The 144,179-nt window shown below is 33.6% G+C and overlaps 1 protein-coding gene across 1 annotated transcript; it reads left to right on the forward strand.

Moving 5' to 3' along the window:
* The first annotated feature begins 56,883 nt into the window (after positions 1–56,883).
* On the forward strand, positions 56,884–105,504 carry LOC309636673 (uncharacterized protein). Its single transcript, XM_082410082.1, has 2 exons — positions 56,884–75,083; positions 103,450–105,504. Exon 1 carries the CDS (start codon positions 64,350–64,352, stop codon positions 64,899–64,901), a length of 552 nt encoding a protein of 183 aa, XP_082266208.1. The 5' UTR covers positions 56,884–64,349; the 3' UTR covers positions 64,902–75,083; positions 103,450–105,504.
* Positions 105,505–144,179: the final 38,675 nt, after the last annotated feature.

The raw sequence follows: 144,179 nt of genomic DNA on the forward strand, positions 1-144,179 counted from the left end.
ATGAAATTGCATTGTATGTATGTTTAAGAGAGAGAGAGAATTATTAATTACTTCTGGATGGATGGTAACAAAAATGCTTAGGGTGGTTTTTACTTGGGGTTTGACAGAGCCAATCTGCAAATCATCTTTTTCTTATTCACATTATAACACAATTCAAAATTAGAATAAAGCAGAAAAATCAGTCTTACTTTTAATTAATAAGAAAATTTATATTTGAGATCATATTTTATAAATGATGGCAAATGTGCTCCTAATATTAAGTATGAGAGTTGTACAAAATTGCTCTATACAGGCAAAATTTGGCCTAAGGAGACCTCACTCTTCTCAATGAGGTTCTTGCTTCCAAAATCTACTCATATGAAGGAGTAGATCAATGATGTTTTCTGTGGGCAACTAGCTTCTAAGACAAAAAGGAAGATTGACTATGCATGCTAAATATATCTCTGAAACTTATAGTAAAATGAAAAAATAAATCCAGGGGTGTTATAGAAGTAATCTTACATTAACAGTTCCCAACTACTAAACCTATGTTCAACCAGGGACATTCATAGACTTCTTGGGGATTTAAATTGCACTGTGGCAGGACTGTTGCACTCTGATCCCCAGCCACTCCTTTATGGATCCTCTTGGAATCAATGGTGGGAAGTTGTGATCTGTGCTCCCAGAGGCTTCTGAAATGAGTTTGAATACTGCATTAATTAATTCTGAGATCACAGGCTTTGCAAGGCTGAAAGAAAAATCAATCCTCATTCTATTTCCCATCCGCAATTATGTGAAAGAATATTCACATATAGACCATTGAGATATTCACAATGAAGTTCACTCAAAAAATGTAAGCGAGTGCAAAACATATTTTAAAAACATAATGTCACAAAGTTTAAAATAATGATTCCCTTTCATCAAAGTCTCAAGAAAAAAATTAAAATCCAACTTTTAAATCTTTTAGAAAGTTAATATTTAAAAGATGCTAAACCCCCACAAAATCAACATGTTTAAACCAAAATATCTTCTGATGAATTAAAAGACGAAGGATACCAAAGACCAATATCATTAAGTTATTCTCCCTAAATGATTACTTTGCTTAGTTTCATCTGGATGGATTTCCAATGTCCACATAGATTTAAATTCCTACAGCAAGTACAATTTGGACTCTCTCAAAGAAATAACTGTAGTTATTTTAGGTGCTTTCATTTGCCATAAGTTTTGAGTACTAAGGGTTAACAGGACAGAGGAATTATCATAGCACTGGTCTTATACTGTTTGGAATACAAACCAATTCATATTCTTAGAGCAGTTATCTCCTCAAGATTACATTACAGAACGTATACTAATGTTTCCAAAGAGCCTAACAAAAATAAAATCATATGTGGAAAAGCAGTTCAGATGAAGAAAATCTTGGTTTTAGCTTCATAAGACTGCTTGTCAATCTCTGCAGTTATCTTTATCTCTTACCTAATAAACTTAAACTTAGTTTGAAGATTCAATTTGGAGGTGTGATCTTCAGAATTATTAAGTCTGGGAGAGAGTTGCAGGAGAGTTTATTGGACACAAAGTTATTTTCTTGAAAATTATAAATATTTTTCAATGATGGCAGACCCAATAACCAGATATAATATAGGGGTTCTTTTTCTCCAGTTATCCAGGATATTTAGAACCTCTTAATTTACATTTTCCTTTGAACCCACATTCCAGACACCCTTATTCCTGCTTCAGGGTCTAGTGACAAAATACCTGCTGTTTATTGTGAGTACATTCTTTCAGTTTTGCCTATAATTGTTACAGTGATATATATACGATATATATACATATATCTGCTTTAGTACCTATATGCTTTTTTTTTTTTTATAGTATCTGGCTTCTCTGCCTTACTGGCTTTTTTTTTTAATTAATTAATTTATTTTTAAATTTATTTTTGGCTGTGTTGGGTCTTCGTTTCTGTGCGAGGGCTTTCTCTAGTTGTGGCAAGCGGGGGCCACTCTTCATCGCGGTGCGCGGGCCTTTCACTGTCGCGGCCTCTCTTGTTGCGGGGCACAGGCTCCAGACGCGCAGGCTCAGTAGTTGTGGCTCACGGGCCTAGCTGCTCCGTGGAATGTGGAATCTTCCCAGACCAGGGCGCGAACCCGTGTCCCCTGCACTGGCAGGCAGATTCTCAACCACTGCGCCACCAGGGAAGCCCCCTATATGCTTAATATATATGTTTTCATACATATTACATATATGATTTAGTATAAATATATACATATATATATATATATACTTTAGTATATACTTTATTACATAATTAAGAAGCTAAAAACAAACAACCATTCACTGTTGAAGCAGCTACCCAAATACCATGCACTTTAGCTTCCTTACTTGAATAATCTGTTCCAGGAGAAAATTTCCCCATTGGCTCCACATTTAAATGATGCATGAACTTGATCTATCATTATTATTAGGTCCATGATCCATTTTGATTTAATTTTTATATATAATGTAAAGTAAGACAATATTCCTCTTTTATCTTCATTCATATATTTAATTGTTTTATTCCCATTTGTTTAAAAGATTATCATTTCCCCACTGAATTGCCTTGAAACCTTTGTCAAATATCAGTTAACCATATCTGTGTCATCTATTTCCCGACATTTGATTCTGTTAATTTGATCTATATATCTATCTTTTCACCAATACCACACTGTAGTCGTGTAGCTAATCTTAAAATCATATAGATTGAGTTATCCAACATTATTCTTATTTAAAAATACATTTGGGTACTCTACATCATTTGGATTTCCATATACATTTTAGAATAAACTTATCAAATTCTACAAAAATTTTTGCTGAAGTTTTTCTTCAGATTTTGTTAAATCTATCAAAATTTTAAAATTAAATGACATTGTAATAATATTAAGCTTTCTTGTCTATGAACAGTGTTTTTCCTTTATTTAGATAATCCCCTATCTCCCTTAGCCATTCTCTGGGAAACTGGAACAAATGTTTCAATTGTTTGATGCTATTATGTAAAAACATAATTGATTTAATTAATCTTGTATTTTCTGACTCTACTAAATTCACTTGTTAATTATGACAGAATTTTTGTATGTTGTTTCAACTTTATATGTAAACAGTTGTTATCATCTGCAAAACTTTTTTTGCACATTTTATTTTTGTTTTTTATTTGTCTTGACTTCTTGCAATGGCCAGGAACTCTAGTACAATGACAAATAGATGTGGCAAAAATGAGCATCCTTGCTTTGTTTCTGATGTTAGAAGGAACACATTTACAATTTCACAATCTAGTATGATGTGAGATATAGGATTTAAATAATTGCCCTTTATCAGGTTGAAGGAGTTTTTTTGCCCTTCCTAATTTGCTCAGTATTTGTCAAGAATAGGTTTTGAAATTTTTCAATAATTTAATTCATCTAAAGTCATGATCATATTTTTCTACTTTATTCTGTTAATATTATGAATTAAATTGACTTTTTTTTTTTAAAGATTTTATTGATTGATTGCTGTGTTGGGTCTTCGTTTCTGTGCTAGGGCTTTCTCTATTTGCGGCAAGTGGGGGCCACTCTTCATCGCGGTGCGTGGGCCTCTCACTATCGTGGCCTCTCTTGTTGCGGAGCACAGGCTCCAGATGCACAGGCTCAGTAGTTGTGGCTCACGGGCCTAGTGGCTCCACGGCATGTGGGATCTTCCCAGACCAGGGCTCGAACCCGTGTTCCCTGCATTAGCAGGCAGACTCTCAATTACTGTGCCACCAGGGAAGCCCCTAAATTGACTTTTTTAACTGTAAAAATTAACCTTGTATTTGTGAGATAAACCCTGGTTGATTTTGATGTAGTAACATCATAATATATTATTGGTTTAGTTTTGCTAGTATGTTGATGAGAAGTTTTTCATTTAAGGTGGTGAGGGATTGTGGTCAGTAATGGCCTCAGTATTGCTCTGTCTTTCTCTCACACTCTCATTCTCTCTTTGTGTTGATATATTTTCCAGATGTTAAAAGTAGAGTTAGTCTGACCTTTTAAACCTAGTTGTAAGTGATCACTTCTAACACTTTATGAAAAAAATTGTGTAATATTATTTGCTCCTTGAATGTTTGACAGAATTCTCATCACTAAAGTATTATGGTCCAGAAGTTTCCTTTATGGGAGGATGTTTTATAACAAACGTATTACAATAAATTCAATATTTCAAATAGATGGATCTATTTAAATTCAGGCATGGATTAGATGTTGGTTCAATGGGAAACTTATCTACTAGAATGAATTTTTCAAAATGGAAAGGTGAAGATACATAGTATATGCTTTAACAGAGAATTTTTTTCTGAGTATCATATACTTTTAAGTCTTACAGCAAATTTGGGACATTTTTGTCAATTAATCCTTTAAATAATTTTTATGTCCTAATATCTATCTTCCCTATCTCCTCTCCCTCTGGGACTCTATTTACACAAGTATTTAAGTCCTTGATATTTTTGCACAGGTCCCTGTGCTCTGTTAACTTTTTAAAGTCTTTTTTCTCTCATTCTTCAAAATAAATTTTTTTCTATCTGTTTGCAAGTTTACTCACTTTTTCTGATATCATGTCCATATTCCTATTAATTCTAGCCTGTGAAATTTTTATTTCAGATATCGTATTTTTCTGTTTCAGAATTTCCACTTGGGTTCCTTTTTGAATTTTCAGTTTCTTAGTTAAGATTTTCTATTACTTTATTCATTAAAAGCATTTTTTTAATACCACATTACACATACTTATAATAGCTGCTTTAAACATCTTTTCTGATAACTGCAACATCTGGGTAATTTATCTTGAACTTGGTCTCTGTTGTTGGTTTGTTATTTTTGTGTTCCTTGAAAATTGAATAGCATTTCCTTGTTCTTTATACGTTTACTAATTTTTGTTGTATCTCAAACTATGTGTGTGTTATGTTTTGGAAGCTTTGGATTCTATTATATACCTCCAATGAGTGTGGGTGTTTTTGTTTTATCAGGCAATTAGTCTGATTAGACTTAAACATTAGACTCAGTCATTGATGGATGGCAGCTCAAATCTCAGTTCTTTAGTTCTTTTAGTTTTATCTCTAAGCTGCTTTTAGTCTACCCTCTTGATTTGTATGTAGTTTAATGGTCAGAGAATTGAGTAGTCTTTGGAATCTCTGAATCTATGTTTTCTGCAATTTCTCTTGGGAAGGCCTCCTCGTGGGGAGGACTTGAGTTACAATTCTTGATATTTAACCCTGAAATTCTAATTAACACTTTCTGCTTAGCTGCAGCTATTATCATGGGATCTTTGCTGCCCACCAATTGGCTTACATGTTTGTTTGTTTGTCTGTGTAACATAATTTTTAGTTTACACATATGCTACAATATAAAATCATCAAGAGCATAAGCTGTACTTATTTCTCCATCTTAAGCTCCTAGCAGAATTGGTGTTACATATAGACAATATATTTTTTTACTTTACTATAAAACCAACTGACAAAAGATTTTGAAAAATAAATATACACATTGAAGATGCCCAGGTTGAGAAGTGCCACAAGTTTATCCTGTGATGTAAAGAAAATGACATATTTTGATGCCTCTCAAAAATTGAAAACTTTCCATAGTATGCTGCTAAAGTTACAAAGTTTGTAGATAATTGTGAATCTTTTTGCCATTGAAGAACTACAAAGAAAAATATTTCTATAAATGATCATTTGACAACCAAAAGAAAGAAAGAAAAAGAAAATTAAGTCTTCAGCTGTGCAATTTATTTGATCATCACTCTTTAAGATGAACACATAAGAATATCTGATTATGATAAGAAGAATGACATTGGAAGTTTTGGGTGAAATATCTTGTAGACTCTAAGACAATATAAAGCATGTTATCTTAATATACTTTATACATGTTGATGTCTTCAGTTGACCTTACATAATTTTGATGAAGTCTACTTTGGAGTTCGTTGTATAATCAACTCTGATAGATGCTTAAGTCTTATCTTTTTATTTACTTGATTATAACCTCACTGTAAAACCTCTATGCTTATTCAACATTGTTTCCATGATGCTTAATATAAGGAAGGAGTAGAAGTATGTTGTTTGGAAAACTGGCCCCCATACACATAGGGCAAAGAGAGACCAAAGAAAGAGGCAAAACACTCCAGATTGCTGGGAGTTTTAATCAGCAAGGGAATTTGACATGGCTTGTCTTGTGTGGCTGCAAGACAAGTAGATCTCCACACCTATGTGCCGGCATCTTAAAGTTAATACAGAAACCTTAACTGGGTTCAGCTATGTATACCATCCAGATGGTCTCAACAACACCTTACCCTCCCAGGGCTATGTTCTTGGACAGCTCCCACTGTGGGAATGGTAGGCAGAATGTATATTCCAAAGACAGGGGATGGGGTGAGGAGCCTCTGATTGCCTGGCTCAAGCTCAAGGGTCAACCGATGGTCATGGCCTCTCCATGATCCCCTCCAACACTCCATCTCTTGTGACCAGCTCTTACAATCTTACATACCTCCCCTTCCACAATGTACCCTGAATGGTCAGCAAGGAGTTTTACTAGTATGGAGGTGGTTTGTTTTTGGCAGCTATCTGGCTACATTGGAGGCAGATACCATAATAACAATATAGACATGTGCAAAAGAAAACACAGATTAAGATAATGACTCCTCAAATAAATAACAGTGTTTTCCACCAAGAGTCCTAAGATCTGAACCATTGATTGATTAAGTCCCCTAGACTCAGGGCCGGATCACTCAGGGCATTAATTTGTGTCCTCATGTGAATTAATAAAGATGATGCATTAGCAGTCTCTTCAGGTAAGAATACACAAAATTCTGTTTGGATAATGGCACAAGTACTTCCTTTTAAAGCAGTAGTAAATCCAAGGCCATCCTATTTTGGAGCAGAGCTTTTCGTTTTAGGAATATTTTAGTGTTCAGTAAAGATGGGCTTTAATGGCTATCATTTAAGGCTTGTTGTGTGAATTTCGTAGGAGTTTCTATGTGTGTCATTATGTCCTCCAGGCCAGTGGAGGGGACAAAGACAGTGGCCAAATGATTGTTCCAGTGGAAAATAGAACCTTTCTATCTGGCCTTAAGTAGAGGGAGGTTGGCAGTTTAAGGAACTTGTCCTGGTTGTGCATACCATGCATGTTGGCCAGGGGTAGGCAGCCCTGTCAGGTGTGAAGAGATGGACTGGGGGCAGGATATGCCAGACCAGGAACCCCTCCTTCTCCTCTATTTCAATGGTGCATGCTCCATTCCAAACATAATGCATTTCAAAATGCTTGCAGCAAGAAAATGGGATCCCAGGGGGGAGACTGAGTAGTTCCCCTTCACCCAGGGGTGAAAAGTGTATCATGCATCCCTGTGGGATGTTTCATTGCAAATTGGAGGAGATAATGCCTCTCCCAGGTATAATGGGGCTTATTGTTCTCAGTGCATGGTACTTTGATCCATGATGACAGTTGGGGCAATGGCTTTTTCCCACAACTTCCAAACTTCAGGGCATTGGGTGTCTCAGCAGGCATCCCCAGTCTGAGATATGGGGCATCAAGCCCTACTGTTTGATCATGCAGATGGAACAGTATTTCAGTACACCCAGTCAAGGAGGTTTTATCAGTTAGTAGTTTAATCTTCTGTTTTAATATTCCTTGTTTTCTTTCCACTAATTCTGCTGCTTGCAGGTTATATGGGAGATGAAACCCCCATTCAAGGTCATGTTTTTTGCCCAGTCTTGCACATCATGGCCTTTGAAATGTGAACCCCAATTACTGTCTATTCATTGAGTATATCTGTACATTGTACTCAGCTTCTCTAATCCCCTAATGGTGGCAGCCTGGTTTGCATGGCAATGGGAAAATTTGGGTTAGGCCAGACACAGTGTCCACACAAAACAAGGCATATTTAGAATCCTCACTCAGAGGGAAGGGGCCAATATGATGAGTTTGCAATCCCTCACTGGTTGGGAACTCCAGTGGATAGCCCCACACTCCTTTGGCAGTTGCCTTGGGCATTGTTTAGAACACAAAGGACATGCTGCTGTTGCTGCATTAACTGAGTCACTGTATTTCAAGGGCAAATCTGGCATCCTTGGCAATACACAATCCCACCCAGTGCTCATATCTAACCTAAGGCATCAGCTTCTTGATTGACAGGGGATGTCACTGCCTTATGAGCAGGGATGTGGAAAACAGAAATGGTTGCCTCAGTCTCTTATAGGTGGACCCAATGTCTTTCCATATATACTGACCCACAGGGCTTATTCATGATCATCTACCCCTTGGCTTTCCATCATCCAAGCCATAGGGTTAATCCCTTTAAAACAGCCCAACTGTCACTTCAAAGGGTTAAACACCAGGGCTTATGTGTGATCACCAGCCAAACTGCTCTGAGTGCAGCCCACTGAAGGCTGCAGTTTGTTCCTGTTTCTAGGCATCTGTATACCAGGCATCAGTGGGAATTTCCCCTACTCTCTCCATAAATGCCACAGGGGCTAGTGCAGGAATAAGGGTGGGGACAGTTAGAGGATCTACATACTCTACAGAGCCTAGTAGCATCCACATTTCTAGAGACTGTGGGCTGGCAGACAGGGTACTCCTCTGCTGTAAATAGGCTGTCACTTAGTTAAAGCAGGGATTTGAGTCATGGGAGAGATGGGTCTATGGAACATATCCTTAACCTACCCCTTGATAGGAAGGAAAGTTCTTACCATGATAAGATATTCATTTTTGAAAAACTCTATCTGGAAGGGTTTAGAAGCTGTTGCTCTATGAGGGTATATTGGGTTTCTGCACTTTTTCAGAGCTGGGACCATAATCTTAGGGGTAATCTCTCTTTCTGTTGTCTCTGCCACAGTGCCCAGTTCATAGTTTCAAGAGTCATAAATACATCTAACTTAAATGGTAGCCTGCTTGAGAGATGCCCAGAGCTTTAATCAGCTTGCCTGGTATTTTTTCCTTCTCAAAAGCAGCATGCTACTATGATCCCCAGTCCCATATGTGCCCTTTCTTCACAGGCAGTATAAGGGACAGAGGCAGCATGCCAGGTGGGAAATAAAATCCCCAACATATATACAAAATCTTGTACCTTTTCCACATTTTTAGGGGTTGGATAGGCTTACACCTTGTCAGTCATAGCTACTGGGGCAACATGTGTCTTATGCAACCTACAACTCCCCAAAACTTTAAGGTGGTGCCTGTACCTTAAATTTTCTGCAGGTTCACTGCCCATCCTCTACCTCGCAGATGTTCCAGTAAAACCTGCAGTGTGTCCTAAAGCAGAAGCAAGTACTCACATGTTAACATTACATTATCAATATAATGTGTATATTTCACTGATGTGGGGAATGAGGAATGAACCAGATCTAGGCCTACCATCCCATGACATATTCTGGAGCTGTGCAGGTAGCCTTGGGGAAGTACTTGAAAGGTCCATTATGGCCTCTCCCACCTGAAGACAAACTGATTTTAGTTACTAAAAACCTGTACTTATTACAGTTTTTCCATGAATCTCCTTGAAGATGAAACACTTTTGCAGGAATGCTTTTGCAAAACCATCAAAGTAAAACAAAAACTGTTCATAATTGACAAAAGACTTAAAAATGGTCATGGTGAAAGATCTCATGAGAGTTCACTATAATGTAAGTGACAAGGAAATTTGGTTATTTCTGTGAAATGCATTTTAAAATTATAACTGACAACATTATACCAGGACATATCACATTTTTAAGAATTTCATATAAATATACCCTAAATATATAAAAATTTAGCATCACTTCTTATTTGACAATGCTTCCCATATAATTTAAAATATCAAATAAGCCTAATTAATTTAATATCTCTTGTTTATAAGCAGAGAGAACACATCTTTTGAGATGTTCCACAGACCCTCTAAAAAATCCCAATATTATTTCTAGGTCAATAAGACTTCATTTAGAATTTGATTTTTGGAAAGTTTTCTAAAAATATCAAAATGTTTAAAATATTTGATTAAATAGGATAATAGATCACTGTGAAAATATACTTAGTTTTCCATTTAACTAACATGACAATTAAAGCCTTCAAAGACAAATACAGAAAATTAAATAATTGTAATAAAAAACTTAGCTCTTTTGAAGACTCAGTTTCCTTAAGTAAAATCTAATAAAGAAAATATAAAGCACAGAATATTATTTTGATAGAACACAGAATCTTTGCTGTCTAGGCAGATAATTTAAAAGGTAAAGAAAAACCTTCACAATCCCATCAAGAACAGGCCAATAGTTCAAGAAAATGTTGTCTTTTTTAGCAGATAAAAGAAGACTGTTTTAGTATTACAGAAGTGCACTGTTGATATCAAAGCTTATTTTTCTTTAAGCCAATTAAATAGAGCTCTTTTACAAATCATATTGTTAATACTCTCCAGAGGCAGAAAAACATCACATACATATAACACCTATCCATAAACATACACAAACATGCAAACAGAGATACCCCATAGCTTTCATTCCAAAACTTTCACCATGAATCAGACAGAGCAATACAAAACTCACTAGTTTTAAAATAATAGTCAAATCCAACTTTTATCTCTTGCAAACAGAACAAATTAAGGTTACCCAGTCACATGGCTAAAAGCTATTTACTAATATTTGTGAAGAAGACTTTTAAAGTTGGTATTTGCCCTAGACAAGTAATCTTAAGGAGGCTGTGAACTGGATTTTGGGTAAGGGATCTTCTATAGCAGTCTGCATTTTAAAAAGTCTCCTCCCACGTTTTTTCTTCTTTTTTTGTTTCTTTTAGTCTCAGGCAATTGTGAGCAGAGCTTTAGTTATCTCCTGGGATGTTTACATACCACAGATGTTAACATTTACAATTTCAGGAGAAAGGATACAAGTGTTTATCCAAAGAACTTTGGAGTATATTTCTCTAGTATCAGAAGTTTAGGGTTAATTACTATTTAAAATTTTCCTTTGTATTAGGGGTCAGACAGTATGGGACACCTCGTCCATTTCAGTGTCAATTACTACATCCCTCCCTTAACACTCCTCACTTTTCCAGGGATTCCCTCCTTAGCATACTAATCAGGCTTTGTCACAAACATTCAGGTCTTAATCCACAGAAGCTTGCACTCTCCTAGATTTGCAAAAACAGCATGCTAAGTTTTCGAATTTATTATTCTGCTCTCCTACCTTGCCTGCTAGCCCCAAAGCTAGCAGAATAGTGAAAGTCTGCACATTCTTTTCTAACCTCAGCTCTTCCTCCAACTTTCTTACTTGAGTTTCAGCCTCTAGCTGGGTATCAGTGGCCAGCAGAACTGCCTACAGTAGAGGCCAGCCCACTGTGGCAGGTATTTGCTTCCCTTCTTTGCAACAGTGATCTATGTACAGTTCCTCAAACAAGCACATTAAAACAGCCATGCTGGGCTTCCCTGGTGGCGCAGTGGTTGAGAATCTGCCTGCCAATGCAGGGGACACGGGTTCGAGCCCTGGTCTGGGAAGATCCCACATGCCGCGGAGCAACTGGGCCCGTGAGCCACAACTACTGAGCCTGCGCGTCTGGAGCCTGTGCTCCGCAACAAGAGAGGCCGCGATAATGAGAGGCCCGCGCACCGCGATGAAGAGTGGCCCCCACTTGCCGCAACTAGAGAAAGCCCTCGCACAGAAACGAAGACCCGACACAGCCATAAATAAATAAAAATAAATAAATAAAAATTTAAAAAAAAAAAAAAACAGCCATGCTTTTCCAGTATCTCTGTATTCACAAGGCAGTACACAGTCCTTGATATAAGGGTCACCCCTCCCCTTGCCAAATAGAAAGAGGTCAATGGCCAATTGGAGATTACCCCCACAGATGCCTTTTTCCTGAGATCCAGTTCTTTGGTCTCCTGGCTCACTCGCCAATTCTTGGTTCACAAGCTTATTCCTGTACACAAAGGGCAAGGGAAGATCAAAAAAAGAGGCAGACCACTGCAGATTGATAGGTGGCAGTTTTAATCAGAAAGGAAACTTACAAGAGTTGTATTGGCTGGCCACAAGATGACTAGATCGCCGCACCCACCTTCCATCTCTATATAATCTTAAAGTTTATATAGAGCTGTTAACTGGGTTTAGTCATGTATACCATCCAGATGGTCTGAACAACACCTTACTCTGAAGGCTATGTCTTTGGAACAGAATGTGGGAATGGTGGGTAGAATATATATTCCAAGGACAGAGAAATGAGTGAGGAGCCTCTGATTGCCCAGATCCAGCTGAAGGGTCAATCAGAAGTTATACCCTCTCAATACCTCTTCAAAAAGTGTATAGAAATTAATACAGAAAAGAAAGAAAAGGAACTAATAAAGAAACTGAGTGCTTTAAGTGCCTAAAAGGAACATATTTTCCCTTAACATGGAAGTACAATTGCATTGTGAGGTAAGTATTTTTAAAAAGTCTTAAATTAGAAAAACAAAAGTACATTAAACATGAACACAATAACTATCATAATTTATGTAAAAATATTTTTTAAAATTAAACAACTTAGACTTGGTTTTACACATTTAAAATCCAATACTGAGACCAAGATATTTTGTGCTTGAAATACTCAAGTGATTTCTTTATGGAAAAAAATGATTAAGCAAAGCTTTATTAACATTTAACACTACTCTATGTAGTTATTCCTCATAGATGTCTTTCCTAAGTCTTCCACAGTTCACTGGGATTCCTAGCACATTTAGCTATCTCCAAAAGCTTTCAAGAAGAATGTGAAATTTTGAATATTTAGGATAAACTGAAAAAATGAAAAAGATTTAGTTTCTGTGTTATATTGCTGAGATATAACCTACTAAGTCTTCACACACATCTATTTAAATCTATTGTGCTATCTAAAAGGTTGATTATGTTTCCTCTAGTTGCGGTGAGATAATCCCTAATTACTTATGATCAGGGATGTCTATAGAGGTAATATATCATGGCCTGAGGTTATTCATCTAGTTTGTGCCTGGTATCTACCCTCTGCTCTCTTAGTTTTTTCTATTCACATCTAATACTAGGTAAGGAAAAGAACATATTTCTTTATCTATTTATAAAAATTGCTGAAATAAGGAATACAATCAGGGTTGCTTATGGATGTTGACTTTCCCTACCCTTACTAACAATGTTCCAACAATAGTTGTGCAAGAAGTTCTCATAAAATATTTTGGTGTAGAATTTTACTCTTCTCGCCTTTTGGTGACCTCAGTTGGATAATTACAGCATATGGTCCCAGTGAGTATGAATAGTGAGTATGAAATTTAACTGTCTTAAAACATGCCAAAAGCAAGTGTAACAAGAACTTTTCCCAATGTTCTCTAATGAACAAAATGATAATTTACCAGATGTTTCAGATTTGCAATAATTAGAACCATAAAATCTTTCCAATATAATTGAGCAAGAATATAGAAAATCATATTTTATATACTTGAGCTATGATTTCAAATTAATTTATCAGACTCTTCGTTAAAAATGTATAAAATTACATAATGTTGATTTTGATTCTTAACTCTAAAGTATTAAAATTTATAATCCATAACATGCACACTGTTATAGCAATAAGAGCCCTCAGAAGTCAAAAAGGGGATGAGTCTATAATTTTAGAAGAGAATAGCTCTTCTTAATAAATTGTGTAATGGTTTAAGAACCACAATCTCAAAAGGTTATGGAAAAGACTATTAGAATGTTAAATGTATCATTAACACATGTTTAGCATTCACTTAATAGATGTACCATTTGTAATAATAATAATAGTAGTAATAATTATAATACTGAGTTAATTTAATTAACCCATATATCTTATGTATCTTTCAAAATTTAACATATTTTAAAATGAATCTTCTAGGGATTACCAGTGGAGACTATAAGCTAGGAGGAAAAAACAATCTCTTAAATATGTCTGGGTTACTACTGCATTGTTTGTGTTCATTATGCATCTCAAAATTATATCTATTTCATCCTGAAGTGAATAATAATTATTATTGAGAATTATTACCAGTTATAGAGATAAATGCCAAAATTAAATTTGTGATAGTATCTAAAATAATATATTTTGCTTTTACTATAAACACTGTGAATATTAAAATAATTGCATTTTATTTAATTATATACAAATTAAAAATGGAAGAAAAGAGTGATGATAAAATATTAAAACACAAAACCTGGACTTAAAACAGCATATCAGAGCACAATGAAAATATTAAACTATATATTTAAAGTGGATAAAACATGAAAAATTTGAATGACACAGTAAAATGGAAGAAAGAAGTATTTAAAGCAAAATGGATGCCTTGAAAACTTACACATTTTTAAGGAGTGTTCCGTAAATTTGGCACTGATATTTTCCCCTTATTCTTTAGTTATATTCCATTATAATTACAAAATATTATTTTTGTTATTTTTTTCTTATGAAATTTTTTTTAGACCCCTCAGAATAACACATTTCCAATTGTTTATTCGGGAAAGCAAGCAAGTGAAAGAAATAAAAAAAGGTTGGACCTAGAGATTTATGCTGGATTAGAAAGGAAATACTTTTCATTTTTCCCAAGACTTTTCTTCCCTTGGTGATGAACCAGAGTCAAATTGGGTAAAAGTGGAAGGATGGGTTAGCAGTGTCTATTTGTGGAACTTTCAGGCTTAGTTCATCTTAGAATCCTTTTCAGATTTGTGCATCTTGGTTCAGTGTGGTTCTAATTAAACATCTAGAAAAAAAAAAACAAGGGAAAGAAAATGCCATTGAATAGTATTTTTAGATCAAAAAAATAAAGAGAAACTTGAGAATAATATTACCTTAGGGCCCAATGGAGTCTAATAGAGAAAAAATTACTTAAAATATTATTTTTGTACTTAATTCCAGGAGACAGTTATACTATTTACAGCTATGTACTAGTTAATTGATTTCCAATTATAACATCTGTCTAATAGAATTTAGTTACTTTATTAGAAGAATAGAAAAAATTTGAACCTATTATTTCAAAAAAGTCTACCTCATTTAATTTAGAGCACACCATTTTTCAAAATTCTGTAGATTGCATTTATAAGAATATCTTCAATCTAGTTGCCTAATGTCTTTTATATGCAGATTATCACATTCTTCTAGTGAGTTTTTGATATTTCAGTAGTTTTTGGTAAGTAATAAATTAGAATTAAACTTTGGGTAAAATTATAATCTACCTTTATCTCTAATGTAATAAAATTATCCACTAACCCAAAATAAATGCTGCATAAAATAACATTTCCACTTAAAAATAATTTTGAAAATCTTCATTATTTTACCATGTCTTTTCTCTGATCTGAATAGTTTAAAGTTTTTTCTAAAATGTGAATTTTTGTTTTTAAAAGGATTATCAAATTACTACACTTTACCTGACATTCCATCTACATATACATAAAAGTTCAAGCAAAACTTTTTAAGGTAATAAGTGAATCATCTTATGAAATTCATATTTACCAATTCATCACTTGCTTTCAGAGTGACTCAGAGAATGCTCACCCAATCTCAGGAACCACTGTCCTAAAACTTGGAATGCTTTTGACTATGGACCATAAGACTTTCTTATATATATTCATGCACTGATTCACTAATTGATTTATTCAACTAGTAGATATTCATTGAAAGGTTAATATATCCCATGGAATGTGATAGATGCTGAATTTACTATAGTGGACAACACACTCAGGATCACTAACCGAAGAGAGCCGATATTCATAACAGGGTTGTTATGTGCTGAATTGTGTTATTCTAAAATTCATATGTTAGATTCCTAACCCCCAGGACCTCAGAATGTGACTGTATACAGAGATTAGGTCTTTAAAGAGGTAATTAAGTTAAAATGAGGTCATTAGGATGAGTCTTAATTCAATATGACTGGTATCCTAGTGAGAAGAGGAAATCTGAACACAGACAGGTACAGAGAGAAGACCACGTAAAGGCGGAGGATGAGGGCAGCCATCTGCAAACCAAAGAGAGAAGCCTCAAAAGAAATCAAACCTGCCAACACATTGCTCTCAGACTTCTAGTATTTAGAACTGTAAGAAAATTAATTACTGCTTTGTAAGCCACCAAATCCGTGGTACTTTGTTATGACAGTCTGAGCAATCTACTACAAAGAGTAACAGATAATATGTAGGAGATAACCTTGGAATGTCATACTTGTTATGATATGTAAAACACAAGATACCATAAATTAACCAAAAAGTGATACTTAACTAGGACTCAGAGCCAGCTTCATGAAAATGCAATCTGTACAGTCAAACAAAGCCCTGCGTTTAGTTTAATGCTTTGCTGTTCTTGACCTGAAATAGACTGCTAGATATTTCTCTAGCAAAGATGGATTTATTTGGGATCAGCAGAGAACTGCAATTCAGGGCCTGCAACCATAATGAGCAATGTTCAAGTCCCCACATGGCAAGGGAAGGAGAACACTTCTATAGAAAGGAAAAGGAAACTGATAAGGCTATAGTAAGCAAAGACTCCATAGCTTTGTATTGACTGAGTCCTTGCTAGGAAAGAAGAGGAGTCTTTATTCTTCCTGTTGGGCTCTGTTATAATCTCAGGGAGTGAGAGCTCCCCATTCTGGTCTCCCAACTTTATTCAAATAAGGTTTGTATTTATTAATTTTTTTACACTGTCATTGTCATCAAGTTTTAATGATTTTTGACCAAAAGTCACCATGTTTTCATTTCACACTACATAATTTGGGCTACACAAATTATGTTGCTAGACTTGTCTAGATTTGTAGGTTTATAAGAGACTTCTTGTAGGAAGTTAGAGGATAAGTAGGATTGAATCAATGTGCTCAGCACATTTGTTACACATGAGTCCTTGACAAAACTGAAATAAGTACGAATTGTGCATGTTTGTGTATGTGTGTGTATGTGTTGGAGGGAGAAGGGAAGAAAGCATTAAATTAATTATTACATGTACAGTAATTTAAATGCAGTTACTAACAGTCCTAAGTGTAGTGCCAACAAAACTGGTTTTGAGAATCATGTTTTCCTCTAAATCTAAGATCAGATGTATAGAACTAAAACTAGGGTGTAATTAACTATTGTCCAGCAATTTTCGGTGATGCAAAGTTTATTAGGCTATTGTTAACAAGAATTAAATGACCTAACACATTAACACATGTAAGGTAGAGTGTATATAATAGTCTCAATAAGCTTTATTTACCCTCCTTTTTATTTAGTGATTTTCATAATTTTGAAATTTTTATTGTACTTTCCAATTCTAGCTTCTTACCAGAAAGAAATATTTTTAGAGCACGAAGAATACTAAAAGAATCCCTAACCTACTTTCTCAGTTTTTAGGGTTGGTCAATCCTGATTTCCTACATCTCAGTAATAGGGCTTTTAGAAAGAGACAATTGAGAAAAGGGATGCAAAACAAGTATAAAAGAAATAATACATTTTCCCAAAATGTGATTCTTTAGATTGCAAGAATATACTAATGTTCACATCAAAATTCTGGAGTATCTTTTTGAAATTTTAGAATAAAATTAATGAAAAATATTGAAATATGACAGAAAAAGAGAGCTGGAGAATAATTTTACCATAAAGGCATGAAAGCAGAGATCTGAATGATGGATATCAAAAGAGGTAGGAGGTGTATGCATTATTATTCCCAAAATATATTTCTGGAAGCAGAACTCTCAGACCTCTGTTGCCATGGGTCTACAATATAAAATTGTGTTATACATTCCTGCATTCTAGATTATTCCCCTTCTTTGTGATTTTATAACACTTATCACACTATATTAAAATTGATGCTAACTTGCCTCAGTTTATTGCTAGATTGAGAACTTCTTAAGGGTAAGAGTCATATCTTTCATTTCTCTTTCCTAAGTACTTAGTTCAGTGTCTGGCAAATAATAACTGAGAAATATATATAAATTGAATGAGTGAAAACGTAAGGGACATCATCATGGTTCTATGGCATTATAATTCAAAGATAGCAATCCTTTTGCTAAGAAAGAACATGATAGATGATTTACAGAACCATATATATTTTTTTAATTAATTTTTTATTGGAGTATAGTTGATTTACAGTGTTGTGTTAGTTTCTGCTGTACAGCAAAGTGAGTTAGTTATACATACATATATATTCACTCTTTTTTGGAATCTGATAAGAACCTACTGAATAGCACAGGGAACTCTGCTCAGTACTCTGTAATGACCTATATGGGAATGGAATCTAAAAAACAGAACCATATATACATATTTTTAAAAATAAATTTATTTATTTATTTTTGGCTGTGTTGGGTCTTCGTTGCTGTGCGAGGGCTTTCTTCAGTTGTGGCGAGTGGGGGCCACTCTTCATCGCCGTGCGCGGGCCTCTCACTGTCGCGGCCTCTCCCGTTGCGGAGCACAGGCCCCAGACGTGCAGGCTCAGTAGTTGTGGCTCACGGGCTTAGTTGCTCTGCGGTATGTGGGATCTTCCCGGACCAGGGCTCGAACCCGTGTCCTCTGCATTGGCAGGCAGATTCTCAACCACTGCGCCATCAGGGAAGCCCCAGAACCATATATTTTTAAAGAAAAATTCATATTCAAAATAAAAATAAACATTTCAAACAAAAAGTGATTTTCAAGTGCATATTTTAGAAGACACTCAGTAACTACTAGATAAGTATCATTTGAAGCATGCCAGAAAGGGGAGAAGTTTAAAAAATCACAATTAACCAGCTATGCTTTGAACAAAATGATTCTTCATACAAACCATATAATTAGTATCTGTGTATATTAAGTAGGTACATGAATGCTTCATGCTGTTTACTAAATTGCTTTGTTTGTCAAATTAATATATTGTTCTTTTCTAAAATAAAGTTATAAAACTTGGTTTAGGAAAATATGTGAAATAACTTCAAAGATGTGTTACTTAGAGAAAAAAGTATGAGACTAATTGACAAAACTAAATTCAAATGAATTTCAAAACCTAACTGAAATGAATAATTACCTTGGAAAACAGAGTTCATAAAATTTGATTACAGTAGAGATGTAAGCGTTTTAGAAATAGAGATTAGAGCACACACACACAGATTATTATAGAGATAATGAGATAATGCAAGACAATTTCCAATTCCTGAAAGATACAGGTCTCTAGACTGAAATGACTCACTCTGTGCCCAGCACAATAGATTTAATAAAGTCCACGCTAAGCTGCCACTGAAGGTGATGCAATTTCTGGTGAAGATATCCAGATAAATATAGCATCAATTTATATATACATATCATGGTATGATCATGCATTGAATAAAAGAGGGAAGAATATTTTGCCATGAAAAACAGATTAAGCAAAATTAAGGATCTATGGATTTTTAAGTCTATATCAGGACCATGTAGCGGGTGGCAGGGAGAAAAATCTGTATTCCTATTGAAATGCTAAATTTGAATTGAGAGGTGTAACAAAGAAAGCATTATATGGATTATTTCAATTAGGAGCAAGAGTAGGTACCAGTGGAGTTTTGAGGGGGCTCAGACTGATTCAGGAGAGCTTACTGTTCACTGACATCAGCTTGGGACTTGGCCATAATGGGAGTACTTTCAAGATAGAAATTGGCCAAAGCGAGACTCTTTTTTACTTAGTTACTTATTTTTTCCAAAGAACATTTTCCAGCACACCACTGGTTAACAAATTGTCATGGGTTCACAAATACACAAGCATTTCTTCAAGAGCAATGGTGAAGTATATTGTACTTGGTTAAGACTGAAAACTATGTTTTCCAGAGTCCTCTTTCCTGAATGGTTCTAGAGTTAGTTGACCCAAAGTGGAACTTGCACGAGTTTTGGAAGGCAGATGCGAAGCACACAGACTTAACTTTTGAAGGTCCCTGTGTTTTCCCTATTCTTCACCACTTCAGATTCAGCTTAGCTGACTATAGGCTATGCTGACAGGAATGGTCTCAGATCCACATGGATGTTAACTACAAAGGGACAAGAGCTTACTATACACAGTTCCATTTGGGCACCGGATGTGCTTGGCCTCTTTGATATTTCTATGCTTTTCACCTTGTCCCCTTGCACTATTGCTTCAGATGAATGGGCTAATGGCTCTTTTTCTGATCCTCCAACTCTCTTATCCAGAATCTTACCTCTCCAGCTCTGCCCACATTTGCGTAAGGTCTCTTACCTATAGTAAATATTGTCAATCATAATAGCCTAGTAGCTATGCTTCCCAGACTGAACTGTGAGTGATACCAAGAGGGAGTCATTTCTCAAAACACTGTCAAGAAACAAGGATGTTAAATCACTTTCAGCTCCTAAAATGTATGGGATTTGAAAAGAACAACTTTGCAGCAGTGATTGCTGTAAATAGGCATAGAAAGACTGATTAATTGTGGTAGTCATGAAAAAGAGTACACTGTTTCTTTCAAGTGATGTAGTTCCAATGTTTTAATTAGCAATAAGGGAGCTTGCTAGAGGCCCCAGCTATTCTGGGTCAGTTGTGATATGGTAGCCATCAGGACATATGCTCCTTCAGGATACATGAGGTAGTATGAAGGTCAATGAACAGCGTTGCTCACTCAGGCTGTACTTGAGTGAATCACATTGGTTTGAAATATCTGTCATTGGTGTGGAATGAAGGAATAGCAGCATATGTGTCATATATTAAATAATACAATGTGTTGTACATTATCTGGACTTGATGTAGGCCTCAACAGTACTTAAACTTGCCTAATCATAAGAATCACTGGAGAAAATCATTAAACTATCTATCTTGATTCTACTTTAATCCTACTGAATCAGAATCTCCAAAGAATGAGACTAGAAATCTATATATCAAGTAAGTTTTAAAAGCAATTAACAATAAAAAGTTTTAAACATTTTGGAGCATGGATGATGAAGGATTTTGTATATGTGAAAGGTAAGTGTGATAATAATGAGAGGCATGTATTAGCCATGTAAGAAACTAGAGACAGAGATAGAGGCTGTTTCTGCATTATTTAAGAAAATATTTAATGATTATTTGAAATAGAGGGATAGTAGTTATGGAGATGGATCAGAACAAATAGAAGATAAATAAATAGAATCATCAAGATATAAGGATAGGGGCTTCCCTGGTGGCGCAGTGGTTGAGAATCTGCCTGCCAATGCAGGGGACACGGGTTCGAGCCCCGGTCTGGGAAGATCCCACATGCCGCGGAGCAACTAGGCCCGTGAGCCACAACTGCTGAGCCTGCGCGTCTGGAGCCTGTGCTCCGCAACAAGAGAGGCCGCGATAGTGAGAGGCCCGCGCACCGCGATGAAGAGTGGCCCCCACTTGCCGCAACTAGAGAAAGCCCTCGCACAGAAACGAAGACCCGACACAGCCAAAAATGAATAAATATATTAATAAAATTAAAAAAAAAAAAAGGAATGGCTTTACTTAAAAAAAAAAAGAGATATAATGATAAAGTTTAAATCACAACATTTGCAAAGGGATCTTTATAGAGAGAAATAATTATTTTCTGAGGAGTTTCCTGAGAAAGGTATAGTTAGGTATAAAATCTGGACTTTTCTGAATGCCTTTTGATGTTCTTAAGTGATAATTGGTGAAGTTTGATTACTTGTGAACTCGGATTAGCCTATTTCTTATCTGCAAATATCTACACACTTGGGTGATGTAAAAAACAACCTTCAGGGAGAGATTCCATTTGTAAATTCATTGTGACCACATCAATTCACTGTATTGTATTGCCTTTTACTTCCATTAAACAACCACAAAATGAGTATGTGTAAGGTACTATGTTAAGGATTAGAGATCCATTCAGTAAACAGCAATCTTTAGTCTCAAGGAAAGTATGAACTACTTGTTATAGAAATACTTAGTTGACCACTTTTTTTTTTTTTTTTTTGCAAAGATAAGATAAAGCCCAATTATAGGGGCCTTGAAACCAAGCTCAGGAGTTTGTAGCTAATTCGGTAGACAATGGGGAACATTAAACGGAAATGAGCAAGGCAGAAATGTGACCGAAATTGGAATATCTTGGTATAATTTGGAGGGTTGATATGGTAACCATGTATGAAACAAAACTGAGTAGGGAAGGAATATGAGCTGCAGCTATGAGTTAGAAAAATACTGTGATAGAATAGATGATAATCAAAAGACCCAAATAAGGAGATAGTGATGTGTGAAAGTTTCAGCCTATCAATATCCAATATTATAGTTGGACTGGCCCTTCAGTTGTTTATTATGATTATAAAATATCCTTCAGCAATATCCATCAGGAAACTTCGAAAAAATAAAGGTTTATTACTTACAGGGCCTGAAAATTACATAGCACACCAGGGGCCACACGGTGAGGTTGAGGGTAGACAGAGAAAGAGAGCAGGTAGGCCTACGGTTCTTTTATTGAAGTTGATGGTGGGGGCCTGGGTTTCAGAAACTCACTCTTTATTGGTGAATTTAAGCATAAGAGAAGGAATTTAAAGTGAGGGAAGAGAAAGAAATACAAGTGGCCCCAAATGGTCAGGTATCAAAATCAGCCAGGATTCCTAAAACAAAGGAACATCAGTGAGGGGAGGAGGCCTGGCCCTTTATCTAGTGTGTGGCTGGCAATGTGTTTATTTGAGATAAATCTCTTTGAAGTGGATGTTTCTTTGAAGTGGATGTCTCAGTAATCAAAGCATAAGCCAGGCACTTATATTAAAAAAACAAAAGCCAACTGTCAGGGCTTACACTACAAATGAGAAGAGAACAGAAGTACAGATTTAAAAGTTATTTCAGTTTTAAATTATGCAAGACTGTCAAATGGTTAGATATGTTATGCAAGTTGGAAGGAAGAGTCAAAAATGTAAATGAACAGAAATGCAAAAGCTAACAGATATGAGGCAAGTGGTTTCATTGTGTCCTTATAATCGCAAACAGATTAACTATGAAGCTGGTGAAGTGAAGCTTCAAAAACCTTGAAAAAACCTCCTTTTGAAGTATTTGAAGGACCTAGAAATATGTCCCCATAGTCATATTTTTTGTAAAATTTACAAAAGTAAGATATTTTAATCACAGTCAGTTAAGGCTTCTACCTCTTTTCACTCCAACTTCCATTTTATTCCAAATCTTACTGCCCTTTTTGTTGGGTGAATTGGAATGGCTGCAGGCATTTCTATGACCTAGCTAAGTAGAATTCACTTGCTGATACATTTAGTTTAAATTTTGTAGAATGTATTCATTTGCTTCACAGTCAGCTTCCTGTATAAGTTATTCCTAGTCATCCTGGTATTAAAATGGTTTCCAGGAAATCAAGTACCTCTCACTCTGCAGATTCAGTCGGCATCAAAATGGGAGATGCAAAGCCAGATGTGTTGCTCTAACATGTGTTGGGAGGAAAATTTTCCTCTACCCTTCTAGGTTCTTCTGGCTAGTCTAATAATTACATTGACATCAGACAGATAGAAGGAAAATAAAACAAATTTTATATGTTTATATTGAGGTCTCAGTCACGTGGGACCTAAAGAAATGACCAAAGCAGGCAGTTTTTATACTTTTTAAACAAATAAATAATAAACTAGTGAAGAATTGACAAGACAAAGGAGTTTGGGCTTCGGGTAGTAAATTAGTGAAGAAGTAACAAGCCTTGTCTCTATACCCCCTAGTGCAGAGAGGGTACCTTTCACATGGGAGGCTTATTTCCTGTTTTCAGGGAGAGAAAGAGGAGGGTCAGAGTGTCTTTCTTGTATCAGCTATTGTTCCAGTAACTGTAATTCAACATAATCAATATGCCATGTTGGTGTATTTTGGGGTGGCCTGCCCTGAGCCTAAATGCATGATCTGAAGTTTGTGGGTGGTAGAGGAGAAAAGGTTTTGCCGTGCATGGAGCTGGAAGTTAGTCTGTGGAAATTCTTCCCATCATTAGACATTTAAAGTTGCAAAACTTGATCATATAGCATATACAATTATAAGAGTTACAATTTTTTTTTTTTCCTTTTCTTAATGCACTTTCAGGATCTATTAAGCTTGATAGGTGATTTTTACTGCAATTGACAAGATGTTTTGGGCCACTTGAATAAAACAAGTCAGAAATTTTTACTCCTGATTTGACATATGAAGAAAACTTAAGACATTTTTATTAGATAATTAGATAATGTATGTTATTAGAGAAAATTCAGATAAAATTATAGATTTTGAAAAACAGAATAATTAAAACATCAGTAGAAATATTTTGACATGTACACATATTTTAAACAATATAACAGCTAATACCAATTTAGTAACTCATTAAGAGGAAGAGATAAAATTTGAATGGATGAACAAACTCTTGTATTATTTGATAATCAAATTAATTAAGAGGATTGACTCATACTGACACTTTGGAAATATTTTATATCTTCCTTAAATGAAACAAAATACTGGCATTAATGTAGGTAAGATAAAACTCAAATGTGTCAATACAATGAGTATATTGACAATAAACTGGTTAATTAATATCAATTCAAAAATACTTAAGGTAAGCAAATACAATGGAACCTTGATATGCTTTAAGTTTTACAGCTTGTATACAAAGCACACTTTACAGTATTTTCCCAATTTAACGTTCCTAAAAATGTAACTGAGGCTACTAATAAGTTGTGAAGATGAAAGGAAAATTTCTAAGTAGTAATAAGTATTAAAATTTCTAAGTAGTATAAGTAGTAAAAAACAATTTAATAAACCATACTAGAGGTGAGAATGATCTTCCTTTTCTTCATAAAGAAGATCATGTCACCATATTTTGTCAAAGAGTATACTGAAAAAAGTATAGAGAAATATGAGTTTTTGGAGTTGTCAGATGATTAGTTAATTCAAATATTTTTTTCAGATTTTTGATTTTGATATTATGCTTTAAAATTTTGTAATTGATATAATACATTCTCAATGTAAACAAATTTTCACTATAAATAACTATTCATAAATGTATTGATTTTTTAAAGTAGCCCCTACTTTTGCATTTGTATGAACTACAGGTACACTAATTTGGAATTGCCTCTGCTTAAATGTTCAATGAAAATTATTAGAATAGCTCTTTAAAAAAAAAAAATAGCTCTTTTCCCACTTGGGTAAGAATATGTTTTTCTCTGCTGTGTATGCAGCTTGGGTAAAAGGGATGCAAGAGAAATAAACTGATGAACATAATATCCTTTGGTATGACTTAATAGTAGAATTATTGTTGGCTGTGATTTTATTTTTGAAATATTAATACCTTATAAGTAGCTCTTTATATGTCAACTTTATAAAATGTCTCTGTTGAAGTGACTTTCCTATAAAAGAGGAGGTAAGGTATAATTTTCAAGGAAGTCAAAAGGCTTATGAGAAATGTGTAGGTTACCTAGATATTGTTGGAGATAAATAATTGACAGTATTTATACTCCATGTATCTATCTTTTTTTTGCTTTAAAACATTTCTTGAAGAATAACTTACATACAGTAAAGTGCAAAAAGTGATAAATTTATGCAACCACCAACAATGTTAAATTATATAGTACCCAATCAGTTTTCTCAACCTTCAACCCCCAGAGGTAATCAGTATTTTAACTTCTATCAAAGATTAATTTTGCTTATTATATTAAACCAGCATTTTTACCATTTCTAAGAGGGATATATCCCATCTCTGCTTTACTACTGGTTACCCAGAATCTCAATAATTATTAGTGGAATTAAATTATTAATGATATATTTTTCACATATAACAGTTAATTGGTTCTTGCTTAAAAAAAAAAAACTTATGTAATCAAGAATACTATTTCTCTCTAGCTTGTGTGTGCTTGTGTGTCTATGTCTGTTCTTTGTGTGTGTATGTGTGAGCATGCTGTAAGTGTGTATGTGTCTGTACTCATGTGAACTGGTACTCAGGCAAATTTTCTCAATTTGAAGGGCCTATTGAAAACAGAAAGGAGAAAGAAATACACTATATCTACAGTTCTAATTTATTTTTTCTAACTATAATCCTTTAGTAGAATAGTTATAAAAGTTGCAGCAATTCCTTCAGATCAATCCAGGAAAACCTTTTTGAAAAGGTCAGTTTACAGGTTTATTGAGAAATATGAGAGAGTTAAAGACTGATGGAAAAGGAAACAGGTGAACATTCAATTGAATGAAGAATAAGATCCCAAATACTGGTAAAGGAGGAAACAAATTATGCAGTCTAAGCATGTATTTAGTGAACAAGTAGGGCTAGGGGAAAAGGAAAGAAGAGGGGAATGAAGAATAAACTAAATCAAGAAAGCAGATAAAGGACAATTGGTATGCTTATCCCAATATGGATCAGAATGGAAGGCTAATGAAACGTAACTTCAGCGAAAACAACAACCAGATAATGGAGATTTTTCACTATAGGGGAAGTTACTTTCTTTTATCCATTTGGTAAGGAAGAGAAACCATAGATTTTTGAGCTATAACTGCTTTGTCAGGGAATTCTAATTTGTGGTGCATTAAACAAATATTTGAGTGCCTTCCTCTGCCAGGCTCATTTTATTGTCACTCTATTTTGTTTTCATTTTTCTTTTGGAGTGTGATATCAAAAAAATGCTCTCAATGCAATTTCTTATTCCAATACACAAAACAGAGCCATCTTTTAATTTTATGTTTCCTTGAAACATTTGAATTAATAAATCTTGCTTTAAGATCCCAATTTCTAACTGCAATCAGTAGTCGATCTGAGATGTCTCTTTCTAGGGAGGGTTATTTTTCTTGTTTTCTCACTGACCCAACAGTTCTTACTGCTACTTTAAGGCATAACATAAATAAGAATAGCAGGATGCTGATTAAACATAGATGCTCCTCATTTAACAAATTACAGTATTTAACCTTATCTTTTTATACCAGAAAGGAAGTAGAAAGCATTATCTTATTCTCTATATTCCAGAATGGGAATCTCCATTTTGCAGGGACATTTTCTGGAGTCAGCTTTCCAATTAACCCTTTAGAGGGTGGCATAATGGTTTAGTCCAATGATCCTTAATTCAGAGAGATGACTGGCTCAGATTCAAATTCTATAATATGGCAATTCTGTCACTTGGGCAAATTACTTTACTTCTTATGCACCTTCATCTATAAAATAGGGATAGTAGTAATACTGACTTCAAAAATTTCAGTGATTGTTAATTGAAGCAATCGATGCAACACTGTTGACATAGCTCTTCTCAGTTCACTTAATGTCAGTTGTCCCAATTCCATTTGGTATTATAGTGCTTTTCCTGTTTTGTCTCTTAAAAGTTTTCTCTTCATTTCATATCCTTTTATGAGCCATAGATTCTCAGATTACTTAAAACTCATTCCATGAAACCAGTCTTCGGAAATTGTAGATACACCCATCCTACACCATGCAAGCACAGCTCATAAATGGCAGCTGTGCTGTTGATTTTTGCATTCGTGCTGGCTTGCTAGACAAATCTTTACCTTCTTTAACTTTCTTGGTGCACAGAAAAATACTAGAGTGTGTTTCAAATGAGAGATCTATGACTTCCTTAGTGTCGATTTGAATAAATTTGCACCCAATGCTGCTGAGACTACCGTTCAGATCATTCACTAAAATGGCTAGTTTATCACAGTTAAATTCAAGCAGCTTTAGAACTATATGAATAATAGCAAAATTTAAACAGAATTCTTCAGATATTTAGACCTTGAACAGACATATTATCCACAAAGTTTATGGAGTGTGCCTTGATAGAGAGGGGAAGCAATTGGTGTCATTATCTAGACCCCTAGGAAGTCTCCAGGAATGCTCTAGAAATGTAATAAATCAACACACTCCTTCAAATTATGCAAATATCCATTTTTTCCCTAGCTCAAGGGCCTTAATACTTTTGAAGGATCAGATTTCTTTTTGAGATCCAGCATGACTTTGACTATTATTAAATTTATTACACAAATAGTACATGTGCATATTTATAGAGTATTATTTGTGATGGCTCACTTACTTCTTCCCATAGCCATGGAATCCTGTTATAAGATATCGACATTTCTTGCCTATTTGGTGGAAAAAAAGCAAATGAAATACCCGTCATGAAATGGTTTATCATCCACTTCAACCTTAAAACCTTTCAATAACTTCCCATTTTTCTTAAGATAAAAGTCAATATCCTTAAAATTACCTCCATGGCCCTACCGGTTGGACTCTGTCTACTGCTCTAGTCTTCCTTTTCATAGCACTTTTCACAGCTTCAGCTGCAGAAGTTTCCCTTCATTTCCTTATTCTTCCTTCTCACCATAGAGTCTTTGTACATGTTGTCTGCTGGGACAGAATTAACCCCACTCCCTCACTCAGCACGCTTTCACCAAGTTAAATTCTAAAAATCCATTAACGTAGAGATATTAGATTACTTAAGCCCTCTCTGAACCCAAGTCTGGTCAGGTTTTTTTCTACCATTCTCCCATTTAAAATGGTTGCTTTTCTTTGGAGCACATAGGCCAATCTGTGATTATTTATTTGCTTTTTTATTTACTTATTTGTTTATGGTTTTTCTCCACTGATCAGTTCATAAACTCATTGAGAACCAGTACCATGCTTTTGCTCCCTATTTTATGCTCTGGGCCTGACCCTGTGACAGGAATGATTATGGTTACAGAATGTGCTAATTTTGAAAGTCAGAAGCCAGGTAATCATTGAAGCTTACTTCAAAGCATAAGTAAGAGGGAGATGACAACTAATTCCAGATTTTTACCCCATCTTTTTGAAATAAGCTGTGGGGAATAGAATACAATGACCTTACTCTTGACTCTTGAGTGTCAAAGTGACAAATCTAGAAAGGATCCATTTTTTAAAACTAAAATTAAGAGCTTAATTTAAAATGGTGTTTTTTTTGATAGGGTTTACAGACAACAGAATTTTCTACTTTCATTTCTTGGAAATGAAAATACATTTCTTGGAATACATTTCTTGGAAAGTTTTAAAATATGAGAGGAGACAAAAATCTAAGACTCCAAAATAATTGATGATGGTGACAAAATCATAGGAACACAATCTATTTAAATAAATTACTACTATTTTCAGGGTCTTATCATGTAATCCGTCTCTTTTATCCTTGAGATCCATTATGATACCAGATGAGCAGCTATAGGCATAACTACATGGTAAAATTTAGTATTGGCTGGTTTGATAAATAGTAGATTGTTATTTGAGCTGATGACAAGTTTAGGATATCAGGATCCCTGATTTGTGTTTAAGGTGGAATGTGAGTTTGTCTCCTAAAGTGACCTCTTCTTAGATAGGTCTAGATTAGGTTATTAAAATATTGACTCTATTTGGCCTACTGCCTATCTGATTTATGAGTTCCTTACAAATTTCTGGTTCAGACAACTTATTTGAATTCCAAATTGTCAAGATATTATTTAATCATTTGGACTCATACTACATATTTTGATTACCTGAGTATATTATGAGATTTCACATATGATACAGCATTCCTGAGCATCTACTTGTGTTGGCATTATTATTATTATTACTTATTAATTTCTAAAATAAAAAATAACAATGGTGGTATCTAATTTTATATGTTGAAAACACTTTTATTTTGCTATAAGGTATACTAGGTAACTTATATTGGATACTTTATTTAATCCTTTGAGAGCATCTCTGTAGTATTTAACATAAGACTAGCAAATGTAGATCCCTTAGGCGTATTTGTTGAAATGATAAACGAATGTGAAGTCTGGCATTTTTATTTCATCTCTACTGCAACTTGTGATCACCCTCTCACAAATAGCATTGGTTTGAATGTTACAGAATCATTAAGAAATTTTTCTCATCTTTAAAGAGAACAAGCTTGACTATAATCTTCCTTTTTAATCTAAATTACTAATAACAGGTAGCCCAGTAACTTTAAAAGATGGAGAAATGTATTGTTGTGTAATCTTAAGCTTTAAAGGTAAACCTTGATATTGATCATGAAACTCCTTTAAGGAAACATATTTTGTTTAGTTTCATTTTTCTATTTCTTGAGAATAGGCTGTTATTTAATTTATTATTTCATTGCTAGCATCTCCCACAATGTTTAAATAACTCCCTGAAGGTACTTAGTAATCATTCTCTAAATAGATTAATAGTCGAATAACAAAATCTTCTTTCATGTTCGGTCCATGTAAATATCTGACAATGACTTTTACATACCTCCCTTCGCCATATGAATCATATTTCCCTCCTCTAGCTTAAACATATCTGTTTCTTTCAATCGTCATTATATGAAAGCAAGATTTAACAGAAAGGACATTGGAAACATACTTTGGTTAAACTCAGCAACTTACAGAATAACATAGAGCAAATTACTAAACACTTAAAGTGTTGGGAGTGTTTGTATACTGTAAAGTTCTATAAAACATATTAACATTTATTAATTCTTTGTTATATAATGCTATGTACACTGCATTACACACTTTACATCTGGTAATGAATTTACTTCTTATAGCAATCTCATGAATTGGTTATTGCTATTGGTTTTTTACATTATATTGCTAAGTTTAGAAATCCATTATTCTAAATGCATATTTAGCTTTATTCTATTTAAAATGTGGTGTTGAGATATGAATCTAATAATCTAGGAATCCCAGCACATAATAGAATATTGTAGATTTCTTAAAGGGTCACTTCTATTAAGATGATTTTTTTTTAATTTTTAAAAAATTTAAAAAAAAATTAAAATATTTATTTATTTTTATTTTTTTGGCAGCGACAGCTCTTAGTTGTGGCACGAGGGATCTTCACTGAGGCATGCGGGATCTTTCATTGTGGCCTGCGGGCTTCTCTCTAGTTGTGGCATGAGGGTTTTCTCTTCTCTAGTTGTGGTGCTCAGGCTTCAGAGTACGTGGGCTCTGTAGTTGTGGTGCGTGGGCTCCAGAGTGCGGGGGCTCTCTAGTTGAGGTGCACGAGCTCAGTAGTTGCAGCGTGCGGGCTTAGTTGCCCCGTGGCATGTGGGATCTTAGTTCCCTGACTAGGGATTGAACCTGCGTCTCCTGCATTGGAAGGTGGATTCTTTACCACTGGACCACCAGGGAAGTCCCAAAGGGTCACTTCTATTAATGAAGGCTAAGTAGATACACTTTGTCTATTACACTTCCTAGATTTATCTGCTTATAAATATTATCAAAAATAAATTGAGAATATTCTGGTATGACATATATTTGTAAACTAGATAAAAGCATTAACTGATAATAACTTTCTTTTGAAATTAATCACAATGTTTGCTCTGGTATTTTTCTCCTCAAATTACACTGGCATTAATATCAAGCTTAATTATCTATAATTATCACTATCATATGCATACAATTCAAAAAAACATGGCCTCTTTGAAGCCAATATTTGTATGACTAATGTACATTACTATAAATTTTATTAGTGCCTAGGTGTGTAACATTTTGGCCAGGAAAACTGCATTAAGTTTAAAAATGTAAGTCACCTTTTACTATTTTGGATTTTAGACCTCTCATTTATGTTTCCCCCATGTTTTAATATACTTAAGAAAAAAACAGTTTAAATTGTCTTACAGTAAAATTGATGTTGTCTGATGATTCACCTCTATGAATTTTAACACCCATATAGATTCATACAATACCACCACGATCAGGATGGAGAAGAGTTCCATCACTCCCAAAACTCTCTCATGCTATTCCACTACAGTCACACATTTTCCTAACTCCTAACCCTAGCAACCACTGATTTATGCTGCATTACTATGGTTTTGTCTTTTCAAGAACACCATATGTATGAAAACATATGGCATGCAACCTTGTGAGACTGGTTTCTTTCACTCAGCATATAGCCTTTAAGAGTTATTCAAGTTGTTGTACATATCAATAGCATGTTCCTTTTTATTACTGAGTAGTATTCCATTGTACTGATGTGTACAGTTTGGATAGCCATTCACCTGTTGAAGACATTTGAGCTCTTTCCAGTGTATATTATGAATAGATGTACTATAAACATTTGCATATAGGTTTGTGTATAAATATAAGATTACAAATCTTTAGGGTAAGTACCTAGGAGCAGGATTACTCAGACAAATGGCAATGTATGGACATCTTTATTAGAAACTATAAAGCTGTTTTCTAAAGTGGATGTAACATTTTGCACTTGCACAAGAAATGTGTAAGAGATCCAACTGCTTGGTATACTTGCCAGCAGTTTGTATTGCCAGTATTTTATTTTATTTGTTTATTAAATTTTTTTCCAGTTTTTTTAATTGAAGGATAGTTGATTTACAATATTATATTAGTTTCAGGTGTACAACATAGTGATTCAATATTTTTATCGTCTATATTCCATTTAATGTTATTATACTATATTTCTGTGCTGTACAATAAATCCTTGTAGCTTATTTAATTTATACATAGTTTGTACTTCTTAATCCCCTATCCCTATATTATGTCTCCCACTTCCCTCTCCCCACTGGTAATCACTAGTTTTGTTCTCTCTGTCTGTTAGTCTATTCCTGCTTTGTTGTATTCATTTGTTGTTTCATTATTTCAATTCCACATATGTGATAACATACCATATTTGTTTTTCTCTGACTTATTTCACTAAGAATAATACCCTCCAGGTGCATCCATGTTGTTGTAAACAGCAAAATTTCATTCTTTTTATAGATGAGTAATATTCCATTGTGTGTATATATATATACACCCACATCACCTTTATCAATTCATCTGTTGATGGACACTTAGGTTGTTTCCATATCTTGGATATTGTAATTAATGCTACTATGAGCATTGAAGTGCATGTACCTTTTCGAAATAGTCTTTTCATTTTCTTCACATATATACAAAGGAGTTGAATCGCTGGATCATATGGTAGTTCTATTTTTAGTTTTTTGGGAAACTCCATACTGTTTTCAATAATGACTGCACCAATTTACATTTCTACCAATGGTGTACCACATCGTTACCAACATTTGTTATTTGACAACCATTCTGACAGGTGTGAGGTGATATCTCATTGTGGTTTTAATTTGTGTTTTCCTGATGATTAGAAATGTTGAGCATCTTTCATGTACCTGTTGGCCATATGCCTTCATATACCTGTACCTATATGCCTTCTTTGGAATAATGTTTATGCAAATCTTCTGTCCATTTTTAAATGGAGTTGTGTGTTTGTTTGACAAGTTATCTGAGTTTTTTATATATTTTGGATATTAATGCCTTATCAGCCACATATTTTGCAAGTATTACCTTATCTTCAGTACGTTGTCATTTTGTTTTGTCAGTGGTTTCCTTTGCCGTGTAAAGTTTTTAAATTTCTGTGATTTTGCTTTTTTTTTTCCTTTGTTGGAGAAGACAGAGCCAAAAAAATATTTCTAGATCTTACGTCAGTGTTCTGCCTATGTTTTCTTCTAGGAGTTTTATGGTTTAAAGTCTTACATTTAGGACTTTAATCCATTTGAGTTTATTTTTGTATATGGCATGAGAAAGTGTTCTAATTTTATTCTTTTACATGTAGCTGTTTAGTTTTCCAGTACCACTTATTGAAGAGACTGTCTTTTCCCCACTGTATATTCTTAGCTCCTTTGTTATAGATTAATTGCCCACAGGTAATTGGGTTTATTTATGTGCTTTCTATTCTATTTCATGATCTATGTGTCTGTTTGTTTTGTGCCAGTATCACACTGTTTTAATTACTTTAGCTTTGTAAATTGGCTGAAGTCAGGGAGCATGATACCTCCAACTTTGTCCTTTTTCCTCAATATTGCTTTGGCTATTCAGGGTCTTTTGTGGTTACTTTTATATTTTAGGATTACTTGTTCACCTTCTATGAAATGTTTCATGGATATTTTGATAGGGATTGAATTAAAATCTGTAGATTGCTTTGGGTAGTGTGGACATTTTAACAATATTAATGCTTCCGATCTATGAACACAGGATATCTTTCCATTTTTTGGTTGTTATAATCAATTTCCTTCATCAATGTTTTATAGTTTTTACAGTATAGGTCTTTCACCTCCTTGGTTTTTATTCCTAGGTATATTTTTTTCTTTTTGATGTGATTTTAAATGGTATTGTTTTCTTATTTTATCTTTCTAATAGTTCATTATGCACTTGGATAGAGGCTGATTGGATGCCACTCAGGCAGCAGATTTTGAAGTAATCAAATAAGCTGCTTTCAGGGAAAGATTAGGAGGTGGGTGTTTTTTTCTCTTCCCTCTGCACTGATCCCTGGGGAATAGCCACAGCTAGTCCTTGTGTTCCATTTAAGAACCGTTTCTTTGTTTGCTATAGTCTGTGGGTCTCATGGAGGAAGTCCCATTGTTTTTTAGAACTAGTGTTTTTGGGGGCCATCCCTCAGGTGGAAGTCTTAAATGTTGGGGTGCTAGATGTTAGTACAAACACTTCACTCCTCAGGGAGAAGCTGGGAGTGAGAATTCCTTCCAAATTATATGTTGCCATTCTGGGAATGGAGGATGGGGTTTATGGCAAGAGTATGTCTCAGGCTTTACTATCCATTTTGATGTGGATATTCTCATTAGCCTGATGTATAGGAGTCACTCAGCTGGTTACTAGACTTCTTTCATGGAATTGCTCTATGTGTAGCTGTAGATTTAATGTGTCTTTGGAAGACAGTGAGTTCAGGAACCTCCTATGTCACTATCTTGGACTGGAATACTCCTATACCATTTTCTGCTTCTTTTCCACTCATCCAAAACGTTCTCACACTATCTAAACTGTTGTGACATCTTTGAACAATTTAAACAGTTTTTAATGTTTATTTATTTATTTGTTTATTCATTTTTTTACTATATGAACATGTGTAATGTTTTCAGTTCTTCTTCTGAGTATTACAATATGGATGCTTAATATTTCTTAGTCTACATAGAAACGTTACCATTGTTTAGTGACTTATCCTCCTCTATGTGACAGTTGTCTATGTATTACATCTTTACACATAAGTATCTCATTAGACAATATTTTAAATTGTTCTTTCAACTTTCAAACTATTTTAAAGAATCCAAGAGGAGAACACTTGTTTATTAAAGTTGCTCATATATTTATTGCCATTATTGCTCTATCTTCATTCCTTATGTTCTCACCTTCCTTTTGTATTATTTCCTTTGTGTCCCTTGAAACTTTTTTTGCAATTTTGATGAAGATGCTTTCTTGGCAACAAATTATTAGTTTTACTTAATCTCAGAATTGTCTTAATTCATTTATTTTCATGAGGCATACTTACACTGTTTCTAGATTTATGGAATGGCAGTTCTTTTTTTTATCACTTAAAACATTTCTGTGCCATTTCAGTGCCATGATTTCTAATGAGAAATCTGCAAACATTCTTATTGTTGTTGTCTTATAGGCAGCACATTTTTTTTTTTTTACTGCTTTCAAGAGTGATTCTCTGACTTGCATTTTTAGCAGTTTGCTTATGATGTGTTTGAGCATTAATATTTGGGTTTACCTACCTTCTTTGGGGCTTTCTGAGTGTTTTGAATTGTATGGCTGTCACCAAAATTCAGAATTTTTAGTCATTATTTCTTTAAATGTTTTTTTTCAGCCAACAATCTTTCCTTTTTTTCTTCTGGGACTCTTTGGAATCAAATGGAAGACTTTCATATCAACCAATAGGCCTCTGTAGCTCAGTTCAATTTTTTTAATTTATTCTTTTTTTTTTTTCTTTTGGTACAGAATGAATATTTTCTATTGCTTTTCCTTTGGGTTTACTGACTCTCCTGTCATCTCCATTGGGCCAATCCACCTAAGGTTTTCTCTTTATTTAAACATTTTAGTTATTATATTTTTCAGTGCTAAAATATTCAGTTGATACATTTATATACATTCTATTTTTCCATTTTTTAAAGAGTATTCATGACTGCATGTTGAGCATTTTAAATAGCTTCTTTAATAACTTTGTTATTTAAAATCTGTGTCACCTCAGGTCTGATGTCTATTGATTTTCTTTTCCCATGTAGCATTATATTTTTCTTGTTCTTCATATGCAGAATAATTTTAAATTATATCTTGGACTTTTTGAAAGTTGCATTATGAGACTCCAGGCTTTATTTAAATCCTATGAATGATGATATTTTTTGTTTTAGTAGGCAAAGGATGTGGTAAATTTTAGATGATCAGTTCCAACTATTTTTTGCCGGCTGTAGTCTTAATATCAGTTCAGTTTTCAAAGGTTTTCTTGAATCTATCCCATTAATTCATCACCTGGTAGTCAGTCTAGTGCTTAGGTGGTGGCTTTCATTTATTTCTCAAAGTATTCTCATTGTGAGATGATTACCACATGTGCCACTCAAGCATGAGCTCATTAATTCTAAAACGAAGTTATAGGTTCACTTTCCTGAGCTCTTCCATCTACATTAATTTCCTGGGCTTTATGAACTAAATTGTGTCCCCTCACAAATTCCTATGTTGAAGCCCTAACTCCCAATGTGGCTATATTTAGAAATAAGGTCTTAGAAGGTAGTTAATATTAAATGAAGTCATAAGGGTGGGGCCCTAATGTGATAGGATTAATATCCTTATAAAAGTGTATTTATTTATTTATTTATATAAAAGTGTATTTATTAGAGTCTTTATGAAATGAGATATCAGAGAGTTATCTCTTCCTTTCTCTCTTTCTCTGTTATGTGAGGACAAATTAAGAAAATGGCCATCTGCCTGAAAAGAGTTCTGACCAGAAACTGACCATGACAGCACCTTGATCTCAAACTTCTATTACCCAAAATTGTGAGAAAATAAATTTTTGTTGTATAAATCACTCAGTTGATGGTATTTTGTTATGAAAACCTGAGAAAATATATAAAATGGTACTTTCCAGTTCCCTGGGGCTCATCTTTTCAGATTTCCAGCCAGAATGCTGGGACTATAGTTGTCCTTCTCAGCCACATAGTTTTTGACTAGAACTGTATCCAGTTATAAATGGCCAGAGGACAGAGGGAAATTTAAAAAATGAAAAATGAAAAATTACCTCTTACTCTTGGAACTTGGAACTACATCTCCACTGATCAGAGAAGATAGCTTCCCTCCATTAAAGATTTGGTTCTTGTGGCCTTATGTTGTTGCCACTTTTACCACAGGATTGCTTTGAGGCTGGTGTAAAAGAGAACACAGAAAAAAAGTTTTTGGGGGGAGGGAAGGATTCTGCATACTCTCGGAATTAGAAATTATATTTCCTGTTCTTCAAGCCAAAATTAGAGAGCTTCTTTTAGAATTCCCTCTGTGTCCTAGTGTCCATTTCCAGATATAATGTATACTAGAGGTGAAACAAAACAAAACAAAACACTCCAAAAACAAAGAAGGAAAACTCACTATCATTTGGGTTACACTGAACTTTTGTCTTCATCTTCAATCCACATGCTATTATTTTCTTTTCAGAGACTCAAAATATACACTATGTTAACTATAGTCAATAATTTGATATTTTTCTCTTAAATAATTCTGAATCAAAGCTAGAACACAGTATTTTTATAGGAATATGGTATATGCACTCTGTTATTAAGAGTACATTTTAATGTGTGTGATAATAAGAGAATTCAGCACCACCAAACCAGCTTTACAACAAATGCTAAAGGAAATTCTCTAGGCAGGAAACACAAAAGAAGAAAAAGACCCACAAAAACAAACCCAAAACAATTAAGAAAATGGTAATAGGAACATACATATCGATAATAACCTTGACTTCAAGTGGATTAAATGCTCCAAACAAAAGACACAGGCTGGCTGAATGGATACAAAAACAAGACCCATATATATGCTGTCTAGAAGAGACCCACTTCAGACCTAGGGACACATATGGACTGAAAGTGAAGGGATGGAAAAATATATTCCATGCAAATGGAAATCGGAAGAAAGCTGGAGTAGCAAAACTCATATCAGATAAGATAGATTTTAAAGTAAAGTCTGTTACAAGAAATAAGGAAGGACAATATATAATGATCAAGGGAGCAATCCAATAAGTAGATATAACAATTATCAATATTTATGCACCCAACATTGGAGCACCTCAATACATAGGGCAAATACAAACAGCCATAAAAGGGGAAATCGACAGTAACACAATCATAGTAGGGGACTTTAACACCCCACTTACACCAATGCACAGAACATCCAAACAGAAAATAAACAACGAAGCACTAGCTTTAAATGACACAATAGACCTGATAGATTTAATTCATATTTATAGGACCTTCTACCCAAAAGTGGCAGAATACACATTCTCCTCAAGTGCACATGGAACATTCTCCAGGATAGATCACATCTTGGGTCACAAATCAAGTCTCGGAAAATTTAAGAAAACTGAAATCATATCAAGCACATTTCTGACCACAACACTATGAGAATGGAAATCAATGTCAGGGAAAAAAAATGTAAAAAACACAAATACATGGAGGCTAAACAGTGTGCTACTAAATAACCAAGAGATCACTGAAGAAATCAAAGAAGAAATAATAAATATACATGGAAAAAAATGACAATGAAAACACGATGACCAAAAACCTATGGGATGCAGCAAAAGCAGTTCTAAGAGGGAAGTTTAGGGCAATTCAATCTTACCTCAAGAAACAAGAAAAATCTCAAATAAAAAATCTAACCTTACACCTAAAGCAACTAGAGAAAGAAAAACAAATAAAACCCGAAGTCAGTAGAAGGAAAGAAATAAAAATCAGAGCAGAAATAAATGAAATAGAAATGAAGAAAAACAAGAGCAAAAAAACTAAAAGTTGGTTCTTTGAGGAGATCAAAAAAATTGATAAACCTTTAGCCAGACTCATCAAGAAAAAAAGGGAGAAGACGCAAATCAATAATATTAGAAATGAAAAAGGAGAAATCACAACTGACACCGCAAAAATACAAAGGATTATAAGAGACTACTACAAACAACTAGAGGCCAATAAAATGAAAAACCATGAAGAAATGGACAAATTCTTGGAAAGGTTTTCCAAGACTGAACCAGGAAGAAATAGAAAATATAAACAGACCTATCACAAGTAATGAAATTGGAACTGTAATTAAAAATCTTCCAATAAACAAAAGTTCAGGACCAGATAGTTTCACAGGTGAATTCTATCAAACATTTAGAGAAGAGCTAACACCAATGTTTTTCAAACTCTTTCAAAAAATTGCAAAAGGAGGGAGGAACACTCCCAAATTCATTCTACAAGGCCACAATCACCCTGATACCAAAACCAGACAAAGATATCACAAAAAAAGAAAATTACAGACCAATATCATTGATGAACTTAGATACAAAAATCATGAACAAAATACTATCAAACAGAATCCAACAAAACATTAAAAGCATTATACACCATGATCAAGTGGGATTTATCCCAGGAATGCAAGGATTCTTCAATATATGCAAATCAATACACCATATTAACAAATTAAGGAATAAAAACCATATGATCACCTAGATAGATACAGAAAAAGCTTTTTACAAAATTCAACACCCATTTATGATAAAAAACTCTCCAGAAAATGGGCATAGAGGGAACTTAACTCAACATAATAAAGGCCATATATGACAAACCCACAGCAAACCTCATACTCTGTGGTGAAAAACTGAAACCATTTCCAGTAAGATCAGGAACAAGACAAGGATGTCCACTCTTATCACTTTTACTCATCATCGTTTTGGAAGTCCTAGCCATGGCAATCAGAGAAGAAAAAGAAATAAAAGGGATACAATTTGGAAAAGAAGTGAAACTGTCATTGTTTGCAGATGACATGATACTATACATAGAAAATACTAAAGATGTCACTAGAAAACTACTAGAACTAATCAATGAATTTGGTAAGATAGCAGGATACACAATAAATGCACAGAAATCTCTTGCATTCCTATACACTAACAATGAAAAATCAGAAAGAGAAATTAAGGAAACAATCCCATTTACCATCACAACTAAAAGAATAAAATACCTAGGAATAAACCTACCTAAGGAGGCAAAAACTTGTACTCAGAAAACTATAAAACACTGATGAAAGAAATCAAAGATGGCATAAACAGATGGAGACATATACCATGTTCTTCGATTAGAAGAATCAATATTGTGAAAATGACTATACTACCCAAAGCATTCTACAGATTCAATGCAATCCCTATCAAATTACCTATGGCATTCTTCACAGAAGTAGAACAAAAAACTTTACAATTTGTATGGAAACACAGAAGACCCTGAATAGCCAAAGCAATCTTGAGAAAGAAAAACGGAGCTGGAAGAATCAGGCTCCCTGACTTCAAACTATACTACAAAGCTACAGTAATCAAGACAGTATGGTACTGGTACAAAAACAAAAATATAGATCAATGGAAGAGGATAGTAAGCCCAGAGATAAACCCACACATATATGGTTACCTAATTTATGAAAAAGGAGGTAAGAACATACAATAGAGAAAAGACAGCCTCTTCAATAAGTGGTGCTGTGAAAACTGGACAGCTATATGTAAAAGAATGAAACTAGAACACTCCCTAACACCATACACAAAAATGAACTTCAAATGGATTAAAGACCTAAATGTAAGACAGGACACTATAAAGCTCTTAGAGGAAAATGTAGGAAGAGCATTCTTTGACATAAATCACAGAAAGATCTTTTTTGACTCACCTCCTAAAGTAATGAAAATAAAAACAAAAATATACAAATGGGACCTAATGAAACTGAAAAGCTTTTGCACTGCAAAGGAAACCATAAACAAGTTGAAAAGACAACCCTCAGAATGGAAGAAAATATTTGCAAATGAAGCAACGGACAAAGGATTAATCTCCAAAATATAAAAACAGCTATGGAGCTCAATATCAAAAAACAAAAAAACAAATTAAAAAATTGGCAGAAGGCCTAAATAGACATTTCACCAAAGAAGACCTACAGATGGCCAAGAGGCACATGAAAAGCTGCTCAACATCACTAATGATTAGAGAAATGCAAATCAAAACTACAATGAGGTATCACCTCACACCAGTCAGAATGGCCATCACCAAAAAAATCTACAAACAATAAATGCTGGAGAGGGTGTAGAGAAAAGGTACCCTTTCACACTGTTGGTGGGAATTTAAATTGATGCAGTGATTATGGAGAACAATATAGAGGTTCCTTAAAAAACTAAAAATAGAACTACCATATGACCCAGCAATCCCACTACTGGGCTTATACCCTGACAAAACCATAATTCAAAAGGACACATGTACCCCAATGTTCATTACAGCACTATTTACAAGAACCAGGATGTGGAAACAACCTAAATGTCCAACGATAGATGAATGGATAAAGAAGATGTGGTACCTATATACAATGGAATATTACTCAGCCATAAAAAGGAATGAAATTGGGTCATTTGTAGAGATGTGGATGGACCTAGAGTCTGTCATACAGAGTGAAGTGAGCCAGAAAGAGAAAAAACAGATATTATGTATTAACACATATATGTGGAATCTAGAAAGATGGTACAGATGAACCTATTTGTAGAAATGTAGATGTAGAGAATGAACATGTGGGCACAGGGAGAATGGGAAGGGTGGGATGAATTGGGGGATTAGTTTTGACATAAATACCCTACCACATGTAAAATAGACAGCTAGTGGGAACCTGCTGTATAGCACAGGGAGCTCAGCTCAGTTCTCTGTGAAGACCAAGATGGGTGGGATGGAGGGTTTAGGAGGGAAGTTCAAAAGGGAGTGGATATAGGTATATTTATGGCTGATTCACTTCATTGTACAGCAGAAACTAACACAACATTGTAAAGCAATTTTACTCCAATTAAAATAAAGTAAAATAAAATAAAATAAAATAAAATAAATGGCTAATACACATAAAGCACCTAAAAATTATATTCATATGTACTTATATAACAAATATTTTTCATAAACCTCTTTTTATAGCATAATTCATTGTATTTGAAATGTTCTCAAAAATAACATTGACCTGAAACTGTTAAAATTTAACTTGGTTCTCTGATTCAATATGGATATTGTTTTCTGTTGAGGGATGTTAAACTAATATCTGATAATCCCTGGGAATTTCCCCAAGCATTTTCCTTGGCATTAAAAAAGAGCTTTCAAAATTTTAAAATCTGCAACAGCTAGGGTGGATAAGTCTTATTCTAGTATAAGGACGATAAATCATGGTAGAACGAAAATTATTAAAATTGGTTGATAGCATTTCAATTTTCACAAAGCTTTCAGCCTTCTGTTATCTTTGCTTTTACCAATTTAAATGCATTAACTCTAAAGCTGGCCTTAAACTGAACGTTTAAATTAATGCATTGTCAATTTGTTGTTATGGTAAAGAAAAAAAATTAAGTTAGAAACATGGATGTAGAGAAATAATGACACACTCTTCATTTGCTATTTTAATCTGAATATACTCTTCCATTTTCCATTCTGCCATTATCCATGTAAACCTAATGACATCCTAAAGCAGTATTGGCAAAGCCCGTTAACAATATGTTCTTTTTAAAGGCTAGAGTAAATTGTTGCTCAAAAACAATGTTATTGTGTATGACTGACTTGTTATGCACTTAGTACCTCTGATCACTTTAGCGAAAAGAAAGAAAAGAAGGAAACATAATGATGTTAATTAGCAGAAAGCCGATCCAGAAGTGATTTTCTTCTAGATATTCAACTTCACCTTAAATGAAATATGGAGTAAATAGTTGGCAGAGTATTTAACATGAAATGAGCTGCAAAGAAATTGGTTCCTCAATGATTTTTTTTTCTGAGTGAAATTTAAATGATATACAAACAACATAGCACAAGACCAATTTCTGCCTCCCTTGTGCTTAGATATCCTTAGGCAAGGAATCAAAAATGATCACGGCTTCTTTTTTTTTTTTTCTGTCCTCTAATCCTACCCTTTAACCTTGATAGCTGGAGTTAAGGGAACACAGTGTGCTCTGTATGACCTTGAAGTGCTGTGCATTTCCTAAACTGAAGTAGATATGTTTATGAAATTACACACATTCATGCATTGACATAATGAGGCTGTTGAGTTTAGCATAGTGAAATATTTCACTTACTGATCAAGAAGAATGGATAGATACATACATACCAATAGCTAGTACTTTAATTCTTCATTATGGATTTCCACTATCATCTAGGTATTACCTTGGCTGCAAAGGAAACTCTGATCATGAAAGAAAATTTGGTTCCACCAGCAATCCTTAGGCCAAAAAGATGTTGAGAGCATCATTTTAAAATGCTCACTTCCATGTTTTTGTGAACTTTGAATTTGATTTCATTTTATGTATTGTTGGATGTAAAGTAGAATATATAGGCTTCTGGTGGACACATGAGATCTGTGTAAAGTTTTTCTGAAGAAAACAGGATTGTGGGGCACTAGCTTTTCTCTCACAATGGATGGCATTTTCGAGAATAGAACTCCATTAAGTCTCAGTATTTCCTAAAAGGAACCCTGTACCTAATCAACAAATTATCTACAATTACTCCTTTTCCCTTTGCAAACCACTCTTTCCTTTTGTTTGTAAACACTAGTATTTCTCTTCACTTATATCTTGTCTCCTTTTTAAGTGATGTTAAAACAGAACACCTAGAATGAATTTCTAATAACTCATCTTGGTAGATATCATGTACCATTCTGAATTTTCTTCTAAACTTTTGTGACACTTGTTCTCAATGTGTCTCATCTTTCTTGCCTATATTTTAAGAAATACAAGGGCAAGCATCACATTCTAGTGTGTACTGATTTTTTTTATATCACAAATCACAAAGTCTTGCTTGCATAGGTGGTCAGTACATCTAGGCTGAATGCATTTAACAGTGAAAATTTTCTATAGGAATTATACATGGTGATTCAAATATATAAAAAATATGATTGTTCTAGAAGGCAGCTCCTACCATTTAGTCTTAAATAACAGATACAATGAAGATACATCCCAGGAGAAAATAGTGGGAAGTCAGAAGGCTGATCTTGAATAACCTCCTATGAGGCTGAAAAGGAAAAACCAGAGTCTACCTTTCTAATATCTATCAAATCCATCCCTTTATCTCCATAATTGTTTTGAACCAGCTTCCCTCCTGTTATTCATACCTTTTCTTTACCTGCAATATAATTTCATTATTACTCCCAGAGGAATTTTGTGAACCCTACATGTAATATAATCATCCTTGCTCAAGATTCTCCAAAATCTCCACATAATATTTAAAATAATATTCAAAATTATTAGTATAACACTGAGTGTCCTTTAATATATATCTCATGCACCTCTCCCTGCTTTTCTCTCTAATAAATTCCACTAAACATATATCTCCCTTCCCTATGAGTCCTGTGTCTGGAATAAACTTTCCTTTAATTCCTTACTTTATCTTCTTTTAAAATTCAAATTATGTCATCTTGCCAAGAAATCTTCCTTTACTCTCTAGTTTTATTTGTGTTTTCACATAAACTTCCAAAGTATCTCCACAATTAGGCTGGCTGTAAGCACTTCGAAGGTAAAGACAATGCCTTAAATATAATGGAAAAGATCATTACTTGACTGTAGATGTCACACATATATCAAAATCTAGAATTTGTTGGAACAGGACATTGTCAGTGAACTGAGGCAGGCCTGCAAATTAACAAGGTAGAAAAAAATATTTTTGGTTTGCTTCTGGCCCTGCTTTTAGTTATTTTTTTCAGTGTTTCCTTAAATTAATTCAGCTTTTGTTATTTGACATTTGTTAGTAGGAGGGAGGTGTGGTATTAATGAATTTCATTACAGAATTAGACAGAAAGCTTAAAGTGTACACGGTAATGGTTAAGGGGTGAAGAAAATAAAGAATAAATAATGGATCTAAACTAAAGATCTGAGTCTGATATGTGGAAAGCATGTGAGAAAATAGAACATCTTTTTCGGGAGATAAAATGAACGTGTGAAGATGCAAATTTCTTCACTTTAACCTGTACCAACATTCTGGCCTCTCTTTATGAGGAGAAGCTAGACAATCTGGAGAACTCTGCACTTCAACTTGCCTTCTGAGACTCCTGAATCAGAAACTCGTTCATTCTTGAAGGTTCATAGGTTTCTTTGGCATTGTTAAACTCTTAGAATAATTTATTGGATACATTCTATAGCATTTAACTGGCATCTATGTTGAGTTTGTTGCCTTGATAATTAGAAGTGGATGTTCATACCATATCTGATAGTCAATATATGTAAAAGAGATTCTGTGCAATGCTTGATGTGCAGGAAGCTACATTCTCAATTCTGCATAGCTTAGAGGTCAGAGTATCACAAAGTTATTATTTCTAGATTAGCCAATCTTGTAAAATATCATTATGGGTCAATTGAGTGACATTGCATAGATAGTTAGCTGTATGTTCTGAGGAAGCTTTTAAGACAAAATACTACTTATATTAGAAGTAGTGCAAAGCAGTTACCAGAAATGCATATTGGGTTTTAGGATTCTAATGCTGAGTAGTACAGAATTTTCACTTTGTCTTTTACCCTCTGTTCCTCTTTTCATACAAACTGGTATATTATCAAACATTTCTAGAATCAAGAGCCTAAGTCATTATATGCCTCACCTTTCTAAATGACTCACTATAAACTGCAAACTATGATGGACAACGCTTAAACATGTGCTGTATAGTACATAAATAATATTCCTTTTAATCCTTATTGGTTACTTTATAAATTATAGTTTCTAGAAATCTTGTAGGAGTCAAACATTATATCAGTATAGAATAATATTGCTTGTAGTTTATGACATATTGATACATTACTATAGTTAATACAATTTAAATAAAATCATATCAGAACCATGACACCACTCTTGTTCAATGAGTATTTCGTGATGATGATAATAATGATGATAATAAATCACTGGCTATAATAAGAGAGTGACTGCAGAATTTAATACAAAATGAATTTAGAGAAACTATAGAGATTTTGCAAGAAGAAAAATTGCAGCCTTACATTAAAGCAACAATTTTATTATTTTTAAACTCAGTTCTCTGTAAAAGTAAAGTGATTATGTGCACACAGTCAGGAAGCAATAGGAAATTTAGCTGATGCTTTTTATAGGTCTATACTCTTAGCATCATTAATGTTTTTAAAAAGTCAGTTTTTCTATACTTCTTGTCAAAATAATCTATCATCCATAAGTATAGCATAAACTGAAAACATTGGTCTTGGGATTTCTTCTATTCAGGTGATAACAATGTCTTTATTAAATTGCAAAACAACATAAAATGTTGCTGGTGATGTGTCTGGTCAAACATTTCTACTTCAAAATTGCTCAGAAATATTAGTTGAAAAAAGCTTTCTTCTAGGGATGGATTTCTATCCTTAAATCATACCCTTATAAGTAGGAACCAATTGTGAGATTGGTTGTGATTAGACTGATGGAAGCACTGTAACAAATTTAGTAAAAGGAATTTAGCCACAACATCTGTAATTTCTAGGCAGTGACCCACCGACTATGTGACTAAAGGCATTTTTTTCCAGATGGCACAGCCATAACTTTCCTTCTCTGCACACAGTTTGAGAAGTTTACTGGAAAGAAGTGTATCATATATCACCTGTGAAGTTCTTCTCACAAAGGAGAAAACATGGCCCATCCAGAACTAAAGATCTTCAACTTAATGAAAGATTTCAAATAAAGGCAGATGCTAAGTTTGGCCAAAACCAATTTCCAAAATAACACTGACATGATTTTTTTTCAAAAAATAAGTTACTGAGGACTAAGTATCCTACTTAAAATTAACAGTTTGACCAGATAAATAAGAGTCTTAATAATACTCACTAAGCATGATATATATTTTTATTTTTATATGAATTAATTTTTAATTCATCTTCTTTATATACCATTTGAATTTTGCAGAAAAAGTATAAAGATCAATTATTATTTTAAATTTCAAATATAATAATCAAAGAATAATAATATATTTGTGTTTTGCTTTCCAGAAATAACATTTTTGGTAAATAGTGTACATGATTTTATTGAATTAGTAAGCAAATTATATCAAGTGTGTGTGTGTGTGTGTGTGTGTGTGTGGCAGAAAGAAGAGCTGGAGAGAAGCAAAAGTGAGGGAAAGTAGGTAGGCCAATAGAGATTTGGATTCAGTCTAAGTGTAGTGAGATGCCACTAAAGAATTTACAGAGAGAAATTTGTATTATATGGTTGGTGTTTTAAGAAGGTCACCCTGGAGCTCTTCATGGATGCAGAGGACCATTTATGAGACTATTGCAGGTAAAAATAGTGTTTTAAGCCAATAGAAAAATATGTTTATAGATTCAATATATATTTCCACATCAGAACTGTTAAGATCTAATGGTAATGTGAATGTGCAATTGGGTTGAAGAATAATAAAAGAAAAGATGCCAACTGGTTTTCTAGCTTGGACAAATGGATAGATAAACTATTGTTTACTAATATTTGGAACACCAGGGAAAGAAAAGATATTTGTTGGTGAGAAGAGAATCCACAATTACGTTTGAGCATGTCCAATATCAGATATCTATGAGATTTCCAAGTGAAAGAGATGATAGAGGCAATTAGATAATATGAATCAGAAGCCTGGAGGAGAGGTGTGGGCTGGAGACCAGGGGAGATAGGAGAGAGTAATGAGCATGTAGAGAGTAATTATCTAGGAGAAATCATACAGGAAAGATAAAAAGATGGCAAGGCCTCAGTCCAACATGAGAGGTTCAGTAGATGAGGAAAATCCAGCACAGTAGATTGAGAAAAGATGACAGGCAACAAGTTTGTATTTAGAAATGTAGGAAAAAGGAAATTGTTAACTATATCAAATGGTAATGAAGGTATCTGTGTCAGAAACAAGGATAGAATTTTACTTAAAACATATTTCCCAATTTAGTACCTCTTTTAGCACCTTATTTTTATTTCTAGATACAAGGAAATTTCACTTCTGTTACTAAGTAGAAATTGTTAAGATTTTGACAGGACAGAGCCAATCTACCAAGACCCTTTGAGGACTGGAACTGACAAGTTTCTGAAATTAACTGGCATTTTTAAAAGCTCTCTGCTTTAAGGAATGAATCTCTATTCCTGCAGTAGAGCTGGGTTTAATGTCATTACATATAGTGAAGACGTATACAAAATATATATACCAGAGGTCTGAGTTTCATTTGTGAAGAAACAAACAACAAATACAATATTTGCTATGGCTTAGGAGACATTCAGCCACAAAACAAAACAAAAAACAGTTCCTCTAATGCTATTACTAAAGAATTCTGATTCAATTATCTAAATCTCCATTATTATTATTATTTTTTTTTTTATTAATTAATTAATTAATTTATTTATTTATGGCTGTGTTGGGTCTTCCTTTCTGTGCGAGGGCTCTCTCCAGTTGCGGCAAGCGGGGGCCACTCTTCATCGCAGTGCGCGGGCCTCTCACTATCGCGGCCTCTGTTATTGCGGAGCACAGGCTCCAGACGCGCAGGCTCAGCAGTTGTGGCTCACGGGCCCAGCCGCTCCGCGGCATGTGGGATCTTCCCAGACCAGGGCTCGAACCCGTGTCCCCTGCATTGGCAGGCAGACTCTCAACCACTGCGCCACCAGGGAAGCCCTCCATTATTTTTTAAGTGTACAAAAATTCCTAAGAATGAACAACCTATATTATCAATATAGAGTATCACTTCATGCATTTGTGCTGCTTTTCAATTTCTACATACAAAAGCTATTAACAGATAGCAAAAACTAGTGGAGTTTCTTACTTTACTCCTTCTTCTAGCCTTTTTAGACAGTACTCAAATCTTAAAGGACTTTGAATAACCTGGGGATATTGTAAATATCCAAATTCTGATTTAGTACTTCTGGAATATTGTCTGATATTTTGCATTGCTAACAAGCTCCCAGGTGATGCCAGTGTTCTGTGTTGTGAGACACATTTTGGATAGAAAGGATTTAAAGAACTGACTAACTCTGAGCAGCTGATGGGGAGAAAGATAAACATTTCTTCTTACACCCAAAGGGGAGGATGAAACCTAATCTAATTTTATAGTGGAATATGCAATTGTACTTGGCCCTAAGAACCATAATACTTTATTTATTTGTTTGTTTGTTTGTTTGTTATCTATTTTTGCCTAACATATTATCCCAAGCCTTAGTGGCTAAAAGCAACAAATATTTACTACTTCACAGTTTCTGAGATTAAGAAATATTAAGAGATAGCACAGTTCAACAGTTAACGGCTCAAGGACTCTCACAAGGAATTTGTGGTCTGGATGGCTAGGGATGCAGTCTTCTGAAGGCTTCACTGAAGCTGGAGGATTTGCATCCAAGGTGGATCACTTACATCTTGCAAAAATCCTATGTGCCTCGTCACATAGACCTCTCTATGTGAGTGTCTTCACAACACAGCAACTAGCTTTCCCCAGATAAGGCAATATAAGAGGAGCCATGATATCGTCTATGACTTAGTCTTATTAGTCACACACCGTCATTTCCACAATATCTTATTGGTTACACAGGTCAACCCTACACAATGTCGAAAGGAACCACAGCGATTTTCAACCTCAGCACTGACAGCTTTGGTCTAAATAATTCTTTGTTATGAGAGACCATTTGATCCATTGTACGATGTTTAGCATCATTCCTGGCTCTAGGCACTACAGTAGCAGCCCCTCCCCCAAGTTGAGACAACAAAATTTGTTTCCATATATTTCTAAATGTTCCCCAGTGGATAGGCAGACAAAAATTATGTATGAGTTATAACACTGTACTATACAACAGTGTAGATGGCAGGACGTGGAGATCCTTGGTGGACACTCCAGGATAGAGGCTATCTCATTTTATAAAGCAGATAAACAAAACTTGTTTTATTTGTTGATAAAGCATAGTAAAGATCCTTTAAAGACTGAATTCTACTACTGCATGTACAATGAATTTGATGTATTTATAGATTTACTGATTAAGTATAAAAAATTTAATTTTATTTTGAATAAGTACTGTGCTGTTAGCATTATTATCATTTTGTTATTACTCAGAAGAAACTCTGTAATTTTCATATAGAATGCTTAGCAGAAATCTGTTTGTAATGGTTTATGTCGTGTGTGTTTTATTACTGAATTCAAAAGGCCAGAGCATACACTATGAACTGAAGTAACGTGTCAAACACACACACACACACGTGCATCTTCAATGTGCTGGTGCCCAGATGCAACGAAATAGTTCACTGGATCCAGCAGTCATGCCCTTTCCATTTTAACATAAATTAGACTGATTCATAATCACATATGTGCCAAATTCTGCCTACTCCAAATTTGGACGATTGCTGACATGGTAAAGTGAGATTCATAATACCTTCCTTGTCTCAGGCATTCCCTAACACGTAGGAGACAAAAATATTTTTAACATCTTTAGAAAGATTAAAAGAATAATAGTACAACTCTGGACAAAGGGGCCAACTTGGACACCAGGGTATCAATATCATAATTTATCACCTCACCTTGTTTAAAAAGTCCTTTCATTCACCTGTTGATCCTTCAAAGTTGATCTCTAGCTACAGCTCTTCCAGGAACACTTCTGCAACATGCTGGGCATAATCTCTAAGATCCAATATCAGGAATTATTGGAAAATGAGACTGTGTCCCTTCCAAAATCTTGCATCTACATGTATATGTTTTTTCTTGATGATATTATCAATTATTTGAGAACAGAGCTTATATTTGATGCCACTTGATTTTCTTTAGTTTTGTAGGTTTTCTAAACGTTTATTAACTGAATTTTTCAATCAATTTGTCAATGTAGATATGGTGTAGTATAGTGATAAAGACAAGATCTGAAACCAGACTACCATATTTGTATTATAACCTTCATTTCCCAGCTGTATGAACTTGAGGGAGGCGTTAGGGCTTTGCACAAAAAGTGCTTCCACTAGACATTCACATAGCAAACTCTCTGACTTCTTTCTAGTCTTTGATCAAAGCTAATCTGCTTAATAGGTCCATCTGAATGTATTATTTTAATTGCAACCACTCATCTTCCCTACTCCAGTTTACTGACCAACTCCTGAATCCTCTTCAATTTTACTCTTTTTTTGGCACCATTTATCACCTATCATACTACGCCATTTTCTAATTTGCTATGATTATGGGCTGTTGTCTGTTAACCATTCCAGAATGTAAGAACTTTATCTGTTTCCTGAGGTATCTCATGTATCTAGGAAAGTGACTGAAAATTTGTATACAATTATCAGGATTGCATGCAAATTTTGTGCCAACTGAAGCTTATATAAATTGGGGAACCATCTATAAGAAAAAAAATAAAACATTGCAAATGCTAAATGAGGTAGAATCATATGAACATAATCATAGGGCTGTTTTCAGAGCATTGGAAGAGGTCCTTAACAGTGAACAATGATGAGGCATAGTCTTTCTTAACTTCCCAATAAATCCACCTTTGGTAGGCAGTCAAATATTGTTTGAATAAATGAATTAAACTTAGCTGAACCGTAATTTCTTCATTGATATAATTATAATAAATTGACTTATATAGAAATGTCCAGAAAAATATGAATAAATTCATGTACCTTTCTTAGAAAAGGGCCTGGAATAAGGTCAGTCCTCAATGAATAGTCATTGATAGCTTTGGAAGTTAGACAAACACCAGAGTTGAGAAGTTGTTATATTTTTTTCTCCAATGAAAATTATACAGATCTATAATCCAGAATTAAGCTATATAGTAAAGGAAAAGAATATTCAAACCATATTTCTGCCAAAGATGCCATATTAGAATACATTCATATATCTCATTTGTGGATTTGTCAAAAGACTTGAAAGCAATCTCATACTAATAAAAGTTTCTTAGGGTGATATAGATCCACTTGGATCCCAAAGTGGATTTTTGTGTTCCCAAGTGTGTTCCCAAAGTGCCCTGCAAGTTCCTTTCATACAGGAATTATTTCACTACTGCAATGAGGCTATTTCTAGGGCTGATAGCAGTAGCCAAATAGACAATCTTCACAGAACATATGGTACAACAGTGGGGAGAAATAACTTTGGCTAAGATGAACAGAACAATTCTTACTCTTGTGAAATATGTCTTGTACTTCTTTAAGACTCATTCATAGCCAAAATAACATGAAATATCAAGGCCAGGTCTAGCCAGACCCATAAACAACATAGCTGGGGGTATTACATGGCATTCGTGAAAATCAGAGTCATATTGATATAACTGTCTTCTGGAAGTTTTATCTTTCCAAGATAGATTTGTTCTGACAGGAATCACTTACGTCTACTTTCAAAAGTTCAAACTGGCTTCAAAGCAAGGTGAACTCTTCTGTATAAATGTAGATGAAAAAAATATTTTCCTCGGTCCAAATACAGTGGATCAAGAAATTCCTTGTCAGTATATGCATCTCTTTGGTGCAAAATGACAAAGGATAGAATATAACTTTCCAGTTATGTCAAGACATCAGTGTGTTAATGGTAAAACTTGAAGATGATCTCATTCAACTTGAAGGATATCATGCAGCATACTATAGTACAGCACATCCTAATAGAATAATTCATTTACTTTGAAGTGAATAGAGGTGGGGTTTTTTCCCATAAAGTTTTGTTTGAATGTGAATCACTAATCTTGCTGGCAGCCTCACTATGCATTTGTTATGGGAATTTTCAATGTCATGCATTACATGATCTGTATCCTCAAATGGTTTCAAATAAAAGTTGTCTGCTGTGTTCTGGTGGAGTGCCAAGTGAATGAATACTCATTTGATTTGCTACCTGTACATATAGTTTTACATCTTCTATAATTAACCTGTCAGTCTAGTGTCTCCTCAAAAACTTCTGCCATGTATTGTGGAGTATATTAAAAGCTAAGAATTCTTGCAGCAGTACTGGCATTTTTTTCATACCTGTACCTGAGTTTTCCTTAATAGACGAAGACCAATTTAATTTTTAGTATTATGTGTCTTGCTTGATTTTACACCTGGGCTATCATTTCACATCATAGAAAAATAAAATAAAACCAATTCCACTATAACATTCAGGAAAATGAACAATCAGACTTTAGTAGACGGAATATATTGAAAACAAAATGAGGTCCAACTTTCTGTCAGCTCAAGTTAAACCCAGGATCCATAAATTAAACTATTATAAAAAAAAAAGGATCTGGGACTTTCCTGGTGGTACAGTGGTTGGGAATCTGCCTGCCAATGCAGGGGACACAGGTTCGAGCCCTGGTCTGAGAAGATCCCACATGCCACAGAGCAGCTAAGCCCACGCACCACAACTACTGAGCCTGCACTCTAGAGCCTGTGAGCCACAACTACTGAGCCTGAGTTCCACAACTACTGAAGCCCACACGCCTAGAGCCCATGCTCCTCAACAAGAGAAGCCACCGCAATGAGAAGCTCTCACACCACAATGAAGAGTAGCCCCCGCTCACTGCCACTAGAGAAAGCCCCCGTAAGACCCAACACAGCCAAAAATAAATAAATTAATTAATTTAAAAAATAAAAGAATCATTAAATTATCAAATATGATGTCTGGTATGAGGTTACCATCTTTAGTTAATAAAGCTTTCTGTTATAAATCATGGTATTCATCAAATGCAAGTAATCCAGTGTTTGAGTTTTTAACATGAACAGCAGTTTAATATAACACTAAAGTCACTAAAACTTTTATTACAAACCGTTATTAGAGAATCTCCATTGTATAAGTTGCATATGGAAGACCTGAGTTTGGGAAACTTCTTTGAGAACTTTAGGAAATTCACCTAAATTCCCTGAATCTTAGCCTTTTGCAGAAAATTGAAAATTTCCTACTTATGGAGTTGTGATAATTCTGCATTGCAGGAGGCTTAGAAGCAACAATCTAGCTGAAATGGGAGGCTAGAGATTTGGTCTGGTTTTTGGTTTAGACTCTATATGTGTATTTTGAATTTGTTTGGAAATGGATGAAAATGAGAAGGGACCTAACCTCCCCCACTACCCTTAACCTATAGCAAGGAAAAAATTGGCATCAGTTCTTGCAGAGCTTTTTGATGGTAAAACATGGCCTACTGTAAATATAAAATGTTTTGCATATGTGGACTGCTACTACTGTGATTTTTTCGACCTAAGATAATTCATATGAATTTATGAACGAAACTATGCAGGACAAAGTTTGCCAAAAAAGGAATAGACATAGAACCATGTATCCATTTCGTTGTGCAAAATATTTACTTTAACCAGTTAGTTAATGCAAAGGTTGCACAGATAGGATAACAGAAGGCACTTACAAGATTCCACAGATAATAAACATTTAAGATTCTAAGGTAGAAGATAGAGTCCAGTCAGAGAAATAAAATGCATGGAAGCACATGAATCCCAAGAAACATCCAAGTGCAGCTCCCAGGTCCTTTCTAAGTTTCACGGGATAGGCTTTATCTCTGGATTATGACCTATCAAGGTATGCAGGTAGATCTTCATTTTAAGAGAACCCCAGCAGAAGTTTTTAGGGTTTTTCGTTTGTTTGTTTCAATGAACTCCAGATTATGTAGGGAAACCAAGCTGCCATATGTCAGCCATTCATCTACACAGTTCTAGACAATGGTCTTGGGTTCTGCCAGAGGAGTTTCAAACTTTAAAAAGCACATTAAAAATTACTAACTACCTCATCTCATCTTTATCATAGACAAAAACCTTTAGCTGACTCCCAGGTAACCCCAGAGACAAGCATAGGAATGTAAGGTTCTTATACAGTTCATGAGCCAGATTTTCAGGCTGACTGTGATAGACAAACACTGTATCTGTGCAATCATGAGTTGGATTAGATAAAAAAAATTGATATTTAACCTAAAATTGTGATTACACTAGGCCAAAAATCATTGGTATTTTGATTAATGTTGCCTTTGTAACAATATTGGTAATTTGGAACCCAAATCATGCATTTTGGACATATGATCACAGTTAGGAAATTATATATGAGTAAATGCTTCATCTAAAATTTCAGCTGATTCGGCTGACATCAAATTTCTGTCCCAGAGTGGATTAGCCTCTAGCAATGTGTCCATGGAAGAAAATTGTTATGTTTCCCCCTCAGCCAGTCATCAAAGAATGCTCATTAACATTTAGGCTATTCATAGAATATGGAGAACTGAGCAGCCAGGTGGACCAGCTACACTGCATGTCCTCCAGTATTTCCAGAATCCCCCTGAGTAAAGACTTCCTAGAAGCTTCTGAAGTCAGTTGGTAGTTATCTACAGAACTGTTTCAGTGTCTCTGAGACTTGAAGACACCTACATTTGTTGATCTACTGGGTACTACGAGGTCATATTTTACTGACCTCAAGTCTTTATTTTTTTAGAGAGGTAGCTTCCATTTTTATATCATAGTTAGAAAGTTCCCAACTTTACCCTTGCTAGTGTAATACTAGGAAAGGCTCTGGCCAGGAGTTTTTGACATTTGATACTAAAGCAAATAATCAAATTATAGGAAAACAGAAGTTCCTGAGTGTCCTTTGAGAATTGGTTGCCTCTCCTAGATTTTTAAATTATAAATATATGTCAACTGATGTTACATGGAGGTTTTTTATTCTAACATTTTACAATGCTGTATTATTTTTCAAAACACTTTTTTTTTTAAATAAGAGCTTTTAAAATGCACAAACAGGTATCATTAGTTTTGTCAAGGGGCTTGTTTGTAATATTTTAGCATAACATAATTTCTTAAAGTCTCTCCGAAGCTACTCCTAATAAAAAGACAGTATATAAAAAGAGGCAGCTTTAAAACAAATCTTTTCAACTAGAGTGTTACTTTCAGGAAACTCCAGATAGAAATTCTGAAGTCTCCACCAAGAGCTTGTTTTTCTTATCTTTGTTTTCTTATCAAAGCAATATGCAGAGTCAATGCAATCCCATCAAAATACCAATGGCATTTTTCACAGAAGTAGAACTAATGATCCTAAAATTTATATGGAACCACAAAACATCCCAATAGCCAAAGTAATCTCAAAGCTGGGGGCCTCATGCTCCCTGACTTCAAACTATATTGCAAAGTTATTATAATTTAAAAAGTATGGTATTGGCATAAAAACAGACACATGGATCAATGGATCAAGATAGAGACCCCAGAAGGAAATCCACCCATATATGGTGAATTAATTTATGGCAAAGGAGCCAAGAATATACAATGGAGAAAGGATAGTCTCTTGAATAAATTGTGTGGGAAAACTGGACCACCACATGCAAAAGAGTGAATCTGAACCACTGTCTTACACCATACATAAAAATTAACTGAAAATGGATTAAAGATTTAAATGTAAGACCTGAAACTATAAAACTCTTAGAAGAAAACACAGGTGGTAAATTGCTTGACATAGGTCTTGACAATGTTTTATTTTTGTTGTTGCTTTTTCTTGTTTGTTTTGTTTTTAATATGACACCAGAAACAAGGGAAATAAAAGTAAAAATAAAAATAAAAAAGTGGACCTATATCAAACTAAGAAGCTTCTGCACAACACAGGAAATCATCAACAAAATGGAAATGCAACCTACTGAATGGGAGAAAATATTTTCAAATCGTATATCTGACAAGGGGTTAATATCCAAAATATATAAGGAACTCATACAACTCAAAAGCAAAAATGAAAACAAAAAACAAAACCAAAAACAATCTGGTTAAATCATGTGCAGAGGATTTAAATAGACATGTTTCCAAAGATGTACAGAAGACCAACAATTACATAAAAAAATGCTCAATATCATTAATCATCAGGTAAATGCAAATCAAAACCACAATAAAACATTACCTCACACCTGTTAGAATAGCTATAGTCAAAAATACAGAAATAGCAAGTTTTGGGGAGAATGTGGAGAAAAGGGAACTCTTGTGCACTGTTGGCAGGAATGTAAATTAGTGCAGTCACTATGAAAAACAGTATGGTGGTTCCTAAAAAATTTCAAAATAGATCTATCATATGATCTAGATATTCTACATGTGGGTATGTATCGAAAAAAAAAGGAAAAACTAACTTGATAAAACATATGCTATCCCATGTTCATTACAGCATTATTTACAATAACAAAGATATGAAAACAACCTAAGTGTCCATGGATGGATGAACAGATAAAGAAGTCTTCATATATATATATATCTCAATCCAAAATCCCCTAAGTGAGCACTATCAAAAACCTGTATCAAGATCAAGAAATTAAGTTTCAATATCCCAGAAGACCTTTTGCATACTCTTCCAAGTATTATCACCCATAACCCAAAGATAACCACTATCTTGATCTCTAATTATACAGATTAATTTTGCTGAATCAACTTTATATATGTTGTAATCTTCAATTTTTTTCATTTAGCTTCTTTCATACAGTTATGTTTATAAAATGTAATCATATTGTTCTACTTTGTGTTAATACTTTCTTTCCTCTTTGCTATGCATTATTCCATTGTGTGAACACATAGAATATTTATATTCATTTTACTGTACATGAGAATTTTCCAGTTTGTGACTATTGTAAAGAGTATTGGTATTAACATTCTAATATGTTTCTTTTGTATTTTTATTTCTACATCTATTTGTATTAGGTAAATCTAGGAGTGGAATTATTATGCCATAGAATCTCACATATTCACCTTTAGTATATAAATGGCAAACAGTTTAAAATTGGTCATGATAATTCACACTCTCAATAGCAACATATGAGAAACCAGTATGCTCCACATGTTTATCAACACTGTCTTTTTTATTTCGTCCAGTATGGTGTTTCAATTTATCCAAAAATAAATATGACCTTATATTTCAGTTAGAAACATTCTTGCCTTATCCCATGTGTTGCAAAATATCTTCCTGATTTCTTAGATACCAAGCTAATATCTATTGTATCCATTTATGAGTTGTTTTAAAATTTTTTAAAAATTAAATTAGTTCTGTCATATCTTAGTCATGAATATTTGTCATTTTCCAGGGTTATTAATTTCTTAAATAAATTGGTTTCATTTATAAACTGTTAGCAATCTCTTTTATTTTAATTTTAGAAAAGTGTTTACATAACTATGAAGAAAATGTATGCTCAAAATGATGTTTCTGTAAAATAAAATTGTAGGAAGAAAAATAAGAAAAGTAATTGCTTATTATAATTGTGGTATATATTCTCCTAGTTTTTCTGGTAATTTATGTTGGTAATAAAAAGTTTTTAAAATTTCAGAAAACTATAAGAAGAAATATTAATGGATTGCTAAGAATTTTATTATTGAAAAATATGAAGCAGAAATAACACTGGTGATTAAATGGACTGAAATTTCACAATATACCATGCATTATTATAGTCGTATTTATATTTGCTTGTTTATATTTTAAATACATGTTGGGATACAGATTTTTTTAAAGAGACAGTAACAGCGTGACATACAAAATTTATTATATTTCCCTTTAGATAATAAATATGCTTTAGTACATCAATTGCATATTTCAGTCCAATCTCATCTGTCATGTAGCTATTTTTTCTAAATTGTTTTCAATTTTTCATCTTTTTAAGGTATATTTAGAATGTCCTCAGTCTTTAGTGTATTCCTCACTGATTTCTAACTCTTCCAAGGATGATACTAAAATCCATGGCATCTTATTGGAGGACAATCACATTTGGTTTTTAACATCTTTTGATTTTTTTTTTCATTATTAGTTTTTAGTAATGTAGTTCTCTAATTCTTCATCAAATATATGTTGATTATCCTCCCAGATTGTGAATTACAATTATATATATGTCTAAAATATAACTACGCTAAGTATAAACTCTATATATACTCACATGACTACTGTTTATTATTTGGTATGAAATTCATATTTTTATTGAACTATCTCAACACATAAAACTTATCTCTATTAATTGCACTTTGTATTTTATAACTCTTTTTTGGGGGGTGGAAATCCACCTTTATATTTCAAAATGCTTTTGTGAAGTTGAAGGAAATACTTTTTTTATAGTTAGACGATAGAAAGATATAGATGGCTAAATATCAATAGATGAGGAGGGTAGATAAATAGATTTTCAATGGCTATTAGTCTGCATTGTAAGAAAAAAAAAAAAAACCGAAAAATGCACATGACACAATCTAATATATAAAATGGCAACATTTTACAAAGAGCTACACATAAAATAAATTACTCAGAGTAATGTTTGAAGTAACCCCTCCTAAAAAAATAAAGACTACACTACTGCAGACTAAGAATAGAAAATAAAATAAAATATTACATCTGCTTCACTCTTTCCTCTTTTATTGCTTTGTGATTCCAGACAGGGAAGTTTCAAAAGTCATTACTGACTCACACTCCTGGGAGCCTTCCACCTCCATCTACTGAACCAATTCATCAGCTTTCAGGGCAAGGAGAAGGTAAAAAGATGTTTGAACAAAAGCAAAGCTACTGGGATATGATTGGAAAGATTTTTAATCAGTTTGGAACAGAGGTAGTCTATTGCATCAAATATCTAATTTCAACATCTCTGAGAACAAAAATGACCAAGTATTAATCATTAATTAGCTGTAGTTTTATCATCATTGAAAGCTAATGACCTAATAACTCTGTTCCAAGTTATAGATTGATTGCTTACATTTTTTTTTCAATAAATATCAATCAATACTGAATATATTTTTTAGCAATGTGTAAGTAAATGAAGTATTGAGAGATGGGTAAGAAAATGCATGTTTTTGCCCTGTCCACTACCTTCTTATCCTAGCTAACAACTAATCTTTTTTATGATTCTAAAGAAATATAACTTCTTCAGTGAAACATCCCTACCCTTAAATCAAATCTCAGTGCTAATGCCCTCCTACTGCTTTCCTCTTTTCTTTATATTTCCCACAATTAAAAATGTATAATTATTTAGAGATTGGTTATTGTTTATTTTCCTCATCAAATGATAAATTATATGAGAAAAGAGGAAAGTTTTTACTCTCTAGTACACCCTAAATGCTGAACACAGTGAATTGCACATAGGAAATAATCAATGCATATTTGTTATATGAATATGTCTCCTTGTTTATGTTCCTGCAATAAAAATGGAGAGTAGATACAGTTTATTTTTGTAAAATATCCAGTGCTGGAGAAGATAGAATGATACCTCATATTTGAGACATCCTTTCATTATTGAAAGCACCTTCACATTTCTCTTAGAAAAGAAGACTCTCAGAAAGACTGGAGTGGGGGATTGAGGCAATTAGGATCTCTCAGTGTAATGAGATTCTCAAATTCTTGGCCAAAAGTGTGTCATAGAGAAAATGTTTTAAACCATTGTTAATCAAATTCAGATTTGCATGAGCAAATGTGTCAGAACTTTGGGCATTAGAATGAGTTAGGTAAAGTGATATGGATTTATAGGAAAAAAACTATTTAAAAAAATGAGTTCAGCCTTTAAGTATAGATAGAATTTAGTCAAATTAACTTATATGCTCATGCATCAATCAAGAGGAGAAGAAACCTATTAAGACTTTCATTTATTTTGGTAAAGTAAGCCTTCAAAAGAATTTTTAGAAATAACAATAGTCTGGCACAAAGTAGAGTTCAATCAGGTTTCCATGTCTGTATCCAGAGTTTATCTGAACAGTTCAGCAAGGAGATTCTAGATTGCTCTGTTTAATCTGAAAAAAAAGAAAAAAAAAAAAAAAGAGGTAACAATATGCAGGGCCTATCAATAAAAACTATTTACAAATAATTGAAAGATTTTATGTAATAGTATATTGGCAATTATATTCTAAATGCCTTTAAGAAAATAATAATTAGAGGACAATTTAGCTCACTATGATAGTTTTCTTTGTTCTTGAGTTAAAAATCAAGGCAAATCTGGTAGTAGTTTTCAGTTTGTAATTTTGATCAAAACTGCAAAAATCACTAGTTCTCTCTTTTGTTCCTGGATGTAATTTATACAGAAACATGAAAAAAAGATAAATATTCAAATTAGTCAATTTTTGATGAAAAGTAAGGATAGCTAAATCCAAAACATCATAATTAGAAAAAAGGCAACTATGTTCTGAGGAAGCAATGTGGTAGCCTGGCAAAATAGTACTGTGCCTGAAAAGCTTGGGCAGAGCCTGAAAAACACACACTTCCTCATGATGAAGACCTGAGTCTATTGTGCCCTTCCTAAATCCCTTGTTTGCAACGATGAAGAAAAGATGCATTTACTGGTAACAGGAATGAATCTGACTCTGATACTGAGAATAAGAGAAAATGAGACTAAATGAGGAATCTCACTGGAAAATCATCATGTACAGGAAATGTTCTGACTGCGGTGGTAGGGGGAATTAGATTATTTTACCTGTGAAAATAAGGTTATGTTTTTCTTTTTTTCCCTATTGTCAGGTTTGAAGTTAAGGCTAATCATACACACAGAATAGTTCCATGTCTCCTGAAACAGTCCTTGGCAAATTCCTGAAAGATTTTCTTTCAAACTGGAGCTCATATAAAATATCATGTCAGTTATGATTAATATTTACAAAAAAGAAATAGCTCATTGTCTAAACAGCCATGCTACATGAATAGAAAAAGAGAATAAAATTGATCATTCAGCATTAGGTTTGACCTCTAGTGACAAAGACCTGAACAATAATTATTTAAAATAAAAGTGATTCTGTAAAATGAACACATCTAGAGGTAAGTATGCATGTTCACAAGACATCCAAGATTATCAGAGACTCCAATACTCTACCTTTGTATAATTGGAGTACTTAGAGAAAACTTAAATTGAAAGTAAGAAACAGAACAAGGAAATGGAGATATAATTAAAACAAACAAATAAAAAACCCCCAAAAGACAAGAAAGTCTTTCTCAAGGTAAAGAAGACTTGAATGTATAAAGATCCAGAAGAATTAACCCCATACTGTATGCTGTAAAGTTAATTGGCTTCAAAAAATACATGAAAATATGTCTTGTTCTGCAAGGCAGGAATAATATGTTATTTATCAAAGCCTAAGAGAATTATAACTGGTCCTAGACTTCTCCAGAACAATTGTCAAAGCTAGAAGACAGTGGAAAAACTTCTTTTAAATCTTCAGGGAAAAAAATGATCCAAGGATTTATGCATTCCCAAACTAAATAAAAGCAACAGAAAACCACTTTTGACTGTGCAACTAACAGATGATGATTATTCCCACGAAATTCTTAATGAGTCTCCTAGAAGAACTGAGAGAAACAAGAGATAATTAAATTTAAAAAATTAAAAATTCAACAGAAATACTGGTGGTGAGTAAGTTAATCTATTTAAGTGAAATACCAAGACAAAAACTTTGTGATTTGGGGTTCAGAATCTAAATATTAACACAATCTCAATATTATGTTCCCTGGCAAAATAAAATCCCATAACTGAACACACTAAAAGGGAAAGAAAAAATAATATGAGAATTAGGGAAAGAACTCTCATTTCTACATTCTGCTTTCAGGTTTTCTGTGTATCTTAGATCTGTGGTTTGTTGTCTTTCATTAATTTTGAAAATCCTCAGTTATTATCTCTTCAATTTTTAAAATTTTCTTCATTGTTTTTCCTTCATTTTCTGGATGCCAATTACACATAAGTTGGATAATTCAGTATTTTTATTGGTGCAAGTCTCATGATGGAGGCTAAGGATTTCTTAGCTCTCTTTTACTAGTTTGTCATAGGCAGGTCCTGTAACATTGCATCTCAGAAATAAATCTTCCTAAATACTCATGTTCCAGCCTCTGCCTGTATCCCAGGACTGGGTCTAGGGTACAGGTGGCTTCCCTGCCCTTCATCCTACAGCAGTGTAACTCTGATTTATATCACTTGGTTCTTGTGATTAGCCAGTTTCCAGACCATCCTCTAGAAGCAACATACTTTTGTTTTAAATCACTGCAAGATATTGGCCTTGAAAAGATTTTCTGCACCTGGTCCCTCACTATCATATGACTTTTGCTAGTATCATCATAGTTTATGGAAGAGTGACAGCCAACATTCACCTGGTATTGGGTCAGGGACCGGGATGAGGGTGGGTTTTCTTTTTTCCCTCTAGTGGCAGTTGATCTTCACCTTATATGAGAGCAGGGTCTAGTCTGTGGCACAAAAATGTTGCTTGCTCCTTTAATAGCAAGAATTTTCTTTTACTTCTTATGAGAGAAGAGTTTGTGGAAGCAGTAGGTTTTATGCCCATCTTTCATTCATTCAGGGTCTAGAACATGCATGGACTCCTACAGTTACTCCAGCTCTATCCTCAAATCTTAGCAATCCTTACAGCACCACTGAGGGTGTCTCTATCAAGTCCCCTGACCTCCCTCGAGTCTTTTATGAGCACCCTGTGGGAGCCTGTGGAAAAAAAGATGGTGAGTGGAGCAGATTCCCCTTGTCTTCAGGATTTCCATGGACGCTAATTTGCCACTCTAGCTCAACTTAACCTAAGAATTTGTTAAAAAGCCAGTTCTTTTCTTCTAACCTATATGAAAAATACTACATTAGAACTCAGATGATAAAAATCTTAGTTTGTTTTCTTTTTTAAAGTCTGAAATAGAAAATAAAATCAATGATATAAAAGATATAATAAACGTTTACATTTTTATTTTGAAATAATTTTAGAAATTCAAGAGTTGCAAATGCAGCCCAGAGTGTTCTCATATACTCTTCAGCTACCTTTTGTTAATATTAACATCTTATATAATTATGGTACACTTACCTAAACAAAGAAATTAACATTAGTAGGACATAATTGAATAAACTAAAGACTTTATTTGAATTTCCTCACTTTTCTAACAATTACTTTTTTAAAATTTCTAATGCCTATTAGAATCCAATCCAAGACACAACATTGTATTTATCTTAGTCTCTTCTAGTCTTAAAAAGAAAAGCACAAGTTTCATATTAAAAGGTAGAGTTTATTTTTATTTTTGTTCTAAAAAATGACACTTTTATGGATGGGTAGATATATAAAAGAAATAAAGACAGTATACTGTTTTTAGTTGCCATTTCTATAATTGATCATGTTATTTAGTAAGTTTTTCTCTTTAAATTCTGGTGCAAAATTTTATCTTAGTCTGTATGTTTCTTCAAATGGCATTTTTGTCATTTAGCACCTTTATTGTTTAACATTATCAATACAATTTTGTTAAAATTAATTTATAACTGATGTTTAAATTAAAATGACTGAGCATACCTTTAACATAATTAAATCATATTGGCTTAAGTGAGGCATTTTTACCTTTCCTTTGTAAAGTATTTAAATTTATGGAAACTAGAGACCTTAATTTGAAGAAAGTTTAGGTAATATAAATTACCTTTTGTTTTAAGAACATTTGGCTAAGAAAAATATTTTTAGTTTTAACTAAGGAGGAACAAAAACCCACTAATTTTGCTCATATGGTGCATCACATGCCATATATCATTAGCATCCAATATAGTAGAAATTTATAAGATCTTAACCCTATTTACATAAGGCAAGAAAATACATTAAATGACTTTTTGGCTTCTGTTTCTGAGGTATTATGACATAAACTCAATATTTTCTATTTCTCCATTCTAAGTACTATTATATACTCTAGAAATAGTTCAGTTAACCCAATGGACAAAATAAATGGAATCTGTAAGAATGTGGTCTGTCTAAGGACCTCAGGATATGAAAAAAGACATCATGATGAATTCTTTGTTTTATTTTTATTTCCTATATATTCAATCCAGGACTAGCCAAGAAAGAGAATTACAATTCAGAAATGCCAATGGACATATACCAAAAAGGAGAAGAAAAGTGAAGAAGAAGGAGGATGAGGAGGAGAAGGAGAAGAAGAAGAAGAAGAAGGAGAAGGAGAAGAAGGAGAAGGAGAAGAAGGAGGAGAAGAAGGAGGAGAAGAAGAAGAAGGAGAAGAAGGAGAAGAAGAAGAAGAAGAAGAAGGAGAAGAAGGAGAAGAAGGAGAAGAAGGAGAAGAAGGAGAAGAAGGAGAAGAAGGAGAAGAAGGAGAAGAAGGAGAAGAAGGAGAAGAAGAAGAAGAAGAAGAAGAAGAAGAAGAAGAAGAAGAAGAAGAAGAAGAAGAAGAAGGAGAAGAAGGAGAAGAAGAAGAAGAAGAAGAAGAAGAAGAAGAAAGATAAGGAAGAGAAGGAGAAGAAGGAAGAAGGAAATAAAGAGAGAGAGAGAGAACAAGAAAGGCTCATGTTTTCTGACCAAACGGACTAGCAGGTACTTAATTGGAAGACCCATACACAGTAGTAGTAGTGACCAATAACGCCAGTAGAAGGATGGGTGCCAACCCATCTCTACCCCACATCCATTGGCAGGTAGTCAATATTTTCCTAGCAATAGCATAAAGGTAACCTGGAGAGGCCAGTTCATTTCTTGTCCCACAGCCACTGGTAGCAGCAAGTCCTATGTACCCATGGGAGTGGCAATGCAGGACTCAGGCAGGCTGACCCAATTTTAATCCCACATCCACCGGCAGCAAAAGGAGGCCTTCTGACTGCACTAGTGCATAAGTCAGCCTGGTATGACCCTGTTCTTCACCTAGTAGCAGAAGGATACCTAGATCCTAAGTTTGCCAATCCTTCACCCAATAGCAGAAAGCCCTCCAAACCTAGCAACTTCACATTCTCCACTCAGAAGCAGAAGATCCAGACCATAATTCTTCCAGTCCTTCACTAAATAGCAGCAGGCAACTCCAGGCCTGTATCTCCCAGTTTTCCACCCAGTGGTAAAATTTGGGCTAAGTAGGCACTTCTCTCCCATGGTGGGACTAGCTGAGATAGAGTGAGAACCTCATCCACACTGAGTGACCAGAAATGCGCTTTATCCATGGGTCCAGATTCACATAATGACACAGAGTAGACCAGATAAATGTCTTCTGTCCCTGCAGATGGCATCAGCACATATCTACCAAGAGCTCAAGCTGAACTAGAAGAATGAAGCAGACCAGAATAGCATTGAAAGGCTTGGAAAACTAAATTTTCTAAGTTGAAGCCCACAGAAGTAGGCCACAACCTATAAGCTAAATCTAAACAGAGTGATTATCCACTAAAACAGATTTAAATAGTGTCAGGAGTTTCCTAACACAATATTCAAGTCAGAGGATACAATGAAAAATGACTCATCCAACCAAGAATCAGTAAGATTACAACTTGAATTAGAAAAGAAATTCAACAGATACCAATATTGAGATGAATTAGATGTTGAAATTCTCTGACAAAGATTTTAAAGTAGCTATTATAAAACTGCTTAAACAAAGAACTATAGATTCCCTTGAAAGAAAGTTAAAAAAAGAAAATTTCAGCAAAGAAATAAAAGTTCATAGAACTTCATAGAATGTATACAACCAAGAATGACTAATGTAAACTTAGGACAAGATTTGCAGAGTGATAAAAACAAATGACAAAGCTATATCCTGACTTTAAACAAGGATTGAAAGTGAAAGAATGAAAAATATGTATCATAATAACATTTTAAAAAACAGGGGTTGCTGTATTGATATTAGATAAAGTAAACCTCAGAGGAAAGAAAATACTACAGACAATGAAGAACATTACATAATGATAAAAATATCACTCTACCAGGAAGTCATAATAATCCTAAATATGGATACACCAAAAAACAGAGCCTCAAAAATACATGGAAAAAATACTGATATAGCTAAAAGGAGAAGTAGACAAATTCAAAATGTAGTTTGAATTTTTAACACACCACTTCCAGCAACTGATAGAACAAATAGAAAATTTGTTTATAGATAAATAGAAAATTATTCAATATGTAAAACTGGACAATACTGTCAAACAATAGGATCTAATTGACATTTGTAGAACATTCAACAAGAGCAGCCATTTCAAGTGTCCCTGAAACATTCACCCAGGTAGATTATATTGTGTCCTAAAGCAAACATCAATGAATTTAAAAGATTTGAAATCATGCATAGTACATTCTCCAAGCACAATGGATGAAAACTAGAAATTTATAACAAAAGTGCAGTAAAAAATATCCTCACTAAGAAGTAAAAGAACATACTTTTAAACACTATATTGGTCAAAATGTAAGTTTAAATTTAAAAAAAAATACATAGAACTAAATGAAACAGAAAACAAAATAAATTTATGGGACACGGGTAAAGTAGTTCTGAGAAGGAAATTTATAGCATTAAAAGCTTACACTAGAAAAGAAAAAAAGAAAAGATCTGAAAAGAATAATCTCAGTTTTTACCTAAAGAAACTAGAAGATGTAGAGTGAAATTAAACCAAAGCTAATAAGAAAGAACTAAACAATAAAATAGTAGCACAAGGGAGTTGGGGTGACAGAAGAATTATCATGTAGTGAGATTCTTCCTTTGTCTCTCCCCTTTAATCTATGACAGGTAAAACATCCATAACTCAACAAAGGTGTCTCTGCCCAATACACCAAGATGCCAGAGAATCTGTACATCTAAAGATCAGTGGATACTGAAACACATAGAGGAGGCAGAAATGGGGGAAGAGCAAAGATAGTGCCTGTAATCCTGGTCCTTGTTCTGTGGCAGCTGAGCCAGCAGCCACAAAGAACCAAGTAGCAGCAAGGGAGGTGGCACACATGACTCCAGCTTCCCTGCTGCAGTGACCCCCATGGCCACAGAATACTGGGCAGCAGCAGCAGCAGCAGCAAGACCTGGGACCTTCAGCTTCAGAGACACTCATGATTATGACCTCCCCACAGTGGCAGAGCCTAGGAACTTACCATACACTGAACACACTAGAGGCTCCCCCACTACTCTCCTCATCCTCCCATAACAACAGAGCCTGTGACTCAGAGGATGCCTAACATGGTGAAAAAACCCATCATCTCAGTGTCCCAGGTGGTGATGCCAGCAACCCCAGCAGGAGAAAGGCACTAGTGATGCTGCAGAGAATTAGTGAGCTGAAAGATAGAGATCTAGAAATAATACAAGTAGAGGAGGAAAGAGATATAAAAAGAGGAAATTCTATGAAATCTACTGACATTTTTAGGAATGGCAAGATTAGGGTAATGGATGTCCTAGAAAGAGAAGAGAGGGAGAAGGGAGAAAAGAGTTTATTGATAGAAATAATACCTGAGAACTTCCCAAACTTGTGAAAGGAACTGGATATACAAGTCCATGAAACTAAGACAACACCTAATTACCTCAAAGAAAGATATCTTCTCTAAGACACATTATACTAAAACTGTCCAAAGTCAGTGACAAAGAATGTTAATGGCAGTCAGGGAATAAAGGATGGTAACCTACAAAGGAAACTGCACTGGGCTTCAGCAGATAAATGACATTCTCAAAATACTAAAACATAAAAGCTGTCGCCCAAGAATACTCTATCCACCTAAGTTACCATTCAGATACAAAAAAGAAATAAAGGCTTTCCAAGGCACACAAAATCTGAGGGAGTTGCTCAATGCTAGACCTGCCTTACAAGAAATGTTGGAAGGAGCTCTTCTATCAGAAACAAAAAGACAAAATACACAAAACTTTGAGTAAAGTGATAAAGAGACAGAATCCAAAAATAGAAACTCTACATCAGAACAGGTTTTCAAACACTTTATTTTAGCATAAAGCATAAAGGGAAAAAAGCAGAAAAAATAACAATAGCTACTTCAATTTGGTAACAAACACAAATTACCAAATAAAAGGGATAATTTGAGACAACAAAAACACAAAAGGGGAAGAGGAAAAGGATGAAACCCATATACATAAATGAAGATAAGATGCTATCAGCAGAAAAAGATATATTTGTGAGATATTTTATACAAATCTCAAGGTAACCACAGAAAAAAACTCTAGAGCAGAGACACAAAACACACACAAAAAAGAGGAAACTGAGAAAAACATCATAGAAGCCACCAAACCAAAATGGCAGACAGAAACACAAGGAAAAAGAAAGAATGGAGATATGGAGGAATCAGAAAGCAAAAGGTAAAATGGCAGTACTAAGTCCTTCTCTATTAATAAGCACCTTAAATGTAGATGGATTGATTCACCAATCAAAAACCACAGAGTGGCTGCATGGGTTAAAAACAAGACTCAATTATATGTTGCCTCCAGGAGTAGTCTCGGCTCTAATGACAAACATAGGCTGAAAGTAAAGGAATGGAAAATGTTACCCCAAGTGAATGGCTGCTAAAAGAAAGTGGGTGTAGCTATACTGTATCAGACAAAGTAGACGTCAAGCCAAAAGAGGTAGCAAGAGACAAAGATCGATATATAAAGGGGACAATTCATCAAGAAGATATAACAATTGTTAATATATATACACCTAACATAGAAGTACTAAAGTATGTAAAGCAATTATTAACAGACATAAAGAGAAATTGACAGCAACACTATAATAGTAGGGGATTTTAACACCTCACTTATATCAATGGATAGAGCATCCAGATGTATCTATCCAGATGGATAGATACATCCAGACCTTGCATCCACAAGGATAGAGTGGCCTTAAATGAAACATTAAATCAGATGGATTTAATAGATGTGCATAGAACATTCCATCTAAATGTAGCAGAATAAACATTGCTCTCAAGAGAAAATGGACCTTTCTCAAGGATAGACCATATGTTGGGACACAAAACAATTCTCAACAAATTTAAGAACATGGAAACCATATCAATCATCTTTTCCTATCACAATGGTATAGAACTAGATTTCTGGCCTCCAGAACAGTAATGTTTGTTTTTGCTTTTAGCCACTCAGTTTGTGGTAATTTGTTACAGTAATCTAATAACACTTTGTTATTAAATTGATTTAAATTGACTCAGTGTGAAAGAACATCGTGGTAGACAGACTTCTAAGAGGACCCCCAATGATCCACACCCTTGTAAGGTCCCTTTTTCTTGGATGTGGGTGGGACACATGGATATGATGGAGTATCACTCTCATAATGACATCTATGGCAAAGGTCAAGGGGTTTTGGAGATGTAATTAACATCCTAATCAGTTATCTTGAATTAATCAAGAGACGAAGCAACAGAACACTTTCCTCTGTTGACCTTTAAGAAGCAAACTCTACTGACATGAAGAGAGACATGCTTTTCATGACAGGAAGTCACTAATGGCTGAGATTCTCAATCTTACAACGTCAAGGAACTGAATTTTTCCAGCAATCTGAGTGGGCTTGGAAACTGATTTTTCATTAATCAAGTGTCCATATGAGAATCTGTTTTCAGCCTTTTGAAATTCTGAGCAGAGAACCCAGTTGAACCATCCCTTGAACATTTACCTACATAACTATATTGTTTTAAGTCATTAAGTTTGTGGAAATCTGTTATACAATATTAGAAAATGAATACAAGCATCTTTATATGCATAAAACAAATTTATAATTTAAAAAAACTATCATTCCTTTAGCAATTAATAGCCACAAACTAATCAAAAGCAGAGGAATTTGGAAAGCCTATTTATTTTCTATTGTGTGAGTTTTGCCTGTTCCAATTTGGTTAACTAGTAAGGTAGAACCAGAATTTATTTTAAATTATTGTACTTATAATAAATATCAGATGATGATAACTTTTTCTGCCATTTTAATTTGAGTGATTTGTTGTAAATAACTTTAAAATTATCCAACTGATTTTGTGAATTCTTGTCTAAGAGATAATAACCCAATCTCAGAAGTGACTGAGTAGTTCTTTTTTGTATCTTTTTTATTACTTCTACCATGCCAGTATACCATACATATATATATATAGATATAGTATTAAAGTGATTTTTAATTATATCTTTATATTTTAAAAATAAAAATACCACTTTTCAGTGCTTCTCCATAGAATACTTATTAGAGTCTGTACCCTCATTTCAAAAATAACCAAATTAGTCGTAATGCGATCATATTAAATTTTTACATCAACTTTACTTACAATGAATATGCCATGGTCAGCAGAATTTCTAGATCTGCCTCTATTCCAGTCAAATCACTTTTTAAAGAGACGTGCTTCTCCCAAGAAACACAAAAGAACAAAATTTCTTTCCAATTATAATTGAAATTTCATTTGAGGGGGAAATCATCCTATCTTAGATTTAGGCACTTGTTCTTCATCACAGATACTTGTGTATATGCTAACATATTCAAGCCATTTAAGCAAGTTAATTGTATTTGGATTCCTGTTGACACATTTCTTCATAAATTTCAAGGGATTCCCTCACTAAACTAAATATAGCACAATATTCCATTCTTTACAAAATCAGCTCAAAAGAGCCAAGTACAAACTATCCCACTATGTTTAACTGAAGCTCCCCTCATACTGTACCCTCCTCTTTGTCTCCTGCTGTGCACATTTACTTGACTCTGCTTTGGGGATTTGTTTGTTTTCCTTGCAATAGTCTTGGCTGTCTTTCTTTTGCTTTGTCATCTGTTGTTCTTCTTTATATGTTCTTTGAATTTTCTTTCATCATCCTCATTATTATAATTTTTTGCTCTTCCCCTGTTTTATGCTGGAATAACCACAGCTTGTTTGACAAGGTAATTTACATCTTTCTCTTATGCTGGCCATGAGGCTCTTTTCCTTAATTTCAAAGTCCACCTTTTCTTTGTCATTGGTTAGACTGGATTTACTTATTCCCAGTGTTCTCTGTTTTGTTGTCTCATTATCATTTGTCTGCTAGAAATCATTAACTATTTCATCATGCAAGCTCCCTGTACATCATGTGGGAATGAGACTCACTCTTCATGATGAACATTTCTAAGGACAGTTAATGTATAACTGTAATGAAAGAAAATTGAGTGTCCAAGTCTCCCAATCACTGAGTGGCCAAGACTCAGTGAAATATCTCTCATCTATCAGTGACTCTTTAGTCTCACATGAAGGGAGCAGATAAAGAAGCACATTCTAGAGAGCATCAGGGCCTCTTACCAGAGAACACTTTCAGCAACTGAAGATGATTTTTTAAGAAGTGAATATTAATGGTGTTTTGCAGACCTGTAATTGCACACGACTATCATTCCATATCACTTTCATTTGCATCTTGTGGAACTGATAGCAAAAGATATATCAGCTAGATCACTAAAGAAGAAAAAGAACTATTAGAAGTAAAAAGCAGTGTAACTATGTAAACAAGTTGCATTTTGTTGTTTAATTTGAATAGTTCCAAAATATAAATTATTACCAACCACCTATTAACGATAAAAGAGTCAAACCAGAAGCCCCTTAGGATTTTCATAGCCCTCTGCCTTTCCATCTGGCTTACCTTCCTTGTTTGTTTGGAATAACGGCTGTCCACAGATATTATTCCGATTTTGACTGTCAAAGTAATGTTCGAGTGATTGAAATGTACACAGCATTAGAGATAATGAATCTCAACAAAACACATTTATTTATTCTGTTTGTGGTGGCATAAATGGAAATTTTTATATTACTATTTTTGCTTCTATTATATAAAGGTAACATCACTGGAAATATGTGTGTATTTGAAAGTGTTATTTAAGGAATCATAGTCTAAATTATTCATATGGAAACAATAAAGTTCTTATAGGAGGAATAGTTCTGTTTATTAAGAATATTGTAATTAATTATCTTAGTGTAAAATGAATATATCAAGTAGAAGGACCTGTAAAGACAGGTGAGGGAAAATAAACGAGCTCTGGCTTGATTTCAAAGCTTCAACAGGTCTTTAGTAGATGATCTCTATTAGTTAGAAATGACTGATTCTGAAACCAGGATATAAAGACCATGTCCTCTGAAACTGTTACCAAGTGTAAGGTCACAATTGCTCCAACTCTGACCAGCTTGCTTGAGAATTCTTGTTATTGTGAATGACTGTTTAACAAAATAAACCATCACTATAAAAATGTACTTTTTTATCAGCCATGATGATATTGGGGAACAAATGTGTTCAGACCAGGCCGTTTAATTCACTAAGTAATGCAACTATGTTTTCAAAATGGCATTGAAGCTGACATCTAAATCCTTAAAGTTTCAAAAAATCTGCTCACTATCATTGTGAAGTAGTCAATTCACTTAAAACATTCCATTTCCTTGTATTGTAAAATAAGGATAAAAATACTATTTTGATGATTATAATATTTTATAAATTATGAAACACAATATGCAAATTCATAATTGTTCAGACAAGGGAACAAACTGTAGAAAAGAAAAATCTCTGATTAGAATTTGAACTAAAGGAGGTTGTACAGATAATTCTACTGGGGATAGTGTTCCTTAAATTAATAAACTGGAAAAAATTATAAGAACTTATGAGATTGTGTGAGTGTGCAGATTTACATTGAGGAAATGAAGAAATGCAAAACAGTGTCTTAAAGATAAATATAATTTCACCATTGAAAAGAAGTAATGCTCCTAGTTAACAGCTAATCGTTAAGAAAAGACTGGCTAGTCACTGTCAATTTTTCGCTGAAGATATCTTTAACTTTAATACGTACTTTCTAATGTTTGTTAAATACTAGCCCAAGCTAGAACAAATTAAATCCACAGAAAAGGGAATTTCAAAGCAATTGCATATGTTTCATGCCCTCCAATATTTACATTTTGACTGGGGAGAAACCATACAGGATGAAATAGGAAATAACAGTAAAGGGTAGCATATGACTGCAAGTCATTATATTTTACAAATCTTGTAATATTGAATTCTACTTTTCTTTCCATACAAGAGTTATATAATACAAGGTTTTCTACAAAATATACTTACTTTATTTTTAACTTCAAGAGAAAAATTAATTATTAAATTAATAATTCAAAATTTAATTAATTCCAAGGGCTGTTTGCTTTTCAATTTGTTAGGTAATTTCCAATTTATTGTACTGTGATAAGAGTGCTGTTTGTAATACTTCTAATTTTGGAAATTACCCTTGCTTTCTTTGTGATCAAATATTTGATCACTCATTGAAATGTTCCATGTTTGTTTGAGAAGCAGGCACATTTTTTAATAATAGTATATAAAGTTTGATACCTACTGGAAATAATTATGATAAATTATGTTGGTTAGGTTACTATATCCTGTAAAAGACTTGAATTTTACAGAGAAAAATTCTATTATATATGGCTTTTCACCTGGGGACCTTCTGCATTTGTCATAGGGTGGGATTATGGACTCAAGTAGAAAGTCACAGAATTGCTTGCTTAAGGAAATATAGTAGAGTGTGGTCCTTCAGAAGCAGTTTGGAAATGAGGAATAAAATAATGGAAAAAATGCAGCTATAATGTTTTAAATTAATTTTTATTACAGTACAGTTACTTTACAGTGTTGTGTTAGTTTCTACTGTACAGCAAAGTGAATCAGCTATACACATACATATATCCCCTGTTTTTTGGATTTCTTTCCCATCTATGTCATCACAGGGCACTGAGTAGAATTCCCTGAGCTATACAGTAGGTTCTCATTAGTTATCTATTTTATACATAGTATCAGTAGTGTATATATGTCAATCCCAATATCCCAATTCATCTCAATCCCCCTTTCCCCCTTGGTGTCCATACATTTGTTGTCTAACTCTGTGTCTCTATTTCTGTTTTGCAAATAAGATCATCTATTATTTTTCTAGATTCCACATATATACGTTAATATATGATATTTGTTTTTCTTTTTCGGACTTACTTAACTCTGTATGACTCTAGGTCCATCCACGTCTTTACAAATGACTCAATTTCGTTCCTTCATATGGTTGAGTAATATACCATTGTATATATGTACCACATCCTCTTTATCCATTGCTCTGTTGATGGACATTTAGGTTGTTTCTGTGTCTTGGCTATTGTAAATAGTGCTGCAATGAACACTGGGATGCATGTGTCTTTGTGAATTATGGTTTTCTCTGGATATATGCCAAGTAGTGGTATTGCTGGGTCATATGGAAGTTCTATTTTTAGTTTTTTAAGGAAAATCCATACTGTTCTCCATAATGGCTGTATTAATTTACATTCCCACCAAGAGTGAAAGAGGGTTCCCTTTTCTCCATACCCTCTCCAACATTTATTGTTTGTAGATGTTTTAATGATGGCCATTCTGACCAGTGTGAGATGATACCTCATTGCAGTTTTGATTTGCATTTGTCTAATAATTAGTGATGTTGAGCATCTTTACATCTTGGCCATCGTATGTCTTCTTGGTGAAATGTCTATTAAGGTCTTCCACCCATTTTTTGATTGAGTTATTTGGTTTTTTTTGATATTGAGCTGCGTGAGCTGTTTGTATATTTTGGAGATTAATCGTTTGTCATTTGCTTCATTTGCAAAAATTTTCTCCCATTCTGAGGGTTGTCTTTTCATCTTGTTTATAGTTTCCTTTACTGTGAAAAAGCAATGAAGTTTAATTATGTCCCACTTGATAATTTTTGTTTTTATTTTCATTACTCTAGGAGGTGGGTCAAAAAGGATCTTGCTGTGATTTATGTCAAAGAGTGTTCTGCCTATGTTTTCCTCTAAGAGTTTTGTAGTGTCTGATCTTACATTTAGGTCTTTAATACATTTTGAGTTTATTTCTGTGTATGGTGTTAGGGAGTGTTCTAATTTCATTCTTTTACATGTAGCTGTCCAGTTTTCCCAGCACTACTTATTGAGGAGGCTGTTTTTTCCCCATTGTATATTCTTGCTTCCTTTGTCATAGATTAGGTGACCATAAGGTTTATCTCTGGGTTGTTACATTGTTCTATATTTCTCTTTTTGTGCCAGTACCATACTGTCTTGATTACTACAGCTTCAAAGTATAGTCTGAAATCAGGGAGCTTGATTCCTCCAGCTCTGTTTTTCTTTCTCAAGATTGCTTTGGCTATTTGGGGTCTTTTATGCTTCCATGTAAATTGCAAAATTTCGTTTGTTGTAGTTCTGTAAAAAATGCCATTGGTAATTTGATAGGGATTTCATTGAATCTGTAGATTCCTTTGGGTAGTAGAGTCATTTTTACAATATCGATTCTTCCAATCCAAGAATATGGTATCTGTTTGTGTCCTCTTTGAATTCTTCATCAGCATCTTACAGTTTTCTGCATACAGTTCTTTTGCTTCCTTAGGTAGGTTTATTCCTAGGTATTTTATTCTTTTTGTTGCAATGCTAAATTGGATTGTTTCCTTAATTTCTCTTTCTGACCATTCGTTTTTGGTGTATAGGAATGCAAGACATTTCTGTGTATTAATTTTGTATCATGTGACTTTTCTAAATTCATTGATTAGCTTTACTAGTTTTCTGCTGGCCTCTTTAGGATTTTCTAAATACAGTATCATGTCATCTGCAAAGAGTCACAGTTTTACCTCTTCTTTTCCAATTTATCTTCCTTTTATTTCTTTTCCTTCTCTGATTGCTGTGGCTAGGACTTCCAAGACTATATTCAATAATAGCAGCAAGGGCTTCCCTAGTGGCGCAGTGGTTGAGAATCTGCCTGCCAATGCAGGGGACACGGGTTCGAGCCCTGCTCTGGGAAGATCCCACATGCCGCAGAGCAACTGGGCCCTTGAGCCACAATTACTGAGCCTGCGCATCTGGAGCCTGTGCTCCGCAACAAGAGAAGCCGTGATAGTGAGAGGCCCGTGCACCGCGATGAAGAGTGGTCCCCGCTTGCCACAACTAGAGAAAGCCCTCATACAGAAATGAAGACCCAATACAGCCATAAATAAATAAATTTAAAATAATAATAATAATAATAGCAGCAAGAGTGGACACTCTTGCCTTGAAGTGCTTTCAGTTTTTTACCATTGAGAATAATGTTTGTTGGGGGTTTGCCATATATGGCCTAAATTATGTGGAGGTAAGTTCCCTGTATGCCCACTATCTGGACAGTATTTTTATCATAAATGGGTGTTGAATTTTGTCAAAATATTTTTCTGCATCTATTGAGATGTTCATGTGGTTTTATTCTTCAATTTGTTAATAAGGTGTATGCCATTGATTGACTTGCATATATTGAAGAATCCTTGCATCCTGGGATAAATCCTACTTGATCGTGGTGTATGATCCTTTTAATGTGCTGTTGGATTCTGTTTGCTAGTATTTTGTTGAGGATTTTTGTGTCTATGTTCATCAGTGATATTGGCCTGTAATTTTCTTTCCTTGTGATATCTTTGTCCAGTTTTGGCATCAGGGTGATGGTGGCCTCGTATTATGAGTTTGGGAGTGTTCCTCCCTTTGCAATTTTTTGGAAGATTTTGAGAAGGATAGGTGTTAGTTCTTCTCTAAATGTTTCATAGAATTCACCTGTGAAGCCATCTGTTCCTGGACTTTTGTTTGCTAGAAGATTTTTAATCACAGTTTCAATTTCATTGCTTGTGTTTCATCTGGTCATATTTTCTATTTCTTCCTGCTCCAGTCTTGGAAGTTTGTACTTTTCTAAGGATTTGTCCATTTCTTCCAGGTTGTCCATTTCATTGGCATAGAGTTGCTTGTAGTAGTCTCTTATGATCCTTTGTATTTCTGCAGTGCCAGTTGTAACTTCTCCTTTCTCATTTCTAATTTTATTCAGTTGGGCCATTTCCCTTTTTTTCTTGATGAATCTGGCTAAGGTTTTTTCAACTTTGTTTATCTTCTCAAAGAACTAATTTTTAGTTTCATTGATCTTTGCTATTGTTTTCTTTGTTTCAATTTCATTTATTTCTGTTCTGATCTTTATGATATCTTTCCTTCTAATAACTTCGTGTTTTGTTTGTTCTTCTTTCTCTAGTTGCTTTAGGGGCAAGGTTATGGTGTTTATTTGAGATTTTTCTTGTTTCTTGAGGTAGGGTTGTATTGGTATAAACTTCCCACTTAGAATTGCTTTTGCTGCATCCCATAGGTTTTGGGTTGTTGGGGTTTTGTTGTCATTTTTTTCTGGGTATTTTTTGATTTCCTCTTTGATTTCTTCAGTGATCTCTTGGGTACTTAGCATATATTTAGCCCCCATGTGTTTGTGTATTTTACAATTCTTTTTCCTGTAATTGAATTCCAATCTCATAGCATTGTGGTCAGAAAAGATGCTTGAGAAGATTTCAATTTTTTAAAATTTACTGAGGCTTGATTTGTGACCCAAGATATGATCTATCCTGGAGAAAATTCCATGAGCATTTGAGAAGAAAGTGAATTCTGTTGTTTTTGGATGGAATGTCCTATAAACATCCATTAAGTCCATCTTGTTTAATGTAACATTTAAAGCTTGTGTTTCCTTATTTATTTTCATTTTGGGTGATCTGTCCATTGGTGAAAGTGAGGTGTTAAAATCGCCTACTATGATTGTGTTACTGTCGATTTTCCCTTTTATGTCTGGCAACATTTGCCTTATGTATTGAGGTGCTGCTATGTTGGGTGCATAAATATTTACAATTGTTATATTTTCTTCTTGGATTGATCCCTTGATCATTACGTAGTGCCATTCCTTGTCTATTGTAACAGTCTTCATTTTAAAGTTTATTTTGTCTGATATGAATACTGCTACTCCAGCTTTCTTTTGATTTCCATTTGCATGGACTATCTTTTTCCATCCCCTCACTTTCAGTCTGTATGTGTCCCTAGGTCTGAGGTAGGTCTCTTGTAGATGGCATATGTATGGGTCTTGTTTTTTTATCCACTCAGCCAGTCTGCGTCTTTTGGTTGGAGCATTTAATCCATTTACGTTTAAGGTAATTATCAATAGGTATGTTCCTATTACCATTTTCTTATTTGTTTTGGGTTTGTTCTTGTTGGTCTTTTTTCTTCTCTTTGTTTCCAGCCTAGAAAAGTTCCTTTGGTGTTTGTTTTAAAGCTGGTTTGGTGATGCTGAATTCTCTTAGCTTTTGCTTGTCTGTAAAGCTTTGGATTTTTCTGTCAAATCTGAATTATATCCTTACTGGGTACAGTAATCTTGGTTGTAGGGTTTTCCCTTTCATCACTTTAAATATATCCTTCCACCCTCTTCTGGCCTGCAGAATTTCTTCTGAAAAATCAGGTGATAACCTTATGGGGATTCCCTTATATGTTATTTTTTGCTTTCCCCTTGCTGCTTTTAATAGTTTTTCTTTGTATTTAATTTTTGTTAGCTTGATTAATACGTGTCTTGGCCTCTTTATCCTTGGGTTTATCCTGTATGGGACTCTCTGTGCTTCCTGGACTTGCATTGCTATTTCCTTTCCCATGTTAAGGAGGTTTTAACTATAATCTCTTCAAATATTTTCTCAGATCCTTTGTCCTTCTTTTCTTCTTCTGGAACCCCTATAATTCTAATGTTGGTGCATTCAATGTTGTCTCAGAGGTCTCTGTGACTGCCCTCAATTCTTTTCATTCCTCTTTTTTTATTCTGCTCTGTGGTATTTATTTCCACCATTCTATATTCCAGCTCACTTATCCTTTCTTCTGCCTCAGCTATTCTTGTATTGATTCCTTCTAGTGTATTCTTCATTTCAGTTATTATGTTGTTCATCACTGTTTGTTTGTTCTTTAGTTCTTCTAGGTCCTTGTTAAACATTTCTTGTATTTTCTCAATCCATGTCTCCATCTATTTCTGAGATTTTTGGATCATCTTTACTATCATTACTCTGAATTCCTTTTCAGGTAGATTGCCTATTTCCTCTTCATTTTTTGGTCTTGTGGGTTTTTACCTTGCTCCTTTGTCTGCAACATATTTCTCTGTCTTCTCATTTTGTCTAACTTACTGTGTTTGAGGTCCTTTCCTCAGGCTGCAGGGTCGTTTTTCCTCTTTCTTATGTTGTTTGCCCCTGGTGGGTGAGGTTGGTCTAGTGGCTTGTGTATGTTTCCTGGTGGGAGGGACTGATGCCTGTGCTCTGATGGGTGGAGCTAGATCTTGTCCTTCTGATGGGCAGGGCCACGTCAGAGGGTGTGTTTTTCGGTGTCTGTGAGCTTAGTATGACTTTAGGCAGCCTGTCTGCTGATTGACGGGTTTATGTTCCTATCTTGCTTGTTGTTTGGCATGAGGCATCCATCACTTGACCCTGCCAGCAGTTGGGTGGGTCCGAGATTTGGAGTTGAGAGGGAGACTTCCTGGAGAGCTCTTTCTTATTAATACTCCCTGGGGTTGAGAATTCTCTGGGAGTCTAGCATCCTGGACTCAGTGCTTCCAACCCAGAGGCTCAGGCATGACCCCCAGCTGGGGAACCAAAACCCCACAGTCTGCACAGTGTGACAAAAAAAAAAAAAAAAAAAAAAAAAAAACAACTGGGGGGGAAGAAAACAAACAGACTAGTAAAATCCAAGACAAATAACAAAGACAAAAACAAACAAACAGTAATAACAACAGTTAAAAAAATTTTTTTAAAAAGAAAACAAATGAACAGACAAATAAAACCCAGGAGAAGTGGTAAAACCAAAATGAAACAATGACAAAACTAACAAAGAAACACACACACATACAAAAAGAAAAAAGAAAACAAAAAACAAGAGAACAACTAGACAAATAAAAGTACCCCAAAACAAAATCAATCAAGTAAAAACAAAACTAACAAAAACAGAAAAGAAGAAACAAAAGCAGAATGTACACTAAAAAAAAGCAAAGAAAACATTAGAGAACACAAAAAATGATTTTAAAAAGATTGAAAACAAAACATAAGAAAACAAGGAAAAAACACAAAACACCAAAAAAGTTATGTAAAAATAGAAAAATAAGAAAATAAAAGATATATTAAAAATTTTTTAAATATATAACATTAAAAATATTTTTTAATTTAACATTTTTTTAATTAAGAAAATAATTTAAAAACAACAACAGAACAGAACACAACATTAAAATATGGTTATAATAATATTTTCCTGTGGTCTCAGCTGTCAATGCCCTTGTCCCCACCATGAGTCATGACCAAACTCTGCCTCTCCATGAGGCCCTCTAATACCTCTAGGTAGGTCTCTGGACCTGCTGTGGGCACGTGGGGGCAGCTCAGACTCTTATCTGGTGCAACTCTCATGTGCACTTGCCCCCATAGACTTGTTTCAGTTATGGGAACACTCATTGTACATTCAGATATTCTATATACACAGGGTTTACCAAGCAGATCGTGGGGATTTAATATAATAAGCAATTAATTATATATCAATTATTTAAAATTTAAAAGTTCGTTTCCTTTTTTCTTTGTATATCCAATGGGAAATAATGCATATAAATGAGAAATAATGCATTCAAATTGACAAAAAAAAATAACACTTAGTAATAAATCTTTTTAAAAAGGATAATAAACATATCTGAAAAATATCTTACTAAGGGACATAGACACCGTCTCCATAAATGATAAATCAGGACCTGATAATGGAGAGAAAACAGAACATCATGAAATATCAATATATTCTCACAACATTTTATGCAATTTTAAGAAATTAAGATAATATGCAATATGTTTTATTTGTTAAATATGCAAAGAAACCTATAGCAATACTTCCATGTAATCAGTAATTTCATCTCCTGGGTTAAGTAAAATCTTAATAACACTATTTATGTAGGCATCTATTATGCTTAACTCTTATTCCCTCTTTCATGCATTGAAGTTCTAACATTTGCAAAGTACATTTCCTATGCCATGTTTTTCATGATGACCAGAGCTTGTTAGTCAGTTAGTACTGGTACTGGTACTTCTATTTGACACTCCTAAATTTATTTATTTTTCTGTTATCTTTTCTTTTTTTTCCTTAACGTCTCTCTGTTCTCACACATGGTTTCAGCTCTTTTCATGTTCATCAAACTTTTATATCTTTGATTAATTAAATAACCCTACACTTGTACTAAACACTCACAAATACATATAATTTTTATAAATATGCTTACTTGCTGTATCAATATAAATGCATGAAATATAATTAATGATATCTTGTTTACAATAATAAAGGTTTTCTTAAAACAATATGTAATACTCAGAAATGCAAACAATTTTACAAATGAAAACGAATTTTATGTTACTGTAGTACCATAATAAATATCAGGTACAGCTTTCATTTGATCACTGAATGCATGTGCATTACCTGCTTATGACGATTGTTTGAACAGCACATGAGGCTTGAATCCTGAGAAAACACATGTGACATTTCATAAAGTGATGCACCTTCAAGAATTCCCATTCACATTATACTAAAAAACGTATAAGTAAAGCATTGTTATTGTTCTTATAGATTCTGAAGCTAGAATTCATATTCCTTTCATATATAAACCAGAGTTAATGTTCCTGTGATTTAAAATACATAACATAAGCAATTCTTTATTATTATTTTAACCATAAAGAACAAAATCAAAATGAAAAAAGTGACAAAAAGAAGGGCAACAGTCACTAACTTTGAGAGACTTGATAAATTACTTAATTTCTGAGCTTTAGTATCTTATTCTGTAATATTGGGATTATAGGATTCCTTTTATCACAGGATTACTGTGAGATCAAATAAGATGTGTGAAAAGCTTTAGAAACTACTGTGCAAATATTAATAGCTACTATTGTATCAGAGAAGAACAAACCTGACCCCATATTGGATCTACTCCTTTAGCCTTAACCTTTGTGCTCTGTTGCCTGTGTTTAGTCATGCTGGCTCTTCACCTTTGTCTTGCTAATCAGTAAAATAATGTTGCTTATAGCCTGAAATATACATAAGAACCATTTCTCAAGGTTTTACTTCCCAGGATTAACCTTGAAAGCCATAACACTTTTCATTCATATAGAGATAAAAAGTTGCAAAACACCCGTTTTATTGAAGGTTTACAAGAACATCTTGACAGACCTACCTGGACAGCTGCAAGAACAAAGGATTATCACATCCCCACAGGGTTTGGCCAGCATAAAGAACTCTGCAACAACCAGCCACATCCTCTCCCCTTTTAGTATAAAAGAAACCTGAATTTTAACTTGTGTAAGATGGTTCTTTGGGACAATAGTCTGCCATTTTCTTGGTCTGGTGACTTTCTGAGTAAAGTTGCTATTCTTTGCCCCAAAACCAAGTCTCTCCATTGTTTGTCCTGTCATGGGGCGAGCAGCACAAACTTGGACTTGGTAACACTACTACTACTACTGATGTTAATTTTTCCTTAGATACTGATAATCAATTGATTATTTTTTATTCTAAAGAAATTATGCAAATATTTTAAACAAACTTCAGTAAGTATTTGATAAGGAAACATAGTATTATTTTATCTTAAGGATAATATTTTATAGAAGAGTATGGAGACTCAAGAAAATCTGAGTTTTTAAAAACAAAAAGTAAACTAGATATTTGAAAACTTTTATTACAATTAGTCATGTGATATTTCCAATCAGTATTAAAAAGCCAACATTTTACATTTAACACAGCTAGTATTGGAGAATCTTATTTAGCTTAGAAGAACATGAAATGATTAACACAGTAGTCTTTCTCTGCAAGTATTAGAATTTAATACCAATATATTTTCCAGGGAAGAGGTGCAGTGCATACATATGAATTTAAAGTGGATGTTATTGTGTACCACTGAACCTGTTGAAAGTTTTTTAAAACCTAAGAACAGAGAAGAACTATATTCATACAACTGAAAGTCTTCAAGAGATTCTGTTTTAGTAGTAAACTTCAGATTGGCAAAGTTCAAGTAGAATTAAAATTATTTCAGAATCTCTTACCTTCTGACTTGATAATATATTCTTCAAAGCAATTTATATGCAAATGTTTATTTGAAAAATACAAGATTATTGGGATAAACACCCAACTCTGCTGCATGTCAGTATCATTTTTAAAACTAAAGTGAGACTCATTCAGTCTGCCTAAAAGCCTTGTTTTATGTTTGACAGTTGTTTATTTGGGTATATAAAGTGGTGCCAACCAGATTTCTGAATTCCCCTTAGAGTTGACTTACTCAGAACAGATCAGGCCTCATTGCTTATTATATTAAAGATACCTAACTATGTTGTCTCTCTGGAAGTTTAGCAGAGGGAAATAAAAATATTCAAAGCTTTGCACAAGTGATCAATATATATTTGTTAAATCAAATTGATAAAAGAACCTGACAAAGAGTATTGCAACATAGTGATGGCTAGTATCTTGCTACTAGTTTCCTTCAGTCTCTATAGCTAAGTCTGAAAAAGGGTATCAACTCTAAAGATTGATTATATTCCTCTCAATTCATTATCTAATCCAGGGACTGGAATTGATTGGCAAAGCATAATATACACTCTCATATATTTTGTTAAGTGTATCCTTCTTAATGTTTTTTGTTTTTGTTGTGTTAGTGAGGTAGAACTTTTTTTTAATTTTATTTATTTTTGGCTGCTTTGGGTCTTCACTGCTGCGCGTGGGCTTTCTCTAGTTGCGGCGAGCAGGAGCTACTCTTTGTTGAGGTGTGCGGGCCTTTCATTGCGGTGGCTTCTCTTATTGCAGAGCACAGGCTCTAAGCATGTAGGTTTCAGTGGTTGTGGCATGTGGGCTCAGCAGTTGTGGCTTGCAAGCTCTAGATCACAGGCGCAGTAGTTGTGGCACACGGGCTTAGTTGCTCCACGGAATGTGGGATCTTCCAGGACCAGGGCTCGAACCCATGCCCCCTGCATTGGCAGGCAGATTCTTAATCCCTGCATCACTAGGGAAGCCCCCTTCTTAATTTTCTACAGGTGTTCCTGTTTCATTTGTTGCTTAATCTTGGTGAAAATCTCCAAATACAGGAGCTGAAGAGAGGCTATTTCTTCCTTTACTCACCATGCTTGAATTGAAAAATAGGCCCATGATGTAATGCTGATCAATTGGAAACACTAAATACAAGAGGGGTATTTGAGACTAGTAATCCCAGACTACATTATTTTTAAAACCCCTAAACTCTACCCCATCATTCTATTTCTCTATCAGCCTTCTTTACTCTCTGTCTCATGAATTAGGACAGTCTCATATTGTGGTATACTGCATATTTATTTGTTTATTACAGTCTCTCTCACTAGCATAAAAATTCCATGACTACAGGGGCATTACCTTCTTGATTCCTATACCACAGTACCTAAAATAGTCTTTTATACATAGCATTCCCTGAAAATACATTTGCTAAATAAATGAATAAATCATAGATAGTGTCATTGGTAAATGTAACAGCATACTAATCAGTCAGTGCTGTGAGGCTATGTTTGGGACTCCTGTTTTTTGGTCTCCTAATTGCATTGGTCTCTGTTAGTTTATTAACTTCCCCAGTTATCTTTCTTTCTTTTCTTTATATTTATTTATTTATAAGTTAATTTATTTTATTTGTTTTATTGAGGTACAACTGACATACAACATTATATAAGTTTCAGGTACACAACATAAAGAGTCAATATTTGTCTATATATATGTATATATATATATATATATATATATATATGTACACACATATATATATATGACATCTTTATCTTATTGAAAATAATGCAGTGAACATGGAGGTCCATGTATCTTTTCAAATTGGTATTGCATTATATTTGGCTATACACCTGGAAGTGCAATAGCTGGATCAAATGGTAGTTCTATTTTTAATTTCTTAAGAAACCTCCATGCTGTTTTCCATAGTGACTACATCAATTTACATTCCCACCAACACTTCACAAGAGTTCCCTTTACTCCACAGCCTCACTAACACTTGTTTTTTGTCTTGTTAATAATAACCATTCTAACAGTTGTGAGGTGATATCTCATTGTTGTTTTGAATTGCATTTTTCTAATGATTAGGGAAGTTTTTGACCTCACATACCAGCTGATCATTTGTATGTCTTCTTTTTAAAAAATACCTATTCAGATCCTCTGCCCATTTTTAGCAGGGTCATTTTATCATTATTTTTGAATTGTATGAGTTCTTTATATTTTTTGTATATTAATCCCTTATCTGATATATGATTTCCAAATACTTTCTCCCATTCCATAAGTTGTCTTTTCATTTTTGTTGATAAATTCCTTCCTGTGCAGAAGCTTTTTAGTTTGATGTACACCCACTTGTTTATTTTTGTTTTTATTGTCTTCCCTTCTGGAGTAAGATCCAATAAAATCATTGCCAAAGCCTATTTCAACAAGCTTACTGCCTATATTTTCTTGTTATGGTTTCAGGTCTTGCATTTAAATCTTTAATCCATTTTAGGTTCATTTTTGTGTATGGTGTAAGATAGTGGTCCAGTTTCATTTGTTTGTATATGGCTGTCCAGTTTTCCCATGACCCTTCATTGAAGAGACTATCTTTTTCCCATTGTATATTCTTGGCTCCCTTATGGTTACATATGCATGGATTTATTTGGGGGCTTTCTATTGAGTTCTATTAAACTATGTATCTGTTTATGACAAGGTCATAATGTATTGATTACTACAGCTTTATAAAATATCTTGAAATCAGGGAGTGTGATACCCCAAGCTTTGTTCTTTATTTTTTTGTCTTTTCTTTAATTGAGGTTTAGTCAATGTGCAATATCATATGTGTTAAATGTACAACATAGTGATTCACAATTTTTAAAGTTTATATTCCATTTATAGTTATTATAAAATATTGGCTACATTTCCTGTGCTATACAGTATATCCTTGGAGATTATTTTATATATAACTGTTTGTACATCTTAATCCCCTACCCCATCTTGCCCCTCCTTCCTTTCCTCCTCCCCACAGGTAACCACTAGTTTGTTCTCTAGATCTGTGAGTCTGCTTCTTTTTGTTGTATGCACTAGTTTGTTGTATTTTGTTAGGTTTCACATATAACTGATATCATACAGTGTTTGTCTTTCTCTGTCTGACTTATTTCACTTATCATAATACCCCCCAAGTCATCCATGTTGCCACAATTGGCAAAACTGCATTCTTTTTCATGTATATACACATATATATCACATCTTCCTTACACATTTATCTGTTGATGGACACTTAGATTGCTTCCATATCTTGGCAATTGTAAATAGTGCTGTTATGAACATTGGGGTGCATACATCTTTTTGAATTAGTGTTTTTTAGTTTTTCAGATATATATCCAGGAGTAAAATTATTTTTTGAGAAAAAAATGTCAGACTTTATATGGATTGCACCATATACACATAGAAATAAAATAGTAATATTAACCAAATTATAGCATTTGCTGGATAACAAAGGTTTGCCAGGTGACATTTTAAATGCATCAATGCTTTCATTTACCAATTAGCAACTTTGCCTCCCCCATCAGTTCTTATTAGTTACAGTTGTTGACTTCTAATTTGAAATCAAGACAGATGACTTCAGTGCACTTTGCAGGTATTTATATGTGTGAGAATTGTCTAATTTGGTAGCAGAAATTTAGAAACCAAATTTTGTCCCAAAGAACACATTCTCAGTGTCAGTAAATTGAAAATATAAAAAAAAAAATTTCCTTTTCTTGCTAACATATACAAGATTATACAGCTATTAATCTGTAGCATGTCATACATGCTTATAGAAATCAATTCTGGATGCTGAGGAAATGCTAAAGAAACTATATAAAATAATTATCTATTTCTGAGATTAGAGATCAGGTCACATTGAATGATGGTAAGCTCATAAATCTTATTAAAAGAGATTAGTAGTTTTAAGACCTGATTTGGACACTTAGTGTTTCAGTGACTTCAACTAATATACAAAAATTCTCTAAGTATCACTTTTCTCAACTGCTCATGGTGAAAATAATATCATCTTTACAGAAAAGAAAACATGCATATTGAGTCCGGCAAGTAGTCACAAATGGTAGCTGCCATTCCCTTACTTATGTAAAAGGAACTGAGGCTTACCCCCAAAGAAGTGTATTTGGTTTTGTGTGTGTTTTAAAATCTGACATATCATTTAGTTACCTTTTTGGTATAATAAAAATAATAATTTCTGTGTGGCATCTTTTGGAAACTTGGAGAAACTCACCAAGGAAATGTATTTTCTATTCCATCCTTGAGATCAGGAATCTTGTCTTATTCATTTCTGACTCCCCAGGATCTGGCTAGTGACTGACATGTATTAGTTACTCAAATTTACTGAATGGCTTGCAGCAATTTTCTCAGCTTTAAAATGCTTCAATGTTTTATTTTTCTTTATTTTTTTACTTTTATATTTTACTTAGTCACAGATGGTTTTCTTGGGTTATGAAATAATTTGTGCTTTTATTTTCCTTTTTTTTTCATTTTTACTGTTGAGAGAAGTACCTTAAAAGAAGCACATATGATAAGAAAGTTTTCCAAATAAACAAGTATCATATTCATATCTCTGAAGGTTTTCCTCTGATGTGATGCTGTCATTTATAATGTGACAGCTAATGAAATACAAACACTTATGGTATGTATATTTATCCTCTAACCTTTTGTTTATCTATGAAATAGTGTGTTTTGGAGTCATCTGTTCACTCAATACAATCTGAAAGGCTTTAAAGGAAATATCCAATGTTTATTATTTTAATATAAAACATATTAAACTTTAATGTAAAACTAATGCCCATTACTCCAAAGTATTAAATGGGCTTAGCAATTTAAAAGTCAATTGGAATGTTTTCCTTATTATTGTAATTCAATTTAATAATGTAGGGATTATTGGACTTAATGTACTTTTGTTACTTAAGTAAATGGTTTGGCAAAACAAATTCTATATTCAAGTACCCATTTTAACTTTTACCAGTTAGTCTAAGAAGTTGTTCCAGGGTGAAATGTGTAACAGTCTCTTCTTTTTCTGTTATATAGACACAGTCTATTACTATATGTGTATGATTGAAAATGAATAAGCAAGTAATTTACCAAAACATTCACCTCTAGAATATTCATATTTTCTAAGCGACAAAAATAAATTCAGTTTACATTGATCTCTCATCTGGGGCATTCCTTTTTAAGTGTTACACTGACTCCCTCTCACATGGTGTGCATTTAATGAGAGTTACAATATTAAACGCTTTACTTGGAAACTTACCACCTCAGTGAGAAAGCAGCAGGCGAAGTTGATTCCTATGAATTACATTTGAAAGGTAGATTTCCGAAGCAACACACGCTGCATTAATTTGGGGCCCATTATTCACTCCAACTGCATATTGACAGTGGTAGCATTATTTCTGTGCTATACAATCAAATCCAGATCACAATGAATTTTTTTAACCACTTTATATTTGTCATCAGAATAACAATGTTATAATTAAGTCATGCAGTGAGTTACCTAATGATGAGGTAGATTATCACTGAAATTATTTCTATTTATTTAGATAGAATTTACAAATTCTGATACCTTTTGTTCACATCTTATATGAAAGTATAGACTATATTTTTGAATTTTAAAAATTTCATTTTTGTCTGCATCCATTAAGCAAATACTTATAGTTTGCTTTTTTAAAAAAGTGTTTATCTAGGAGTACAAAGAAATTCCAAAAACATAGGAACTGCTTCAGTAAAACACAGATTTTTATCTTGCATCAGGCTCTATTATTCATCTTATGAATGTAAATATATTGCTTTCTAAACAAGCTATTGAGTTGGAAGGCCTCTGTAGTGAATAAACACAAATAAATGTGCTTGGGGTGATAGTTTCTTCATAATAAATTCTTAAATATTTTATAACCTGAAGATTTTCTTTCCATATATTAGCATACTTTTTACCATACCATGGACTTTCCTTTTCCTATCCATCTTTAATGTACAACTTAATACAAATTAAGAGTACCTATCCTATGATTAATATTCCCTATCCTACTATCTATGGTTTGTGACCTATTAAGGAGTTTTTTATTCAGGTAATGTTTAGTAAATGAAAATACACTAATAAACTAAGTATAACTATAAAAATGTAGATTTAAAAGCCTAAAGCAATTTGAAATTATGTCACCTGCTGAAGATAGAAATAATGCAGACAACAAAAAATTAAATATTTCTGGCAGAAATTCAATGTTGCCACCAGTTTATTTAGCATGAAAGTTATTCTTTATGATAATTTGAGAACTTTGTTTTAGGTTTAGAATATTCAGTGTTTAGCTACTTAATGGTTGTGGGTGAGACAGTTTTACAGTGAATGCCCCTTATTATCTGCTCCTTGAGTGTATTTAATGGTGATTCACAGAGAGAATCATCAAATTGCTCAAAAGAAACTCATTCACCACATGCATCTTCAAGCAGAATTATTGCTTTTTTCGTGAAAAGGGGCTCTCAAACAGCTTCCGTTCACTCAGTGTGGTATAGCAAACATCTAGATCAAAGGAGGGCAGTAGGAGGGGAACTACCACAGATCACTCATTAGAGATGCAGTGCAACAACCAGATGTAACCACTTTCATTAACAAGTCAAGCAGATAGCTTTTCAAGAGAATACTGAAAGATAGCAAACTTTGTAAAACAGTAATCAGTAAGAAATGTATGTCTAATGAATATAGTTTGAGAGAGCCTATGAGTAAAGCCTAACAGCCATTGCAATTTAGAAATAAGGGCTCTGAGTAAAGACACAATCATTCCTTGGAGGTTTTGAATAAAAAGAACAGTTTAATTAGAATAGATAAAGATAACTGCAATCTGAGAAAATATAATCCAGACTGGGCAAAAATACAAACTATCATTGTTTTGGCCACAGAAAATTTTTTGGCCATAGAAATAGAGTTACTGCGTTGCCTTTATGGTTTCTTGGTTTATCTCATTTTATGTAACTATGTATAATAAAATGTACATACATTTCATTTCAGTATACATATTTAGTAATTTCAAACACTGGTTCTCAGCACCATCAGATTCACTTTTAATGACAACTATTTGATAACGTTGGTAATATTTAGGTTACATGCTAAGCTTCTATAATAAAAAGAACCCTAAATAAAGTGCATTTAAAAAGATGGGAGTGTATTTCTCCCTTTATCTAGGGCTGGTAGGCAGCTCTGATATCAAAGATCATTCAGGGACGTATTCTATCTTGCTTTTCAAACATTGCATAGTTTGTTGCCCTCATCCACATGACTGGTACTAACTTGCCATCATTAGTCCCAAATTCCTGAGAAGAAAGAACACACACCTCAGACTTTTAAGATCAAAACTTGACGTTGCCTATGTACATTCCACTCATTTCCCATTGGTAAAAACGTACAAAAACACACAAAAAATGCAAGGGATTCTGTATAACATAACTTCTGCCTAGGTAGACAGTGCTCTACTCTAGTTAAAACTATTCTATTGCTAAAAGAAGGTGAGAGTGGACATTGTAGGTACATAAATGGTCTCTGTCAAACCCACTTTACAGAGGTAAAAGAACTAAGTACAGAACTAAAAAACTAAAAGATTTTGCTAAAATATTAGAGGATTTCAAAATTAACATAAAAAAAGAATATGAATATCTGATTGCCCTATGGGGTTATTTTTGATTGTTACAATAATTAGAGGATATTGCTGGTTGTACCACAAAAAATAATTAATGAACACTCCATACAACTTTCAAATATACTAACAATTATTCATGTAGATGAAAAATGTGTACATAATTTTTGAAGCCTAGAATATCACTCTGCTTTAAATATAAGTACAAATTGTTTTGGCATGATTTTTTTATACAGTGGAATGATTAGGAATGAAACCATGTAAATTGAGGGAAAACTCTACCTTGCCCCATTTGGGACTTTGCTAAATTAGGTCATAATTTCAGAAAATTAAATTAATACTATCAATATAACATAGTTTTTGAGATGCCAATATAACACATCTGTATCATTTTGTATTTAAAGCTATTGATATTTCATCCAACTTGTTTTTTCATAAACTTGGATTTATGAAGGTACATGCCTCTGATGACTCAAGGGGTACTCAGATATAGAGGCCGACCCACACTTTTGTGAGTTTTACCCTCATGGGCTTGACCTGGTTCTCACAGTGAAAATTGAAGAAAAATCCTCTCAAGCTTCTGGCAGTGGGAATGGAAAAGGGGCCATTTTTAAATATGCTAAAGCATTGTTTTGTTACTAAGTTCTGCTTTCAGGAGAAATTATTTATATTTAAACAGAGCCTTACCTGTTGAAGTTTTATTAGGACCTAACTGACTTGGGGGAAGGGAAATACCAAACTCCAGCCTACTCTAGCCATCCTGCCCCATCTAAAGGAGATAGGGGGAGGGGAAGGGAACTGAGAAACATGTAAAGTTCACAGTCTAGAGGCATAATCTCACTAAAAGACTGAGACCTAATCAATCATAGGACTATGGAGCACTTCTCCTCCCCTCATACCTCGCCACCACACTATTAAAAATCTAATAGTTCTTTCTACTTGGTACATCATAAAAAATTACAAGGCATGCCAAAAGAAAAAAAAATAGTTTGAAAACACTGAGCAAGCATCAGAAGCATATTCAGATATGGCAGGGAAGTTAGAATTATCAGACAAGGATTTTAAAACAACTATGATTAATATGCTAAGGGACCTAATATATAAAGTAGACAGGATGCAATGTAAGCAGAAAAGGGGAAATCCTAAGTAAGTACCAAAAATAATTGCTAGCGATCAAAAACACTATAACAGAAATGAAGAATGTCTTTGATGGGCTTATTAGTAAACTGTGTGCAGCTGAGAAAAGAACATCTGAGCTTGAGAATATCTCAGTAGAAACCTGCAAACTGGAAAAGTAAACAGAAAAACAAAAACAGACTTGAAAAAAAAGTGCAGGATATCCAAGAATGTGTGACAACTACAAAAGGTGTAGCATATATGGGAATAACAGAAAGGGGGAAAAAGGAAAGGAGCACAAGTAATATTTGCATCAGTGACTGAGAATTTACCCAAATGAATGTCAGACACCAAATCACAGATCCAGAAAATTTAGAGAATGCCCAGTATGATGAATGTTAGAAAAACTACAACTAGGCATATCATTTTCAAACTGTAGAAAATCAAAGATAAAGAAAAATCTTTGAAAGAAGCCAGAGGGAAAAACCATCTTACTTATGGAAGAACAAAGGTAAGAATTACTTCTGACTTCTCCTCAGAAGTCAAGCAAGCAAGAAAAAAGTGGAATGAAATATTTACAGTGTTGAGAGAAAAAAACACCAACCTAGAATTCTGTACCCTGCAAAATGGTTCTTGAAAAGTGAGTGAAGAAATAAAGACTTTCTCAGACAAACAAAAATTTAGAGTATTTTTTGTCAGCAGACCTGTCTTGCAAGAAATGTTTAAAGAAGTTCTTTAGAGGGAAGAAAAATAATATAAGTTTTCTATGATCTAAGTAAAGAATATAAGGGTATCAGAGAAAGAATAATTGAATGTAAAATAAAAACTAATTTTTCTTAATCTTAGTTGATCTAAGAGATAACAGTTCATTCAAAATAATAATATATTTGATTATGCATCTTTATGTATAAGCAAAATCAATACATATATATATATATGCATGTGTATATTTAAATATATATTCTTACAATTGCTATGTATAAGCAAAGTGAATGACAGCTTAATGAATAGTACAAGGAGGGAGAGAAGAGTTAAAATTATTTTGTTATTATAAGGAACTCACACTACCTGTGGTGTAGTGTTATTAAAAGTGGACTAGGGTTAGTTGTAAATATATACTGCAACCACTCTAGGGCAACCACTAAAGAAATTTTTTTTTAAGTATAACTAATATGCTAAGAGAGAAGATAAAATGAAAGCATATAAAATGCCTAATAAGACCATAAAAGGCAGTGGAAAAGTGGGAGAAAAAATAGGAACAAAAAACAAGAAAAGGACAAGAAATAGAAAACATTAGCAAAAATGGTAGACATTAATCCAACTATGCCATAATTGCTTTGAATGTCAGTGGTCTAAATGCAACAATTAAAGACAGAGATCGTCAGAGTGGATCAATAAACAAGACCCAACTCTATGCTGTCTACAAGAAACACAATTTGGATATACAGATACAGATAGATTAAAAGTAACTGGACAAAAGAACATATTTCAGGCTAACTGTAATCAGAAGAAAGCTGGAGTAGCTATATTAATTTCAGATGGAACAGACTTTAGAACAAGGAAAGATTTTAGGCATAGAGGCATTACACAATATCAAAGGAGTTGATTCCCAAAGAAGACATAACAATCCTTAGCATGTATATGATTAAAAATAGAGTGCCAAATAACAGAAGATAAAAATTAATGGAACTGGGCTTCCCTGGTGGCACAGTGGTTGAGAATCTGCCTGCCAATGCAGGGGACACGGGTTTGAGCCCTGGTCTCGGAGGATCCCACATGCCGCGGAGCAACTAGGCCCGTGAGCCACAATTACTGAGCCTGCGCGTCTGGAGCCTGTGCTCCGCAACAAAAGAGGCCGCGATAATGGGAGGCCCGCGCACCGCGATGAAGAGTGGCCCCCACTTGCCGCAACTGGAGAAAGCCCTCGCACAGAAACGAAGACCCAACACAGCCATAAATAAGTTAAAAAAAAAAATTAATAAAACTGCAAGGAAATTCAGGTGAATTCCCTATTATAGGGGGAAACTTAACACCCCTCTATCAAAAATGGATAGATACAGCAGGCAAAAGTTAAGGACATAGTTGAACTCAACAATGCCATTAATCAACTGGATAAAAAAGACAGCAATAAACAATTTCATTCAATAACAGCAGAATGCACCTTCTTCTCACACTCACATGGAGCATTCAACAAGATAGACCACACTCTGGGCCATAAAACACACCTTAACAAGTTTAAAAGAATAACAACACACAATGTCTGCTCTCAGATAATGAAATTAAACTAGAAATTAATAACATGAAGATATCTGGCAAATCCCCCAAATGCGTGAAAATTAAACAACAATATTCTAAGTAACACATGAGTCAAAGAAGAAATTTCAAGAGAAATTTTAAAATATTTTAAACTAAATGAAAATGAAAATATAACATTAAATAAAATGTGTGGGATGTAGGAAAAGCAGTGCTTAAAGGGAAATTGATTCCATATATTAGAAGAAAAGAAAAATCTAAATCAATCATCTAATATTTTACCTTAGGAGAGCAGAAATAATGTGAATTAAACCCTAAAAAGCAGAAAAAAACAATAATAAAAATTAGAGTAGAAATCAATGAAATTGAAAACAGGAAATCAATTGAGAAAATCAATAACACCAAAATCTAGCTCTTTGAAAAATTCAATAAAATCAATAAGGCTCTAGCCAGACTGATCACTTCACACTTATTAGAATTGCCAAAATCCAGAACACTGATAAAACCAAATGCTGGTGAGAATATGGAACAACAGGAACATTCATTGTTGATGGGAATGCAAAATGGCATAGCCACTTTGGAAGACAATATGGTGGTTTCCTGCAAACTAAACATACTTGTACTATATGATCTTGCAATTACACGCCTTGGTATTTACCCAAAAGAACTGAAAAAGTTGTGCCCACACAAAAATCTGCACATAGTTATTTACTCATAATTGCCCAAACTGGAAGCAACCAAGATGTCTTTCAGTAGGTGAATAGATGAATAAACTGTGATACATCCAGACAGTATAGTATTATGTATGCTAAAAAAAAAGATGAGCTATCAAGCCATTAATTGACATAGAGAAAACTTAAATGCATGTTACTAAGTGAATTAGTTGGTCTGAAAAAGCTATACTCTGTATGATTCCAACTATATGACATTCTGGAATAGGCAAAACTATGGAGAAATTTCAGTGGTTGCCAGGGATTAGAGGAGAGGGAGAATGAATAGGCAGAGCACAGAGGATTCCTAAGGCAGTGAAAATACTATATATAATACCATAATGATAGATATATGTCATTATAAATTTGTCCAGACCCATAGAATGTACAATATCAAGGGTGAATCCTAATGTAAACTATGGATTTTGGATGATAATGAAGTATTAATGTAGGTTAATTAATTATAACATATGTACACTCTGATGGAGGTGTTGATCAGGGAGGAGGCTATACATTGGTGAGGTAGAGGGTATCTGAGACATCTCTGTTCCTTCCTCTCAATTTTTGCAGTGAAACAAAAAAAAATGCAGCCTATTATATGTGTGTGTCATCCATCAGACACTCTGTTATATGTTAGAGTTTTGAAGACAAGTAAGATAAAACCTTACATTTGATAGGATCCTAGTCCTAGACAAATAAACAGAGAAGGAAAAAGAATTGAAGAAACCAATAAATGTAACAAAATATTATTACAGGAGTAGTGCTTGAAATCTACATCTACATCTCTACAGAGATACAAAGCAAGAAGAAGTCAATTTTACAATCGAGCATAGAGCTTAAATATTAACCTAAATGAAGTTTTACAAAATTAATTGTCATGGGGAGAGGCTCTTTCCAGGAGAAAGCACAAAGGGAACTTAAGCATAAGGGCATGAAATGACCTGGTAACTATGAGAATGTGAAAAGTGTAATGAGGCTGGAGAATGGGGTGTAACTGAATAAGACAAGAGATGAGAGATAAATCAATGATTAGTGGCCATTATTATTCAAGTTTTTGTGTGACAGATTAGTTAGGACTGTGTCCTAAAACTATAGCGTGCATATTATTTTTGGACCTGAGATATTTCTCCCAGTGAAATCTTTCACAGACACTCAATAGATAAATTGGTAAGGATGAAACTGTCTTGTTTCAAGCAAGGTAATTAACCTGCAGCCCCATCCACTCTCCCTTCATTTTCTTCTCTGTCCCAAAGGCATTTCTTTTTTAGCCATCCTACCACCACCATTGGAGTACAAAAGGCATATTTCAAAAACTTCTTCTATTTATGATGAGGACCTAATGAAAGCTTTGAAAGGTGGTGGGGAGCAGTGTAAAACTAATCATATTTAGGCATCTGAACTTAGTGAGGATGGAGAAGTGGGTATGAATATACACCAATGTTACTTTCCTAAGACTTAAAAAGTTGCTTTGTTCCTCTCATTAGAGCACTTCTATCCAAATGAAAAAAAGGATTTGTTGTGGCAGAAGTGAGCTTATGTGACATTTCTTGTCACTCTGAATAAGTTTAACTAAATCTACACTTCCCCTCTGACTTTGCACCAAATGCACCATGAGTGTCTTCTCAGAATGACTCAGTAAACTGTAGACTCATGTTCCCTGGGGCAAAGATAGCTTCTAAGGAGCATGTGAATATAATTAAACCACTATAAACTGACATTAAACATTTAGGAAGTAAATATATTATACTGACTAGAGCAAGCTGCCTTGGCCTTGTTTGGACATGTTCCTAGAGTTAAAGTTTTAGGCAAAAATTTAAAAAGGACTTGAGAAGAAAATGAAGTGAGGTCTAAAATCAGGAGTGAAAATCTGGGAGAAAATTGTGGCATATGTAGTCTATGGAAATAATTTGGACACACATTTTTAAACAAGGGATATTAAATATATTCTGCAAGTAGGATTTTTTAAAGTCTTAGAAGACTTTTAACTACTTTTCTCTTCAATACCTATTTGTCATGCATCTATTAAGTGCCAGATATTGAGTCATGCTGACTTGACAACAGACGAGTATGCTCCTACCATAGACCCTCTGCTTGAAATGCACTTTCTACAGAGAGCCATACTTATAGGTATCTTCTCTTATGATCTCTGCTCTTACATCACCTTCTCAGAGAAACTTCCACTGTCTCCTTGTATACAATAACAATGACCATCCTACCTACTCAGTCCCATTACTCCTCAATTCCCTTACCTTGCTTTATTTTCCACCATGGTAATCATCCCTATCTGGCATTATATATATTTACTTCTTTGTTTGTATTATGTTTCTCTCCCTAGAATTGAAAGCATGGCATTTGCTTTGTCATTGTCCTTCCTCTCCATTCTTAAAGCTTACGGGAAGCCTAAAGCTTCCTCCTTCCTAGGATTAGTCTTTCCTCCTGGATTTTGGATCCTGCCCTCTTTCAAGCTGAAACTTTGCCCAAGGATGGATAGTTACGTGGTACAAGAGAGGCGCAGAATGAAAGTTACCGAAGAGTAGTAACTTAACACACTGAGTATGAAAAAAGATTAGGAGCCACACAGTTAATATGGAGGGATAGTCAGATATAAATATTGAAGTACAAATATTTTAGTGAATTATCAGACTCCCTTGGGTTTCTAGGTAAGCAGAAATGAAACTCTTTGGTATAATGTCGTAGTAATTTTCTTATTTTGTACAAAAGATATTTTTTTTGTTTTTGAATATTTTTTTCTTTACATCATGGTTACCACAAAAGCATGAGAACTAAATCAAAAGTCAATTTCCTTATTGTTTCTAGAGATTTCAAGAAAAACCCTATGTGGGGCACAAAAAGTACAAGATATTTGGATAGTCACTCTTGGATAATTGTATTAGTAAAGGTAAAACAATTGATCTGGCAAGGTGGACAAGCTAGTGTAAACTAAATTTCTTCATATGTGTCCCCAGTCAACCCCGCCCCATCTCAAGTTATATTTGATTATGGAGTGTTTTGGAAAATCATCCTAAATTTTTCATATATAATGTATTGATGCCTTAAACTGTGAAGAGAGTTAGAAAACTTGTCAATGGTTTTGGAGAAACAGGTTCTCCGACATAGTCTTTGCCTTAAGAGTTTTGTCCTCAGCAAGCTTATTTTCTCTCCCCTGCATTTCCATATTATCATCATCAATATATTAAATAGTTTGCCTGAATTTTGTTGGAGCAACTTCGGTAATTAGCTCACTATTTTTGGAAGTAGACTTTTAAATGACCAGGCTGTCTAGCTGCCTAGCTGTGGGAGGTCCTGGAAAATACTGGCTGTGGAAGAAGGGTTAGGAAATAGTTTCCAGATCTGAAGATGAACCAAGTTCTACCTTTCTTGTCAATATTGTAGAACATTCTCCAGCAACAGTAGGAGCAACTGTCTTTCTCCCTCCTAACATCTGTTAAGGTAGTTTGTTTTCCTCTGCAACTAAGTGGAGCAAAATATTTATGGGAAACTAAGAGCTCTTTTCAGGTCACTTCTACCTTTTCTGTTCCTTATTGGAAGAATTATCACCTTCTCTTCAATGGCGAGCTTTCTCCTCTACTTTCTCTCAAAAAGCAAGCACTGATCCTAGGATGTTTCCACCATTCCTGTTTCCATCCCTTTGTTATTCAATGGGAAATCCTATTTGATTAACATCACATCCTGCTTTATCCCTCTGATAGGACGTCCAGCATTTAGTTCATAATTTTGACATCACTGAGTTCCTTAGGGTTATATCTGGTGATTCTATTATCTATTGCTGCATAACAACTATCCCAAACCTATTGCCTATAAACAATAACAATCCATTTATTTTGCTCAGAACTCTGCAAATCTGGCCAAGGCTCAGCAGAGATATCTCACCGCCTGCTCCACATAGTATCATCTGAGGTGGCTTGAAAGTTGGAGGGTGAAATTATCTGATGCCTTGCTCAGGTTCTAGAGGGTGATGTTGGCTGTCAGCTGGGACCTCATCTGGACCTATAAGCCAGAACATATATACATGGCCTCTCCTAACAGCATAATGATTCAAATAACAAGCATCCCAAGATACAGAAAGTGAAGCTGGCAGCTTCTTATGGACTAGACCCAGAGAGTGGCAGTAGGGTCACTTCTGTTTTCTGTTGGTCCAACATTTGCACAGTCCAGATTCCAGGGAAGGAATAAAAGGAATATCAGAAAATGTTGAGTTTATGTGTTACAACTCACATACTATTTCTTCTAGTCACATATTATTTCTATTCCTGTTCCATACAAAGTACACCCATCCTTTGGAAATACTCTCCCAGATTTTCACTCCATTGCACTACCATTCTCAGGCTTGAGTTTCAGGACTCTGTCATCTATATCAGGTGCAGGTGTGAATGAGACTCCTTCAATTTGGTCTCTGATGTAGCTCCTCAAAAACATTTCCTTTTTATATGATGGTCTGAGGATAAAAAGGCAAGTTATTTGCTTCTTACACACCCATCACACAGTAACATTCAAAAAGAGGGAAACAGGAAGCATTCAGCATTCTCTGATCCATAGCAATTGTGAAATGAGTCAGGTAACATAGTTCTATTTTCTGTGAATGGATTCCTCTTGCCCTTGTCCTTTGAGCTCTTGGTTTTACCCTTGACTTATCCTTTTAGTTAGTTTGTTTTTAATAAAACTGTGTTCACTAGTAAGTGGCCTTTTCCTGTCTACAAGAAGTTGAGGATCCAAAGTTCTCTTTCTCATTTGTACTCTTTTTGTCACATTTAGCTTAAGTTGGTCATGCTTCTGCCAGTACAGTTTTCTTTAAAAAACAAGCAAGAGTAAAAACACCAACTTCGTAGTTTCTTTATGAATTTGCTGTACATTAGACAAAAGATACAGCCACAGATAACTTCAACATAGATCCTCTTCTACATCACACTTGCTGTGAACTAGTAGCTGAAAACCCTAGGATCTTAGAAACTCTACTGTTTAAGGAGAATATCTGTGAGGCACGTTCCTAGGGTTTGTAGAGGGCCTTTTATGTGTAAGGTGTATGAGTCAATGCCTTAGATATTTCTGAAGCCTTAAAAAAGGTCTTCACAGTCATTCCCTAAGCTTCATCTTTAGATCATATTTTCCTAAAAGTGCATGGGCTTGATCCCTCTCTGAGATCTTTATTTATTTTCAGAAATTCCTGCTAGCTGGAGAGGCTGGGAATAACAATTAGTTTTATTCTCAAACCCAGCAAGTCTTGGACCCATTATATTTAACCATTCTGTTTTTGGCTTATCTCTCCTATAGAATTTTATCATAAATAGCTAGAAGAAGGTAAGTGCTCCTTTTAACATTCTAACTGGAAATCTCCACTATATCATAGAGTTAACCAATTGCTTTTCTTATTTCCACATTATTGTAGGAGATGCATTTGCTAAACTTTCTGTCACTACATAAAAATTGTCCCTTCACTCCAGCTTGCAATAACGTTCCCTGGAACGCTTTAGCCATTTGCTGAAAGGCTCCTCAATGCCCTTCTAATTTCTACTCACCATCTGGTCCTAACACCAGCAACACCTGTTTTAAATTGTTGTTATGGTAACACCCCAGTTCAAGATTCCAAAATATGTTTGAGTTACCTAATACTACATAATAAACCAATCCAAAATTAATGCATGAAACAACAACCATTTCTATAGGATAGGAGTTGAAAAAGGCACATCGGGGTTGACTTACCTCATCCCATGATTTCTGAGGTCTTAGCTGGGAATATTGAAGACTTGAAGTAACTCCATAGCTGGGATGGGAATAATCTGAAGCAGTGCAGTCTATGAAAATTTTCTGTAATGATGAAATTGTTCTATATCTCTATGGTTCAATACAGTAACTACTAGCTACATGTGACTACTGATTAATCACTTAATTTAATTTTAGTCAAAATTTAATTAATTTTTAATTAAATTAAATAGCCAATTGTGCCTAGTGGTTACAATATTGGACACCACAAATCTGAAGACTTGCTCACTAATACATGTGGGGATTGATTCTGGCTGTCCTCTGTGACCTAATCTGCATGTGGCCTCACCATGTGCTCACTCTGCTTCTTCACAGCAGTGAGTAGGTTCCAAGAACAAGCATCCCAGAAACACTGGCTCACCTTTTATCACTTTGCCTCAGAAATCACCTAGCATCAATTCTGCCTTACTCAGAGACACACTCAGATTCAAGGGTTAGGAACCTAGATGCCACTTCAACATCAGGTTTTCAATAGTGCATTTGGGATGGAAGATTCTGTTGTGGTCATCTTGGAAAATACAATCTGCCACGCCAGTCATCCTAGTTAAAGGGGAGGAAGGTATATGGCATATCGTTGTCACTCTACTTTCCTAGATTCTAGATTTCTAACTGCAGTTAATTCATCTGTCCTGGATTATTTTGTCAAATTTGAGATCCCTAGGACTCAAGATTTTTCTTCAGCCAAAGTGAAATAAAACTCTTTACATGATGTTAAGAAGACTTTTATTTATCTTGGGCTAATAATACATTGCAACACTTTAGAGTAGAGCATACAACACATGATGAAGCATGCATGGTTCCCCAGAGCTTTCCATTCTCTCATAAAGGTGCTTCTGGATCAAGGGGCTTAATGGTAGGTTCAGGATAGGGTCAGGTGAGCATTCTTTCTGTTCAGACGCTACCTTTCCTCTCTAACCAAACAAATGATTCTATTATTAATGGGTTAACTTAAAAAATATATATATCTGCCATATCATTGAAGAAATACCCAGGTCCTGAGCATTGAACTGTTAATAATACCAAAGAGTCTAATAAGTCACCAACATAAGATTTTACAAACAATAGGAAGTCTTCCAAGAGGCTGATCTAGCCAGCCTACCATCATACTACAGAATAAGTGTATTTGTTTGTGACCTGATGATACTTACCTAGTGCCTTGGAATCGAAACATCTCCCTTCCTGTAAATCCTTTTCTAACAACTTCATTTGCATCACTTCTGGTACACTCGGCAATACTCCCACAGCACAAGGTTCTTACCCACGTTAGAGCAAATGTATCAATATTATACAGTATGTATACTTATATCTTTATATCTGACTCCCTAGTTGATAGTGAAATCATAATGGAAAGAGATGGCATCATGTTTAATTTAAATCCTCAGAAGCTAAATACCAAGGGTAGAGTAAAGGAACAATAACTCTGGAATGATCTAGTTGTATTAATGAATTTTTTTTCATTCATGATTATTTAATAGATCAGCATACTTAATTTTGTAAAAATGCTTAGAAACTTATGTGTGGTTAGCACACATAGTAAGACTTTAAATGGATTTGCTGTAATTATATGTGTGTGTGCTTGTGTGTGTGGTGAGCACTCCAAATTATTTTTTTAAATTTCTATATTTCTTTTTTTAGTTATTTTTGACTGGATTATTGTTGCTTTACAATGTTGTGTTAGCCTCCACTGCACAGCAAAATGAATCAGCCATACATATAGAGATATCTCCTCCCTTTTGGATTTCCCTTCCATTTAGGTTACTGCAGTGCATGAGGTAGAGTTCCCTGTGGTATACAGTATGTCCCCATCAGTTGTCTATTTTATACATGGTATCAATAATGTATATGTGTTAATCCTGGTCTCCCATTTCCTCCCACCCCACCCCTCTCCCCCTTGGTATCCATACATTTGTTCTCTACATCTGTGTCTCTTTTCTGCTTTGCAAATAAGATCATCCATATCATTTTTTCTAGATTCCACATATATGCATTATTATACAATATTTGCTTTTATCTTTCTGACTTACTTCACTCTGTATGGCACTCTCTAGGTCCATCCGCATCTCTACAAATGACCCAGTTTCATTCCTTTCAATGGTTGAGTAATATTCCATTGTATATATGTACCACATCTTCTTTATCCATTCCTATGTCGATGGACATTTAGGTTACTTCCATGTCCTGGCTATCGTAAATAGTGCTGCAGTGAACGTTGGGGTTCATGTCTCTTTTTTAATTATGGTTTTCTCTGGGTATATGAACAGTAGTGGGATTGTAGGGTCATATGGTAGTTTTATTTTTAGTTTTTTAAGGAACCTGCATACTGTTTTCCATAGTGGCTGAATCAATGTACATTCCCACCAAAAGTGTCTGAGGGTTCCCTTTTCTCCATACCCCCTCCAGCATTTATTGTTTGTACATTTTTTGATGATGGCCATTCTGACCGGTGTGAGGTGATACCTCATTCCAGTTTTGATTTGCATTTTGTTAATAGTTAGTGATGTTGAGCAGCTTTTCTTGTGCCTCTTGGCCTTCTGTATATCTTCTTTGGAAAAATGTTTATTTTAGGTATTTTTGGATTGGGTTCTTTGTTTTTTTGATATTGAGCTGTATGAGGTGCTTGTATATTTTAGAGAGTTTTCTTTTCATCTCGTTTGTGGTTTCCTTTGCTGTGCAAAACCTTTTAAGCTTCATTAGGTCCCATTTATTTATTTTTGTTTTAATTTTCTTTACTCTAGGAGGTGGGTCAAAAAAGATCTTGCTGGGATTTATGTCAAAGAGTGTTCTGCCTATATTTTCCTCTAAGAGTTTTATAGTGTCTAGCCTTACATTTAGGTCTTTAATCCATTTTGAGTTTACTTTTGTGTATGGTGTTAGAGAGTGTTCCAATTTTGTTCTTTTACATGTAACTGTCCAGTTTTCCCAGCACCACTTATTGAAGAGGCTGTCTTTTCTCCATTGTATATTCTTGCCTCCTTTATCAAAAATAAGGTGACCATATGTGTGTGGGTTTATCTCTGGGCTTTCTATCCTGTTCCATTGATCTATATTTCTGTATATGTGCCAGTACCATACTGTCTTGATTACTGTAGCTTTGTAGTATATTGTGAAGTCAGGCAGCCTGATTCCTCCAGCTCCGTTTTTCTTTCTCAAGAATGCTTTGGCTATCTGGGGTCTTTTGTGTTTCTATACAAATTGTAAAATTTTTTGTTCTAGTTCTGTGAAAAATGCCATTGGTAGTTTGATAGGGATTGCATTGAATCTGTAGATTGCTTTGGGTAATATAGTCATTTTCAAAATATTGATTCTTCTAATCCATGAACATGGTATATCTCTCCATCTGTTTGTGTCGTCTTTGATTTCTTTCAAGAGTGTCATATTGTTTTCTGCGTACAGGTCTTTTGCCTCCTTTGGTAGGTTTATTCCTAGGTATTTTATTCTTTTTGTTGCAATGGTAAATGGAATTGTTTCCTTAATTTCTCTTTCTGCCCTTTTGGTGTTAGTGTATAGGAATGCAAGAGACTTCTGTGTATTAAATTTGTACCCTGCAACTTTATCAAATTCATTGATTAGCTCTAGCAGTTTTCTGCTGGCATCTTTAGGATTTTCTATGTATAGTATCATGTCATCTGCAAACAGTGACAGTTTTATTTCTTCTTTTCCAATTTGGTTTCCTTTTATTTATTTTCCTTCTCTGATTACCATGGCTAGACTTCCAAAGCTATCATATCAATTTTTTTATAATAATTGGGTGTTGAATTTTGTCAAAAGCTTTTTCTGCATCTCTAGAGATGATCATACGGTTTTATTCTTTAACTTATTAATATGGTGTATCATATTGAATGATTTGCATATATTGAAGAATCCTTGCATCCCTGGAATAAATCCCACTTGATCATGGTGTATGATCCTTTTTATGTGTTGCTGGATTCTGTTTGCTAGTATTTTGTTGAGGAATTTTTCATCTATATTCATCAGTGATATTGTCCTATAATTTTCTTTTCTTGTGATATCTTTGTCTGGTTTTGGTATCAGGGTGATGGTGGCCTCATAGAATGAGTTTGGGAGTGTTCCACCCTCTGAAGTTTTTTGGAAGAGTTTGAGAAGGATAGGTGTTAGCTCTTGTCTAAATGTTTGATAGAATTCACCAGTGAAGCCATCTGGTCTTGGACTTTCGTTTGTTGGAAGATTTTAAATCAGTTTCAATTTTATTACTTGTGAGTGGTCTGCTTATATTTTCTGTTTCTTCTTGGTTCAGTCTTGTAAGGTTGCACTTTTCTAAGAATTTGTCCATTTCATCCAGGTTGTCCATTTTATTGGCATAGAGTTGCTTGTAGTACTCTCTTATGATCCTTTGTATTTCTACAGTGTCAGTTGTAACTTCTCTTTTCTCATTTCTAATTTTACTGATTTGAGTCCTCTCCCTTTCTTTCTTGATGAGTCTGGCTAAAGGTTTATCAATTTTGTTTATCTTCTCAAAGAATCAGCATTTAGTTTATTGATCTTTGCTATTATTTTCTTCATTTCTATTTCATTTATTTCTGCTCTGATCTTTATAATTTCTTTCCATCTACTAATTTTCAGTTTTGTTTGTTCTTCTTTCTCTAATTCCTTTAGGTGTAAGGTTAGGTTGTTTATTTGAAATTTTTCTTGTTTCTTGAGGTAGGTACAAATTGCTATAAAGTTTCCTCTTAGAACTGGTTTTGCTGCATCCCATACATTTTGGGTCGTCATGTTTTCATTGTCATTTGTTTCTAGGTATTTTTTGTTTCCTCTTTAATTTTTTCATTGATCTCTTGGTTATTTAGTGGTATATTGTTTAACCTCCATGTGTTTGTATTTTTTACAGTTTTTTTTTTTCCTGTAATTGATTTCTAATCTCATAGCATTGTGGTCAGAAAAGATGCTTGATACAATTTCAATTTTTTTAAATTTATTAAGGCTTGATCTGTGACCCAAGACATGATCTATTGAATTTTAAAATGTATGTTCATATTAGAAATGAGAGCTACTGTTAATAATTGTTTAGAAATTATTTTTTCCTGATATATAGTAATACATATTCATTATTTGAGTTAAATTATCAGGCCATGTCTTTAGAAATATCCTCTAAAATTATGAAAAGTTCTTTAAAAGTGATCAGAAACTTATACCAAAATATTCATGTGAGGTGCTTTCACATTTTAAATTTTACATAATTTGCAAATTTTTATGTATAAAATAATCAAGCAGACTATGATTAAATTAATTAGGACAGATATCAGGGTGACATAAAGGTTTTTCTTTGGTAAGCATGAGGCAATAGGTATGTATTTATTGTATGTAGTAGTATGTAAATATATATAAAAGTAGTGGTATTTTTAATAGTAAAATACTTAGGAGAGATAAATACAGTAAAATAAATTCTTAATGACCCAAATATTCAAATAGCATTCTTTTGTGAACCCTGAGCTGAATTTGCGTATAATAGGGGAAAGGCTGTGACATAATATTGCAAAATTTTTCAGGTTTCACAATTCTAATTATTTTCTATTTTTCTTAAAAGCTAGAAGTAACAGTAACAATCTAGAGTCTTTATTTCAAAATGCTTGTTTATTTATTTATTTAAATGTTAATTAAGTTAATCCCAGTTTCCTCAGTACTGAGGGTACTGTATAGTTCAAAATTAAATAATTTACCTTGATAGATATTGATTTAGACCATTAATATGTATTTTGATATACCATACAAAAAATAACCTAGTAAATGAGACTATAGATCTCAATTATTTTTAATATATGCCTTTATAGGTCATAATATCATAAATTCAAATGTCTTTAGGACATAAAACTAAGAGGGAAGTATAATTAAGTGAATGAGTGTAATGAACTACTCAATTCAAATTCATTTTTAAATATTTTGAGCAAAGAAAACATATTTGATAGTAGATTTGGCCAATAGGTCACCAGTTTATGACTCCTTTCCTGGCCTTAAAATTTCATTTTTTTAAAGAAAAAAAAGAAATGATGTACATTTACATGTTTCCATTTATACATCTCTTCAATTATCCTTAATTAATCATTGAATTATCATATGATAATTCCTGGTATTTACTTCTAAAATTAAATCCACTTCAATAACTTTTTAAATTTTTAAAATTATTTTTGTAATTAATACATGTGTACATTTTTAAAAAATGAAATAGCGCTACAATATTAAAATGAAAAAAATTAACCACAGCCATAATCCTCCATATCCTTTATTCTTGTTTCCTGTTTTAATTCTCTTTTCTTCTGAAAATTACTAACATATTTCTAAATAATATGTGTATATTGTGATTGATTTTCCATGTTTAGTTATTATATATTGTTTACTCATAAGGAAAGTGATAATAAACCTCAACTTACCCTCCCATATAACTTTTTCCTACTCTATGCCTGTAATATTAATTCATCACATATTTTCTAAATAAATATTTAACATTTACATCATTACAATTAGAAAATATTTTTATAACTTGTATAATATTTTCCACTTTTATAGTTAATAATTGCATTTTTGTTTAGTTTTATGTGTGCCATGTCTTTACTGCTAGCACATTCAAGCAGTGAAATTAACATTTCACTCTCATTCTGTCTCTCTCTGTCTTTCTCTCTTTCTTTAAGACATGCTACCTGGGGATCTCAATTCTTCTGCTCCAATTCAACTAATTGTGTTTTATGCTTCCTGCACTGCTCTTGTCCTGGAATTCCTTTTATCAGCATCTTTCTACTCTTTAGGAGCCCATGTTTTCTGGAGTTCCTGTAGTCTCCTGTATCTTATTTTACTCTTGTTTAACTCCCTGGATTTGAAAGTTATATTTTTCATTACTTTTCTGAAAAAATCAGCATGGGAGGTAGATTTTTTTTCTGGGGACATGCTGGTCTACTTTTTTTCTATTCTCACTTTTGATTAATATCAATCCTTAAATTGATTGACAAAATTGGTATATAATTCAAATTTAAAGTCATTTTCCTTCAGCATTGTTCTTCTTGGGAAGTTCATTGATTTTTTTGAGTTTGTTTTTGATTGTTGCTTGTTGTTTGTGATTTGTTGATTTCCTTGTCATTTGGTTTTTGTTTGTTATTTTGATAGGTCATTGTTGTTTTTAAAATTTCTTTTTTAAAAGCATCTTATGTCTCAATTTAATACTTTTTCCTATTGACATATTATTGATATTTTTTTCTTCTACTGTCTCTATCATCATGTTACTTCTATTTAGTTTTATTAAGTTTTTGTTTTGGTTTTGCTTTTTAATTTTTTCACTGAAAGCTCTGTGAGCATGTCTGGGGCTTATCAATTCATATACCTCTCTACATAGTGAACTGGTAGAGACACAATTTCAACTTAGACTCTTTTATGTTTCTTTTTAAACCTAAAATAAATTCTCTCCATTCTCTTACCTGGAGCCATAACAATCCTGGCTGCCAGTGTTCTTGCAGCTTATTGTGGAAGAGACAGATGGAGAAAAGTGTCTAGTCAATATAAACATTCATTTAGCCTCCTGTTTTCAGAACAGTCACTCACTCCTGCTTCCTGCTGTATCTTGTATTGGAGAGTACAGAGAATCTCTGTTTAAATCTCACAAGGATCCAATGTTCTCCTTTTCTTGGGATAGAGAAGGAGCAATCACTCACTACAACTTTGGAAAAGGGAATCTCACTGTCTAATTGCTTTTTAAAATAAGTTCTAAAAGGATCTTCTTGTATAATGCACTACTTCAAGTCCTGTTTTCTCACTTCCTTAAACTTTCTAAAGTTCTATGGTGCAAAATCAATTTTCAGTTCTATGTCAGTTATCAGTACAACATTTGCTTTACATCATCCATTTTTGGTTGAGATATTTCATTTTATGTTGTTGGTGTTGCTTAATTCTTTGTTTTAAAGGGTTGAAGAATTATAACATTAATTCTTAACTTACTACACGGTAAACTTGGCAAAAATCAGTGATAATTAATGACCACTTGTTAAGTTTTTTTCCTAGAAGACTAGATAAGAAGTAGTTAGTGTTTTTTAAACTAAGAAAATGCATTCCCCTGACTAAATTAACCAAAAAAACAGTTACCAACTGCATCTTCTCATTCCCCAACCATAAGAAAAATTATGAGAAGAAAGGAGAGAAAGTCACAGTAAATAATGCAGTGATTAATGAGAAGAAAAAAAGTATTTTTGAGAAAAAAGTAGGAATAAATATTGCAATGTACAAACATCAGTTTGTACACAATGAATTATCTCTAATTGAGAAGAAAGGTGAGAAGAACTGGTGTTTAAAATCATATTTTTGTCTTTGTTCACTTAGATGACTTCACTTTGTCCTAAAGTATTTTAATTAAGAATGTAACCATTATAATCCTCTATGAGGTCTTCCTGGCCAAAATGGCAGCAAAAAGTAAAAGCAGGACCCGGTATGCCTCCTTCCAACTTTCCACTGTTATTTATAAATACACACAAAATCGGAAAAGTGCTACTAACCTCTAAATACCAAAGAAACAAGCAATAAACCACAATCTCACAGTATAAGTTCATACAATTTAATGAATAATAAACAATTTTTTTCAGGCCCTTGGATAGGCCCTAGGGAGACAGTGATAAATAAGGTAAAACACATCCCTGCCCTCATTGCTAGTCTCCCAGGGAAGAGAGCCCTTTGTATGTAAATGCATGTGTGATGAGAGTAACAAGAAGGCAAGTATATGATGTTATGGGAGAGCAAAGATAACTAACCTTTGGGAAAGCCAACTTGAGGAAACGGTGTTCAGACTAAAATTTTATGCATGAAACATGTTAAACTCTCAACCATTTGAGTTGAAAAATTTTATTGTAAATTGAGTCTAGAATAATAAATAAAAATGAATAATTTTTATCTAGGTGAAATTTAACAAGGAGTGAGAAGAGAACTCTGAATACTGATGCAAGATTGAAGACAGTAGTTTTTGCTGCTTCAAGTATGGGTATATAGAAATATACTGAACATAAAATTAAACTTTCAGGTCCCTGGGATGATTTAACCAGCCATAGTCAGATTTACACCTCTGACGCTCCGTCATCAATCAGATAATAACTTTCCCATTTTTTTCCAGATTACAACACCTAGGACACTACTACTAGAACGTAGTGTAGGAAAGAAAGCTTATATCCTGTGATAGTTGGATCCAAGAAAAGACCAAGAGGCTTATATACTAAAAACTATGGTCTTCAATATGTAGTACAGTTGAAATGGTTTTCTAACAACAACAACAGCAAGAATAGTAATAATAGTAATACTAGTGAAAAAACATTTGAAGAAATCTTGATAACCTTCCCAGAAAGAGTAGCTATGGCTTTCATGAAATAGAAACAGGAGCACATAAAAAGCTAAAAGGATGAAATGACAACAGAGATGTAGAAAGAACTGGAAGACAATATAAAAATATTGTCAAAAAATCCCGGAAATAAAAAGTTATCATAGGGCATAAAATTAGCTAAAGAGTGGGAAAGTTTGAGAAAATTTGAAGTGAAAAAACATAAAACCTGAGAAAAAAATTTAATATGGATAAAAAAACAGAAGAACTTAAAACAACGGTAATATTATACATCATTAATTCATAATTGAAGCTTTTTTTCTTAATGAAAAATATTTTTCAGTCTGCAAATCCAAAGAGGTCACCCAGTTTCAAGCAACTTTTTGAATCTTAAGGTTAAGTCAGAGTTAATCTTAAGGTTAACTTTAAGGTTAAGCAAAAGTTCTGACAAGCATTGAGGCAGCAAAACAGGTCATGGAAAAAATCAGGCTAAGCTCAGAATTCTTGAAACAATCACTACAAATATTATGAGTAATTTATTACATGCTTGCTATTCTGTTAAGTACTATAAGAATATCGATTCAAATATTAAGAAATAGTTGCACAGCTGTAAAGTCGATACTCCTATTAACCTCATGTAGAAATTTAACATAAAGAGACATTAAGTGACTTAGTCATGTAAAACAAATATTTGGCCAATTTAAGATTCAAACCCAACATTCTATTTCAAGAGCACATACAACTAACAATAATGCTTTACTCTAAGATGCAAATGCCAACAGTAAAATGAGCTAAAAATTTCTGGTGCATGGTAAAGAGAAGGGAGAGATTATTGTGATTCATATAATCTCTATCTAACTAAGCTAGCATATAGGCAATAAAAAGACATGTAAATTATGAAAGGCTTAGAAAAAAAAATATCTTCCTGGGAGGAGGAGGGGGATTGAAGATGCACTCTTGAATAAAAATAAAATTAAGAAATCAATATTGTGAAAGTTATGGCATAATAATATTGGAAAGAACATTGTAAAGATAGAAATTATTGCTGTAAATATGGTTAAATGAATGCTAGAGCAAAACCAAATTACTGAGAAATATAATTTGCATGATGAGTCATAATAATTATTTATAAGCTGCATCTCTAACTTAACAAATAAATTGGCAAGCATTGTAAAGTGGAAGGGCATATTAAGGGTTGTAAAATGCAGTACATTTTTCACTGTGGAAAAGGGATTCAATTATTTCTTTTTTATTTTTGTAATTATTTTTACAGAAATATGCATTTACAAATGCATCTGATGTAATTATAAGCAACTGATCTTATAATGAAAGATTAGATTTCAATCTTCCAAACTTTGCAAAAGGAAAACATATTGTATTTCTAAATAGCAAATAATCAGAAAGTAAGATAACATAAAGCAATATAACCAGAATAAATAGAGGTAACAAATATGAAAATAAATATAATTATGCTAATTCTTTGATCAATAGGTAAAGACTTTAAGGCTAGGTTAATAACATCACAAAGTTGTGTTAGTTTGCAAGAAACAGACATTAATAAAATTGTTCAAAATGCCTTAAAAAATTCTCAAAGAAATAGTAGGAAAATATAGAATAAAAAAGGAGTACTGATATTAGCAAGAGGAAAATTCAAAGTAAAAAACATAATATTATTGGCCATCTTATACATAAAAATATCAATTCAAAGCTTTCAAGCACTCAGAGAATAGACATTAAGCTTAGTAAGAAGCAAACTAGGTCTGAAATTCTATTCTGGTAATACGAAGGGAATGATGGTTGTTGGCAATGTTTAGACAAAAAAATAAATAAAAGGAAGGTGTTTAGCAACATAGAAGAATGAAATCAAATAAATAATTGCTGTAGTTCAACATAGTTTAGCACAGTTAATCTTATATGCTTATGATACAGTGTATGTAAATCAAAAAATCTATATAAACTGAAGAAAACTTATCCTGTTGGTTTTATTCTTAGGTATAAGTAATTACTTTGTTCAGGAAAGTAAAGTAATGAGGAAAGCAAATGTTTAATTTTTTTTTCAAATTTTGCTGATATGAAAGGGGAAGATGGCAAAGAAAATTAATTGGATAGAGAGGATGTAGAACATTTTTATGACTATGCTATCCTGTAAGTGTAGATATAAGAAGACTTGTTTTGATAAACATTATTTATTTTGTGATATGCCTGAGAATGTTCTGATAATTTTAATACATGTGCCATCTTTCAATGCCAAGTGTAGCACAGGGCATTAAATACACTTAGATTTAGTAATTCTGGATTTCACAATGATATGTCTTGCTTACCCAGGCTTCTCCTTGAATCCCTGGATATTGATTCTTTGTTTTAAAGAGTATCTACCTGAGTATCAACTCATGAAAATACTGTCATGGTTTCTTTAACATAGACTTGATAACAGTGAAAACCTTATTTGTCTTTAACAATGATTGTCAATGAGATTTTCACTTCTCCCTAATGCATTCTAGAAATATATGGGGTTATATATCTAGAAATATATGGGGTTATAATTATATGGGGTTGAGCTTTTAAATTTTATAATTGTCCACACCGAACCTCCAGCAATTCCAAAATAACAGTTTAGGTTTTCCTAACCCAGTACTTGTTACCATAGAGGTTTCAGCTCAAGGTTTTCTGCTCCAGTAAGTTGTGATTCCCTGAATCTGCCTGGCAGTCTCCTTAATTTTGAGTGCAGAATTTTACCTCGTGACCTCATTTCTCTTTAGGATCTAAATTTGTTGATTTTGCAGTTTACTTAGTTTTTTACTTGTTAGGATGTAATGGTGACTTCCAAGCTTCTTGCATGTAGGATTTTAAAAGCTGTACTTTTATGGATATTTTTGATGAAGTCACACAATTTACAATAGTTAGAAATATTGAGTAACTAGAGACTAATTCTAATTTTCACAAAACCCAGTGAGATATATAATGCTAGCTCCATTTTCAGATGAGAAAAATAAGTCTTAGTGATTGATTGACTTGATCCATATTAAAGGGGTAGTGAATGGAGGTCTTTAGATTCAAAACACTTTTTCAAAGTTGGTCTCCTAGTAACACACCTTCAAACAACCCCAACCCAGCAACTCTTCTCTTAGTTCACTCTCTTTATATTCTTCTCTCTTCTCTCTAACAATCTTTTGCTGTTGACTCTTCCACTTGATTATTTTGAAATCTCAGATTTCGGTAACATGTTCCTAATGCTTTAGACTTGCCATCACTTTCTAGCACAATATTTCAACAGATATATACGTGGATAACCACCTTCTCATGTTAATGATCAGCTGCTCTCTTGGGCTGAGCTGAGACTTGCAAGAAATCTGGGCTTGGTATGATGATAGAATAATCATAATGTTCTTTTTATTTTACAATGTTCAAACTGCAGTGCTTATTTTTCTATGGCAATCTATCTTTTCTGACTTTTATCAGCTGATTTTTTTTATTTCCTGCACTTCAGTTAAATCCTATTCCTCTGCAAAGGAACAAGTAATATGTTTTTTATATCTGTTATTACCTAGTACATTTTTAATATTACATCAAAGGAGAGATGATATATTTGATGATGTCTTCCAGATGTTATCTGTTATTCAATTTTTTGTGTTTATATGTTTGATCATTTGTTTGAGATACTAAACTCTATCTCAAGTTCAATTTTTCTTAATTCCAGGGTTATTTAGACTATTATATACAATTGCTTTTTGTCAGTCTAAATCAAACTAGAGAATCTTCAATTTATGGATCTTACTTTTGAAGAATCTAAATGCTCCACTGTAACAGCAAATTTTCCCAAGTGTACTTTCAGTGATATAAAAAGGTATTTCTAAGAAAATAGCATCTAAGTACCTGTGGTTGATATCAAAAATGTTATAGGCTACTGATAACAACCCACGTGCAATAAATCTAATGAAAACTACTTTGTTTTCAAACAAACATTCTACCTTATAACTGTAGATATGTTCCAGTAGCATATTAATCATTCATAGTGTAGTTGGTTGTGGGTGACCCAGACTGAAACTAAATTGTATGAATTAAAACTATTAAATTTAATTGAAAATTCAAGGAATAAGTGCCAGTTTCTCTGAATCCAAAGAGCAGGACAAGGGTTTTAAGGAATTATTCTTAGTCAAGCAATCCAATTAATCCTCAGGGCCGGGGAGACACAGGAGCAAAATCTTAAGGTGTAAGTGAGTCTGTGTTCTTGGCATCCAGAAGGAGTCTCAGGAAGGATGAAGATTGGCATGGTCACTGCCCTCATAAAATTCAGGATAATCAGATAAAATGTAATGAGTATTGTGAGTGTTATATAAGAGTATTATGATAGGACTTTTCAAAATACTCCATGATGCCCAAGAAACAGAACACTTAACATAATCTATAGGGTTAGAGTAAACTTCCCAGGAAGAGTTGTTTTACTTTGTCTGTTTGGTTAGATTTGATTTTTATTTTGTGCCCTTCTCCCTTATCTCCTACTAGAATTATAGAAATGATTGAGGCAAAAAAAATTATATAGGAGGTATGGAACAGTAGAAAGAAAGCATGCATATTCTAGCAGAGACCAGGGTGAAAAATATGAGAACAAAAGTAGGTATTTAAAATCTATATGTTTTTATATCTGACATCGGATTATCATGAGAGGCAAAGTGTGAGGCAGCAATTACCTCATAGTAGGCACTCACTAAAGATTTTCTATCCATCAAGATCTGATGTTGTGGGATGAGAAGAAGTAAATGTATGTCTGGAGATAAACATGATAACTCATGTGTATTACACAGAATAGATAGGATGCACTAAGATAAACGTTTAAACTCCCAAATCTCAGTAAGTTAACATAATAAAGGTTCATTTCTCACAGACATTTTAGCTCCATATAAGTGAGGCATTCCTTTTCCTTCTTGTACCCATGTCATCTGGAACACAGGATTTCAAGGTAGCCACAGAAAGAAAAAGAACAAGAGAACTGTAAGGTGTTTGAATAGTCAGGTTTAGAACTGGCTTGTCCTACATTGCTTCTGTCCACATTCCAATACAATATTGCTTCATATGATCCAGGTCTAATTGCAAGGGAGGTTTGGGAATGTAGTCTCTATGCCCAAGAGGAAGATGTGGCATGAAGAGCACCTAGTGTTGTCTCTGCCAAAAATATTAAACAGTTTAAATGTTGCTGGTAATATCATTGATAAATTATGTGCATTTTTATGAGGCTAACAAAGTGAAGAATGAAAAATGCAGTCTAAACACAAGAGTTTTGTTTTTTGTGGGTTTTTTCCAAATAAAGAGCCTAATTGCTCTACATAGGAGTATCATGCTATCAGGGTAATTTACTCAAAGCATTTATAAGTAACTTTGAGAATAATTAAAGTGGTATTAAGGTATTTACATGAGGATTAATGGAAAACATAGAATGATCAAATTAGCAGAAGTACTAAACTGAAAATATTTCTGAGACTAATTGTTTCTTAAAGCAATTTTCTAGAAAGCAATGGACATGTACAATGGGTATAAAATGATATTTAAGAGACAAATCAGTGTCAATCAAAGTCAAACTAATATGCCTTCTCATCCTTCATCCTTACCTTTATACATTTTTTTTCTCAAAAGACATTCTAAGGTTTTCTACAGAGAGCAAATTGATTTTAAATCAAATTTAATATAGTTTAATGTAATCTATATCAAACATTAAACATGTTTATACAAATTAGTGTTTTCTCTTAATCTGAAAAATTTTGACACCAAATAATGTATTTTAAGATATATTTTTATCTTTAAAAGTGAAAATTATGCATGATAACACTAAGTTCTGTCAAGAATGTGTATGATTTGGCACTCATATTCTTCTGGAATAGTATAATTATATACACAGTTTTTGGAATAGAATATGACAACATTATCATTCAAATATACCATAAATTCTGCCTATGAATCTATCCTATAGATTTAAAAACACTAGTATGTAAAACAGTACATATTTGGTTTCAATGGCAATAAAAAACAATAATAATTGACTTTCAATATCTACCTCAATAAATTTTACTGCACGTATACTGTAGTATTGTTAGATTAAAAAGGAAGTTATGGGGAAACATATATATAGTACAATAGAAGATGACTTTTTATAAATAAGTCAATGCAAATATATTTGTATATATGCATGATTAAAATTGTATGCTCATGATAAAAATTGTGGGGCTGTCATTGGATTAGACTTTTAATAGCCATTGCCATGAAAGGGCTGGGGTTTGTGTGGGAGAAAGATGAAATGTAGGAAAAAAATTCAACATCACTGTCACAAATGGTATTTTATCCAGTGAAAATGCAATACAAAATCCTATCAAACATATTGCTTGAAACATAAAATATAGTTAAGAACTATATCTGAAATTTTATGTGAACAAATGAGCATTTACTTTAGCTGACTGGGAGGTAAGAAGTATATGTCTTGAAATTCTATAACTTTAATAGGTTTTCAGCAATCAGTATTAGTTTCTTAAAAAAATAAATCAAATATTCATAAGAACTTTTACATTATGATTGTAGTTAAAACTTTCCATGTTGGTGACTTTTGTACATACTCAGATTGAAAACGTTGTCCTTTACATAGAGTCTACAATTTGCCTGAAATACAACAGTCTCATGGATTATACCCGGCACTGCTATTAAACTCTAGATCAGAAACCACAGTAGAGATGAGGAGGTAAGAATTTGGCTTTTTATGAGCCTTTCAAAATTCTGACCCCTTCTACCCCCACATCAAACCTGTCAGAATTGTTGCCTCCTTTGTGACCCTTTTTATATTCTGTCGGTAAATCTGTCAAAATCCAGTTTTTCTTATTCTTATGAATTTGCTCAAGACATTTTCCCAAGCATCTAGCTCTGAGTTATGTTAGACCAAAAACCACAGATATTTGAACTCTGAGCAAAATACAGCATTTTAAAGTAATTCAGTAACTTTGTTTCAAGGAGAGCCTATCACACTGAAACATACATAGTGCAAAATCTAAAGTAGTTAGACTCTCACAATCTATCCCTCCCTTTAGAAGCACTTTCCCCTTCTAAATTCTTTTATGTCAGCGGCATAGTCCCTGAAATATGAGACTTGAAGTGGGTAATGACCTTGTGTGTTCCCCCTCAAAGGGAGCTTGCTTCTTTGTAAATCTTGGTAGTAAAAAATCTAGAATGACTGTCCCCTATAATTCACATTGCAAAAGGATTGTCTGTGCCTACAGGTGCCTGTGAGTTTTCAGCCTGCATCAGATAGTGTATTTTCAAAGGCCAGCTGCCTTCTGCCAAGGCTTTGACAAAGGCTTTGAAGGAAGGCTCTCAGAAACAGCCTGAGCATTCTTTCATGTGTTTGTTGGCAATCTGTATATCTTCTTTGGAGAAATGTCTATCTAGGTCTTCTGCTCATTTTTGGATCGGGTTGTTTGTTTTTTTGTTATTGAGCTGCATGAGCTGCTTGTAAATTTTTGAGATTAATCCTTTGTCAGTTGCTTCAATCAAAACTACAATGAGATATCATCTCACACCGGTCAGAATGGCCATCCTCAAAAAATCTAGAAACAATTAATGCTGGAGAGGGTGTGGAGAAAAGGGAACCCTCTTGTACTGTTGGTGGGAATGTAAATTGATACAGCCACTATGGAGAACATTATCGAGGTTCCTTAAAAAACTACAAATAGAACTACCATATGACCCAGCAATCCCACTACTGGGCATATACCTTGAGAAAACCATAATTCAAAAAGAGTCATGTAGAAAAATGTTCATAGCAGCTCTATTTACAATAGCCAGGACATGGAAGCAGCCTAAGTGTCCATCAACAGATGAATGGATAAAGAAGATGTGGCACATATATACAATGGAATATTACTCAGCCATAAAAGGAAACGAAATTGAGTTAATTGTAGTGAGGTGGAAGGACCTAGAGTCTGTCATACGGAGTGAAGTAAGTCAGAAAGAGAAAACCAAATACCGTATGCTAACACATAGATATGGAATCTAAGAAAAAAAAAAAAAAAAGGTCATGAAGAACCTAGGGGTAAGACGGGAATAAAGACACAGATCTACTAGAGAATGGACTTGAGGATATGGGAAGGAGGAAGGGTAAGCTGTGACAAAGTGAGAGAGTGGCATTGACAGATATATACTACCAAACATAAAATAGATAGCTAGTGGGAAGCAGCCGCATAGCACAGGGAGATCAGCTCGGTGGTTTGTGACCACCTAGAGGGGTGGGATAGGGAGGGTGGGAGGGAGGGAGACGCAAGAGGGAAGAGATATGGGAACATATGTATATGTATAACTGATTCACTTTGTTATAAAGTAGAAACTAAGACACCATTGTAAAGCAATTATACTACAATAAAGATGTTAAAAAAAAAAAAATAGAAAGAAACAGCCTGAGTGTAATTGTCAGAAATCTCTGTTAGTTACCAACTGAAATAAACAATCTGATTTGTCATTTTTAAGCTGCTAGTTTTTAGAAAACAACTAGTTATATAACCTATCAAAATACCTGTTAAAAAACAGAATAACAAAATGAAATGTACTTCAATACTTCTAAAAATTGTGATATTGCATTTCCAGAGTATACATCTCCTACTCAACAAACAAGCTTTGAGCTCATACATGTTATTATACAGTGGGCAGGAAACATCCCAGTCTTTGAAGAGGTTAGACTCTAGGAAAGGAAAGAATACATTGTTGATGAGTACTCATGCTTTATAATATTATGGTTTATCTGTACTGATTCTTCCCCCATATTTAAGAGTTTTCTATTTAAATTCATGAATTCAGGTGAATAATGCAGTCTACCTTGTGCCGGGATTTCCACACACACATGCACACATATGTGCACTCACATGCACAAATATACATTGAGTTTTACAAATAGATGATTGTTCAAAAGAATAGAAGCAGAAGAAAAGAAAAATAGGTCTTTAAAATCTAATTTCAGATACTGAGGATTAACAATTTTTAACTGAGCTAATCATTTTATTTATTACTACCAAATATCAGCCCCAATATCTGTAAACCAACTGAAGAAAAAAAAAGTGATTCTGTTCTTTCAAAGTTCACTTATACAAAGTGATCCACATTTCCCAGGGACAGAAGAACTTGACACAAAATGATATATAGCAATTGCATGCCAAGTTCATGGTTAAAGGGAAAAAAGGTTGACTTAAAGAAGTAAATGGTAAGAAAAAAAAAAAAAAGAGAGAGACAGGCTAAGTTAATCCTGTCCTCAGGTTTTATTTACTTTCCAGAAAAAAAATTCATATGAACCTTTTTATCATTAAGCAATTGAGATTTAAATGTATCCACTTTAGGTAATCATGTCTTGAATTCTAATTTATCTCCATGGGGTCAACTTAAATGTGGCAAATTGAACCGAGTGCAAAGGATTAATGCAAGTGAAACAGCAGTCATTCTTTTAATGTACTGCACACAATTTGGACCAATTTAACTGCAGCCCTATGAGAAGAATTTTATCTATGAAATAACTGAAAAGATTAATCCATTTAGAAATAACGAGCAGGAGGTTAGTGACTTTTCATCCCACACTTAAAATCTTGTTTAAACTAGTTTGAAATCTAGATTTAAAGAGAAAAGTACAAAAGTCAGTTCATATTTTAAAATGAAAATCTGCTGGTCTATCCCCACAGTTCACCTACCCCATAACTACACATATCTCCTTTGGTACTTCTTTTGTATGATTAACTCCTTTTTTTTTTTTAATATTGAACTTTGCTGTTACAGAATGCAACTTATCTGATGATATCTCTCTTCTTCGATATTACATTAAACTGTCAGCTCTGAGCTATCTGATCTTTTTGACTGTTTTCTATCCATCTTTTTGCACATTATGTACCAGCGTGTACCACAGCGTATTGACAGGCAAGATGTTTGACAATAACCATAACTTAGAAAATGGTAACTATCATTTCTATTTCTAGTTTAAAAAGTTCCAGAGCCAAGGTTGCACTGTGCAAAACAAAAATAGGTACCCAAACATATTTGTATTCTGTTCTTAAGGGGAATTTCACATTTATTAAAAAGAGAAATGAATTTATCATAGAGAATCTTGGTTAATCTTAAGACAACTCATGAGTATCCCCTGAAATAAAGTAGCATACTAAAGCCCTGCTGAAACTCATCATCCTTACAGTGAGAAATTATATTCAATTTTCCCATTTGAAATATATTTGAGCTCCCTTCTCCTACAGTTCAGGAAATGAGGAGTATCTTTTTTTCTCCCCCTCTGCCTCCAATGGCCTGGGGAAAGAAATTCTGAGATACTGGGCTACAAAGTAAGAGATGAAAGTGAGGGCACAAGAATCACTGGGAGTAGAGGCAGGACATTCTTTTCATAGAGATCTCCTGACACTCCTTTCCTTTGTAACATCCTTTTAATAATTAATTAATTTGATGTAAAAAAGGTGTTCAACAATACTAATGTACAACTTCACTGGACCAGGAGGTAGATCAGATGCTAGAATACAATGAAGGATAAATTACTCTTCAGGCAAATAGAAGTTTTGCCTATTGGGAAAATAACACTACATAGCAAGTGTATTGGCAGACAAGTGAACACAGAATAGGGTACTGCGGCAAACTACTGGGATAGTTGAGATTTCTTCGTAAGAGTTGAGTTAGATCATAAAATATGTGTCTTTCAAATGTAAATTGGAGGAAAAATATTCTAGACTCCATAGAAATCCTTTTCACGAGTAACATGATGAATTTTTTAGGGAGAAGGTTTCTATTACAAGAATTGGGGCCAGCATTACTCTAACAACTGTCCATTGATGAGAATTATTTTGAATTCTCACATTGAAGGTGTGGAATGAGGAAGAAGTGGAGGGAAGTGCTTTCAATAGGTAATGTAAAAATGACTGGAGCTTAGGATGAGTTTAGTTTTCCTTAACACTAGAGAGAAGATCAGGGAAGCAATGTTGGTCAGGAGTGTTTTAAGATGAGACCCCTGAGTAGGGTTATTTTATGGAGTGCTAAATCAGCATCAGATGGATAGAGATATCGAAGGGCAATTTTGGACATGCCCAGAGAAGAGAGGATGGTCATCAATACACACAAACATTAAGGATCTAGAAGAGGGTCTGGTTTCTTCTCTAGATTTTTGGAACTCAGAAATATGAAATACTTTGATGAAATTGTGGAGGAACAGAAGCTTAGATAAGAAGTAACTGAATATAAATGACTAAAGGAATATGACATATTGTATCCTAATGTAATAAAACCAAAATTATACACTATTAAAATTATACATCATTACAAATTTATGTTATTATTAAAATTATTAAAATCAGACATTATTATTATACATGAAATAATTTTAGAAGATATTGACTACTTCCAAGAATGGAAAAGTAAAAATGTGTCCCAGCATCTCATAATACCCTCTCACAAATTTGTAGAAATTTGTAACTGCAATTTGTAGAAAAAGTCAAAGCCTTAAATATCTGGTAAGGGTGGATATTTGTTCTAATAGAACTGAAAAATATTATATCTTGCATTCAAGGAAAGATCAGACTCATGCTGACAGTTATTTGGTCAGATTGATTATGAATGCTGGGTGAAACACGGATTGTATCTTCTTGATGGGAAGTTAGAAAAAGAGAGGAGCATTGTTAACAAGAACAATATCGGAGCTCAGATCAAAAATGGAGATAATAAGATTAGAAATAAGAGAATATTAAAATCGACAGGAAATGCAATTCTTTCAGATTTAGTCTTCTCCCTCACTCTCTCTCTCTCTCTTTTTTTTTTTTTAACAGAATAAGTTTGACACCAGAGAGGATATATATTATAAGGAGATAAAATGTGGACTTGAGCTCTGCATCCCCTGATTTCTATACAGTGTTTAATTCATTGACCTAAACAGTTTGGAAGAATAGCCGTCTTGGGAACTTTACTCTCATCAACCCTGATACGACAGGGCTCTGAAACTAGAAACTAGACTAAGACTGTGAGAGAGTGGGAGATTATTTCCAACAGCATCAGAAGGGTCTCTAGCAAAACAAAGGAAAAGTAAGAATAATTTCTATGACTATGAGTTATTCTCTGGTGGTTTTAACCTGGAAGGGGCTTCAGTAAGTCAGATCTAAACTCATAATAACAAGCACAGCTTGAGAATTGTGTGAAGATATAGAAGTTGACTTTTAGGAATTTTAAATTAAAAACAAACACAGTATTTGTCAATCATTAGAAATTACTCATAAGGTGACATTACTTTGTAAAATTCATCAAAGTCTAAATAATGGATCAAATCTGCAGACTTCAGTTGGTGTCTCACAGTTGCTCAGACTAGAAAATGTGAAACCATATTAAGACAATTTTCCAAAGTATTGTATATAAAGCTATAGTTCCACTTATTACTTTTCATGATAGATAAAAGTATCAGACTTATGCAAGGTATATTTAAGCCTAATTAGCACACAATTTCACTTTGTTATCTAAGTAGACTATCAGTCCTAATATTCTCAAATACTGCTTGATAAGCCTGGAGTCAGTTCACTAGGTGGGTATTAGCTGATTCAAAAGCCCATCTGCAGAGTTCTTTTTTTTTTCTTAAAAATAATGGAAATAACACTCCTGCCAAAAACAATTATAAACTCTAGACAAAATAAAACAAAATAATTAAAGAAACTGGAGGATATTTACCCTTGAAAGAAAGAAGCAGCAATGATTGATATCCACATTTACACAAATATCCCTTAGAATACTCCCCAGTTCTTGGGTGGCATTCTGAATGGAGCTAAAAAAAAAAAAATCCTGATTTTTTGTTTGAGGAGTCAGTGGATGGAGTTCAAGGTTGTATGATCAACTAACAATAAAAGGGAAAATCCCAGAAAGTAAGGAGCCAAAAAAAAAAAAAAAATGGTGAGAGAGAGCTTTAAAATTCTGTATGATAATAACAGCACAAAGGAGGGGGTGGAAACAGGGATACATTGAAGCAGATTTTTTGGTAATTATTTGTATTGAAATTATGTATTTAGAGTGCTTTATGTTATAAATTTCCCAGGCAAATAGTTACAAAATAATTGAAAAATGTAATAAAAGAAAAAAAGAATTTAAATGGTACAATAGAGAGAATCTATTGAAAATAGAAGGAGGCTGTAATGGAGTAAAAGAAACACAAATTAATAAGACATACATAAAACAAATAGAAAAATGATAGATGTAAGTCCTACCTATTCAGTAATTATATCAAACATAAATTAATTGAATGTCCCAGTCAAAAAGCAGAAATGGAATAGAATTTAAAAAATTTGATCCAACTATATGTACTGTAAAAGACACACACTTTAGACTCAGAGACACAAATAAGATTGATGTAAAGGATGGAAAAGATTAATACCAATCTTTTACAAACTGTTCAAAAAATGGATAAAGAAGAAAATGTTTCCCAAAGTATGCTATGGGGACTTTATTACTCTGATATCGTAACCAGAAAAGAAAATGATAAAAAAAACTAAAAATTAATATCAATGTTTAATATAAATGCAAAAGTTCAGCAACATGGAAACAGATTATACATTATGACTAAATGGGACTTACTCCAGGAATGCAAAATGTGATTAACATATGAAAATCAATGTGATGTATAAAGGATAAAAAACATATACCTCAATATGTGCCTCAAAACACTTAACAAATTCAACATTCATTCATGATAAAAAGAAAACTCTCAATAGATTAAATATAAAAGGAGTGTATCTCAACACATTAAAGACCATATATGATAAGCTCACAGCTAACATCATACTCAAAAGTGAAAAGCTAAAATCTTTTTCTATACAATCAGGAATGAGACAAGAATGCCCACTCTCACCACTTCTATTTAACATAGTACTGAAAGTCTAGCAAGAGCAATTAAGTAAGAGAAAATAAATAAAAGATGTCCAAACTGGAAAGAAATAAGTAAAAAGTCTCCCTGCTCACAGATAACATGACAGTACATGTAAAAAACCCTAAAGATTTTATCAAAAAAAAAAAAAAAAAAATGGAACTAATTAACAAACTCTGCAAACTGGCAGGGTAAAGAAATCAATGTACAAAAATCAGTTGTGTTTCTGTACAGTAACAATGAACCATCCAACAAAAGAAATAAAGAAAACAATCTCATTTACAATGTCACCAAAAGAATAAAATATGTTAATCAAGAAATAAAATTAATCAAACAGCTGAAAGACTTGTGTACTGAAAACTACAAAACATTCATGAAAGAAATTGAATATGACACAAATAAATGAGAAGATACCTTGTGTTTATGGATTAGAAGAATTAACATTGTCAACATGTTCATACTATCCAAAGTGACCTATAGTTTCAGCGCAAACCCTTTCAAAATTACAATAGCATTTTTCACAGAAATAGATTAAAACACTCCTAAAATTTGTGTGGAACCACAAAAGACCCCCAACTAGCGAACACAATCTTGAGAAAGAAAAACAAAGCTAGAGGCATAACACTTCCTAATTTCAAATTATAATTACCAAATTATATAACAAACTTACATAATCTAATAGCTAAATAAATAAATAACTTGATTAAAAAATAGGCAAAAAACCTGAGGAGATATTTTTCCGAAGAAGAAAAGAGCCAAAGTTATAAAGGTGGTGAACATCATTACTCATCAGGGAAGTGCAAATCAAAACCACAAGATATCACTTCACATGTTAGGCTGGCTATTATCAAAAAGTAGAAAGATAATAAGAATTGGTAAGGAGAAAAGGAAACCCTTATCCACTGTGGATGAGAATGAAATTGATACAGCTATTATGCAAAACAGTATGGTGGTTCCTCAAAAAATTAAACATAAAGCTACCATATGATCCAGCAATCCCACTTCTGGGTATACATACAAAGGAAAAAAAATTCACTACTTTAAAGAGATAGCTGCACTGTCATATTTATTGTAGCATTATTCACAATAGCCTAGATATAGAAACAACCTAAGTGTCCATCAACCAATGAATGGATAAAAAAAATATAGAATATAAAGATATATACATACATATTCAATATTATATATATATATATATATATATATATATATATAATTCAGTCTTAAAAAAGAAGGCAATGTCATTGACAACATGGATGAACTTTGAGAACATTATGCTAAGGGAAATAAGCCAGACACAAGAAAGAGAAATACTGCATTATCTCACTTATATTTGAAATCTAAAAAAGTTGAACTCATGGAAATAGAGAGTAGAAAAAGTGGTTACCAGAGGCTGGGAGTACAAGAAATGGGGAGATGTTGTTCAAAGGTAAAAATTTTCAGTTATAAGATTAGTTCTGGAGACCTACTGTACAACATGTTGACTCTAGTTAATAATACTGTAAGTATTCTTGAAATTTGTTAAGAGAGTAGATCTTTAGTGTTCTCATCATACACACATATACAAAAAGATAACTGTGAGGTGATGGATATGTTATTTAACTTAACTGTAGTAACTATTACACAATGTATATATATATATCAAATCATTACTGTACATTGTATAGTTTAAAAATATATATATTTTTTGTCAGTGATCATGTCAAAACTACATGATCATCTCAACTGGTACAGAATAGGCATTTGATAAAATTCAACACTTTCAGGGTTAAAAAAAAAAAAACAAACTTAAGAAACTAGGAATAGAAGTGAACTTCCATTAGTTGATAAAAGACATCTACAAAATTCCACTGCTAGCATCATATGTAATAGGGAAAGGCTACAAGCTTTCCCCCTAAGGTCAGGAACAAAACAAAGGCACCTCCTCTCACCACATTTTTTTTAACATTGTACTGGAAAATATAAACGGGGTAATTTAGCAAGAAAAAGAATTAAAGGTAAACAGAATGAAAAGGATCAAGAATATCTATCTCTACTTAGAGATGATATGGTCTTGTATATAGAAAATCCTAAGGAACACGTACACACACACAAACACACATATACACACGAATTATTAAAACTAATAAATGAGTTCAGCAAGGTCGCAGAATTCAAAATCAATAAATGGCATTGCATTATATTTCTATATACAAGCAATGAACAGCCAAAAATAAAGAAAGCAATGACATTTATAATAATGTTAAAAAGTATAAACTATTTCATAATAACTTTAATCAGAGAAGTTCAAGTATATACCCAAAAAGAAGAAAATAACATTGACGTTAGTAGTAGACGTTGAAGAAGACCTAAATAAAGGATAAGGTATTCTGTTTTCATTAACTGAAAAACAATATTCTTAATATGACAATACTACTAAAATTCATACAGATTTAATGCATTCCTTATAAAATTTTGCAGATTGACAAGCTGATAATTACATAAAATGGTAATGAAAAATAGCCACAACAATCTTGAAAAAGAAGAACAAATTTGGAGGACTTATAATTCTCATTTTTAAAACTTACTACAAAGCTACAGTAATGAAGATATTGTGATACTAGAACAAGGACAGACATACAGATGAATGGAATAGAATTGAGAGTCCAGAAATAAAACCTTACATTTATGATCAATTGATTTTTGACAAGTATCCAAAGCCAATTCAATGGAGAAAAAATATAGTCTTTTCAACTAATGATGGGAAAGATTGATGTTTACATGGAAAAGAGTGTAGTAGGACCCTTGTCTCCTATTGTATACAAAGATTAACTTAAAATGGATCATAGACCTAGATGCAAGAGCCAAAACTGTAACAATTGTAGAAGAAAACATAAAAGTAAATTTTTGTGACCCTGAATTATTGCAGTGGTTCTAGATATGATCAGAAAACCACAAGAGCTGAAAGAAAAGATAAATTGGACTTCCTTAAAATTAAAATGTTTTTGGAAGTTAAAAACAATGGAAGAAAGAAGACAGTGAGATATCACATTAACTGTGGTGAAGAAAAATTGTCTACAACTCTTTGCAAATAAAAATATAACTTAAAAGAACAATCGATAGTTATTTTATTGACTTTATATACACTCAGCTTATTCTAATTAGCCTTTTTCCCTAATCTGCCACTCCCAGTTTCCCTTTTCTATGTCACCATGTACAATCCATATTGTTAAACTCAACCTCTCCTTATTTTTTATCTTGCTTGACTTCTCAGCATAATTCAACTTTGACCCTCCCTGCTTACTTACTGAAACAATTTTGCTGTGGACTCTTTCGTTTTTAACTGTATCATAGGACACTCTGGCGGTCCTGCCTTTATAGACACACCTCCTTACATACCTCTCTAAATATTTAAGGGACAAGGCTCAATCCTAGATTCTTACTTTACAACTAGAGGGCAGATTAGTTTCCCTCTTTGTAAAATCTTCACTGCACATTTCTGGGTAGTTTCTTACACTTCATCAAACATCAACCTTGACCTGGTCCAGGGAAGACTGCCAGGACCCAGCTCTAGCAAGAAGATCATTTCATGATGATTTATAACATTTTCTTAAATGTTAGGCTAAGCCTAATAGATAAAATCTACTGAGGTTTTTGATCTTGAGATTAATAAGCCCATTCAAATCTTGGCAGTATGTCAGAATATGTGCACTGAGTGAGGATATTAAGAACAAGTTTACTCACATTTGGGATTAAAAATAAAGTGTTTATGAATATAGATATTTTGATATCCATATGTATTATGGTTACTATCCACTAGAAATTAACAAATTGCATCAATTATATCTGTTTTCATAACTGAAAAAGTGTGTGTTAAGTATGTAGAAGTATGGTAAAATATATACTGATTTATATTTTTGTGTTCAAACTTATTTTTTCCTAAACTGATATTCTAAAAGCCTTGATAAAATTGAATTTAAAAAACAATATGAACAAATGGTTTCTTATTATTTTTATTATTTCACTTAAGATTGTACAGTGCTTCCATTTTTAAATCACACATTGCAAATTGATATCCTGGTTATTGGTTGCTGCCAAGTCTTTCCATATCAAATTTTTACATGCATTAATTGCATTTAGCGTTCAACTCCAAACATAATATGTAAATTCAGACTATGATTTGTCGACTAATAAGCACACAAAATGAATACTAAGTTTTTAAATTTTCAATGACCAATATTCTTAATTGTAACTAATTGCTCCTTTTCACCCAGATGTTTATGCTTTGATGTTACACATGCAGTGGATTTTTATACAGGTTGTATTTATTTTATGAAGCTTGGCAAAGAAAAATTTATATTCAACATGCAACATGCTCAATATGCTTAATAAATAATATCACCAAATATGCCTGGATTTATTTAAAACACCACATTATCTGAGGATAAAATGAACCTTATAAATCCTACAGAATCATAAAAAGAATAAACACAAGGCAGCATTATTTCCTAATGTAGAAACAATCACTAATTACAATATATATTGTGTTCTATATGGTAAAATTTTTTAAAACCCTCTTCTCTTAATAGTATGCTCAATTTTACTATCATGTTTGTGCCTGATGAATAAAATTTAATCTGTGTGGCTCTTTTGTTTTATTTCAAGTAATAGCAACTCAACTATCTAATACCTTAATTAGTACTACCTTCATTTGAATAAATGAGTTTGAATTTAAAAATTAGTGTTCTCAATGATTTAATTGGCCAATATATATTGTTACATTATGGTTTGATATTTACAACCAATAACCTTACTAAATTATGTAAGTAGGTATAAGAAGAGTCATTCAATTTTAGTCCAACAATTTAATTTTCTAATACTATAATCAAGACCAAGAGAAGTTGTGTAACCTGCCCAGGTCACAAATCTGGTTATTAACTGAAATGAATTCAGTATCCAAGATCTTAACCATACTTTTGGTTATCCTTCAGTTTTGCTATTCTTCTATGTGTCTGCCTTACAACTAATCTGTTAGTTGAAAGAGTTCTTCAAAATATGCCAACATACACCACTCTCTCAAAAGTACTATTTAATTGTTGTTACTGGTATTACCATTTTAAATATGGCACATCTTTTGGCTTTAAGGATAATAAAATCAAGTCTGAGGAGATCTGTAGTACAGAATTTTAGAAAATTTTATTCATTCCTAAGGCCATGTGGCAATAGATGGTAGGTTAGGTACATACTTCACCAAATTTAAGGTAGTGCATTTTGAGCTCTGTACCTGCAATAAACCACTTATTCCATTGTAAATGTTACAATCCATTTTTATTTGTAGCTCCCTCTTAACCTACTACAATTTTATAGCCAGCAATATGTCTGGATACCACACGTGTTTGTCTTTCTCTTGTTCATCATCAATAGGTCAAGCAAATAACCCAAGTCTGTTATCCTGTATATTAACTAGTTAAAAGTTCAAAGATTTTAATACAAAGCTAGGGCAGTTAATCTCAGTATAGCATTATTTAGTAGATAAAGAAATCAAAACAACGGAATTGCCTAATCTTGAAGACAATGAGAAATTCCCATGAAAACCAACCTCAACATTTTCAACATAGTGACCTACAAGTCACCTCTCATGTGATAGTTGCTCATCTTTCCATCCTTACTTTGAATCTCCCTCTAGCTTTCTCACCCAGCTCCATCCATAAAATCCCCTTCTAGCTCCTGAGAAGCATGCAATCTTAGAAATTTTTATTTTCATCTTTCTTTTCTCTGCCTTTCACATGCATAAATCCTGTTTATCCTTTGGATGTCAGCTTAAATATCACTTCCACAGAAAGTCTTTAACCTAAATTAAAACTTCTTGTCATAATATTTCATATCAGCATGCACATTTACTGAATTAGTGAAATGCATGCACATATATCATTTTTATTCATATAATCATTATTTAATATTTATTTTTCAAATAGACTATAAGTACCAAGATGGCAGGAAATGGATTTGTTTCCTTATCATCTATATGCAGATTTTGCATTTAGCAAGCAGCATGTATCTAATTTTTGCTGTTCTAGGACATGAATTATGGTTAAACCCAGTCATGAAATCCATTGCTTATTTCTGTTACTTCCCTCCATAATACACAAAATTTCTTCCTATGCTTTGGTATAGTCTATTAGTTAGTAAAACTATGTTATAGTATGTCTTGTTTCTGAATATGTGCCCCATGTCATATCAATGTCTTCTGAAATGAGCTACTTCACACTTAGATATCAATTATATACAAATCAATTAACAGTCAGATAATTCTCATTTGTATCTCATTACCTATATTTAATTTTACATTATACTTTAAATAAAAAGTAATGTTTGAATACTTTAATGTCTGAGTACTTTCTATTATGGGAATATACCCCCTTTTTGATTCCTGGGAAGATTAAGTTTATTTGATTGACACCATTGCACCCATATGCAATTGAGGAGTTGATAAAACTAGACATTAGACAGATGGCCAGAAATAAGATAACATGTCATAGTCTTCTGGAAATGTTTAATTCACATAGATTATCTCTTAAAAATGGGAAATTAGGTATTATAATAATATTCTAGAAATAGCAAGCATGATATTTCACTTTTATTGAATCTAGGTTCATTATTTAAAATAGCTAATTGTATTGCATGATGTGGGAAAAAAAGCAAGTTGCTTACAGACTCTTTAAAAAATGCAATTTCTTCTATCCTTTTATTAAGTGAGGCAAAACTTCCAGATGTCACTCCTTTAAAATATGTTATTCAGAAAATTAGAACAGTTCTTTAATATTTTTCAAAATCATGAAAGAAGGAAAGTGTCACTTGTCATCTTCATCAGAAAGCAGTCTTGACTGAAGGTGAGGGAATATAATTAGCAATTTTATTCATCAGTATTTCCTTCCTCTTTAAAAAAAAGATTGCCTTTAATTTTGCAATATGTATGGTTTTTAGTAAAGACACCCTCAATCATGGGTGGATGGTTTTTTGAATTTCTTTAAGTACTAGCAATGTCTGTATTATGGTGCACAACATGAAATAAGAGAATTCAATGGTATAGATGAACTTATTTGTAAAGCAGAAATAGAGACACAGACATAGAGGACAAATGTATGGATAACAAGGGGAGTGGGGGAGTGGAATGAACTGGGAGATTGGGATTGACATGTATACACTACTATGTATAAAATAGATAACTAGTGAGAACTGACTGTATAGCACAGGGAACTCCACTCAGTGCTCTTTGGTGACCTAAATGGGAAGGAAATCCAAAAAAGAAGGGGTATATGTATACATATAGGTGATTCACTTTGCTGTACAGCAGAAACTGACACAACATTGTAAAGCAAATATACTCCAAAGAAAAAAAAATGTCAACATTATTACCCACCTCTCACCTAATAACCTCATTGTTACCCACCAAGTCATGGAGCACTGTTTATGGATTTATGTGAAATATCTATCAAGGAAAAGTTGTCCAGGAGAAAAAAATTGGGCAGGAGTGTTGAGAGAAACTATCAAAATAATATGTAAATAAGTTTTGCTGACCTGAAACAAATAGACTGTCAGATATTTCTCCAGCAAAGATGGATTTATTAGAGATCAGCAGAAACTAGCAGTTAGGGGTCTGCAACCAAGGTGAGCCACCTGCAAATCCCTGCTCAGCAAGAGAAGGAGAAAGCTTTTATAGAGGAAAAGGAAGTAGGGAAACCTATAGTAAACCAAGAGTCTATGGCTATTCTTGGCTGAGTCCCTGCCAGGAAAGAAAAGGAGTCTTCGTGTTGTTGGGCTCTTCTATAAATGCAGGGAATAAGAGTACCACCTTCTATTCTCCTAACTTCATTTAATTAAAGTTTCTGTTTATTAAGTTGTACAGTTTAAACAGAAGAACAGAAGTTATAATCAAAAAAGGGCACAAAGTCTTATTTATCCTTGCTATTGTAGCCTCTTTCATCTCCAATTATCTCTCTCTTCCCTGGTATATTTACTTGATAATGGAAAGCTGTGATGTTAGATCCCTCTTTTCTTGAGACATGGAATAACACTGTATAGGTCTTATTAGTTTAAGACTGCCACAATAAATCCCCCTGGGAAGAAGATACTATGTTCAATTCAGAAAGTTAGCAGAATGTGAAATCACTTCTGATTACTCTTCTTCTAGTTCATCCTGGTTCAATTAGCATAGGATATTGTATTTGGGCATTACCTGTTATCCACTTCTTCCTGGTATGTTTATAATGGCAAACGAAACGAACTATATGCTAAGCATTTTCTATAATGTGCATATAAAGCTATTTATTATGTGATGCACAACAATTGTGTTGGTATATTAGTGAAAAAGGAATGACCTGTATTTGTTTATTTTACAATCACAGTTTCATTTTTTGCTGTGTCATCAGTTTATCCATGCCAGAAAAAAAAGTAAGAACACAAATTATTTGTATTGAAAATTCAGGTGTGATTCCTAATATTAGACAAATTTATTAGGCTTAAAGAAGAAAAACAGATTAAAATTATCCATTTTCAGATTATTTTTGCTGTACAGAGAATTTATTAATAAAAGAAGGAAAATAATTGGAGGCTTTGTTCTTCAACTGATTTCTTTTTGTTGTTGTTGTTATTGAAGTATAGTTGATGTACAATGTTGTGTTAGTTTCAGGTGTATAACAGTGATTCAGTTATACATATATATATCTATACTTTTTCAGATTCTTTTCCCTTATAGGTTATTATAAAATATTTAGTATAGTTCCCTGTGCTATACAGTAGTTCCTTGTTGGTTATATATTTTATTATATGTATAGTAGTGTGCATATGTTAAACCCAAACTCCTAATTTATTCCTCCCCTCCTTTCCCCTTTGGTAACCATAAGTTTGTTGTCTATGTCTGTGGGTTTATTTCTGTCTTGTAAATAAGTTCATTTGTGTTTTTCTTTTTTTGGATTCCACATAAAATCAATATCATATGATATTTGTCTTTCTCTGTCTGGCTTACTTCACTTAGTATGATAATCTCTAGGTCCATCCATGTTGTTGCAAATGACATTATTTAATTCTTTTTTTATGGCCAATAGTCCACTGTATATATGTATATAACACATCTTCTTTATCCGTTCATTTGTCAATAGACATTTAGGTTGCTTCCATGTTTTGGCTATTTTAAATAGTGTTGCTATGAACATTGGGGTACATGTATCTTGTCGAATTAGAGGTTTCTCTGGATATATGCCTAGGAGTGGAATAGTGGGATCGCTGGATCATATGGTAACTATATTTTTGTTTTTTTAAGGAAACTCCATACTGTTTTCCATAGTGCTATACCAATTTACATTCCCATCAACAGTGTAAGAGGGTTCCTTTTTCTCCACACCCTCTCTGGCATTTATTATTTGGAGACTTTTTGATTATGGCCATTCTGACTTGTATGAGATGATACCTCATGGTAGTATTGATTTGCATTTCTCTAATTAGTGATGTTGAGCATTTTTCCATGTGCCTGTTGGCCATCTATATGTCTTCTTTGGAGAAATGTCTATTTAGATCTTCTGCCCATTCTTTGATTAGGTTTTTTTTGTTGTTGTTTTTTTGATATTGAGCTGTATGAGCTGTTTGTATGTTTTGGAAATTAATCCTTTGTGGGTTGCACAATTTGCAAATATTTTTCCCATTCTGTAAATTGTCTTTTCATTTTGTTTATGGTTTCCTTTGCTGTACAGAAGCTTTTAAGTTTAATTAGGTCCCATTTGTTTATTTTTGTTTTTATTTCCATTACTCTAAGAGACAGATCCAAAAAGATATTGCTGCCATTTATATCAGAGTGCTCTGCCTATGTTATCTTCTAGGAGTTTTATGTTATCCAGTCTTATATTTAGGTCCCAGAAATAAACCCACACACCTACGGGCAATTCATCTATGACAACGGAGGCAAGAATATGCAATGGAGAAAAGACAGTCTCTTCAATAAGTGGTGCTGTGAATACTGGACAGCTACATGTAAAAGAATAAATTTAGAACATTCTCTAACATCATATACAAAAATAAACTCAAAATGAATTGAAGATCTTATTGCAACTGATTTCTAAATGGGCTCTGAAATTTCTAATAATTTCCATTTTTGTGATTGTTGAAAAAAAGCCAAGTTACATCAATTTCTTGTTTTTGCTGGTGGCATGTGAAGCATCAGAATTGCCTCTATTAGGAAAACAATTATTTTGTTCTCCAGAGATTAGAATGTTGAAATCTCAAAGGGTAAGTCTAACACTTTGAATATATTCATGGTTAAGTAATGCTGAAAGCTAACACAGGGTTAATGCATTATGGCAATTAAAATATCTAATGTATTTTTTAATATTATAAATAAGACATATCATTTTATGTATGCATTTAGCACTTCTCAAATGAAGAATAAGAAGGTATTACCAGGGAGAAGACACAAAATTATTTGACTGTCTCCAATAGTTTACAACTTATACTATAGTTGACGTAAAGAAAAATAATTACATGAGTTCTCCAGATGTTTTAGATACTGGTCTGAATTATTTTCACTTTTTTTTTTTTTTTCACTTTTTAAGTAAATATATCTTTCCTTCTTTCTTTTTTTCTTTCCTCTCTTTCTCCCTTCTTCTCCTCTTTCTACAGGCAGATGAGAAATTAAAGGAGAGAAATGTAGCAACTGGTGTAAAGATATATGTATGATCAATATTGAGAAAATAATTTGTATTACACTAGATCAAAATATATCTAGCTGAACTACTGAAGATAAAGGAGACTTAGGGTTAACCTAGAAAATAAATTGCATTGTGGTGAGAAATGAAAATTTCTTCCATTCAGAGCACAGGTCACTGTAAATATGTTAAAAAGGATAATCATTTTCACTGTATCATTTCACTGAGTAAATCAAATTGCTGGGAAGGAATAAAACTACTTTTCCTTAAAGTGGCACCTTTATTTCCTTGAGTACAAATTCTATTTTCTCTCCTGGAGGGTTTTGATATTTAAAATAGATGTTTCCTTTCCTTGACTCTCTGAGAGAAGTTTCCTGGTTAACATTTCCCTCAGTTTTAAGTAAAACAGAGATTGAAATGTGAGATTTTTGGTTCTGTTGTTCCAATATGCATCCAAGCAACCTCTCAGGATCTTAGGTTAAAAAATTGAAATATTGGAATCAGAAAATTATGAGCTGAATAGCGATCTTCAGTTTTAATGTTTCAAACTCAAAGCCAAGCATATCAACTTCTAATTTTGCCTTACAAAGTAATCTTAACTATTTTAGATATTCAAATTTATTTTCGTGACCTATAAAATGGAGATAATAGTATCTTGTCTCTGTCTTCGTTTTTAGGTTAGCATGGAATTGCTAGGTGGTTAGTGGATGGAGTGATTAGACTTTCCATGTAGTTGAGAAATTAGTGACTTAGTTTTATTTTGCTTTATTTGGCTTGGTTTGATATGGGGGGCATGGTCATTATTTAAAGTTCTTTTATAAGTTAATTATAATACTCGATAACACTAAAAGTTGAAGATATACTTGTGGAATGAAAGAAGAAAAATTTTAAGTAATATATTTTCCACATTACAACAAGTCTTAGTTTAGCTCTAACGTTTACCAAATGTTTCTGTGTTTATCAACTGAACTCACTCATTCTACACTCATTTAGGACTACTGTATTGTATGACAGGCAAAGTGCTAAAGACAGAAAGAAAAATATTACTTGTCATTAGTCCTAGAAGCATAGGAGAGAGAGAGGGACAGAAATACAAATCAATGATTATGAACAGTATGACAGTTGCTTGATAGAAATCTTTGATAAATGCTAAGAAAAATACTAAGGAAGAGAAATGAAACTAGAAGGATCTCCTAAGTGGCCAGGGAAAGATTAAATTTGGCCTGAAGAAATGACAAGTGTAAATACACAAGGTCGTGGGCCAACATTATGCCTCTGGAATTTACAGGTATTTCCTTATGACTAGAAGGCCTGAGTGGGACTGGTGAAAGTTATGACTAGAAGTAAGGAGAGGAACTAGAATATGAAGGACCAAGTGTGCCTGGTAGTAGGTGTTTTGTTCTAAATACACTAGGAAGATCATCAGTAGTGAAGTTTGCACTGGGACATTTTGATAAGGTTTTTATTTTGTTTTGCTTTGGTTTTACCCCAGAGGAAAAATATTTTGTTATTAAGAGTATTTAAGAATGTATTTTAGGATAGGGACTAGAACCATGAAGTTATATAAATTTTAAACAGACCAATTATAGAAAAAATGTAAAAAGTTATTGAAAAGCCCCATTCTATCTCCTATCTTGATAAATTCACCAACCTAGTTGATTTCATAAAGGAATACTAACAAACACTCAAAATCACACAATTTCAATACCACCTGAAACACACCAATAAAGAGAACCAGGAAAAAGTTCAAAATTCATTTTTTAAATCAAGGCAGGTTTATGCCTAAAAAATTATAAAACTAGTATTAAAAAAAAAACCCTAGAACTCAATACACTATATATATTTTGCCAAAGTCTAAACAAATAGAAAAGGAAATCTTGTAGCATAGCAATATCATGACTTATGTGGTTCATTCTAGATTTGTAACAATAGTTGAATACTAGGAATTCTATAAATATAAATCATAATGTTGGTAAGTCAAAGAAGACAAAAAGGATTATGTCCATAATTGCAGGTAAGACATTTCATAAAATTCGATAGCCATTATTGCTAAAAACTCACACTCACAAGTGAAAAAAAATAAAACAAACACAAAGACAAAAATGACAACTATCAAAATTACTAGCAAAAAAATAAACAGATGACTAGATGGAAACTGCTTTATCATGATGATTGTGCAGGTTTGTATAAATAAAAAGCCATCATCTTGCTTAATAGTGAAATTTTAGAAGGACTTCCATTAAGTCAGGATACCACTATTACATTATTATTTCATATTTTTCTGACTGATGCAATTAGCAGAGCAGAAGGCAAATCATCAACACTCATTAGGATGAGAATAAATAAATCAATTGTGAAACATCCATACAAAGGACTGTCACTCAGCTTTGGAGTAATGAGATAGGAGAAGTGAGCTAGGCTGTACTGCTGATGGATCTGTACTGTAAGTGAAAATAGCAAGATGTAGAAGAATATGCATAATAAGCTTCCATTTCTGTAAAAAAGATATGTGTATATGTATATATGTTTATACATGCATGGGCAATTTCTGGGGTGATACACACACACACACAACACACACACAGACTGACAGACTACTACTCATTCTCTTTGTCTTTGGTGATGGGACTGGAACTATAGAATGGGAACAGAGCTCACTTTCTGTTATGCAACATGCATCCTTATTTGTATTAGTCGTAGCTTGTATAATTTATCCTTTTTAAGGAGATTAATTAAAAATGTATAAAAAATAAATTTCTTAAATAATTTTGACTTCACAATTTGTTTTACACCAAAAATTTCACATCTTTACACCAGTCATACCACAAACTTCCTGTTTCCATATTCATTCTCTTTCATAACCATGCTTTTAGTAACATTTTTAAGTTGTTATTTTAGAGTCCATTTTTCTTTACTATTCTTATTTATTGTAGTTTAAACTTGGGGCTACATCTCTTATTTCCTGTTTCCTTGGAAAGACAGTGAGTCAAAAGACTAATATTTTATCCTAAAAAAACTTACTCACGAGGAATTCAAAGTGAAGGCAAATGATTTGTTTTTTTTAACATCTTTATTGGAGTCAAATTGCTTTACAATGTTGTTAGTTTCTGCTGTATAACAAAGTGAATCAGCTATATGTATACATATATCCCCATATCCCCTCCTTCTTGTGTCCTCACACCCTCCCTAACCCACCCCTCTAGGTGGTCACAAAGCACTGAGCTGATATCCCTGTGCTATGCAGCTGTTTCCCACTAGCTATCTATTTTACATTTTGTAGTGTATATATGTCAATGCTACTCTCTCACTTCGTCCCAGTTACCCTTCCCCCTCACCCTGTCCTCAAGTCCATTCTTTACCCAATTGAATTTTAAAATTTAACTTAGACATGGTCAGGAATAGTGGTATTGAGGTCTATTGTTTACAAATTAAGAGATGTAGATCATGGCTTATAAATTTGTACAAGTATGACCTTTAATGGTATCTAATAAAATATCTTATTCCTGTTTCTACATTTAGCCTAGGGCAAACTCTGATCTCATTATATAAGATACACAAGCTGAAAGCAAAGTAGATCCATGGGCATTTAATTTAAGACTTCTGAATTGGGGGCTGTTTTTGAATGGCTCAAGGAAGAACTTTGTTTCTGATGAGATCAAGAGGCAGAGATAGTAACATAACAATGAGATATTTAGAGCTAAAATAAATAATTGAGCATTAGTCATTGAAATTAACATGGGCTCTTCTCCAGATTGTAGGATGAAAAGAAATAGATTCCATTCAACAACCATCTAGGTGGCTCAAACCTAAAACGGGTTTTTAAGCATAAGTAATCCAGATTGGTTTAACTGCATGGAGGAATGTTCAACTTTTTACTTCGACAATCTTTTTAACATGGTTTCATATAGCATTTTTTATTTACTTGATACTGATGCAGTAACAGTGGTAGTAATAGCTCCAGGACAATTTATTCTAAAATCATCAGTATAGGCAAATGAGGTTTTCATCTGGAATATAGAAAAACTGAGGTTAAGCAAAGGGAGATTTTAGGACTGGTCTGATTATCTGAGATTAAGATGCATCACAGTGATAGAAAGCTTTATAATTAAGCTGCTGTGTTTTTTCTTCAATTGACTTTGATTTTCAAGTTTACTAATATACATGCCAATGACATTAAATAGAAAACCTAGGTTCAAGTAATTTTCAGTAAATGGGAAGTGTTCTGACCATAATGATAATTGGTATCTTGGGCTCTAAAACAAGTTATTTCTTCATTGACTTTGGCTTCTCTAACCTCTCATTGATTTGTACAGTTATTTTTGTTTGTCTAGGATGTAGATTCAGTCGTTTAAGTAAGATGCAGGTCTGGAAGGTTTTATTGTGGTTGGTGTATTACTTATTTTTTTAATAGTGACATAGTGAATATACCTAGCTGATAACCTAATATTATTATTAATTTTCATTTGCCTATGCTATTAGGAACCTCTCAAATATTGTAATTTTCATAAAATAATTATAGAATGTTAGTTACACAAATCTCTTTGCAAAGATGAATATTTATACATTTGACTATTTTTTCAGTAATCTTTTTTCAGCAACTGATTTTTGATATTAAAAGAATATCAAATAATATCACCCATAGATATCTGCTTATATGGTCGTTTTTGACTATTGCTCCAATGTCATTGTTCTCCTTTGTATGACTGATGTAAAATGAATTTTTTTCTCTGAAGTCTAAAGTCTTACCAACTTACTTTTTCTGTGACATTCTAATAGTACATGGCACATTAGCTACCCTATTTAGAAGCCTGTGTATTAAAGAAGAGAAGTAGAATAGTTGATAATAAAAATAAAATAAAAACCATTCCATCTACATGAGTCTATACAAATAAGAATGAAGTGGAATGAGGCATAATTATCCTTGTAATTTAATAAATATAAAATATTGGTCTAATTTATTTAGTACAAATATATCTATTCATTCATTGTTTGTACACATAGCTATGAGTGTAAATCTAGCTTTCAACACCTGAAGTTTATGAAGATTAAGTTCCACAATGGGAAATATAAGGATAAGTAGAGGACTTCAAATTCTCAAATATTCTTGGACCAGGGAGTTGTAAGCATTATTTCCTTAGAGATCTTTAGCAATATTTACATGAGTGTTTACAATGAAAAGCTGAGAAATAGGTTAAACGTCATGTTACAAAAAAAAAGTAGAGTACTTGCTTCTTTATGAATTCACCAAGGAAATAGTCTAATGCTTCACAATTGTTATGTGTGGCTTGTTAGAAACATAGATGCTAGAAATCAGATTCATTACATATCACATATGGTTTAGGAATCTGCATTTGAACTAGTACCTCATTTGAGTTAGATGATGATGTTAGAGAAACAATAGCCTAGGGATTTTTCTCAAATTTACTGCATTCAGTAACTGAATTTTTACATTGCCCAAAGAAAGAGAGGCACACAAGACTTATGAAACAAATTCACAACAAGCAAACTCATAAAATATAAGGGTTATTAATTAATAACAAAAAAACAACTTCCAAACGGTCTAGACTGGTTTGTCTTTACAGGATTTTCTCCATAGGAAGCCAAATTATTTCATGTAAAGGTATTTCTAGGAGCTTGGAATTTTAAAAGGGAGAAGAGGTTTATCTCATTAGATAGATTTAAGAAATTGTGGTGGATGATTCCCCAATCTCCACAGGAACAGCAGGGTTTTTCAAACTGTGCAAAATTTACATATGACTCCCAGGATATCTTGATAAAATACAGATCCTGATTCTGTAGGATAAGGCCTGAAAGTCTGAATTCCTAACAAGCTCCCAAGTCATGCAGGTACTAAATGTGCTGGTCTAAGGACCACATTTTAAGAAGCAAAGAGCTAGTAGGATTCTAGAAAATCAAATATTCTAGTCAGCTGGAGAATATACTTCCTCTAAGCTATAATTTTTTCACTCAATGAAATTTTTCCAGGCAGAATCACACTGTAATTAAACATGTAAAATTTTTTTCCTTCTTCTAAATTTACTATATATACATCTTGTCTGGAGTGCACATGAACTAAACTCTTACATAGAAAGTTTAACTCTTGAACTGTGTTGCCAAATGAGTGGAGCATGAATATTTTCAACTTAGCCAAATAAAATTAATTAACTTTCTACAGTTGTGTTAAAATTATGTCCTATGAGTAAAGTATACATGCTAAACTGTATTTTACTGTAGTTTATATTAGCATTTCCACTTTATTAGCAAGGCTGAGAATTTCTCATGAGTTTCTTGGCATTTTTCTATTTTTTTACTCTGTTATGCAATAATTTATTTTGCTCATTTTACAATTAACTTGCCATTTTCTTATTAATTTGCAGGGTTTTTAATATATTCTGGAACTAATAATTTGTCAGTCACATGAGTGGCATATTTCCAGTTTGTTTTGTACTTTTCCTCTCTTTATGGTCACCTCTGAAGAATAAATATTATTACTTTCAATGTTGTAAATGCCTATCTACCTATCTAACTTCTATCTCTTTTTAATACTTCTTTTTGTCATTTGCTTAAGAACTTCTCTTTGCAAAATTAATAAAAATATTTTCCTATATTATAATTTTAAAACCTCTAAAGTTTTGTCTTTCACATATAAATCTTTGTTCTTCCCAGAATTGACTTTTTGTCTGAAGCAAGGGATTCAATTTCTTATTCTTTCATTATGAATAATCACAATTTGACAAATCATCTCCTCACTACTCTGCAATGTCAATTCTGTTACGGATCAAGTTTTCCATATGAGTGGGTCTGTTTACCAGTTCTCTATCAGTTTCATTGAAAAATTTATCAATCCCACAGTGTTTCCATTAGTGCAATTGATATGAGTTAAGACAATGTTCCTCACATATTCTATTTCTCCAGGGATATCTCTGATATTCTTTACTCTTTTAAAGGAAATTGATGTATTTCAGATCAGCCATTCCAAAAACATATAAGACCCCAGTGCAATTTTGAGTAAACAGGGAAAGATGGACATCTCCATAATCCTGAGTCTTCACTGTAATTTTTCACCAATTTTCAGGATTTCGTTTATATTTCTGTGACCAATAGGAAACTATGGATGTGATTGTGTGTGACTTCCAAGGCTAGGATATAAAAGACATTGCAGACTCTGCTTTGGTCTCTGGATTTCTTATCATGGGAGTAGCCAGCTGGCATGCCATGAGGATCCTCAAGCAGCACAGGGGAGTGACCCACTGGAAAGAAACAAACTTGTTAACAGTGTGAAAAAACAACTTGGGAATGAATATTTTGTAAGACTGTAGCCCCAGCCAACATCTGACTGAAACGTTATAAGAGACTCTGAGCCATAGCTGCCCAAATGAACCACCCCTGAATTCCTGACTCACAAAAACTGTGAGATAGTAAATCATTATTGTTGTTTTAGCTTGGTAAATTTTTCAGTGATTAGTTAGGCAGCAACCAATAAGTGATACAGTAATATAATAATAGTAATATAGTAATATAATTGATTATATTATAGTTATTATGTTATATGGTCAATATTTGTGTTGATTTAGTCACATGTTTACCATTGTGTACAGCCCTTTGCCTTACTTCTCAGTCTTTCCTTTTGAAAAGACCTTCTGACTTTTCTTATTGAACTATATGCTTAAGAAGTGATATAAATGAGTTTCTAGGTTTAAATTTTCTTTCAGTTTTAATTTTTCTGAAATTGTATTATTTTCTTTATATATTTGAAAGTAAGTTTATTGGGTTACCATTTTAATTTACCAGTGAATTTCTGTTTATACAGGTCTAATTAACTTTAAATTATAGATTTCTGTTTTGTTTTGTTTTCTCAGAACATAAAAATAGAGTGCATTCCAGACTCACACTAATGTGTGATACTGCCATTATTCAAATTCTTAGAAAAATATTTTATGTTTTCTCCTAAATATTCAGATTGATATCTGACACAAATATATTTGCCTGTGGTAGATTTATTGTTATTTTTGTTTGTTTGCTTCTCCTTTCTCTGAGTGTGTTAAACATCTGATCTTAGGCCCACAACTATTTCTTTAATAAGCCTTAGGTGTCTGAAGCCATGAAAACTGAAATTCTAGGGTACTGGTGAAGCATTAATAACCCTGATATCTGCTGACCTTTCTAGTCTTATTCTTTTATAAATCTTCTGGTTTTAGAAGACTTATCTTCTTGTCAGGTCATCCACACATTAAAGGAATTGCTACAATATTTGTTTTGACATTGTTATGTGTTCTGTAACAGGTACATATTAGAATATCAGATCTGCAATCTTGCCATACAGAGGTCATTGGCAGATTTTAAGCTAATGTTTCTGAAACTCATGCTTGTAATGTTGTAGGAAATGATTTGGAAAAATAAACAAGCAAACAAAAATTAGATTCATGGACTTCAAACAGGAAAAGTTTTAAAAGATCACACAAGCCAAGGCTTAGGTATGATACTTTGTGTCTCAGATAGATGATCGACAGGTGTAGACAGTGAATGCAGATTCATTTACAAAATGTTTTCTGATGAAGGCTAGAAAGAAAAGATCATAAATTAAATAAAATAAAGAAGTTAGAACTTGTATAACTTTTAGATATTCTCTATCTTCTCCATAAACTTTGCAGTTAAAGAATCTGTGGAGAATCAAAGTAATGGAGTTGAGGAAATTTGGATGTTTTGTCCCACTTATTCAAGGATTGTTTTAAGGAACTAACTAAATATTAACTTAAAAGCTACAGTGCTTTCAAAGGCCTAGTCAAAGTTGCAGAAAATAAATTTATTCCAGATCCTTTCAGATGATTTCTGTGGTTTTGTTCCCTGTATAATTCAGTAGCCATCGTGAAAGGGTAGAATTAGGAAATCATGACAACAAATAAGGCCATAATTTCATACTTAGAAATTCCCAAGGTAGACATGCCAAAGACAAAAGAAAGTGAAGACACAAATCAAAAACTGTACAAGCTAAACTTAAGGACTGTTTCTTCACAATTGAAGAGTCTTGTGCCCAACTTCATGGCCAGCTTAAGTGAACAATATAAAGATCAAAATAACGAGCTTGAGGAATATAGTTTTTCCTATAGTTTATTATAGCATAATAATATCCTAAATTTTAAATTTAAGATACTGAACACTCATAAAATACAGAGCTATTTTGGTAATAAAGTGTACTAAAATCTTAAAGGTCTTCATTTTTCAGGTGAGTTATCATGATTTATAACATGACTTTTCATGTCATGAAAAAGTGACAAACAGGAATCCAGAGAAAGAAAGTTTCCTGGCATGGCAGAAGTTCCCTTGTCTAATAGGTCGCTGGTATGGAAAAGTTGGATAGAAAATAAGGTTTTCCAATAAATAGAATTATATGAAGACATATTTTTCATTATAATTATGGGTGGCCTGGTCACAAAATGCTTGTAGCCACACTGACACAAAGAGTAATAAACATTTCCTCACTCTGCCTAGTGTTGAAACTAATTTATTTATGAGTACAGGAAATATTTATTATTCATCTTGTATTTTACATCAATTCATCTTGGAAGCCTTAAAAATAAGACAGCAATTTCTTCTCCTCATGCTTAACAGAGGCTTCGGGTGGGACTAGAGCTTTTGTGATTAAGCAGAAACCAAGCAGCATTAGGGTTCTATTAGGATAAGGTTTAGG

This window comes from Balaenoptera physalus (genome assembly GCF_965194825.1).
Source record: "Balaenoptera physalus genome assembly, chromosome: 10".
Taxonomy (NCBI): Eukaryota; Metazoa; Chordata; class Mammalia; order Artiodactyla; family Balaenopteridae; genus Balaenoptera; species Balaenoptera physalus.

Bases quoted from the DNA above. Each gene is read 5' to 3' on its own strand.
- LOC309636673 (XM_082410082.1), top strand. From the start codon at position 64,350: ATGAAAAAAGACATCATGATGAATTCTTTGTTTTATTTTTATTTCCTA.